General features: G+C 38.0%; 2 protein-coding genes across 3 annotated transcripts; both read right to left on the bottom strand.

Annotated features, from left to right (window-relative positions):
- Nucleotides 1–39,246: 39,246 nt before the first annotated feature.
- On the bottom strand, nt 39,247–83,077 carry pdcd6ip (programmed cell death 6 interacting protein). 2 transcript variants are annotated; one of them, XM_088928548.1, is made up of 18 exons: nt 82,785–83,077; nt 77,812–77,866; nt 77,515–77,584; nt 75,576–75,703; nt 70,174–70,327; nt 62,917–63,017; nt 61,072–61,203; nt 57,476–57,698; nt 55,964–56,087; nt 45,958–46,135; nt 44,647–44,758; nt 44,065–44,234; nt 42,932–43,180; nt 42,382–42,516; nt 41,807–41,901; nt 41,188–41,329; nt 40,429–40,628; nt 39,247–40,080 (listed from the first exon to the last, which is right to left on the bottom strand). In XM_088928548.1, exons 1-18 carry the CDS (start codon nt 82,988–82,990, stop codon nt 39,912–39,914), a joined length of 2,643 nt encoding a protein of 880 aa, XP_088784674.1. In that variant the 5' UTR covers nt 82,991–83,077; the 3' UTR covers nt 39,247–39,911. The 2 variants fall into 2 exon arrangements, with proteins under 2 accessions (XP_088784674.1, XP_088784675.1); XM_088928549.1 differs by having other exon boundaries at nt 61,072–61,188.
- Nucleotides 83,078–88,511: 5,434 nt separating this feature from the next.
- On the bottom strand, nt 88,512–124,682 carry LOC148822745 (uncharacterized). Its single transcript, XM_088929572.1, has 11 exons — nt 124,589–124,682; nt 123,863–123,947; nt 121,798–121,906; nt 118,710–118,787; nt 116,942–117,056; nt 115,379–115,563; nt 114,925–115,079; nt 114,547–114,709; nt 112,512–112,670; nt 90,235–90,402; nt 88,512–89,815 (listed from the first exon to the last, which is right to left on the bottom strand). The coding sequence occupies exons 1-11, from the start codon at nt 124,593–124,595 to the stop codon at nt 89,732–89,734; spliced, it is 1,308 nt and encodes a 435-aa protein (XP_088785698.1). The 5' UTR covers nt 124,596–124,682; the 3' UTR covers nt 88,512–89,731.
- Between the last annotated feature and the right edge of the window lie 19,497 nt (nt 124,683–144,179).

The raw sequence follows: 144,179 nt of genomic DNA, 5'->3' as shown, positions 1-144,179 counted from the left end.
CCAGCCATATACTGTATGTTTATGTTCCAAAATTAATATTGTTTATGGCCTTCACACGCGTTGCAGTATGCTCCTATTCTTTTTATGCTCAGGCACTAAGTAACAGGAGATGCTTCATATTGCTTGACTAATTTTAAAAACTAAGTTAGAAATGCAGACGCTCCCTCGGTGCGCTGCTCTGGTGCGCCAGCTCTTACACAGTGCCTGTCTGCCGTAAGCGTTACAATATACATACCCAACACTGCTTGTACCCATCTGTCATGCAAATAAAACACCTTGAATTGAATTGAATTGAGGGGAGAAGGGGGGGATACTAAAGCCAATACTGGCTCAATGGGCTTTGACGTGCTTATGCGTTGGTTTAACAGTACGGGTGTGGCAGGCTTCCAATGTCAACTCGACTCGATTGGAAGACAATGAACGTATTTTAGCCCTAAATGAATTAATAGCAAACATGGTTTACATAAAATACATTTTTCCAAGAAAGTTTATAATAATACGATCTATAGTTGAAATCTGAGCCTACTTTAAAAATAAAGGAAAAGCATTTTCAGAGAGCAATCACGCTGTGTTTATGTAGAAAAAGCGATTAGGTTTATGAGCAATCTAATTACCTAATCGCTTAAAACGCTATATAAAATAAAGTTTATTTAGAGATGAATGATCAATGTGGTAGTTTAAATAATGTGAGTCAGGAAACTAACACAGCGCCACCGGATTTAATAACGCAATAAAAACGCTATAAAATAATGTGACACAGTACAGCACAGTACAATAATACTGACCATGACTTTAGAAGCATAAATTACCTTACACTCAATTTAAACACAAGCTGTCTTTCTGTATGAACCTCTAAGCTGGTTCATACAGAAAATGTAGAAATGCATTAGCCTGATTATGATTAAAAACACATAATTAAACACGCGTTTGCGATTTAAATCAGAACACGATTTAAATCAATATAAATGTTTATAAATGCATACTGTCCAGCCTCCATTTCTCTATAAAAATTTACTGTTGCACACACACACACAATAGAAGCAGGAACCGCTGTCAGAAGGGAAGATATGTTCAAAATATCGCAAATATCGATCATGTTGCGATATTTTGAAATATAAAAGTCAACTGATTGTCCATAATATCGCTTACCTATTTTTTCGAAGAAATGTTTGTTAAAATAAAAGTTCAGCACCAGCTGGATTCGAACACACAACCTACCAGTTGGTAGTCACGCACCTAGACCAGTAGGCTACAAGAGAGCTCGCATGATCAGGCAGGCGAAACAGCCCTACACAGCCCTGCCGCAGTACACGGATATAATCATACCGTTATTAAATTCTTTAGATACGCGATTCCATATTATATTCCCTTTTAATCAAATTCTAAAAGTATGCTTGTTGACTCCGGTATCACGTTAGTTAAAGACTTCGAAGCTTACAATGTTTAGGGAGAAATGGAATACCGGTGTGTATTTTTTTCTTTAAAGTACCAAGACCAGCTATATACTGTATGTTTACGTTCCAAAATTAATATCGTTTATGGCCTTCACACGCGTTACAGTATGCTCCTATTCTTTTTATGCTCAGCTACTAAGATTTCCCTTCAGTGGTAAAATTCAATATCTACAACGGGCACAGTAAAGACGTTTACAGTAAGTCTTTCTACGACAGACCAACGGACCACGAGTGCCCCTGTTGGTCAACCAATCATGCACCGCGGTATCCCGTGTCATCATACCTGCGGTATCTGTACCGCGGTGTCTGTACCGCGCACTTTGAATGGCTGCATCTGTATGTGGACTTTGGAAGACAAGCCCTGTAGTTCCAAAGTATTTAAAAGCCATAACACAGATGGGTTGACACAATGCTCTGCTATTGATGCTCACAGGGAGAAAGCGCTCACTTTAGAAGATGTCCTTATAGTAGTAGAGCAGGGTAAAGCTATTGGGGAGTTGACTAATGCTGTCAGAGACCTCACTATGCAGAGGGAGAGAAGCAGTAATGAAACTGCAAGCAAACATAAAGTTAAACCCAAGTTTACGGAGAATGGCAAGCCTATCTGCTTTAAATGTAAAGAGGTGGGGCCCATAGCAAAACATTGTGCTCAGAAGCACCTCCCATCATCAAATATCCCTGTAGTGCAGGAAAACAAGAGCACCCGGTTGTGACAAGCCAGGCGATTCGGGGGAAAACCATAGGCTCGAGCAAACCTGACTGTGATCTGATGATTGGGGGAGTCACTCTGTCATGTCTATTAGATACTGGTAGCCAGGTCAGTACTATTTCAGAGAGTTTCTTCAGAGAACACTTATTGGGGGAGGACGAAGACATACTGTCGATATCAGGGTGGCTCAAATTAACCGCTGCAAATGGTTTAGAAATACCTTACCTAGGATATCTTGAATTGGATGTGGAGACGATGGGGATGACGATATCAGACTGTGGGTTTTTGGTGGTAAAGGAGCCAAAAGATTATCATTCCTCTGTCCCAGGCCTCATAGGCATGAATATTATCAGTAAATGCAGACAGCTGGTCTGTGCTGAGTTTGATTCTGCACTGGGTGGCGAGCTGGATTCTGATTGGAGGGAAACGTTTCAGCAGCTGCATAAAGTGAACCTAATTGAAAAGTCATCTGTGGTACGTGTAGCAGGGAGAGATGCTGTCCATGTCCCTGCCACGTCAGTAGCTACTGTCTTAGCTAAAAGGCTCAGACCCATGAGAGAGAGCAATGTAAAAATGCTGTTGGAGCCTTTGAATGTGCCTTTGCTGGGTGGCCTGATTGTCATGCCTATGCTTGTGTCCTCTCACAGTCATATGGTGCAAGTACAAGTCATAAACTTCTCACAGGAAGATGTTTGGCTCAGGTCAAGAACCAAGTTAGGTATTCTGTCCCCAGTCAAGCAGACGGACAGTATCCAGCAGTGTGAGGTACATTTTCAGCGTGTATCTGCTAGTGTTGAGCAAGTTACTGTAAGCAAAAATATATCACTGCCATCGGAAAACAGTTTACAACAGATACTAGATAAACTTGATGTGGGTGGGACCCCCGAACAACAAGCAAAGTTGAGTGTTTTACTAGCCAGTTATGCTGAGGTATTTGCCCTTGAAGATGAAGATTATACTAAGATTATACTTGGTTATACTAACAAGGTCCAGCATGAGATCCACCTAGTGGATGACATACCATGCAACCAGCCATATCGCCGGATTAAGCCAAACCAGTACAAAGAGGTTAGGGAGCACATAACCAAACTGTTGAAGAAAGGGGTGATACAGGAGAGTACCAGCTCTTATGCTTCGCCAATAGTCCTTGTCAGGAAAACAGACGGAACCCTCAGATTGTGTGTGGATTATAGGAAGCTTAATGCAAAGACCAAGTGTGATGCTTTCCCGTTACCACACATTGATGAAAGTTTTGACGCACTCTACGGTGCCAAGTTCTTTTCGACGATCGATCTAGCCAGTGGTTACCATCAAGTCGCTATGCATGAAAGGGACAGACAAAAAACTGCATTTTCAACCCCCTTTGGGTTGTACGAGTACCTGAGGATGCCTTTTGGGGTCTTAATGGTCCTGCTATGTTCCAAAGACTGATGCAAGCTACCTTGCATGACCTTGTGTTCCAGATCTTGCTAGTCTACCTTGATGATATCTTGGTGTTCTCTCCGGATTTTGGAGCCATCTAGAAAGGCTAGAGACAGTGCTGAAGCGACTGAAGGAAACTGGGCTGAAGGTTAAGCTTGAAAAGTGCTATTTCCTCCAGTCAGAAGTGCGGTTCCTTGGCCATCAAATATCTGTAGATGGAATAGGTACGGACCCAGACAAGGTAGCGGCAGTAAGACAGTGGAAGGTACCCAGCACAGTCAAAGAGCTGCAGTCATTTATAGGCTTTTGCAGTTATTATAGAAGGTTTATAGAGGGTTCTCCAAAATCACTGGCCCTCTCCACGATGTAGTCAACTCCTGTTTAAGAGAAGGAAATCCAACTGGATCCAAGCAACTTTTCAGCAGTCAAGGTGCTTTTGAAAAGCTTAAGGATAGATTGACCAGTGCTCCGGTGTTAGGCTATGCTGACTTCACCCGCCCTTTCATTGTGGAAACTGATGCAAGTAGCCTTGGCTTAGGTGCAGTTCTCTCCCAACAGCAAGGGGATAGGAAAAGGGTGATCGCGTATGCTAGTAGGCGTCTTCGCAGTGCCGAAAAGAACGATAGGAACTACAGTAGCATGAAGTTAGAACTACTAGCTCTTAAGTGGGCTGTGGCAGAAAAATTTAGAGGTTACCTCCTGGGATCTAAATTCGTCGTTATAACGGACAATAACCCTTTGTGTCATCTTTCCACAGAAAACCTAGGTGCAATAGAGCAAAGATGGGTGGCTCAGCTATCTGTTTTTGATTTTGAAATAAAGTACCGCCCAGGACGCTGCAACACTGCTGCTGATGCCCTCTCTAGGCAGCCATTTGCAGGGCAGCCTGAACCTGACCTTGATGATGTTGAATATGATGATTGTGTGGCTATCTGTAATGTTGTCAGCAGAGGCACACCCCTGGAGCCAGATTTGGTGGCAGCTGGTATGAAATGCTGCAAAATAAGACAGATCTGTGTTTTGGAAGTGGGAGTGGATTGTGATAACTTGAACAAGTCACAGAGTAACACCCAAACTTTCCCAGGGTATACAAAGAAGGAGCTCCATTGGTTTCAAGATGCTGATCCCTCTCTCAGTGCTTTCCGGATGTTCTGGAATAAGCAGAGTAGAATAAACCAGGGAATAAGAAGAGATCAAAGTTGCCTAAATCTACCTTGTCTTTGTTGAAACAGTAGCATCGGGTGCGAGAGCGTGATGGGCTATTGTACAGGGTGATCGAAGATCCTCATGTTGGTGAATGTTTCCAACTCCTCCTGCCTGATTGTATGAAAGATCAAATATTGGAAAGCGTACATGACCAGATGGGTCATCAAGGAATTGAACGCACTCAGAATCTGTTGAGACAGAGATGCTTTTGGGTGGGCATGTATAATGATGTGGAACAGTGGGTCAAGAAGTGTCAAAGGTGTATCCTGACCAAAATGCCACAGCCAAAAATCCAGGCACCCATCAAACCATTTATAGCTACTAGGCCTTTAGAGGTTGTCGCTGTCGACTACACGGTCCTCGAGCCAGCCTCTGATGGGCGGGAGAATGTGTTTGTAGTTATTGACGTGTTTACCAAGTTTACACAGGCTTTCCCGACTCGTGATCAGAAGGCAGACACTACAGCAAAAGTCCTCCTGAAAGAATGGTTTATGAAATTTGGATGCCCTGAAAGGTTGCATAGTGACCAGGGAAAAACCTTTGAGAGTCAGGTAGTTGCAGAGCTGTGTAAACTTTACGGAGTGAAGAAAACACGCACCAGTCCTTTCCATCCTCAAGGAAACCCACACTGTGAACGGTTCAACAGGACCCTACATGACCTTTTACGCACGTTGCCTCCTGAGAAGAAGCGCCGTTGGCCAGAACATCTGCCGGAGTTAGTCTATGCCTACAATGTGACACCTCACACTAGTACGGGATATTCGCCTTACTTCCTTCTGTACGGAGTGCATCCTCACTTACCTGTTGATGCGTTACTGGGCCAGGAGGAGGTGCTGATAAAAGACATGATTGGCTGGTGGTCCACCAGGAACAGTTGAACGAAGCACATGCCCGAGCTAAAGAGTACGCAGAACAAAAAGCTGCGGAAAGAGTTGGACTGCAAGAAGATGTAGTGTGCTCTCACGAGGCACCAGTTCTGTAGGGGTTTGGGCATTTACTGGGACAATTATTAATTGTAGCAGTAAATCACAAAATTGATTCTTTTAATGGCTTTAGAATCCAACCTTGCGATATAACTCAAACAACGCACACACACAGGTACTAATACACGAGGACACATTTATTAATACATAGAATATGCATGTAAACCTAACAGATCTTATCGAGAGGGTTATCAGAATACAAAAGGTATATATATTCAGTCAGTTACGAAGTGTTACACATCAAGAGGACATACGTTCAGTATATCATTCATTTGGACTGTTTCGTAAATGAACTTGGTTATAACTTCTACATTAGATACTCAAAACAAGTACATAACTCTTAGGAATTAAATTGATATCAACTGGTTGGGATAACAATTGAATTCTCGAGCTGTAATGCATTGAAGTTGAATACTCATCCAATCTCTGGGGATTCAGATCTCCTGCGGGCTCTCTGGCTCCGTGCCAGGCTGTGCTGTGCGGCTTGCGACAGTGCGCTACTGACGCTCACTGACCGGCTAGTTAGTGTTGGCTTTAACTAGCACAGTTTATGCACAGGAGAAAAGATGACTGTGGGTCCCAGCAGGTCAGGAAGAGGACCGGTTCGTTCCTAATGAAGCGCTAGTTCTGAATAGTGATTCAGCTGTCCACAGTTCCGACATGTTCACGAGGCTTGCTGCTGGTGCTAACCTTGGGTGGATCCTCTGGTTACTCTCTGGCAACCTCCGCTCTCGACTCTTAGAACAAAGGAAAGTTCTGGCACTCGGACACACTGGCCGTTCCGTGGTTGTCCGGGCTGAGTCTCAGGATGGTCAGGAGGCGCTCTGCGAGAATGTCCTGCCCCTGGGAGCCTTTTGCTCCTGGGCTGTCCTGCCCTGGAATTCTCCTTTGAATTCCCTTTAGAATTGTCCAAAAAAGTTCACAGAATTCACTTGGAGCTCTGTGTTGCCTGTTTTTACCTGGAGGAACTTCAGCTCATTCATTGGCTGAAAGTTCCATGGGCATCAGAGTCCCACGTGGGTTACTCGGCCCTACCAGTCCCTGATTGGTTGATCAAGGTGAGATATGAGTCATTTACTCCTGACACCTAGGAATGCAGTCCAGATGTCCATCTGGCACTCCCTAGACAGATAGGCGCCAATGGATGACCATTGATCATGATAGCCAGGCTTAGCTAAGTGCATCCCCCTTTGCGAGCTGTCCCTTATCAAAAGAAAACATCTTTAAATCAGCCTGCATGAATAGTTTCTCTGTGGCTGCACCACAGAGATGAACAGAGAGATGGGGCCTCACTTGGGAAAGCACAGCAACACTTAATTCTGTCTTATTAACAAGCATTGCCGCTACAAAGACAAAGTGTTCTGTCCCCCAGTCAGTGTAGGTCAGCTGGTTTATCTGAGACACAGACCGTTGGGCAGAAATAAGATACAGGATGCTCGGGGACCTACTGTGTATAGGGTGGTAGAGGTGCAGGGTACGACACACGCAGTGGAACCATTGGAAGGTGGTCCTATAAAGCGGGTACACAGGGTTTATTTAAGGCCATGTGTGGGCCCTGTCCCAGCCCCCAGGTGTGTTAGAAACCGGTCCCCCACAGGAACCTCTGTTAGTATCCTTTCAGAGTCTCCACCAGAGTTTGTAGTGTTGGAGGAGGTTTCGCTTCCAAGATTAACTCAGGAGGTGTTCCCTGAGTCATTAGATGTTGCTAGTGCTGAGGATCCCTGTGGTAGTGAATCAGAAGTGTTCTCTGAGCCTCTTAGGTTTGAACCTGCTCCTGAATCTACAGGTGCTGTGCTTAGGACTGAGGCTGACACCAAGCCTTCTAGGGCTGAGCCTACTACCAGCTTCTCTCCTAGTGACCGTGTACTAAATGTACCTACTCCTGTTCCACATAGAAATCGTAGGGCCAATGCTGGGGTGCACACTAATCCTTTTCATGAACCCAAGTCTGTTTGTAATGCAATCTCCTTAACTCCAGAAGTCTTTTCCCAGATGATAGCAAACTTAAGTGCTTTCCTTTTTAGGGAGGCAGTCAAGGGGGTGAAGGGTTGATAGTCACCGGGACGTTGACTATGCAGCAGGAGAGAATGTGACCCAGTGGTGAATAGCGGCCTGTTATGCCAAATCCACTAGATGGCACTACGTCTTAGCTCGCGGTTCCTGTCAGTTGATTTCAGCGTTCTGCGCATGGGCAGTAGGGACTAAGAAGCAGTGAGTTACCGTTAAAAAGAACCCGAAATTACTACAGAGAGTTGTAACGGTAAATACGGTGTTGTTTCCCTATTTTTACCCTAAATGAGTATAAAGGGGTATTTCATAGGATTGAGACAAGATTAGCAAGATGGATATTAGATTTTAACGGAATACACTGAGGCGGTAGCCAGTTTTTAGACAACTACTCGGGCTAGGGATATCTGTTTATTGATTTGTAAGTAATGGGTTTCACATGCTCCTTGTATTTTCTGTTCCTTCATTCTTTACAGGGACTTATGTTTAGCACCGTTTGTTAAGTATATGCAATTGTAAGTATTATACTTATTATTGTTGTAATGTATTTCTCAGTGAGGGCTGAGAGGGGACCTGCGCAGCCTGTGAGCGGCTTATTTCTGCACGCGCTGCGTGGTGAGTTGTTTAAACTTCAACTGTAATGTAATTTATTTATTTTTTTTATTGTTCAGTGTAGATGCGTTTCTGTAACGGTCAGATGGAATGTAAAAAACTGTAAAACTAAACATGTTTTCTTTGTTTTCCCCTCTGTGTGAAAGAACCACTGCCGTATTTTGTGTATATAAAATATCGTTAAATGTCATTTTTTTGTATTTTTTTTTATTTTAAACTAAGAACAGATCAGACCACATACTCACCTAGAAATAAAGAACCCCAAAATTATATTTGTGTCCTGTGCTAATTATTCTTTGCCAGGCTACACATATACATATGAATCAGGGATGGAAACAAAAAAAGGGCAAGAAGACAAGAGAATATACACAATTTAATGTCCTGTCATGCTCCCTCCTCAAAAGCGACAGGATGACTTTTCCTCCCACCTGCACTTACATGTTCATTTTAAAGCCACAGAATAGCTGCCAACACTGTTTCTGAGTCACAGCTTTTCTTGAAAGGTTTTTTGCAGCAGCATCTGAAATAAAGTTCAGAAGTTGGTTCAATGAGTGTCACACTTGAAACAGCATCTTCTGGGTTTATCTAAACAAAATCTTGCATAATTGAGATTCACTATTCTTTTATTCTGCTTTTGTATCCCCTCGAAATTATCTTAATGCTTATTCAACGTACTCATCAGAACTACTGCTTATGTTATTTAAGATGTAAAGAAGGCTGAAAGTTATATCATTTCACTGCAGAGATTTTCAGACACATGGAGATCAATGGACAAAAGATTCTAACAGACAAGGTTTCCGATTGTCTTAAATATCTTTCTCTCCTTCTCTGCCACTAATTCTATTCCCCTGGAATGTTTCCTGCCTGTGACCCTCTGTTCTCTGTGACCCTCAACTACAGAAATCAAGACCACATTGTAAAGCACTTATTTGAAGCATTTCTACCATTTCCCATGGCAGTCGCACAAGATACAAAAGAAGTTAAAAGAAAAAAACAACAATAAATAAGCCCCATAAATCTCAGGATAAAAATAAAGTATGTACTGAGCATCTAAGACATATATAACTCTAAGCTGTTCTGAAAAATAAAGTAATGTAAGTCACATAAAAAAGTTTAGTCATTTTCCTGACAACAACAAAGTTATTATAGAACCTTAGAGAAACAGTAAGTTTATTATATTGTTTACAAATGATAGTATACTTTATAAGATATAGTGAAAAGATCTTCAGCACATTTTAAACTGTTGACAGTCACAGAGTTTGTTGCATCTGGACAATGGTGCTGCGCAATTGAACACACCCAATGTGCAAAACATGTTTTTTGCTGAGTAAGAAGGCCTGAAGCAGTGAATCACAGATTAAGATCTGCTCTATACTAATTCATACAATAAATACTAACCTGGAGCTGTACAAATCATGTGCTGATGCAGAGTATGTTTAGTTAACTGTCCCCTCTACTCCCCTGCGCACAACAAGCACCTGGACCTTAGCACCTACAGGTACTGTACCCGTACTCCAGTAGTTTAAGTAATATACAGTATCAATATTTCTGTATCAGATAGAGGAATGGCCTTAACTAAGCAATGCTATACAGATGGAAAAAACATGTCCTTGTGACATTCTTACAATAAGTCTGAAATGACAAAAAAGAGGCAAAATACCAAGATGTTTTTTAATCAAGAGATTAATTTCAGCACCGTCAACAACACCGCAAGACATGAACTTTGGAGTCTTACTTGGGAGTCTATGTAAAGAACATTGGCCTTATCACAGTTTAGCTGAAGAAAGCTCTGTCACATCCATGTATGAATATCAGACAGGCACATGTGAAGTGCAGACAGCACAGCAGTAGTATCAGATTTGTTTATGAAAATGAATCTGAGTGTTATCAGCATAGCAGTGAAACCCATGTTGTCCGTGATGGCAAATGATTTGACTAAGAGGCAAAATGTAAATGTAGTAAAGATGTAAATAAAATAAAGATTGCTGCGTAAAGTCCTGTGGAACACCCTGAATAAGTGAGACAATATAAGATTTAAAATATCCCAGATTTATAAATTGATTTTTTTCAGGAAAATAAGAGCAAAACTGACAAAGGGAAGTACCCGGTATTCCTAGATTTTTCTGCATGTGCTCCAGGATGCTGAAGAAGAATGAGAATTAAGTGACCCAGAGTCAGAAGCCATCAGCAAATTATTAAAATGATTAAAATTACTATGGAAGATATTGATATATTTAAACATATTAACTGCCTGAGGAGACCTAACACCTTTTAAATTAGATTTTTAATAAATCACCTTTAACATTCTGAAATAAATTCCTTTCCATGTTATAAGTTTGTTCTACATCATATCTAAAAATAGTACAGTACAGGAATAAAATAATATTGTGTACACACCGTGCATCTGAGTGTCACATAATTATTGAGGTTATATATTGTAACAAACGACCGACATACAGGTTGTGCGAGCTGGTTGCAGCACAGTGACAGCATCGCCCTCTACTCCCCTGCGCACAACAGAGATGTTAGTCTCCCGGGCTGAAGAAGGCCTCCTTTAGCTCAACCGGCAATATCCCTGTTGAGTGATGCCAGAGACCTCTGTTCGATCCTAAGACGGTGGGACGAACTGGGGCAGGAGTTGCGAGGGCAAAAACCCCAAGAACCTGAACTCACTACAATATGTATATAAAAACATATTTGTGGTCTTTTACTTTTGAATATCTATTATTTCAATATGGACAGTGCTTTAACATATTTATTTTGAATAAATGTGGAATAAATATAATGTAACTTTCTGTAAAAGAAGGTCTTTGATGCATTCAGACTCTTCACAACTGTCACAGTCACGTGAAATACATAGTAAAGACCCTATGCGGACCGTATAATCCGGAAGTGGCTGGAGAAGGACAAAAGGGAAGACATGGCAAGGAATGGACGGGAGGACGAACAGGGGACAGTGACGGCAGTGATCCGGCGCTCGGGGGGCATACCAAACTAGTCCAGAATGAAGTCCAAAAAGGGAATCAGGGCGCAGTCCAAGTTCCATGTACCTGGAGATCCATCCAGACGAACATGGGGAAAAGGGATCCAGGAACATACGGTAGAAGGTAAAACCATAATGGAGCAAGGCGCTCTGAGTCCCAGATTCAGATGATCAGGACACCTGGGGAAAAGCCTTCTCCTGAGCCCGGTGGATAGGTGGGCCTTCAGACATCCATCTTCCAATACTGAGCCCAGAATATTGGAGATGCCAGGCTTAAATAATAAAAAAGGTGTAGGAACTTAAACTAACGGGAATACAAAAGGGTAGGAGCACCCACTAGAGGAGGGAAGATGATCATGACAACAACATCTTATCATTGAAGGAAAATATTAATTGAAACTGGTTGAAACAGTTAAACAGTTATTACTTTTTAATAAGACTGTTGATTGTAAGTGATAATTTATGCATTAAACTTTGTAAAAGATAAATGTGAGAACTAATAAAAAAATATGGGGAGAACTGTTAAAAAGAAAAGAGAAGTTCACTCACCAAATTTCAAGCCCAGTGCAATGTACAGTACAGTACTATTGGTAATAAAAATAATTATTTTAAGTAAATTCTCTACTTTTTATTTTATTGAATAGTTAGACCATTCTAACTAGCAAAGCATCTTAGTATGTGCTGTTTAAGGGATTGCTACATTATTTCAGTCTACTAATGGTGGTTTACAGATGCAGGTAAAACAGGACTGACAATGACCTTGTATTAAATATTGTCAATAACTTATCTTATTCAGCTGTTTAGACAAAAAAAACAAATCAGTTATTTATCCCATCCAGCTGTCAGAGGCCATTTGGAAATGCAAGGGTTTTGTGTGTCACCTATTCTTTGCCCACAATACTTGGAAGAAGACTCCTCTACACTTCCTCTTCTCAGCAGTCTCAGTGCATCTCTCTCAACCTGTACATAGAAGTCATTCAAAATGACATAAAACAATGTGGAGAAGTAAGCATAAGGTCTCATACTGTTATCTCCTTCTCTTTCTACATCACTGAACTGGCCATAATATGACCAGTGCATATTATGAATTTTGTAGCATGTAGAGTAGATTATGTAAAGAGCCGGTAGGTACTACAACAACTATGAATTCTGATGTCATATTTTAGAAAAAAATAGTTTGGCATTGGCAGCATATCAATCAATAAACCAGCCAATCATTCAATCGATCACACTGTCTTGAAAAATATTTGCTTCCATGCAAAGATGTTCTATTTTGTTGAATTATAAATGTTACACAATTTTAAAGTGATCATGTTTAATTAAATTTGAATGCCAAAACTGAACATGTTAGAAGGGAGAAGTAGTTAAATGTCAATAAAACCTGAAGACTTTATAGCTGAGTATTTATTTTTGTCAGAGCGGGGCCACTATGTGTAGGCAAAACACCCACACTGCTCACTATATGTTCATGAATACTTCTTCTGCAACTTGCAGAAACTGCAGTTGGAACACTGTGGCTTTTGCATGGAAGTGTCCATACATGGGCCATCATGTGCATTTTTACTGGGACCCTAATACAGGAATCTTTAAACAGCCTATGTGGTTAAATGTTGTTTAACATCCTAGTTATATCTATCATAGATGTTGTTGTGTTGTTTTTTGTAGCCTTTCTCTATTAAGAGTGTTCGACCCAGTGCTTAAAACCTGGAGGGTACGTTTTTAAAAAGCATATGCATTATCATCATCTTCTTCTGTAGGTGTGCCATACCTGACGTACTGTGCAGTACAGGCATGGATGTGGCAAAGAAGGTCTATAATCTTTTATGATTGGGTAAATAGTAGCTTTAGAGAAAAGTGGTGGAGCATTTGACAGTTTAGATCAAAGAAGGTGCTATTTTTGAGATAATGTGTTCTCCTTCAGACATGCTTAGTGACTGATAAATTGGCCTTTTGGTTGGAAAAAAGTGAGAGAGCAAATTATGTTGCTTAGGAGCTGAAAGCAGCAAGCAGTATGAAGGAGCAGAGAGACTGCCAAATACAGAATATCAGGGAAGGTGACAAGCGTATAGCCTTCTCTGCAGAGACAGTAACATTCCTGTATCTCTTCTGTGTCAGATTCCCATGAATGAAACAATGTCATATTTTCAACAATGAACAATGAGCAATGATAGTGTTAGTTAAATTAAAGGATTTTGCCTTTATGTAATGCATTGGGGGTCCAATCCTGGTCCTGGAGGGCCAGTACATCTGTTGTTTTCTAATCCAACACAGCTCTTAAAAACTTGAAACACCTGGTTATTGGCTTAGCTGGACCAACTTATTAGCTTTTCCCAGCTCTTCGTGATTCTTTAAAGAGATCTTGAAACTGAGACATAATCCCAGATTTTCTCTTTTTGAATGTTTAATAAAGTAGAAATGGAATTAAAGGAAACTATATAATAAAACATTTCCATTTTAAAAGCTGAGGTGTTAAAAGCGTGGGTATGGAAAACACAATAAATAAATTATAACTGAATATTTCTGAGATTGCTTTCCAGCTTTGTACTGTAGGTTTAGTACATAGCAAATACAGGAACTTTCTATCTTGCTAGTACTGTGGTACTGTACCCTGTATCAAAATGAAAATTTACTTCTACAACTACCTACAAGTGAGATCCGTGTTGCATTCAGATCGTAAATTTTAAACTCTTCTTTCTGTTTTACTTTTATATCAATGAGCATCCTTTACCAGAAGAAGCAATGCCAGACTGTCCTGTTCCTGTCATTAAAAGAAACATTAAGGAGCAGATAGGAGCAGAGATGTGGGGAACAGGGGGAGGTACAGACAGTTCAGGCCATGAATCATGATAATGAAGGAATGTTCCAGAATTGGCGCTAATTAACAGTTTCAAGGCTATGCATATGTGCCTCTCTTTTCTGCTTTCTTTTTCTGTTCCACAGCAGGAGAACTCTGCACTCTCACACCTGAGGGTGCTAATGGTATGCAGGTCCAAATGAGCTGAGAAGTTGAAAATTGCGTCCAAAGCACGGAGAACGTTGTCTGACATCCTCCTTTTGTTCCCACATGTGTGGAGCTGTGATCTAATTACTGCCAAGAAGGAGCCGACAGATGGTAAACATGACGACACCTTGATTCCAGCCAGCAGGAATACCAACAGAAAATTCAAAAGAAGTCTTCTCCTATTTTGGAACTGAAGTCCTTCATAAACATTTTGAGGAAACAAGTTAATAAATAAAACCCTCCCAATAGATTTATGTTACTATAATTAATATAAGAATGTATTTCTGGATTTTGTTTCATTAACAACTACTGTATTTCTACCATGGTGTCACCCATGAGAAAGGCAATTTTCAGGTGATCTCGTGTCTTTCTCTAGTGATCTTCTAATATCCTATTTTGTTCTGCTGTAGATAATAAGGGGTTAAGAACAATTTTCACCTGTCCTGATTTAAAGAGCCGTTAGATAAAAGTTCTTTGAATGTAATAACTTTGCATCATAAAAGAATAGAAAGACCTTGGTTACTTGAATAGAATGGTTGTTTTTGGCTCTTCTCTGACAAAAATAAATGTGGGCTATATGATTTATATATGTTATTTTTTGGAATACCTTACAATACCTATTGATTGCCGTGCCTACATTATATAGAAAACAGATTTTCCTTCATCTTCAACTAAATCTGGAAAATTATGTTTGAGCCCTATTGAATATGTTTTTTTTAATTTATTTCAAGTGGATTCATAACTAGAAATGAATCATTTCATATTTCCATGTATCATTTCTTTGAGGTCCTGCCCTACTATGTGAAGCACATCTCTTTCATTAATGAAAATCATTGTATCTTATGTAAGGTAATGTACTGATTTAAGGTAATAGCTCCTATTTACAAAATAGGCTAAAGGCAAAGTGCTCTCAACTATTGTCTTGGTAGTAGTATCATAAGTTTCCATAGCAACCATAATTGAATTTTGCTTGGCAGATGGGGGTAATTTTCTTGAAATTACAGTAAGCAGCCAAACACAATTCTATAAATACCTAACAGTTGATTCATTTATAATCTGAGAAGGTGTAAAGGAGCTGAAATCTATACCATCCTGTATATCTCTTATTAAAAGTCTGACAGATCTTTCCATTTGAAGTGAACAGGTTTTCTACATTTTTATTTGATTAAACATTAACACTTACAACCCAATTCAGTGGTCTCATTTTCAATTTATTATTTCGGTCTTGAAGGAAGTGCTTTGATCTTTATTTTTTTATTTACTTTTTCATGAATGTTTTGTTAAACAACATCTTTAACAGTTTTGTTCACATTTTGCCCATACTTTAGTAAAATGAAGTATTTATTAAAATAAAGCAATAACATTAATGTTAAACATTAATAATATATTTTATTATCATAATATTATTATGAAAAACACTAAAAAGGGAACAGTATCCATATCAATAAGAATCCTATGATTTTTTTTACGGTATTACAACTGGAAACCAAAAGATATTCCTGCTGGAAATTTTGTTCTGGATTAGATTATCTGTAAATAAGAAATGAGATGTTTAACTTGACTGCTCCTCATAACATTTCATGTCCTCAGTCCAGTTAACATTGGATTAAATTTATATCAATTCATTGCCATGCGTGCAGTTGGGAAATTATTGTAAGTTTTTTTTTAACTTTCATAACATTTTCTCGTTGACTGCTGAATCCTTAATTCCTATTGTTGGAACCTTGTGTGTGACTCCCTGTTGAAGAATTTCAACTTCTCAGGCTTTTTTACCTTCTTTGGATTTGATACTTACACTTTTGTGATTCATGACAAAACTACCTGATTTGAGACAAAATCCCTGCCAACCTACAGGCAAAATAAATTGAAGTTTAATTTAATCTATTGATATCATTCACACATCATTAATGGCAGAGCTCAAGTGGCAACTATGTGGTAACAGAGTGACTATTCGGCGAGATGTTGTCTTTTGAATATTGAAGAGAAAGAGACACTGAATGTTGTTATGTTACGTTTGTTGTTGCCTGTAGAATATGCAAATGATAAAGAGAGGTTATATGGATTGCATTATGCCACAACAAATACAGTAATAGCAATAGAGGTCTAATTAATCGTTGTGTTTTGATGTTTTTAAACGTCTTTATGCACATTTCTTTGTTAGTATTAATTGTCTTTCCTACTACATTAAATGTAATAGGAATGTTACATTAATGAAAAAAATTACCTAATTATTAGGATCAATTGTGAAATCAAGGAAACTAGTCTTTTTCAAGGGGTGACCCTTGGTGTTATTGAACATCTGCCCATTTTACCTAAGAGAGAGGTGCAACTATCTAGGCACTCACTAACTAGGTGAGACCTGTGAATGATTTGATACCCATTTTTGTTTCTTAGTCTGTAAAGATTTTGTGCTTTGATGGGTTTGGTTAACACAGCTCCTAATGGACACAGATGGAGAATGCCTTGACTATTCCATTAGCTTTTTATGCTGAGCAGCCGAACAATAAGTAAAATCCATAGCTCTCTTTGTCTCTCTGTAACACACTGTCTAATTTTTTGTTTTTGTGATTTATGTATTTTTACATACTGTAAGTACTGAAATAGCATGCACATTGTTAAAACCATGAATAATACATGCATGAATGCTTTGTTGAATGTGTTTTTGTAGTTTTCTCAGAAAAAAAATGTAATGGAAAGAAAGCCTGCTGTTTTTATGTTTATTTTCAAATGTAAATGTCTGATAGTGTCAATGTCTGAATTATTTTTTTTACTATGTTTTTACTGATTCACTCTTATTGATATATATATATAAATTCTCTTTTACTCATGCACTTATGTGTTTTCTTCTAGTTTTAAATCAAAAGCTTCTGTAAAGGTGTTAATCAAAAGACAAAACAATCTTAAAATATACCTATCACAGTTATATGAGTTATGTGACTCTTCTACTGTCACGGACAGAAGCTTAAAAAAGCTATATAACAAAGAGAAAATGTAAACTGTGAGAAACAACATATTCTGATTCATAAAATAAATACAAATGAAGATGCAATAAATGAAAATAAATAAATAAGTTATTGCAGTAAACCACACAGGTATGGAAAAATATATAATCCTATTTTTTTAGTACAAGTTAGAGCATTTATTTATTTGCAGCATTTATAATGTATCTACAGAAAGACTATAAGACCAGCACCAGCAACAAGACCTAAGGGTACAAGATTTTACAAGATTTCAAGATGGAAATAATACATTCATAAGCAGATTTTACCCCCTTAATACATATACAAAGTGCTAGTGCTGCTTTCAAAAATAAATGCAATGCGTGGGAAGGTGCCAAAAGGTATCGAAGTTCTATTGTGTAACTTCCAAGGGATATTTTGATGCTTCTGGAAATAGATGCTGGACTTCAGTATCCACTTTTGAGGCAGGTGTTCTGGCAAACTTATTCAGCCTCCAGCTATGAAGGGAGAAATATTGATTTAGGCTGCTGGTTTTGGCGAATCAGTTCCATCAATAAACCAAAGGACTCACTGCTATTTACAAAGTAAATTAAATTTCTGCAGAAGGTGTTAAAGGACATATGAAACTTTCTTTTGGGTGTATACTTGTACTATGGAAGTGTGTTCATGGAAGAAAGAAAACAGACGTGAAACTGCATAAGCTGCTTTATTTCATTATTAAAAGCACACAAGTCAGAGTTATTTATTTATTTCACAAAAGTCAGTGCTTTTAAATGGCCATTTCCATAATAACTACAACAATAACAAGATACATAACATCTGAAGAAATCCGAGAGTATTATTAGGAAAATGTTTTTTTTTGCAGTGGATGCACCAGCACTTTATTGAATACATATAGTGGCTCTGTGGCTCTGTGTCTGCGCCTGCAGCTGGAAGGTTGCCGGTTTGTATCCCACGGCCAGCAGAGGAATCCTACTCCGTTGGGCCCCTGAGCAAAGGCCCTTAACCCCAACTGCTCCATATTTCTATATAATTCAGAAGTGCCTTTGTTGTGGCACTTCATCATTCACCATTATCTGGCAGTGCTGCCTATACATCACTATACTTCCCTCCAACTGGTTTTCTTGGGCTGATTCTTCAGCAGCCTCAGTCCATGCAGTCCAAATCTCACCAGCTGCCCTCATTCCTGCTTCATACACCGGCTCCATTCCTGGGCCACCTCAATCATCTGGAGTCCCATTGTTCACCCTGTACTGCCTCCATCCAGCTACCGACTCAGCTTTCACTCTGCACAGTCCCAGCACTTATCCCAGACTCAGCATTCATCTTGGCCTGCACCTGCTTTGTTCCTGAAGCCATCTAGCAGTCTATTCTTGCCTGGAACCTAGGACCTTGTTCCAGCTGTCTCACCCTCCTGCTACTAGGCACTGTTCAGAGCAGCCTTACTCTCTTATCTAGCTTTCCAGTGCTCATCCCAGGCTGCCTTAGGTAAATCATTTCCCAGTCTTCCTATTCACTGCCTTACCCTGTCTTTTCTCTCTCTCTCCAATGCCACCTTCCTGCTTCCCATCAGAACCCTCCTTTTTTCTGGGATCCCATTCTCTGGGCTCCCCTTTCCACCTTTTCTTGCACACCCTGCACTGGACCCAACTGTCTGTGAGCTCATCAATGTTTAGCACCCGGTCCGTCATCTCCACTACCAGGCCAGTATTCAATTACTCTCTTATTTAACTCCCTCATCACCTTACCTCAGTTGTTCTGGAGTACTCAACCCCATCACAGTTGGGTCTCTTCAGACTTCTCCGGGTCTCTCCAGTCTCTTGCACTTAGATTCAGACCTAACCTCGGCCGCAGTAGAACATTGAACACGGTGAGTGATAGTGCAATGATTTCATCTAACTAAAACATACTGACAGAATGAAGGCATTGCTTTCTTGATAAGCAGAACATATTGGTCTGGTCCTGCTTGTATTTTTTTCTTGATTTTTGCCAGGTTTGTTTATGCAATAAAGTCAATCAAGTGTATCAGCATTAGACAGGAATCATTAATGAATCAAATGCCAAAAAATATTTAATCAATATCCTAAATCTATATATTACCTAAGTTTTTTTGATGCTCAGTATATATTTCAATATAAAGGGAATACACTGTGATTAATTTCTGTCACTCTCTTACCTAAGAAGCACAGACCACAGCAGAATTGAGGGTAAGCACCTTAAATACATCTCTTGGAGGTCATATGATTGACAATTATCAATGGAAAACACAAAACAGGAGGTCTGAAGCTGTAAATAGATTTATAAATAATTGAAATCTGTGTAAGATTTCTCAAAAGCTGCAAGGGATATGTAAACACATGGACTTTTAGGTAATGCTTTTTATTCCCCAAGCATGCCTAATAATAAAACTAATGTTCTCATAATGTTAATAATGAGATTATTGTAATTAGAACACGTTATATTATTGAATTCTGTAGCAAAAAACATACATACATAATTCTGTTATGCAAAGATTCTAGAAAGTAAGGCTATGAGGAAGGTTATATAAATCTTACAAATTCTGGTTTACTATAAATTGTCACAGCAAACAAATGGAAGTAATACAATTGATCTTCATAAATTCAAAAAGCAAATACACAACTGTGTATAGTTGATGGTAAGAAACAGAAGAGTGTTCACCAGACATTGTTTGGTGACTTTAGTCTCAAGCCACTTTGCTTTTCAGGGACAGTCTTGACAGAAAATTGAGACAAATGATGCCTCAGAATGTTGTATAGCTCAACACATCCAGTAACACAATATAATTTTGAAAACCTAATTGCCCAAATGCCTGTAATTTTTCTGTATCTAATTTGAAGGTAGACTAGCTATATTTAGGAACATACTGTTCAAGTACAAATGTGCTGAATTGAAAGATTGTTGTAATCTGATTTATGTAATCATAAAAATTGTGTTATACTGTAGATAATATAACAATAATATAACATCTAATAATTTAGTTAGTTTTTCTTCTACTTTCTTTGCTTTCAGACTTTTTACTGGAAGCACATATTTTACTGTCATAATCGCATCACAATATTGGACAACCAGGATTTGATGTAACAGATTTGTATTTCTCATTAACTAAATAAATTATTGGTTATAAGCTACATATGCCCAGGCTGAATAAGAACTCAGCAAAAGAATCACTCTGTTTTCCAAAATTGCATTACTATCAAAGTTAAAGATATAAAATACAATATATGGAGTTGAAAATAAAATTACTTTTCTTTTGTAGGATGAATCTTGGTTACTAGCCTTCCATAAACTATCCCTTATGGAGAAACATGAGGAATATGAAAACAAACAGTTATTTATTAAGCTATATTGTTAGTGAATGCAAATGTTCCAAATGAAGGGCAGCATTACTGTCTACTTATTTAATTTATAGCATGTATAGTATGTATTGTAATATATACATTAAACTTACAATGTTGATTACATAACTGCTACAGAAAATATAAAAATGTAGTTGATGTAAGATTTAAGTTTATGTATGATTAAAAAACAATTTTTAAAAAGAAAGATACATACTGTATCTCTGTAACCTTGAAAACAGTATGATTCACAAAGACCGCAAACCTGCACTTCAATTAAATGTTTAAGAAATGCAAAAGTCTTCAGATTAAACTACTAAATTGTAAAATTAGTGACGCTTTTTGTACTTTCTAAAACAAATGACAGCTTGCAGTAAAAAACTTTCAGAAACTATTCACTTCATAGAGCTTTTAGAGAGCATTTTTCTTTGGTTGTAAAAGGAAAGATGTATTCAAACAAGCCTTATTTTTATCCCTGAAGAAGCTGAAATACATTGTTGTGTTCTGTAGCATTTCATTGCTATTCTGCTAGAAATAGGTACGAAATATAAGCTTATCAACTGTGTTATAGTTCTAGACAAACAACTATAAAGCAAGTTTTCCTTTGGATGAAGAATTTTTCATTTGGATAGTGGTGGGAATTAATTAGGAACTGAGGATTTTTCCTGTTATTTTCAGTTGACTTAATTGCTTAGCAGTGAAACCACCATAAAGAAATCCACACTCAGAAAGCCAAGGATTTATCTTCTTCCTCTGGCTCTAGTTTATCGATCTGCGGGGAAGCAGAGGAATTAAAAACAGTTTAGATGCCCAAGCCAGACATTGTGGAGTGTAAATGTCAATGAACATTGAAATCTCACCAAAAAGCAGAGTTTTCAGAAGCTGATTTGAATGTTGATGTCTGTGTTAAAGGGTCTCTGTTAATTAGGCTTCTCTCCTAGTTAAAAATGCATTTCCTTAAAGAAGGTTCTAATAATCTCCTTCTGGTTTTTCTTCTTTAAGGACCTTTAGAGTGCTGTAGCTGGCTATTCCAAAATTGGAAGGTTGTAACAAAAATAATTGTGTATTTTAATTCTAAAGAAAATCTTTATTATATCTGAAAATACCACCAAATTCTTAAACGTTAGCTTCAAAATAGCTATATATTAATCTGTCTTCAGATTTGTGTAATATTGTTACAAATACTCATAGTTTTATTTATGTATTCACTGTACTGTTTTAAAAAGCATGATTACATAGAGATAATACAACTATCTGAAAATGTATCTAGCAATGAGAAGTCCTTTAACTAATCTTTGCTTAGAAGTGTAATTCTACACAACTACAATTACAAAACAGTTGAGTACAAAGCTTATGAACTAACTTGCTGGCTGGGGGTTGTTTTTGAACAACTCTGTTTCTGCACTGCTATTGTTATATCCTAATGGCAAATGAAGCCAAAGGTTTTCAGTCCTCCTGAGACTCTATGATATATAACATAGCTGACACTCTATCTCCCTGTACCTTGTGTAGTGAAGAAAGAGAACCCTTCCTGTAATGGAATTGTACTACTCCATGGACAAATACAAGAGCCTCAATTAGACCTTTGACTACAACACTGTCTTGGCACCTTATAACATGGGGCTATTACCAGACTGAATGCAATCTGTTTGGGCTTCACAAAATGAATTTCATGATCTTTAGAAGGATTTTTTTTTAAGAACACATCTGCTTATTATGAACTCTTATTACAAAGGTTGGAAAGGCCTTGAACTGTGTCAGTTCCTGAAATAAAAGAAAAGGCTAATTAAGCTAGATCATATTTAGCTTCACATTGGGTAGACAGGTGTACTTGATATTTTTGTATTAGATTACTTCCATGTGATTTTAACCAAATGTGACATCTTAGTCTTGAACACATCCAGTGTAAACAATTAAAGTATAAAATGATTAATATTTGTCACAGGTTGATTAACCATGATTTGATTATATTTTTGCAGCTTTAATGGAGAAAATGTTGACACTTCTGTGCTGTATTATACAGTATTTTGACTATTGATATAAAACTATTATGCACATTTAATTTCAGGATTTAATTTGATAGGCTTAAGCATCCCCTCATTTGTAAAGACAAGAATGTGACAAGAGTAGATAAAAAGAGGCAGCAAATTAACATCCACTTGAAAATCAGTTACATCTCGCATACATAAAACTCAATTTTTTATTAAAAATTCCAGAATGAAAGATGACTGAAAATTAGACAGACACTGATCAATATTGAAAACTTCCACTGCATTTCAATTCACTATAGCTGCATTAAGTCTATTCGAAGACAAAAATATAAGATGTATTGGGTTATGTCAAACATAGGCACCACGTCATTCAAAACCATAAGTGAACTAGTAAGATTGATTTGCAGCTTGTTGGTAAAAGTTGGAACTAAGCAGAGCACAAAGCCTTAATACAGTGAGTATCTAACTGATTGTGAATCCCCAAGCAAACATTTGGCTCAATACTGCCTGAGGTAGGGTTGAAATTATTTGGTCAAAGATCTCATGCACCTGCAGGCTTGTGGTGATGTTAAGAACACACTGCAATCAACAGTGAAAGTCCTGTATGTCATTGCAGAGCTTGTAGCTTTACAAAACATGAATGGCTTATTGTTTGGCTGAGTTGGAGTAGACTGCATTTTCTCTCAGTGCACATACAGGGAAAGTCATTTCGGACCAACGTAAAAAGATGAAACTGGAGATTCCAAATTGAGTGTGTATTGCATATAAAGAATAATTGGTCATTTTTAGTTTTCTGTATAAAATATTTAATATTTGTTTTTTGTGCTTAAATCAACAATGCTGATCTTGCCAAGATTGGTATCATAAGTAACCATAATAAGCATTTTTAAAAAGTTGTTAGTCCCATGGTGATAAAATTATACATTCCTACCTTCTTCTTTTTTCCAATTTCCAATCTGAATGATTTGCCAAATCTCAATTTTATTATAATATATTAATGAATGCAGAAATCAGACAATTAGAAGAATTGGTAAAGCCTTTTATCTTTTTCAAGATCCATAGAAATGCTTAACAAACAAGCACATCAATCTAGAGCCATTCAAGAAAACTGAATGGAAAGTTATGAACTTGTTTTTCCCCTCAAGCAGATAAAGCCATATGTGACCATTCTCTTTTTCATTTAATTAGAAGAGCAGCCCTCTCCGCACTACAATCACAATTTTATACAATTATATACAATCAATAAACTACTATATATCTTAAAGATTTAGATAATATAATAATTCACACTTGCTAAAAAGCTAAGCACAATTTTAATTAAACTTTATGTATTGTACTTACTGGCATCCTATCCAGGGTGTACCCTGACTTGTGTCCATTGCTTCCTTAAATAGGTTCTTACTCCCCTTGGAAAAAACTACTCATTTAGTTTTGTAATTACAGACACTGCTCAAAGAAATAATTAGTTTACTTTTGCAAGAAACTTTTGTCAAAGTTTTTGAGCCCCCAGCTTCTTCAATAAACTTAAGTTTGCAAGCACTCCCTTTGATTCTGTTTGCCTCCCTGTCAGTGGCCTACCCGCTGCACATCTCTTGTCAACAGGTACAGTACATGATAAAGCAAGGAAAAGGAAAACTCAGATTTAGGATTCACTCAAGGAGGAATTTCTTTGTACAAAACAGCTGGATGTATGGAACAAGCTATCTGTCAATATACAGTAGAAACCGATCGACTAGGACCACTAGGATCCTTCAGGAGCTTGGTTGGAAGGATCTGGCATTACTAAGAAATCAAATCTCAGGCATCTCATTTTTTACCTTTTCTGTGGACTTTGCTTTTAATATTTTTAGGTAGAGTAATATAAGTCAAAGAAAGCTCACACTGGTTTTTTTGTACTAACCAAAAGACAGGATAATAGCATCTTACTGTTTTCCTCTCCAGCTCCTTTCTTATGAGAAAGTGGAAGCTGGGAAAATGGAGTGAAATGGAAAACTGTGCAAGAATTTTCTGGAACATCAATACAGTCTTCTTTATTCCTGTACATAAATTTCTGATTGTTCTCCACGTCCCACAGTAGATTAGTCTGTTCCTTAGCAACTGTCAGAGACTATACCTAGTGCTAAACAGGGTATAATTATGTACTGCTTCTTTAATTACTAGCAGATGGCTTTATTAATAAAGTAAATGTGTGTTTTAAATTAAATAATGCCAAGATGGTTGGGAAACTGTTTTTTTTATTATTTTGCAGATGCTCCACTTTAATAACTTTGGTTTGGCTCAGGAGTCTCTTATCATTGTGTTTCTCAAGTGTGTTCACACCTTCAATCTATGCACTTGTTTTTCTGAGAGCTTTTAAAAGTTTTCCAAAACACTGAAAGCTACTGATATAGAACAGTAGTCTACTATGTATTTTGTATAGAATATATAATTTTTAGACAGCTTTGTAGGTAACCTAAATTCCGAAGTGGGTTCAGACTGGAAAGCAGTCGTATGTGGAACAAATTGAATCAATAATTGATTTAATGAAGTCATAAAGAGCTGAGAAGAACTGCATAATTTTAGGAAAAGGATTGAGCATCATTGCCTTAAGAAAATACCCAAATCTAAATGCTGTTCCTGTTACATTACTGTTTCCTCAACAGAATGTTCCCTGACCTGCTGCATTGACATCAAGGTAAAGTGTAGATAATGACAAACCATATGGTATCCTTTCAAACACCTTTTTGAACATTTTCATTTTCAAATACATTGTTTATTGTATTTTGTTTGAAAAATTATTGTAAGGGGAAGTCTGACATGAAATATAAATATGCTAAGCTGCACATTGGCAACTATTGTACGATGGTATAATACTCCTCCTAAACATCTCTATAATGTCACTTTGCTAGTGTATAAAAGTTATCTTCCCAGTGTAAATGGTAGATTCTGCCATAGAACAACAATTGCAGCACAAACAGACTTCTTAAATTTCCTATTAGAAAGACTTTGGACTAAGGAAACATGGCAAAATCCATCAGCAAAATCCTGTATTCCTGAAGAATTTAATCATTGGTAACTGTAATGAACTAAGGGTTATGTATACAGTGCCTTGCAAACCCTTACACATTTTATTATTTTAAAGCCTGCAGCAATGACACTTTAAAGTAGTGATTAATATTTGTTTTGTCCACAGCCTACCCCTCATATTCGAAAAGAAAGAAGTAAATAAATAAACAGTCATCATCATCATCATCATTTTCTAACCATTTACTTGTGGTGAGGGTAGCAGTGGTAACAGGCTGAACAGAGTGGACCAGACACAGTCTCCAGCTCCTCCTGAGGGACTCCCATAGGTACCCAGGCCAGCTGAGAAATATAATCCCTCCAGCGAGTCCTGGATCTGCCCCCAGAGGGTTGCTTCTCAGAGGGTCATGCCCTCTACTCTACTCCAAGATCCACCCAGACTGCCAAACTCCTGACACTGTCACAGCCCGCCAAACCCCCAAGCAAAGCTGGAGCAGCCGTTATTCTCTTTCTCTCTCATTGTCTCCTGCCTACCCCTAATCTCTCAGTGACCAACAAGCCCGCGTACCAAGAAACCAGGAGTAACCTGCAGTTACTCTCTGCCACCTCTCTTCCAACACCACTACATCTGCAAGGGAAAACTAGCAGGGGATTATTGCATTGGTATCAGATAAATGTGATTTACATCATCTCACCAAAATCAAGAATAAGACGGAGACTTGTACAGGAGGAGAAAAAAGATGGAAAGCCACTTTTTTCTTGCAGTGATACACTGAAGAAGGACTAGGACAGTGCTCTCTCATTGACTGGAGTGCAAGGTATGACTGCAGTATCAAGTAGTGCAAGAGCTGGATGCAAAACCTTAGTGAGAAAAAAGAAGCCAGGAAGCAGAGGTTCTGGAGTTATTTAGGTCACTTACAAATTAGTTACTGCTTGAGTTAGTAGACAAACCAGGACAGAGAGTAACCAACAATTCGGCACAGCTCTGACATGAGTGTGGTGACAGTCGACACCACAGCACAAATGATTCACCAGGTTTTACCATGGAAGCAGGAGAGCAGGCCCTGATGCCGGGTTTTTTTTAAATGTGACAATAGGAGCAGAGTGATGCAACTCACAAATGAGCATTACTCAAGCCAAAATCCTTTGAAAGCCTTTAAATCCAAGTTTGAGCTGTCCTCTCACTTAAATGGCTATTCGGGAGGAAGATGGCAGTCCAGCTGGCCCTATGTACAGAAGGGGAAGGCCAAGGCATACTCCCAGATTTATTGCCTGAAGAAGTGACAGATTACCGGGCAGTTTTAACAGTTTTTAATCACTGGGTTGGGGGTGCAATGCCAATGCTGTTGCTCCGGAAGCAGTTTGAGAATTGTGTCCATCAGTCAGGGGAGATGCTAGGTGTCTTTGTAGGTGACCTCTCTTACCTCATCCACAGAGCTTATTCTCTCTTTCCCAGGAAAGCGCAAGAATAGATGGCTCACATTACCTACATTACCAAGTGTTTTCTCAGTGGTCCTAGAGAGAATACTTCAGAAGGCAAGTGGAAGAGATTTTCAGTGAGCATACTGCATCTTCACCGGAGGCCAGCCGCCACAGAGGTCCAAGTGCACTTTAGGAACCCAACAGTTCCTGGTTATGGGGGCACATCCAGCTTCCACTAGTCCTCCTTGCTTGCTGGTCAGCTGTACAAGAAACCACTGCCTGTGCCCCAGCCCTGCTGAAGTTTGGTTGAAAACTAAGCACTGCTGTTGAGAAGCCCTTTGGCAGTCTCCCAAGATGGCCCAGAGTAGATTCTTCAGCACCAGGAGCGCCTACTGACAGTTTGCTGTCAATTTGCTGCCAAGCAGGTCAGAGCAACAGGTGAGAGATGTTGACAGTATTACTACTGTATGTGAAGCCTAAAGGAGAAAATGTGGGTTTACAGACCAAAGAGAATCAAGGGCCACAGTCCAAAGCTCAACACAAAATGTTCTGGACCCCCACAAGAGGGTGATTGAAACCATTGAAATAGCTACCGTGCCTGTCTGCCACAGTGGGGCCATCTAGTCGTTCTCCGTCAGGACCAGATGGCCCCTTACCAAGATGGAGTTAATGCAGCTGCACTCCAGAGTTACTTTTACAGTCCTTTATGTCTGCTATCAAAGAGAAATAGTAAGTTATAGAGTACTTGTGGACTGTCTCCCTTTTCAGTAGAAATGCCTAAGGATATAGGGCTCATTTTTAATCTGAAGAAATCACTTGTCATTGTTTTACTCTACCCATTATGATTATAAAGTATAAAAACCTGCATTAATGCCAGATTCTGTAAAATAATTCTGAATAGAAATCATTTTTCTACTTGACAAAACCACATAACTGAACTTACACAAATAAAAGTGATATGGAATACAGAGTGTGCTACATTATTAAACTCTTCTTATTCCAAGTCATTTAAATTTGCTAGTGTCTTGAGAGAAAAAGTACTGATATGAAAACTTGGAAGTTTTAATAACTTTTTTCCCTACTGAACAATTATAATGAATTTCAGACATGTAGACATGTGATTCTCGTGTTCTATAAATAATAGAAGACCACGCACTGAAGTATATAAGCTGTGTACACTGCAAAGGTGTGAGATTAATTTGCATAACTAAAGTTTAGATCTGAAAACATGGAAAGAGATCTAAATTTGGAAGATGGTAAGGTTTTATTTAGATAATGTTATCTGCAGAGTTTAAAGCTTATGGCATTCATAATTGTCACCACTTCTGGCAGGTGTCATGCTCAGCTCTACACCATTCAGTTGTTAGAGCCACTGTACAGCAAGTCTAATTCCCAGTTTTGATCGTCTGCAGTTTTACCAGAAGCCCTTCCAGCAGCTGTCTTGACATTCAGGAGTTAGTCATTTCAGAATGCCATTCGTATAGAGCTTCTTTTCCTCTGTGGCTTTCCTACAGTATACTACTTTTCAAATACCTGTTCTGCTGCTGAGTTTTGCTATTATGAAGTATATATGAGGCTTATGATATTTTATGGATACTATTTTAAAAATGTATTTTTATAATTAAATAGCTTATGTTGTAATAAACAACAATAAAGTTTTTGTTATTTAAATAGAACTTTCGCTGTTTCCTTCTGCATAGTAAAGTACCTTTACTTGTAGGCTAAACATATTAGAATAGTTTCAGACTGCTTCTAATCTGAGGCAAAGCTGTATCTAATATCACCTGATCACTTTCAATTCATGACAAGTGAAGCTTTTTCTAAAAAAAAAAAATTGCCTAGCAATAATCAAATGGGTTTCATTTTGATACAGTTTCATTCAAAGTTTTGATACTCTGACAATACAATTGGGATTGTTGAGCATTTGGTTTATTAGAAGTTCATGGAATGTCATGAGCACAAAACAGCAGTATTCAGTCATGAGCTTGCCACATTTGTTATGTAACAAAATATTTTAACAGTATTAATCAACACTATGAGGATAAGAAAGTTGCATTTTGGAAGTCATTGTTGTAATTAGAAAATTAAAAAAGCAACCCAATATGATTTTTGTTCCACATGATAATAATATGAAACCTATATATATATAAACCTAAATTATTTAAATCAGAAAGAAGAACAACAGATTTTGAAAATGGTAGAAAGACCACCCCTGTCTGTTGAACTGATGTGAGAAAAGCTTGAGAGGAGACTGGGACAGGAGTTGAATGGACAGGCTTTTCTATCCAAGACATCTGCAGATAATGTCCAGTTCAGATTACAAGTGAAATTGATTTGCTGGCCTCACCCTATCTTAGCAGGTGGTGATCAAGATAAAGGATTTCTTTTACCTCCAACAAGCTGCCATGTGTCACATGGCTGTGTGCCAGATTAGGCAGTGCCTTGTCACTTTGCTTACATGAGTGTTAATTCAGTAATTAAATTTAACCTCTCTCTCATCCTAGCGTTAATCCCGTATCAGCAGGGTCCACTTGTCAGCACGCCCATCTCCATGTGGTGGTTTGAACCAAATCTTTGAGCTGACGTTGCCATTAAATGCGACCGAGAATACTCCAACCGGCGCGGCGCTCCACCTGCCGTCGGAGGGGGGGGGAGGAGAACAACGTAATGTAGCCAATTCGTAGAGGGGGATTATTAGGAGGCATGGGAAATTTGGCCAGGATGCCAGGGTTACACCCCTACTCTTTTCGAGAAACACCCTGGGATTTTTAATGACCACAGAGAGTCAGGACCTTGGTTTTACGTCTCATCCGAAAGACGGCGCTTGTTTAGAGTATAGTGTCCCCGTCACTATACTGGGGCATTAGGACTCACGTGGACCGCAGGGTGAGTGCTCCCTGCTGGCCTCACTAACACCTCTTCCAGCAGCAACCTTAGTTTTATCAGGAGGTCTCCCATACAGGTACTAATCAGGCTCACACCTGCTTAGCTTCAGTGAGTTGCCAATTGTAAGTTGCAGGGTGACATGGCTGCTAGTAATTAAATTTAACCTAATCCTTCAGAAAAAATCATGATCACATGTTCCCATATGATATATCCAATAAGTTTTTTTTTCTTCATGTAACTCTTTATTTGCAAGTGATCATATGTCCTCCAAAATTAAATAACTCTTCAGGAAAACATGAGCAAATAAGTCAACTGTACTGTATGTGCCCCTGTATGTGTAGAAGCCAGCAACCTTTTGTGTGTAATCAAAATGTGTGTAGACATATCAGAAGACCAAAGAAACATCTTGTAGTTCTGTAAATAATGAACATATTTTTTATTCTTCCAATTCACAAAGTAAAACTAAAAGAATAGCACTGTACTGGATTTCAGGACTGCTAATCTGTGAATTAATGAAAAATAACAGAGGGTGCTTTGTTTTTTAGATGACTTTGAGTTACATTCTAAGGACTAGTCTATTAATATTGACTAGGAAGATACTCAAAATAGACCATTGATTGTTTATGTCATTATTTTAAAACAAGGTTGAACGTTTATCATATACTTTGAGTTCATCAAATATGTTTGTAATTCAAAACTAAACAGCGGCAAGCCAAGTAATAGAATGGGACAGTATGAGCTTGTTAACAATGATTATTGGTATTGGGCTTCAAAATGCCTTACTTTTATTTTTATTAAAATTATTAAATTTTGAAACCAGACAAAAAAATCATGCTATGACAAATGTAAAAAAATATGAGCGTTCAAGAAAGAAGAAAGTGAATTAATCAAATAAGTCAACATGATCATGATCCATAATAAAATGTCAAAGTTAAAACCTTGATTTGAAATTTTCCATTTTGCTAGGAATATGTTTGCTCTGCTATCAATAATTTTACCCCAGAATAAGATTAATTGCTGTATTGTCACTTGAAATAACAAATGTAATTAAAAAACATGATAGCAAAGTGCTCCTTATGAATTACTTTCCATGCTATCCATGACCAGATTTCACTGCCCCTCCAATAAATTCTTCTATTATTTTCAGAGCTTCTCCATTTTTCAGGTTTTAATTAAACTGACTGAGCCATCCAGAAGTCTTTAATCCACCTACTCCTTGATGTGTGGGTGTAAGGATTATGAAAGGAATTGGCAAGGGACATTTTTGTATCATGGTGCTTTTGCAGTTTATCTTCCTTTTTTCATGCCTAAACTGTGCTGTCAAACATACAATGATTTCTACTATATTTTATTTCACTCTGTCTCTAGTTTTACAATGATTTAACAAAGCTTTATAATAAATCAATAGTGAGGCATTGCACTTCATTTCAGATGTGATGGGCTTTTGCAGATATGATTTGAATTAACTTTTTGTGTTCTTGTGCAGTGCTCAACAATCAGCACCACAGGTTGAAGCTTTTTTTTTCGTTTTTTGAATGCCCATTGAGTGTCCAATATTGTGTGCACACTGCTGTCACATAGACCTGGAAAACATTCACAAGGTTATGATGTGTACGATGAGAGTGCAAAAGGAAATTGCGCTTAAACTGATGACACAAATGGAGTGGGAATTATTTCTGTTGTTTAGTCACCTGGAAATCAGTGTATTTCTTTTGATTTTGTGCACTCCTGGCTAAGAGCTGAAGGCACAGCAGGTTGTAGCAGGTGATGGACATTAAGAATGTGCTTCAACACCAATAGAGAGCAAACAGAATGAAGTATGAAGGTGAAACAAATTACAGAAAATGTACAGTAGAAATGAATTCGTTACACTTCTCTATTACTTAAGTGAATCATTTATCAGTGGAAAAATAAAATCATGGCATTAAACTTATGGAAAGATGTTTCTTGTAAGCTTGTTATTTTTTTTTATAAAGAATGATAAACAAACCAAACCATTTCCTTAAAGGCCATATGAAGTAAAAAGTTTCTAATTTAGTTGCTTTAAAGTTTTGTTGCACTGCAGAACATATCTATTCCTTGCATGACCACAAAACATTCAGAAATGTTACAAGGCTGCCCTCCACTGCTGCGAGTGAAAAACTGCTTCAGTTTATGAGGCAGACTGGTTCAAGCTGTACTTCCCATAGAAATGTAGTGATGAAAATCACTGTCATCAATGAATGGTTTATTACAATATTCCAGAGCTCTTAGGATCCAAGCTAATCATTTTATCAGGTTTTCTTATGCTAATTTTTATGAGGAAAAAGTGAAACTCAATGACGCTCTAATAGGATGAAGCTTAAATCCTTTTCTTAACATCGTTAAGAGGACAATTTAATTTTTTCATTGAGAAATAAAATCTTGCTAAATAAATTAAAATGTTTCTTTTGATAACATTTATGTATGGAGGATATCATAAATTATCCTAAATACAATCGCCATGCAATATATTGGTTTACACTTGTATTCTTATCTTCTCCCTCCAAATAAAATCCCCATCTCGAAGATAATTTAATTGTCTTCATAAATGCCACAAGCCAATAGAGGCAGGGAGACTCCCGTTTTCATGGCATTACTGTAAGAGGATAACAAACAAGGAGAGTTGTTCTGCCACTGGGGGGATCTGCACAGTTGGGCTTTGGAGTAAACACTGCCTTTAGGCAGTCTGATGCAGCCCATAAACATAAATCTGAAATGTCATATTGCCGAAATGTTCCACCTGCTGATACTTCTATGCAATAAGATAGAGGGGAATTGTTTTAATATGATTTTTTTATAGTGGTTTCTTTAATCTATAATTGATTTTACAATAATAGACATGTATTAAATGTGCAATTATGTATTGCACTTGAGTTCTGCAATTGTGAATGGTTTATGTTAAACTTCCAAACACTTAAATTGTAACTGGTATTTTATACAGTATTATTAGAAATAAATACTTCATGAAATCTCATTCAGACCCTTAATGAAGTGGAAAAATAAGGTCATGGACAATAAATTGCATTAAAATAAAAAAAATCATTGACCTGTTTGTAGGTGAAAACCATACATTTTTATTACATACACACATGATTTGAAATTATAAATCATTTCTTTATGTCTTACCTCACAGCAACATACTCTGCACCCTTAGTGAAGAGTAAAGCTGCTAGACAGACATTTACCATCTGGTGCAGTAAGGTGCGCACGCGAACTCCATCTCTACAAACATGCCTAAGATTAGGAAATGAATGTAATGTGTGAGCATTAAGCATTGAGCAATTCTTAAAGCTTACGATACTTTTGACTGACCTTTATGACTTAAATCACAGGATATTATGCAAATATTATATACAGTATATATACAAATGTACTAAAATCAGGACCATTTCTACCAACTTAATTAAAAAAACAATGCCAACCAAAAAAACAAAAAGTATTTTTGATGATTTGCAATAAAAATATTGAAAATAGTTATAGTTATTATCACCATCTTTACCTCTAAATTTTATATTAGATTGAAAAATAAAGTGTGTTTACCGTACACCACCATGTATATTTCCAAATCATTGCCAATTCAAATTTTGCTCCATTTATACGGTATGCCCCTGTGCCTTTATTAATAATGCAGCACTTTCTAGCAATCAGAAATGATTACTTTCCATGCAGGGCCTTCATTAACAATACAAAATGTGATGTGGTAATGACCTCTACCAGTACTTTTTCCTGATTGTTCTTACTGTGAAACCTTGACAACTGCACCATGGTAGGGGTTGCATTAAAGGTGGAATTAGTTTGTCCCAGTTTGGGTGTAACAAATAAAACTAATCCCTATTAATTGGATGGGATATGCATCACTCTCAACATTGCAGCAAGCTTGCAGGCATCTGGAAAGATTCAGGGGACGATGATCTTCCTGCCTACTATCCCTACAAAGCCAAATGTGGACCAGCATTGGGGGAATTGGGGTCACAGTCATCTAAAGATAAGACCTAGACCTCTCCAAGTCTGGATTACTGACTCCCATCTGTGCTAAGAGCAAGCGTTGATCTGGGATTCTGAATCATTTCTGTTCAGTGTTTTCTGGATGATGCAGACTTTATTTTTTGAGAAGACATGGCCGTAATTCTTCAATGAATTTGGTTCACAGGCTTTTACTGGCATTCTGTCTGGTTTCCCATGATGAAGCTGGAAAGGACTGCACTGATAAGAATCTAAACTTAAAGGAACATCTTACTCATGTTCTTATATCCTAGGGCTTACTTATCAGATTTTGTAAGGAATTTCAAGTTTTAAAACCCAGTCTACAACACTGTTAATCAACTTAACTCACCACCCTTAATTGAAATTGTGATCTTATACACTTAACTATTGGCTTTGATCAGCTCAGGCTGATTTTACCGAGCTTTGAAATTTTGACTAAAAAAAATGTGGAACAAGGATTTCACTAAAGAACATCATCAGAATTTTCTTCTTGAGACTATAAAGATGGATGAAAACCTTTAAGGCTCACAGAGGAAAATAATGATGGAAATAGCATTGTCTTAAGATCTGTAAGCATTCTGGGATGCCTGTACTTAAAAGATGGTATATAAACAGTGCTGGGATTTTTCAAATATAACCCATTATTATTTGTGCAAGAGATTACTGTTTACCATAAAGATGCTGGGAAGGAACTCATTTAAAAAAAACCTCATCAGGTTCTGTGACCTATGTAGTCCAGTGGTTATCAATCCTGTTACCAGAGTATCATTGTGTCTGCTAGCCTTTGTTCCTACTGAGCCCATGATCACAAATGCTAATTTCCTGTAACTGATCCACTTGCTTAGACTTTTACTGCACTTGGTCCTTGGTATTTTGGTTTCAAAAATACCCTATAATGCATTGTGTCCCAACATCTTCAGGTCTCTCCCTTATTTCTGACTGAATAGCTCAACATTTGATCACCTGATGATAGACTAAAAAAAAGTATGGAACCAGACATGGGTGAGAATGATATTGTATCGGACACCTTCTAAAGGCAGCGTTTTCCTTTCCCTCAAGTCCATCCATTTTCTACCACTTTATACAATTCAGGGTTGCTGGGGAGCTGGAGCCTATCTTGGCAAGCAACAAGGCACACCCTGAATGGGATGCCTGTCCATAGAAGGGCACACAAACACACACAGTCACGTTAGGGGCAATTTTCTCTGAACCCAATTAACTTACTGTACCAGTATGTTTTTGGCCTGTAGGAGGAAACCAGAGCATCCAGAGGAAACTCACTTTAACATATAGAGAAAATACAAACTCCACACAGATAATACCCCAGGAACTGAAACCAGGGCCCCAACTCTGCAAGATAACAATGCTAACCACCGTGCAACTTAAGTCCAATTGGTTATATTTCAGATAGCAAACGTAAATTAGTGTAGTCCTAAAATTGAATCAAAAACTAGTCTGTGATTAACAATGCAACTGGAGCAAAAAAGCAGCACTGATCCAGGACCTGAATTGAAAGGGAATTATTTTAGGGAATTCTTGAAACCAAGGTCTCAGTGCAGAAAAAAACCTATAAATGCAAGTAGATCAATTACCACTTATGATTAAGGGCAAAAACAAAACCAGCAGACACAGGGGTATTTGAGGAGAACGACCAAGAATCACTGGTGTAGTGTGTGTATGGTTACTATACAAATGGCACTTAAAAGCAATGTTTCCTGCTGTTTATTAATTTTAAAAAGTAATGCCTTAAACAAGTAACTTACAACTTTAGTTGAGTATTTAATATAAATCAGGAATACTCAAACACAGGACCCTATTATCAATTGCAGTGCAGCACTTTGGTAAATCCACCTTCTTAGCTCCTTAAATATAAAATTAAATTAACAGTAAGTAAACAGCTGGTTAAACTAACACCTTTTAAGTCACAATGGGGACTTTTTTTGCATTGGCATTTAAGCATTAGCTTAAAAGAATGACAAGAAATGTAGTTTTGTAGCTCTTATGTACTCACAATCATCCATAACACAACCTAGCCACTATTAGTATTAGTGCTAATTGGCAGATGTGCTTGAAGTGTCAGTGAAGTCCCACTTACCCAATAAAGGTGAATTCTTCCATGCAGTCAAGCCTGTTATCCTCATCATTTGGAAAAAAAAATATTAATGCATAGTCATCTCCTAAGTGAAATTACATAATTTACAATGCTTTTTATATGAAGTTGTAAATTGTTTAAAATCCAGTTAATACAGTACCTATTTAAAGACAATTCTTTTATCCTGTGATTACATTGCTTCCTTTAAATTGCACAGAACTGGACTGTTCCAGTTCCTAGAAGTTGTCACTTTCAAAAGCTGAAAACTTTCAAATTTAGTAAGAAAAACATTTTTAAAAATCTACAATGGAAATTGTCCTGACAATTGTGATACTTCTAGACATACTGTATAAGTTGTGCAGTAGTATAATGTATAATGTGTTGGTTTAGAAAATTGCCTGTTTTAAAATTGAGATTAAAAGTGAGTGATAACTTTGAAGATGCTTCTGTAAATGTGTTTTCAAAGTAACTCTATAAACACAGCGGCAAATCCAAACGCATGACAAAGAGGAAATTAACCATATGTACAGTAAAAAGGAAATATCAACCATCAGCCAACCTTTTGCCTACAATTTCACCAGTTTTAAATGTACAGTCTTTGAACAACTGTCATGGTGGACAGCCATATTTGTTTTCCACCATGCCACTGTGCTCCCCTCCACATTCCAAATTTCAGAAAATAACTGAGTTTCCCTACTTTGGAAAACAGTGACATTTACAGTAAGGCAGCTGTAGGTATTTATGCAAAAGGTATTTTTCCAGGTGGCTCTTAATTATCTAAATTGAACAAATTAATGGCTTAATTGAAGCAGCTTGACAACTTTTCTAAGTTATTAATGTGTAATGATTTTTTAAAAATCCTATAAAACCTACTGGATTATGACCTTCCAGGACTGGAGTTAGGCATCCTGAGTAATATAGGCACAGGTAAATGGTTAACATAAGGTATTGAACAACACATAATTATTTTCACATGTTCATGAGGAATTAACAGTGAGGAAATATGTGTAACATCTGGCTGTCAGTTAAGCATGCTACAGGAAGTGTGTGAATTAAACTATAACAGACCATCTTACTTGAACAAGCAGATATTAGCAGATAACCAACTAACTTGAAGAAGGAAAAATATAGTAGCAGTCAGTATATTTTTAGTTCTTAGTTAATAGTTCTTGTCCGATTCTGTTAATTTTCAATAACAGACATCTTACAGAGAACAGAAGTTATTTTTCATTTTATCACAGTACATATCAACAATTGTTAATATTAAAACGCTTAGTTGCAAGAAGGTGAAATTCCACCCTTACACATGGATTAATACATGTACAGTATGTATTAAGATTCTCATACAACAAGGCCTCATTGCCTAAGATACCATTTTTATATGAAAATTACTATACAAGATTGTATCTGGAGATTCTGCCTAGTACTATATTGGCTTTAACTGCTTTGCTACCCCAAGTGAACACCAGAACTAAAGCCAAGTACTCAACTTAAAACTAATTTGGTTTATGAAGTTTGCTTTACTTAGGGGAAACAATATCTATACACATCTTGTTCTGATATGCTTAAAATATAAATTCTCTTTCATTACCAATTTGCATTGTCATCCATATCCTGCATTACAGCTAGATTAAACAAAAAACAAAATTGGCATGGTGAAGGGACATGTTGTAGCAACAAAGTGTCAACAACAAAGTGTCCTGACATTTGTAATGCTATTTTAAATGTGAAGAAATTTATTCTCAAACTCCTTTTGTTGAAAGTAGGAATTCTTTGACCTTTAATGACATTTCAGACTAGAATAGGTATAATAAAATCTTGATCAGGGAAAAAAAGGTCTTCAAGGTACATATTGTGTCCTTTTTCAGCTAGGGTGGATTTGCCAGAGTTTAATAAATCCTGGTAGGTTATTAATGTTTACTTTAGTTTCTAGTCATCACAAAAACTTCAAAGGTCCTTCTTTAATCATAGTTTCAACTGCTATTTTGGTTGGGTAAGCAAAATAATCTTCCTGCATATGCTGAACTTTTTGGCATGTCATTAAGGCAGTGACATGGTTTTAATTTTAAATTAAATCAATTAATGATATTGAAAAACTCTCCATTTCTGAAGGTGCCATGTAAAAGTTATAAAAGACAGCAACATTTCAGCATACCTGTATCTGAGAATACAGATGGTTCACTTCCACATTTTTCAACTTTAGACTCCAATGTAATGTAAGTTCATGACCACAATTTCAGAAGGGTTTATCTTATGACTTCAAGAAACATTCTGTACTGCATTGGGGTTTATCCTGTTATATGTACACAGTACACATCAACAACTGGAAAAAAAAGATCTCAAAGTAAACCTCTATACCAGGGGTGTTCAAACCCAGTCCTGGAGGGCCAGTGTGTTAATAGGCTTTCATTCCAATAAATCTTTTAACAAACCAAATCAGTTTGTCAGCTTAACTGGACTAATTAATCAGGTTCTCTCATCAGATGCTGCTGTTTTAAATACACCTAGAACACCTACAGACACACTGGCATTCCTGGATAAGATTGGGCACCCCTGCTCAAGAATCACCTTTACCTTACACAAGAAAAAAAATATTTTCTCTCCAACAAAATGGTTTATTATTGAAGCAACATTGTCAACACTGTATTGAGGATATAAAATATTCTGACTGCCTACTCTTTGGAATCCTTTTTTCTGAACACCAATCACCTACTAACTGAGCATTCAAATGATATATTTCAGAACATTCCAGTATTTTTAGTACTCTTCAAAAGGAAAGACTGAAGAAAATGTTTACCTTTAGTTTTGGTACAAGTGCCTGAAATGTGCTTTAATGTGTAGTACAGTATATGTCACCAATACCTCCTTTATCTGTATTCTGTGTGCTGTGTCATGTTAATGAAAAATGTTAATTAATAAAAAACATTTAGGAATATCTTTAAATCAGAAAGAGGACTCAAAGTGCAGTATCACTGTTATAAAGTAAAAACATTCATTTGTGTATGAAAATAATTTGCTCCCTTGCACACTTCCTGGAAAACCTCTTCAAGAATATATTTCAAAAGCTGTTTTAGACATTATGTTTTAAAATTACAAATGACAGTCTAAGGAAAAAAATTAACATGAGATCACACGGAGCACACAAAGCAGGACATGCAGCAGGTAAGACCTTTAATGATAAACTAATCATAATGGATTTTTAATCAGCCACAAAATAAGAAAAACCCCTTAAGGATCAATCATAATTTGGTTAACAATAAATGTTATTTTATATATATACTTTTATTTACCTAGTGATTTACAAGGTTCTGATTGCAAGAGAAAACAATAGATACCCAACATACAGATTGAGGAAGGAAAAATAGACTATAGTCTGTATAACATAGTTCTTCCATGTCTTAGCTTGTCCCCAAAATAATTTTATATAACAAAAACATCTAAAGAGAACAAAGGATGTTTTTTTAAATTACAGTATATACCGGCATTTATTAAACAACTTATTTGCAAGGTGAAATTCTACAACAGATTAAGTCAGTCTTCCCTCCGTGAGGGATATGTATTAGATTCTCCTACAAGAAGGCATCCTATTTCCTAAGCCACCATTTTTATTTGAAAAATTAATATATGAGATTGTATCTGGAATTTCTACCTAGTGTCATTCTGGTAAAACAGTCAAGTAGACGTAGTGCTATGAGCAGAATTAACTTAGAAAAAGAAACAACAAAAAGAAATAATACAAGCACATTTGAAAATGTAACTAAATAAGGTAAGCATTAGAGAGTTATTTTCAATCCTGAAGAGGTGGCCTGCAAGGATGTATTACTGCTGGGGGTAGTAAGGCTGCTGGGGTTGCTGTGGGTAGGGATAGGGATGTTGCTGAGGTGGCTGGGCACCAGGGAAACTGCCTTGTCCTGGGCCCTGGTACATGTACGGTATGTTATACTGCCCAAAAGCATACGGATTGTAGGCCATAGGCATCTGCATGTACCTGTAAAAGAAATTTAGATGTTAAGACCTGATTTTTTTACAAGAAACATACAGTAATGATACAAAACTGGTAAAAAAAAAAAGAAGTCAGAGTAAGAATTTTAAGTGTACTGTACCTGGTCCCTACTGGAATAAAATGCCTGAGATGTTCTGTTATTCAAAAAATGTTAGTTTTTTAAAGCAACCATGAGGCTCTTTTTAGACTTCTGCAGATTTAAAACCTCTACATACTTGGAAATGAAGAGCTCCATATAAAAAGTTTTGTAAAGACTCTGTAGCATCAATACTGCTTAGAAATATCCTCCGTGCAACTACTACACATTATGATTTGTAAGAAATAAAATCTTACCCCTGGTATCCAGGGTATGTTGGGTACGGAGGACCCTGAGCCTGTGATGGGGCACCAGGAGGCACCATGGAGGGAGTGGTACTGTCAGATGGTGTATCAGTGCTGGCCACCACAGTAATTGGAAGAGGTGTGCTAGTGCTGGTGGCTGCACTGCATATTACAGGAGGAGGTGGGCGCGCTGGGGGCTGGGGTTTGCTTTGCTGCAGAAGAAAGATGAATACTTCAATTAATGTGATTATTTTTAACCTTATATACTCTTAAATGAAAACGGTATACAGTATATGCAGATAATGTCTGTGACAGGCAAACTGTTCTTTCCAGATAGAGTTTTATATTACCATTATAGACCACATTACTGATTAAATTAAAATACAAAATTAAAAAACTTCAGGTTCTGTGATAAGCCTAGTTACTGAAGTAACATCAGCTTGACACACATAGGATGCACATTGCGCATTTGAGTCTTTCGAAACTTTCAGTACTCTTCAAGTGACCACCACGCAAATGAAAAAACGAACAATGCACCAGCACATTAAATTTTTTAGACAAAACACATTAGGCAAATGTGATGCTCAGTACCCCGTTGAACTTTAAAAGACCCTTGTGTCACACGAAGAAAAAATTGTCTTTAAACAAGGTACAGGTTCTACGGATGAGAGTGTCCAAAGCTAATGTCAATTAAAATACTCAATTAAAATATTTTGCTGTCACAGAATTGTTGGGCTGATTCTTGATATGCAGCCCAGGCAGGGCACTTACAAACACAGTTCTCGGTGCTGGAGTGGGTGCTCCAGGAGGACCAGAGGCAGCAACAGCAGGAGTGCTGGGGTTGCACTGGTATGCAGGCACAGTAGGGAAAGAGGGAGCACTGGGCTCTCGAGCAATACTCTGCTGTAACTCCCTGCAAGCAACAACCAACACTTACAAAAGACTTTAAAACACATGAAGCAGTAATCTGTATAATTGAATACATATATAAAATATCTGAACAGTTATAGTTTTGCCATTTCTTCCATACAAGATGAATAGTACAACTGTAATAAAGAAAATTCAGTATCTCAATTATTCTTGCAAATCTTGAAGGGAATATATTTCTACACGTCTTATTTCCTGTTTGGTTAAAGCACTTCAAATATATTTCCTGTAATTAACTGGACCCTTTAAGAATTAACTGAAGGCTTTAGGTAAACACTATTTTTTCCAACTAAATGTCTCATATTCCCAACCTAAAAACCAAAAATTCAGAAAATAGCATTTGTTTTCAGTGTTGCAGTGTATACTTATGGATGTAGAAGTATTACAGTCTGAGAGTATATTACAATAATAACAAATATTTTAAATGTAAAAAAAGTTTACATTGTGGAACAGGAGCACTTACTTGAGAAGTTCATCTCGCTCAGTTTTGCGTGCAAAAACAATGTCACTGCACTTGTTTTGGAACTTCAGGAGGATTTCAGTCAGATCATTATAAAACTAAAAGAAAACATCAATTAGAATAAACATGATAAAATCCCTCTAAAAAACTTACTTTGATACTTTACAATTACGAAAGTCACAATTTGAAACTCAAGTGTTTTACAGAAATGAAAGGGAAATAATGCAAGGTGACCAAACTGTTCAAAGTCTTTCTTGTAATTCTAATCTATAAAAACAAATCTTTCTACTTTTGACATATGATTCCTCTACGAAAGAATAATTATTAAAATAAGTCAAAGATTGCAAAACTAAATGCCTTTAACATTCATTAGACACTCTAGAATGTCTAAATGTTTGCAATGACTTATTACCATTTAAAGCCAGTCATTGTATCTGGTTAACTCTGTTGAGAGTGGTTAAGAAAACAACATGGATAGAAAAAAACTAAAGAAGAATGTGGACAAATCATATTCCACCAAAATTAACCAGGGCAGCTACAGTGTTCTTAGTTCCACCTGACAAGCTGAAATTCCCAACCTTGGTGCCTTCTTTCAGATTGTTGGAGATCTCAACATAGCTGTCATGAGCAGAGGCCAGTTTCTTCAGCACTTCCTCTCTTTCCTTGGCATCTGTGTTTGACTGCTTCATTGCAGAAAACTCCTGGTGAGATGTCTATCAAAGACAAATTAATTCTCTTTGGAATGTTCCACAGATTTTATTGACAAACTGATAATAAGCATAATGGCACAAGAGAAAAATTACTATACAAAACAGCTAAGCATCATCCTGGAGTTTTATCCATAAAGCTGGGACAACAAGCACACATTTTTTCTGGTAAGGCTATAGTGAAATGTTAGCTTCAATCGAGCAGTTCTGTGTTTTACAGCTACTGCACAATGTATTGATATCCTGTAGCCAAACAACATTCTCCATTTCTGTTTATTAATGCAATATAACAGAAACTCCTAAGGATTCATCAACTGGGAAGTCCAAAAGCCATCCAAGTTCTTAGCTCAAAGTATGCTAGCTCAGCAAAAGTAACAATATACAACACTCCCAGCACTATTTTTTAAGATAATTTACTGACCTGTATATTTCCTAGAATTTCCTCTTGGGTCTTCAAACTCTGCTGCACCTTCTGGGTGTATCCACCATAGATGTTATCAAGCTCTGTTACAGAGATAGCCTCCTCGTTAAGGGCACCATCCTGAGCCAGTGCAGTCAGAAACTTACTGGTCATGTCAAACTGGACTGACTTGATGTCATTCTCCAACTGTTCCCTCTCCCTTTTCACCTCATCAAGTTTGCTCAATTGAGACCGGAGTACTCCTACAACCTGAAATCAACACAGTTTGAATTGACACAGAATTTGTATTAGCATGTCATTAACTGGTGTTACGTTTAAATAACAATGAGACCAGGTGACATGGAATGCAAATCTTTTTGATTTAGGGTATTTCCTAGTAAGGCCAGATGAAATTGTCCAGGGCCAAAATTTCTCCTTAAAATAAAATCTACTATAGTGAACTTGGGAATCTAGACTAAATAACAATTTTCAAAAACATCCTATGTATGTGGGTTTGCACAGAAAAGCTAAAGTACTGAATTCCCCCCAAAATAATTGTATTATATAAACTCAAAACAATAGGAATTAAGTAATGTTCTTTAGGTTATATCACCTTAACATTTCTGTAAATGCAAGCTCTGCAGATCTCAGGTTCTCAAGGGCTGATTAAATTCTATTAATTACAAATATAGAGGAAAAGGACTGAGCTGTTAATTTTATTATTCCTTTTAAGAATTATTTCTTCTCACTTACGTCATTAAGAGTTTGGGTTGAATGAAAACAAGTACACACTGTCCCTTGAGGTCAGTGTTATTTTGAAGAAAGTGTTCAATTTAACAAATCTCAACCTCTCAGTAGTAAAGTGATGTTATTTATGAGTTTAGTTTGACCTACCAGCCTTCTGTGCTTTCCTGTGTTGTTGCTATAGCATTTAAGCTGTATCGTGTTGCAGAAAGCCCTTTGATTAGGATGGTACTATTATAACTGCTTACCAGCATACATATTTCTCTCCATGGAACTGACACCAAGACAGACACTGTTAGAACCTGACAAGAGCTCAGGTTATTTAGCAGCTTAAAGTTCGATAAGACCTTTTAGCCGTCTGCACATTTTCTTCAGTTAGGTGCCTGCTTTTGTTTATCATATCAGCTCACCTCGCTGCCCTGCAGGGTTTTTGCTGGATTGGCAGAGGGAATTGCAGCATTGAGTTCAGCCTCGGGCTTGCAGAGCAGGGCAATCATATCACAGTGGGTGTGATAACGTTCTCTGACCACTTTGTCTGCCTGCACAGCTTTATCCAAAACATTGCGGAAATTTGATCCCTCTATGAATGAAGAAGAGATAGAAAAGCCATGGTTGATACAGCGTACAATGATGCAGACACAAAAAAAGATCCCAACTATAAAGGACATGACTAAAACCTGCCCACTCTCTTCCTAAATAAGCATACCACACAAAAAAAAGTGATAGCACAAAGACAGAAATAAGCTATGGCAAAATAAGTGACCAATAGTTTGAACATATAAACAAAGAAAAGGTAGAACTTTGAATACTAAAGATAATGTTTTTATATAAATATACTGACATATAATTAATATTATGTTAATACAAATCATATAATAACTTCAGATTTTGTTTGACAAGTGTTTTATCCACTTCTCTCAGTGGTGAGGCAAGTTTATTTTAAAAATATAGAAGAAACCAATGTATTTGATTCTGAGCAAGCACATACACACCTGTTCTCAGGGGCTTGTAGAGGTCATTAGAAGGGGTCCTCTGCCAGCGCTGACTGAATTTTGTTCTGAGTTCGGTATCTGTTGCCTCTTCTTCATCTAATATTTTCAGTGACTATAAAAATATACACATCACTTATTGTTGATGTTCTTTTATTGAAATTTCTTACAGCAACCTAATACTTTCACATAATATTTAAGAATAAAAAATAATGTGGGCTTCTGAACCTCCAATGCAAAAAAAAAGACATTTTCAAACATTAAAAAATAAATGGTGCATACCATGATGAAAGTCTTGGTTTTAACTGAAACATCAGAAATGGCTTCAATGTGGAACAAAACAATCACATTGGTCTAAGTAAGGAGAGCACTACTGTTCGGCTTTACCTAATTTGATGCTCATTGTTAGTATGTTAATATTTCTTTACTTCATCCATTGTTGCATGCTGTTTGGCCAACTAATCTCCCCAGTGTATGATAGTCGACTGTTAGTTTGTCTGAGCACTATTAACACAGTTCAAGTTGGATTTTTCTTGTTTCTTTCTCCATTCCCATTACTTTGCTATGGAAGGCATCTCTCAAGGCAGTTGTCTGACCTTCTACAAAAGGCGAGTATGAATGCTTTCTCTTAATTTTTCCTCTACTACAGGCATTCTCAACTCCTGTCCTTTTAGACAGCTAAACAGTACATTTACTGTTTTGCTGACTCTTTTTTCACCTAGTGAGTCTACTGGTCTACGATTTTCTCCCACTTTTCCTTTGCTCTTTTAGCTTCCGATTTTAATAAGGCACTCATTGTCAGCATTTCTATATGCCCTTTTGCCTCATGTAAATGTAATTGTTTTGTATAACTACACAACTCAGCTGGCTTTCCCTCTTGCCATGCTGCTTTGTTACAATTACTATTTAAATCAATTAATGTGTAGATTTATTTTTCCTACAACATGTTTGTAAAATGTAACACCTTTAATCTGCAGTATCTATCTTTTTATTCTTTAATCTTCATATTTAATCTTTATTATTTTTAAAGATTTAAATCCATCTTTTAACTAGATCCTTAACACCTCAAAAATATTCTGAAATATTCATATTCCCTTATTTGCATTACTTATCTTACTACCTGGTACTACTAGAAAAGCTGCATAATCCTCTCATTCTCTCTCCACAGATTTTTCTTTACCACACTACCTAACTGTTCAAGCAAAAACAGCTCCAGAAATTATTTCTTAAAGTGGGACGTTAGAAAGCACAGGGATAAATTAAAGTAAATGGAGGATATAAATATGCTCCTGAAGTGTAAAAAAGGGAAGTGACCTCATCCAAGATCTCTCTGTTCCTCTGCAGCAGCTCGGGAAGGTCCTTGATGAGTCTGTCAATGCTCTGCAGTCCTCCCTGCTGGATGATGGCTCTGGACTTTTCCAGGATAGACTGTGGAACACTGTCTCCAGAGAGGTCCTCTAGAGCAGCTGGCAGGTTCAATGAGGCCAGCACACTACAAGGAGAGACATTCCATTACAGTTAGGTCTGACCTACATACACTATATACACTCTATGACCTACAGGCACTCTGTGGTGCCTAACAGCCTTCTCAATGTAGTCTTCACTGACTGATTTTCTAATTGCCATTCTATCACACACCGTTAACCATATCTGTTTAAGATATTATTCTATACCTATTTTGTCATATTTCCCTGTGTTTTAAAAATATTTCAACCTTTTCAATGCTATATTTTCAATGGTAGTTAATTTGAAACAATTTTGTTTATATGACTTCACTTCACTGCCAAACAAACCATAAAAACAACCCTCAAATGTCATAATACGTGCTCCTATTTGGATATTAATAGCATTAAAATAAACTTGCCAGTATTTATGCATGCATGCCTTTAGAAAAATAAAAATATAGATTCAACGTTTGGATTCAGTGATCACGATACACTCTTGTGACTCTGATTCTTAAGTACTAAACTGAATGGTAACAAAAACACAAGAAACAAATACACTCCACCTATCAAGAGACCACAGATTTCGTGCCACTGCTACGTTGGAGGCTTGACAAAGCCAGCAGTTTCTAACTTGACAAGATGTTATAGCCAAGCATGCCAATCACAGGCCATGATCTAGGACAATGGTTCTCAAACTGTGGTACGCAGAGCGCCCCCAGGTGGTACGCCAGATGACTCTGGAATTTTTGTTGTGTGCACTGGAAAAATTGGGAATTAGAAATGGAATAATTACAAATTATGTAAATGTTTCATCTGTAATTTACTTAATCGGTTACAGAAAGCTTGAGACAGGTTTTCATATTTTCTATTTTAATAAAATAGTTTATGTGTCAAATACGCTGCTGAGGGAATTAACTAAATGTTTTTACTAAAAGTTTGTATTATATCTTGCGGACTATGTATCTTTTTACTTATATTTTACTAAATCCGTCTCAGGATGTCTGGTCTCAAAAGATAACATAGCACATAGTGTTTTTATGCATAGCTGGCATAGTTCTCAGGGAAATGACCGAGTGGCCTCTCCTGGAACAAATGGTCTATTCAGCAGAAGGGTCTGCTTGTCATGCAAGCCGGCAGTAAAGAAAATATATGTACTGGTCAGCTTTCTAGAATGATCATATATAGCCACAATGCAAGCAGCGAGTCATGTGGGAGTGTATCTTGTATTGTTTGTTTCACTATATAAAAGAGCACTGTAAACGTCATCTTTGAAGTCTTGTGTCTTGGAAGACTTCCATATGCCTATGAAATAAAGACGACTTTCAACACAAACTCTCAGCTGATGCCCTTTTTTGGGCACACCAATTTTGGCACTGTGAGCAGGGTACTCTCAGTATATACTCCGAAGGAGCAGTGAAGGGGAAAAGCAAGGCACTGCTACTTTGAAGAGGTTAGGACTCCTCTTTATAAAAGTCCCTTCTCCACGGCTTCGAATGGAATTTCCTGAACTGCAGTGAGTACAAAAGAATGTAAAGAGCTGAGGTGTGTGTGTGTGAGAGAACATCTGGAAAGTCCTAGGCAAAACTTTTATAGATCGGGTCGAGATAGAGGAATTGTTTTCGATAGCATTCCGCCCGTCCAGTGCAGTTAACCCAGGACCGAGGCACCTGGTGAGTCTGGATGCCAGTAAGTGCTATAGGCTGTGTTCTTAATAGTTAGCCGAGGTTTCAGGTGTTGTATATGGTTGTATATGGTTGTAAGGATGGCAACTTGGTCTGTACTTGCAGGGGAGCCGGGGATGGTAACTTGGTTTGTTAAAGTTAAGGATAAGAGCTTGTTCTGTATGTTTCAGTTGTTTAGCCAGAAGGCTTGGCACTCGTGGGAGGCGAAAGTTAGGCAGAATGGGTCGTTGTGAGGACAAATTAGTAGAGGTCTTTAACTGGATGTCAGAAAGAAAGAAACTTGGTGAATGTGAAGAAAAACTAAAAAAAATATTGATTATCAGACGGTATATGGTCTGAACAAGAATGTAGGAAAGTATGAACACTGGAGTAAGAACAGGCAAACAGAAATTAGTTTAGTTTTAGGGAAACATTTGAGGGCTCGATAAAATATTATTGAAACAACAGAATGGGACAAGAGTCAGAAGTCCCTGACAGAAAAACTTAAAGCAATGGCTGAGAGAAATGCGATCTTATTCACTAATAACGAGAAAACCAAGAAATATCTCAGAGATTTTGGTGAGGACTTTAAAAACCTAAAAAAAAGAGCTGTAAAAATGTCATAATTCTGGTATAGTGCCTAAACTATATTCAGATCTAAAACCCTTGCAGGGCAAAAATGAGGACTAGGATAAATACCCAGATTGGCCTTATCCCGATGGGGAATTTGATTGGGGTAACACATGGTATGATCGGGACAGAGGCGGATCTGAACCACCTCGGTCAGGAAAAAAATATATTCGCGGGAAGAAGGGATAAGGTAGATAAGGGATTACAAGAATAGCCTTTCACAACAGGATATATCCTTTTCATAGATGAAGAAGTCGAGGTAGCAGGGGAAGGTAGCAGTAGTCAGCGAGTGTCAGAAGACAGGGGAGGGGGTAAAACATAAACCCAAGCCTGAGGATATACGTAGATTGCTGGGCTAAGGAGCTACCTCACCCTAAGGCAGGAATGCAGCATGGAGTACTCTACAGGAATTAAAATATACATATAGTATTAAATCTACAGAGGCAGCTAGGATTCAAAGGAGGGTAGGAGAAAAGCGGGACGGAGCGTTGCGAACATATGTAGCAAGAAAAAATGAAGAGGGGTGGAGCATGGTGTGGAAGTTTCTGAAAGAACACTACCCACCCAGAACAGACTGGAAGAAAGTTATAGCATGTCAACAGAAAGAGAGTGAGGATGTGTCAGATTTCATAGAGAGGTTTGTTATGCTGTGGCTTGAATACTCAGGCTTAGCAAACAATGAAGAGGTTAACAAAGATACATTCGTAGTAATAAAACAGATTCATCTGAACGGGTTTAAACCAGATAATAGCTAAGACGTTCTATCAGTCGGTGGTAGCGAGTGCCATTTTCTACGCAGTGGTGTGCTGGGGCTCGGGGATTAGAGCAGTAGATTCCAAAAGGCTGAACAAGCTCATCAGGAGAGCAAGCTCTGTCATTGGGTCTGACCTGGACTCCTTGGAGGTAGTGGCTGAGAGGAGAATGATGTCCAAACTAGAGGCCATCATGGACAACTTCTCCCATCCCCTCTATGACAGGCTTGCAGGAATGAAGAGCACGTACAGCAATAGACTGATTCATCCACGGTGCAACAGGGAGCGCTACAGGAGGTCATTCTTGCCGTCTGCCATAAGGCTGTACAACGCATCCACCTTGCGTCTTGGCAGAGGCAACATCGACAGTGACCTGTATCTGGATTAAACGCATCTACACATCTACTGCTACATCTGTTCTCTTCTTCTTCTTTTTCTTTTTCTTTTTCCCGTTTACAACCACTTTCTGTGCAATATATGCCAGGGACCTGTGCAATACATTTATATTTATATCTACAGTTACATCTATATTTATATCCATATGTGTGATATGAGTGTGATATGATTTTCTGTGTACTGTTCTGTTCTAGTTTGTTCTTGTGCGTCTGGACTGTGAGTAACTCTTGTATTGTATTGTATGTATTGTACTATTATTATATAATTCGTTACATTGTGGCTGTGTTGTGTGTGTTAAGCTGCTGTTGCACTGCAATTTCCCTCACGGGATCAATAAAGTATCTATCTATCTATCTATCTATCTATGCTACAGTTGCGCTTTCCTGATATCACAGAGGACAATATGAAGTTTGAGCAACTAAGTAGAGAAGCGAGGAAAGTGGAGCGGGGCATGTACTGTATGCTAAAGTATGTGCGTTTCAGATGGGTCAGCAGAGCGACGGGGGCCAAATCAAGCAGGATAATTTACCAAATAAATCTATGTGCAATTACTGTAAGAAACTGGGGTGTTTTTGGAGAAATCGTAAGTAAAAGGCTTGATTTCACAGTTAAAAATCCTAAAAAACTACAAATCCCCCTTGTAGCCTCCCTATGCTTATCTCAGGATTTAAATACAAAAGAACTATTCTTATATTGTGCAGTAAATGGTGTCCAGATTCCCCTGTTGTGCGACACAGGAGCACAATTGTCTTGTTCATCGACTAAATCAGCAAAAGGTGTGATACAGAATTTTCCAATGGGCAGCAATAGGCTACAGGGATAATGGGGGCAAAGGGTTTGTTTAAAACAGACTCAAGCTGTTACAATATGTATGGAAAGCACTGTACAGTTTCAAATATAGATGTGGGTGGGAGATACCTGTTGATGATATTCTGACTGTTTCCCTGACGAGGGAATCCATAAGGCCGAGCTACTTCAAGTGTTAAGATCTTCTGACAAAGAAAGGACATAATGCCAGTTATAAAGGACAAATCTGTTTGGAAACTGATCTATCTGAGACAAAAGATTAGTAAAGGAAAAAGGGAACTCACTGAGGATAGATCTCAAGCTATTTGAGGGTTGCTAGTACCAAAGAATGTGAAGGAATTGCAATTATTTATGGGTTTGTGTAATTTTAACACGTCCTGTGTAGATTCCTCCTCAGAATGGGTTTAACTGGTGACTTGGGGGTAGTGCAGTCTAAGGACAAAATTGCCTTGACCCCTGCAGCAGAAACCGCTTTTAATGATCTGAAACAAGCTCTTTTGCAGGAAATGACCATTGGATGGATTCCTTCAGACGGATCAACTGTTTTTATGTCTTTATGTAAGTGAAAGAAATGAGTTCTGGGTGCTGCGCTGGCGCAGGAGCATGGTGGTAGGCATTACCTGGTGGGTTATTCAGGACCCCTCGATGCAGTGGCTAAGGGGCAGGGGCCATGTTTAATGGCTGTGCAGGCTAAGTGACAGGCTGTACAAGCTATGAATAATCTAGGTTTTAGACCAGCAGGCCGAGCTCAAGGCGCTCATAGAAGCTTGTAAATATGCTAAAGATAAAATTGTAACTCTTAATACGGACTCGCTGTTTTTGGAGTCTGTCATTACTTTGGGAAATTGGGGGAAAAAAATGGGACTTCCTGACAGCTACTGGGACTCTGGTCAAAAACCCTAAGCTAGTGTCAGAGTTATTGGAAACTGTCTCTTCCAAAACAAGTAGCTGTGGTAAAATGTAAAGGTCATAACAAGGAAGACTCCTCGGTGAGCAAGGGAACTGCTTTAGCAGATGCAGATGCCAGGCAAGCCGCCATGAAATACGGGTGGGCAGATCAGGAACCAGAGATATATTTGATCATTCGCCTTTCAGTAGAGTCAAATTAAGGAGCTTCAAAAAGAAGCCCCGAAAGAGGAAAAATGGTCATGGTTGAAGAGAAACATAAGGTCGGGGGAAAATGGTTTGTGGGGGTGCCAAAAAGACTGGTCGTTTGGCATGCCCAAAGTAATTGATGCCTTTGATTGTGAAGCAAATGCACTTTGTGGGACACCCTGGGGAGAAGCAAATGGTTCAACGGTTCGTACAGAATTGGGCAGGAGTTGGCTTTGCAGGAGTTGGAAGGGAACACACTTCACTGGAAAAGTGTGTCAAGCTGTGTTAAAGGGATGAACAGAACTCTGAAAAATAAGCTCACGCGCTATCACAAAGAGGAAATTCAACGGATGGATGTGCTGGCACCTGTGTTGTGCAGTATCAGGGCAGGCACGAACTGCTCTATCAGTTTAAGTCCTTTTGAGGTGATCACAGGACATCCCATGAGGGTACCAGACACACCAGACTTATCTAAAGGAACTTTGAGCCTATTAACTGATTGTTTGTTGCAGTATTGACAACTCCTGACAAAAGCAGTACAAGGTGCCAGGAAGCAGGTGTCGGAAGCCTGGGGACCACCCACTGAGGAAAGACACGACCAGATTCCAGGAGAGTGGTTCTGGATAAAAAATATCCCATCTCAGACACTACAACCGCATTGTGAGGGCTGCTTCCAAATGCTCTTGACTACCGATTCAGCAGTTAGAATAGAAGGACGGGAACGGTGGATTCATGCACCTCAGTGTCGACGTGCACCACAACCTGCAGGAGACTGATGAAATGTTGATATTGCTGTGCTTAATAAGCGTATCTAGGGGGGGATGTCTTGGAACCTCATGCACAGTACCGCACGGACACTGGAGAGCATGAGGTTAATACATTCTTGAATCTCTCTTACCAGCTGGCTCGAGACTTTAACAACAGTTCATGATGGGTGGGTTTAGCCCCAAGTATATGAGAGGGGGGTTTCTTCTCATGCCCATGCCTTACAATTTACTGGTCTATTTGGGGGCTTTGTTGAAACTGGACAATATAAGTAATAAGATGGTGGGGGTGTAAGGGACCACGATGTTACAAACACCAACTTCTCCAGCTTTTATTTGCCTGCTGTTCAACAGAACGATAACTGGTAGAATCGAAAGAATAATGCATACTCTTGGCTACCTACTAAATGGAAGGGGAGTTGTTATTTGTTATTTGGCTTCAAAATAGAGGAAATGGCCGCAAAAATCCAGATGTATGGTAACCCTATTGGCCACCGACACTAGCTCTTCTGTTGAACCTGACACAGACAGCACTGCTAGTGTAAGCAAGTGTCGGAAAACAAGGCGGTACACACATATAATTCTTATTATATGTGTATGCGCACATGCGCTTATGTTGGTCATTGAGATTTTCTGTGGTTCCTATGGGATAATGACTTGTAGGTGGTACTTGGACTAGAAGGTCCAAGTGTGATGGTCTGGGCAGGAGTGTTTTTTTTTACAGAAAAATTACACTGAAACAAAGTCCCTCAGGACAGCATTTTCAACCTGTTGCAAAGCATGTGTCACAGATGTACTGCTTGCAAGGCTTCTAATGGTGGCTACAAATGCTATTAGCCTGTGACATTCCACCTACAATATGTAATGTGTATTCAATAAAATGTCAGTACACCCGTTACAAAAAATGCTTTGCCATTGTATTTTCTACCATCCTTGTTTGAAACAATTTACCAAGTTTAACATTACCTTCCTTATAAAGCGAGATCCAGCATAAGATCATTTTAAAGAATTTTTTTAGAAAATTACTAAGTCTATAGTTTCTTACTTTTCATAAATTGGTGTTATATCTATAAATTCACTAACCTGTGAGAATCTATCAGTTATATTTAAAATATTCAATATCGATGGAGCTTGTTTTATAGCATAATATTGAATTTTTGTAGTAAAAACCTGTTAAATATTGTTACAGATTTGGGTCACTTGAGAAGCGTCTCTTTAGATAGTTTGTGACACTGGGAAGAGTAAACACTTCTAGCTTCAAAGCATTGAGGATGTTTGCAGAGGTCTGGAGGGGTCCCATGAGCAGAAACAATAGTTTATCTTGGTATGCCTAGGCAAGTTGTGGATTAATGATTGCAAAGGAGCAGGGCAGAAAGACAGGAGTACAGCTCAGCAAATGGGGGAGGAGCTTTCAATTCAGCCCTGTCATGGGACCTGAAGGAGAGGCTCTGCGACCTGTACACCGAGAAAGCTAAGGCTTTCCTGTTCAAGGCACAAAGGGAGCATTATGCCAGAAAAAGAGGGTCATCCACAGCCGGAGATGGACAGGAAGTGCTGGACGAGAGAGACAAAGTAGAAGCAGTAACCGCTTTCTACAAAGAACTCTTTTCAGAAAAGCAGACAGAAGTGGAGGCAGGTGACACTTTTCTGAAGGGGCTGAAGGCAAGAGTACCGGAGGAGGTGAGGGAGGACTTGGAGGATCCGATCACAGCGGAGGAGCTGAAGGCGGCCCTTTGGTCCATGGAGAATGGCAAGGTGCCAGGGCCCGACGGACTCCCCTAGGAATTCTACACCTGCTTCTGGAACACCCTGGGGGCAGATCTGGTGGAAGTTTCCTTCCGCCAGGGGAAGCTCGGAGACACCATGAGGGAAAGCGTCATCTCCCTGCTCTTCAAGGGAGGCGACGCCGCAGACCTCAAGAACTGGAGGCCAATCACGATGCTTTGCGTGGATGTCAAGATCCTGTCCAAGCTACTGACCGGCAGACTGAGGACCGCCCTGCCCCACATCATTAACATCGACCAGACGTGTGGAGTGGAAGGGCGATCCGTCAGCTGGAACCCCCAGCTCACCAGAGACGCCATCGCTTGGGCCAAGGACCGGAACATGCCCATGATAGTGGTCAGCCTGGATCAGGAGAAAGCCTTCTACAGAGTAAACCACAGCTATGTGTTCAGAGTGCTGGAACGCTTCGGCTTCCGAGAGAGTTTCAGCCACTGGATAAAGATATTGTACTCTGACGTGGGCAGCAGGGTCAATGTAAACAGAAACTTGAGGGATTTCATTCCCCAGGAATCCAGATTCTGTGTTTTTAGGGAACGTGGGTTTCCTGGTACCTCAGTTAGAAATGTCTTTTCTGATTAGGGTGAATTTTATGAATAGGGATATATGCTCCCATTTATTTTGTGGCATCCGGTGTGCAGAGAGAGTGGTTAAACTGTAGGTTGCTTTAGTTAGAAGGCAGCTCATCTCTTGTGTAGCCTCTGTAGGCATACTAAGAGTTTAGTGCTTAGTAGCAATCGGGGGTTTTCTGGATGACCAGAATGTTAGGCCTCTGAAACGCCTTGTCTGTAAATACTGTATATAATGTAACTGTGTGTTGTATGTTTTGTGTAGTTTATTTTAATAGATATTTGTTTTAACCAAGTGTGCCTGGATTATTACTCCTCTCAACAAAGCTGTGCCAGAGAATAAAGAATTCACGTGCCTCTAGTTCACATAAAAGTTGTTATGAATAATTATTTCACTGATTGACTAAACCGCTTAGTCAATTCCTGATTTTCACCAGTTTTGTAAATTATCCCCCCCCCCCCCCGTAACAGTATTTAGGTTATTTATTATATTATCATCTTTTGTTTTTACACTAGTATATCAAACTATTTATATCCACTTTAGCAATTCATTTATTGACACTTTATTATGAAGTTACTTGAACTCTTATCATTTAAAGACAGTGATAATCTTTTTTACATTCAAGCATTCAAATTAATGAATGCATTCACATAATACACCCCCTCTTATGATTTTAAAGTAGTAGCCATGGACATTTGTCTATTTCTGCTCCACAAGAATACAAATTTTACAACTTTCAATGGAAAAGCACCCTGGTTATATTTATATTCGAGATTAGAACACAAGAGTTAAGTTTTACACCTCCTTTCTCAAACACGCAAGAGCAAACTTTGCACTGAAGTTGGCTGCACATTCCCAAGCCTATGGCTTGTATACTTCTGACGACATTTGAGTACTAACTCACAGTAAGCACTTAAAACCAGCTAGAAATAAGGAATTGATTTACATTGGCAGTGATACTACTAGTCTAAACACTCTTAACTCACTACCAATTAAAAAAAGGTGCACAGATTTACTCACAAGTCTGCCAGCCCTAGATTTCCATATTAGGTGCTTAAAGTATTTTGTGGATAAATTATATTGTTGTCATGTATTGCTGACTGATGATCTGCCATTTGTTATAACTTTTGCAGATAACAGATAACAGATAAAACAACCAAACCCGTTCTGCAGAGTTCATATTACGGTATATAATGTAGAAATAATGGGATGCTTTACTTTATTCCTTCTATACTTGCAAATGTAATATTTCACAGACTCCTCAAATCACATTGAATTACTATATATATACTATATATTGTGCTCAGTCATTTGAATTTTGACTCAGCAAAACTCTTAATTCTTGCCATGTCACCTTTCAGAAATGTTTCTGACGTGAATCTAATTTCTTTAGTATGGGTTATTTCAGAATCTCTTACCCATTGCAAAGGTTTGTCGCCTCTCTCATTTGCCCTATCAGCCTGTTCACGATCTCCGACTTCCTCTGGCTATATGTGCTCACTGCTTGCTGCACTGCCATGGGGACCATTTTCTCAAACAAGTCTGGAAAAGCAAAGCAACAGGAAACAGTTAAACATAATGTGTGTTTTTCTGGGAGCCCAAATCCATTCTCCAATGGAACCAAGACTACAAAATGAAAGTATAACACCAGTGGGTAACAGAAAATGCTGAATGGAAAACAGAAGGCATCAATACTGGTGGCTTTCAAAACAGCATTAAGGGACACAATACACCCAATAATATTTGGGTACCACTTATATTCAAGAACTGAAGGCAGCCTTTGGACTACATTGTACAGTGCTAATTTAGGTTTCAAAATATTTATGTCCTTATTTAATACAAACCAAGAGACTTTACAAACTATATTAAGAAGCTGTCAGATGTAAAAATGCAGAGTTTGCTAATGTATGGAATCCCTTTGATTCTTGTCTGATGATATGGTAAAAAACAGAAGGATATTAAATAACAGTGACATTTTTGTCAGATATTTATTGTGGACAAGCAATTTATAAAAGTTAAATAACAGCACACCCAAAATGATCCAGGAATACCAAGCAGGGTCACATGGCTTCCATAATGTGCACAATTTGGTGATGGAGAAATTAACATGCAAAGGCAAAAAAGTACAGAAAAACAGAAAACAAATAGAAAAAAAATTGAGTGAGTTCTTAGAGCACAACACATTACAAATACCTAGATAATGAATGTTACATAATTTAGCACACCTCTAAACTGATGCTGAAAATAAAAAAACCTTGGGTCACAAACAGAAATTCATCTAAACGAAACAGTGATACGCCAATTAAATCTTAACAGATTTAGAAATTTGGATAATTCTGCGAATATTAATCAAATCCCATCCCTAAAGAAGGTCTGATTTTAAATTTTGTTCCTTCAGCATTCATTCATTCAGATTTAGGGGTTATTAAAATCTAATTGCTCTAATCTGGTCTCTCCTGCTTTATGATTTCTGTATTTTACCTTACTTTTATATGTCCCCTTTTAAAGCATACCACAGTGACATGAGTCACTCAGAAGCTGGGGTAGGTGGAGCATCACGTCTGAACTCATTTGAGCTATGCTTAACGGATCAGGCAAACCTTCAGGAGTGGAAACACTTCAACACCTCCTCTAGATATTTCGGCCCATACCAATGGTGTGTGTGGAGTTCCCATAGAGAATACCCCCCAACTTTGCTAGTAATGTCTTATACAGGTGGGTGGACTGGAACAACTAAAGTACAGGGTTGCTCAAGGATACAACAGCAGTGTCAGCAGCAGGCATGGAAACCCAAAACCTGTCAGTTAAGAGTCCAAAGGCCTAGCTCCAATGCAATTCAACTCTCCCCCCTTTTAAGATAAGAAGGTACTTAAGTCCATATTGTTTGTATAAAGACTTCCTCACAGACAAGAATATAAAAATTTTCATACCAGTGAATTTCTGACACATGGGCACATTGATTGCTGTGGCCTTCACCAAAGCAGCTTTGCCAATACTGTCCAGATCCTTCAGATCTGGAACACGATCATGATAGATGAAGTCGTTGTCTTTTTTTGCTGCAGTTAGAGCACGTGAGATTTTATCCGAGAGATCTTTTACATTGACATATTCATCATAGCGCGAGGCCACAGTCTTTACCAAATCCGCTGCATGCTGAAACAAAACATTAAAAGAATCACTTTTGATCAATTCCAACAAAAACAGATAACACTATAAATATTTAAATTATGAAATTAGATTGTCTTTACCTGAGGTTGTGATAAAGATAAAACTGCATCAAAAGGGATTTAACTAGCAGTTTTAGCAGTTTTCAAATAGACTGGGATATGGAAATTGTTCTAGCCCAGTGGTTCTCAAAGTGTGGTCCGGGAGTGTGTGCCAGGTTTTTTTCTTAAAGCAAGTCAACGCTGTTTAATTCAGAGGACAGAATATTGTAGTGTCCGCTATGAAGGTGCTCCCCCTAGGAGCACTGTTAAGAACTACAAGCTGTAAAAAGTGGGAGGAGGGACTTGTGTGACGGTTCTAGATATCGGGGTTTCACCAGTTGTTAAAGGAACTGTGTGTGTCAGTAATGGGGTGAGCACCAGACTAGTCGTAGGCTTGGCTAGCTTGAGGGTCTGCCGAAAGGGCAAAGTTTCCATTAATTGTCCTTGGCTGTACCCTTCTGTTGCCTTTGTGTTTTAATGAAGCTTAAGTTATGGCCGACCACCTCGCCTCTTCATTCTCCCCATCAGCGCCCATCTCTTCAGTGTTTTAGTTTTATTCACCACGAATGAAATGATGTCATACATTGAAAACGAGACAGTCAGTTTGGCAATGATGTCCTTGCCGCCCTGCAGCAGTCTACTGTCGTTAGTGATGCACGGGTCAACTTTTTTTTACCTGCACCCGCCGACACGATTTAAAATGATAAAAGTACTGACGCGAAGCCGGTCCGAACCTGCTCCTTTAGAAATTACACCAAACAATATACGAACATTCATTTAATCAACATTTATTGAAACAGCATATCCAGATTCCTTGTTTTAAACAGACTAAAGTAGCCTAGTCTTGTGACTGTGATTTTTGTAAAGTGCTTCACAATCGATGCAGATAACGTAATCTGTGCTTTTTTCTTCAGTTGTGCTGACTAGCTCACCAAACTTCTCCCAAATGGCTCTTTTGTCCCTCTCTCTTATTTTTATCTCACTGTTCTGGAGTTGTGTCCTGATCTGCTCTAACGAGGTTGCCATTATGTTTTTTTCTTTGTAATACACTGTTGTCTGTTTGCAAACATTTACATTTGGGGCTTAAATATGATAAAACGTCAGTTTTAAACCTTCAAATCACTTTAAGACACAAATGATCGGTTTTCTGCAATATTTTGATTTTGGTCATATATCAACCAGCACCTGCCCAACCCGATCTAAAATCTTTTTTTTGAACCCGAGTCAACCCACGCATCGCTAGTTGTCATGATTGTGTGGTTACGCTGTTTACGTTTTGATATGCGAGTGTGGTTCGACCGTTGCACTTATTTTTGTTTGTACCGTTTAGTTCTGACTTTTGAAAATCTTAACTTAAAGAAGCAGTCAAAGCAGAAGGGTTATTATGGATCACGGGCTCAAATCTGGGACTCTGAAACGCAAATATAGCGACGATAGTGACAGCGCAAGTGCGAGTAAGATGCAGAATAGAAGTGAAAATGCGAGTGAGGTAATTTGTGAACCATACCAGCAGTGCTGTAATTCTAATTCCAACAGCTTGATAAATGTGATGTGCAAGGAAGCAGAAGTGTGCTTGATGTGATGTCTTCTTATGGACATGAGACTTGTCCAGCTTGGATCCAGATATCACTTCTCAGATTGCTCAACAAAAGCAGCTCCATTCTTCACATTAACTTTTTAAGTAGGGCTGGGCGATAATTTGATAACGATAATTATCACGATATAATTTTCCACGATATAATTTTAACAAAAGTTCGATATATATGTTTATGCTTTGCGCATACTGTGCAAGTGCTTGTGCGTGTTGCAGACCGGGCAGCTAACGTGGTGGTGTTTACCCACACGGTGGTGGCTGACAGGATTGTAGTTAGAGTGGAGAAATGAGCAACACTGAAGCAAATGTAGGGCTGCCAACGACCAGCTCGAAGGACGATGACATCATCGACAGAAAAGGTGATTCAACTTCGGTAATTTGAGATATTTTGGCTTTTTACGATCAGACATAAAACAGAGCACTTTAAACTTTGCAGTCTGTCTGAGCCATCTTCTATGTGTGTTTTATCACACTGCAGTATTTAATTTTTCTATTAAGATATTTATTTTGTTAATTTTACTCATGCATATTTTGACATAAAAAAGACTTGAATACTCTCTACCTCAGATTTGTTTAATGTTTTGTTGTGTTCTTAAAATAAAGAGTTGTTTAATTTACCAATTAACTGTCTGGTTTCTTCAACTTTCACTCAGGAGAAAAAATCTGCCTTTAAACTTGAAAGAAATAATGATTTGACATTTATCGTGACAATTATCGATATCGACTGATATGAAAATTGTTATTGTGATAATGTTTTTGGCCATATCGCCCAGCCCTATTTTTAAGTAATAAAAACATTTGCAAAATATGCATTTCATAAAATTTAATTCAATATTAGTTATTTTTAGTACATTAATAGGTGATGATTTTTACAGGGTAAGAAGTGGACGTAGGCATAGGTGGTCTACCGCATCTATGACTTGGTTTAAGTGGTCAAATAGAAATTTGAGAACCACTGTTCTAGCCAATCAATTCCCATTGGCCTTTCTTATGATCCTCAATCAACCATACCCCACCTGCCACTGAATCTGCATTTAGTTTCTAACATTTTGATGTGGAAGTGAAAGAAAGTGTACGGATGCAAAGCTATAAAAAGTAGGTAATTATAACATTTATCAATAAGTTCATCTTAGACCAGTATATTCTGTTCTGCCTTCTGGTTACTTTGTTGCTTATAGTTAAACTGTTAAACTATAGTATGCAAAAAGCAATATAAATTATTTGAGCGAGCAGCTGTGTTAGTGTTCAAGGAACAAGCCAAGTTTACATTTCTACTTTTCAGTATGCAAAAATGTAAGGGTAATTTGTAAAATGTCTGTCATTCATATTGCATAAAACATATATCCATTTTCTAAATCGCTTTATACCATTCATGACCTGTCTGCATATCACTGTAATCTGAATACATTAACAACCCCAGTTGTCCCTAGACAACACTACACAAGGCACTTTTAAGGCACTAGAAAGGAAAAAATACTGAGAGACACAAAAACCCCAAGAGTTTATAATAACTATGAATTTCATGACAAAATAATAAAGCAGGAAAGAATGTTGTAAAATTACTGTAGAATTACAATAACTTTGGTACATCTTTATACTTAATACTATTTTGGATTAAAGTACTAAATAAAAGCTTTAAAGGAAAAGCAACATTTGCTACAACCTATTAATTAATTGGTGGACTTTAAATTTAATATGCCCATGCCACAATTTCCAGTGTACTTACCTGTAGCCTGGCAATTTCCTCCCCAAATTTCTTCTGCTGCTTTGCTAGAATGGACTGGTGATATTCAGCATTAGCCTGCATGATGCAGTGCTTTGCAGCCAGGATTGGCAGCACCTCCTGGAAATAAAAATACTGACCAGGGTCCATCCACAAACAACCACAGACAACATGGGATGCAGGAGAAGGATAAAGGGGAAAAGAAAAGGAAATGAGAATTAACAGTTACAATGTTTAGATAGGTTAAATCATTAGGAGTAAAAACCAGAAGGAGATAAATCATTGGCTGGAATTTCAGATAGAAAGGTTAAATTGCCTATTTTTCAGTCAATCACTTCCAAGTATTTTTTCAAAGGAAGCAACAGAAACAGGAATTTGAATCATTTAATAATTTTGCAGTGACAAATTGCATCACAGCAAAACTAAGAGATTGGATTAGAATAGATTTTATATCTGATATTAAGATACAACAAATTATAAAATAATGATTTGGAAGCATTTTACAAGGACTAGTTTAGGCAAACAAAACTGTCATTCAAGCCAATGTCACTTTTGCCCAAAGACATTTAGAAATAGGGAATGTTCATGCATTAATAAATACAGTGTAATACTACACCTGTTTTAGAATATTAGAGGCCATTCATGTTTTTTTTTCTTTCTTGTCAGTGTTAAAAAGATTAATACCTTTAGGATTTGATTACTGTATACTGTTATGAAAATATAAAGATATATTATATTAAAAACACTATTTGTCATGTGTACTGCTAGTTAATGCATCAATTTGAAAAAATATATTTTGCGAATGATGCACGTTTTTCAAGAAAAAAATTAAATGACCTGAAATATTTCCTATTATGATTTTATTAAGTTCATGAAAAAGTAGACAGTAAAAGATATCACTGAAATGCCCATCCACCAGAATAAAAGAGCACCAGGTCCCCTCTCCAGCTCCTCTGTAGCTTTCACTTTGTTCAACAGTCAACTCTCCATATTGAATCATTATTGTTTACTCTGCACTACCACTACAAAAGACCAAAGAGCAATTCCCCAGAATGTTACATGAGGTTACTTGTTGAATAGAAACTGAAAGGGATTAGCAAAAGATAGCAAAGACAAGTTCAACTAGAGTATACTGAATGTAAAGGTATAGCCAAACCAATGCTATTTCATTTTTTTAGTCAAATGTTTATCTAATAATATCAAACAGCAAATGCTGTGTGGTTATGTTTCAGCCTCCATACCAGCAAAACTGGCAAACATTTGTAATTTACTGTCATACTATTTAACATGTATATCCAGATTAGACACTTGTCCTATCTTGGATGATTTAAACATACAGTCAATATCTAGTTTACCAATATCTGTGAGGAATTCTGAGAGCTTGAATATGATCACTTCATATGATCATGTATGCAGTGTTCTTGGTTCAAGACTTAAAGGATTCACCTCATTTAGCATGTCATAATAGGACAAACGTGGGAATGTTTTTCCTTCAAACGTGGGAATGTTTTTCATTGCTTACAGACATTTTTTGGGACCAGAATTTACACATTCATTCAATAGTTAAGATCCTATAAACATGGTAAAATATCTAGAACCTAATTTCCTAAACATTTAATGGATTTAAAAACAAAAAAGAACAAGACATGTTCAAAATAGCTACTTTCACACTGAAGCACTGTTGTTTAACTGCTTTGGTATAAAGAGTTATGTTGGTCATAATTTTTGTCAGACTAAATAATGGATTTTGTAATGGCCCACTAAATAATAGTGTACATTAATTAAGTGAGTGTACGTGATCCTTTCCGATGTGATATGACATGGCAGCTTAAATGCACAGCTACGTACCTTGGGTAAATTCTCCTTGTACTGGCATTGCTTAAATGCATCTCCGTAAAAATCCGCTGCTTGATTGGCAAGTTTTGCTATAATAGCATCTTTCATTTTATCTGCAAAACAATCACAAAAACAAAGAATACAAATCAGAGGTGCCCATAGGCTTTTGGCCCAGTCAACTCATTTGGTTGCTAGTTCCATGTGACCAGAGGATCTCATATAGCCATTTTGTGGAACACAGCAGATTTAGTTTTGACAGTATGGCCAAGCCCCGATTCCTACAACTCTTTGTGTAAAAGTGTCCCCTGTATCTCCCTGTAGCTTTCACTTCAGTCAACAGTATGAGCTCTCTTTAGACTTCACAATGAAGTTAGTAAATTAGTAAATTCAGTAAGGCAGTAGATAACACATAAGTCCTCCTGATTATTTCAGTGTGGACTCTTTAGAAGTCCAATGGGTTGATTCTGCCAGTACCTTTGAGGATTTTGAGTGCTTGAATAAGATCACTTTGCAGTGTACTTTCAGATTAAAGACTAAAAGGATTCATTTCATTTAGCACAACAGGACATTCCTTCAAGCTTAGGAATGTTTCTAATTACTTTTACTTTTTGAACTGAAACCAAGCAGTATTTTTAATAGGGTTAAAGTCTGATTTTTAGCACAGTACAAAATGTTATACAATTCCTTCAAAAGACACATAGACTCAACATCCCCTAATTTAATTTGTTTACTTTTTACTGCATACCCTACCATTTTTGATTACAATCGTGTAACTAAGCAGCTAAAATATCACAGGTTGACATTTTGGAAACATTTTGACATCCATTTCTTTTTAAAAAACTTGTATTGACCTTGTAGTGGTAATGGACAAAACACTGCACCCAATGGTTCAAAGCGCGATCAGAGTATTACTTTCGGTTTGTTTCTTATATACTGATTACATAAAAACAGTCCACTTTTATATCTTGTTGCTGGCTCTGGCGTGAATTTGTGTATCTGGATAAATTAAGCGATGGTTTTGTGATTAAGGATTTCTTCACGAAATTCTTTAAGTTAAACAAAAGAGGGAAGAAGGGTTATTTTTACAATTGCCACTCTGAGATTCTGACTGATTTGATTCCCCCGTCACAAACCTGTGTCATACAGTGATAAAGATGTGGGTAATGTCATCCCCATTAAAAAATGTACTTATCGCACAAATCCTGCTAAACTAGAAGCATTGCAGAAGGTGATAAACTGTATATCATTTACTGGAGCGCAGTTGAGTTCAAAGAATGAAGTCAGTGTAGTCCCTGTTTATTGGTACCAAACATTGATGAGACGTCACGGTTTTGTACAGATTACAGAAAAGTGATCGCTGAAACTCCACCAGACATCGTATGTACAGTTTAACCATAGTCAAGGACCGCTTCGCTTGAGCTTGCGCTGTTCCCTTTTGTAACAGGGTTACTCCCTGGAAATTAGACACAAGAGTATTATTGGACAATGTTGTGTGGCTCTGGCAGAATTTCTCTGTAAACTGAAGAGTTATAGAGAAGACATTGTGTATCGCCTCTTTTTACACTTGTAAGAACATTCCAATGTTAATGTAACACGGAAGATATTATTAAAAACCTTTTAAATCTGAAGCTGTTTAAGAAAACGCTTTCAGAGAAAACAATGTTTCAGGTGAGAAGAATACAGAGCCCCAGTTCAATTGCAGCCTAAACCTTTCCCCGCACACCCTGCCCCCGCTGCGATTGGAATATACACAAACAAAGCACTGAAAGCTTTACAGTAGATGGTCAGGTGTTTCGCAGACATAGGGATAGTACGTAATTCTGGCTTTTTTTTTTACAAGATGTGGAAGAAGTGCAACAAATTATTTTTCTAAATGCTTTTAAAAAAATAGAAGCTGTAGAACAGTCTTTACGGTTAGTGGACGATGCGCTATTTTGTCAGTAACCTGCTGATCTGCTTAACACCTGTTGAAAACGATTTTATTTCTGTACAAAATGCATGTTGCGTTTACAAAATTAAAATGTTTAAAATTTTTAATTAAGAAGTAAAAAGAACTTACACAAACACTAAGTAGGCTGGACGATTTTTAATTTTTTTAAAAAAGAAATAAAAAATGAGATATAATGATGTGTTCCTGCTTAACTTAGACATTGCACGACTTTAAAACCTATTTATGCGTGAAAAACGGGTGATTTTTCTTCCTCGTGATCAGCTCAAAATCTTTATGTACGCTGTAAGGTTTTTACTTCTTAATTAAATGTTTAAAATACACAAATTTCATAAAGACAACACACGTTTCGAAGAGAAAAAATCCCATTCTTTTCTCTTCCTGTTGTGTGAAACTGATCAGCAGGTCTTTTTTTCCCCACTCAGAGGCTCTGAAAACAGCGTACCGCCCATTGCGCTCCGTCAGAGAGGGGTGCGGCACCAAGAGAGGGAGGAGGCGCGGAGCTCAGCAGTACAGAACGAACATTCTGCTACCTGGAGTGCGAATGGCACCAATCGCATCTGCATTTATAACTTAGTTTTTAAAATTAACCAAGCAATATGAAGCATCTCTTTTTACTTCTAAGTCCCTTAATTATCATTAAACACAGCTTTCTCACCACGTAGACTACTTTTTGATACCATCCTTAGACAAAGCAGAAACTTGTTGTACTTTCTAATTACATTACAAGTGGAAAGATTACAGATTTTAATCGTCTTTAATTTTGTTATGTTATACATTTTAGAAACGTTTCATCTATACAAACACCACAAAACTATTCTTGATTGTATTTCTGAATGTTATGTTACACTTATTTCATTGTTTTAAATATATCTAATTAAGAAAGTTAGGTGTTAGCATAAACTATTAGTAATCAATAATATTAAATTTAGCACTGTAATAAGTTGTTGCATTTTCCCCTGCACCTTGTAAAAATATATTTTCATTGTTCAAATATACATTAAATCTGACTATCATAAAATAAGTTAAATACAAAATTAAAGAAAAATAGGGTAAAATATAATTCAAAATATTTTGCTAACAGTGTTAACTGTTTATAAATAATAAAATGTATTAACTAAGGAGTAGGATGGCTTTTATTGTTATTGTTATATTGTTAGTATGCTTTTTGTTTTGTTTCTTTTTCATAAATACAACAGTAGTACCAGATGTTTCAGTGGCTTTCAAAATTAAATTATGCATGCAAACCTGTGAACTAGAAAGATAACTAAGATATCCATCAATTTCTAATGGTGGCAAAGTGGTTAACATTGCTATCTTGTAGCACTGGAGCCCTAGGTTCAACTCCTGCCGTCCAGTGTGTGTGGGGTTTGCATGTTCTCTCTGAGTTACATGGTTTTTCTCCATGTAACTTGTCTTCATGTGTGATATGATTCCCTCTCGCACTCCAAAACGTACTGGTAGGTTAATTTGATTACTGGGATAGGGTCCAAATCCTCTGTACTCAATAAAGAGATTAGAAAATGGATGAAAGTAAAGGCACTGTGTGGATGGAACTATACACAGTGTTAGAAACCCACTAAGAAATGGCAGCATCTCACTGGGAATAAATTATTTGATAGTGCTGGCTTAAGGAAACAGCCTTTCCACCTCTCTTGCACATCAGTATCCATACCTAGTTATTTAAACAAATTGCCTCTAAATTTAAACATCTTAATATGCTGGCTCTGTGGATCAGCATCAACATCAGGACCACATTCCTTCAATTCATGTGCATCCAACACACAGTTCAATACTAGCAACTACACAAAATCTAAAATACAATCCTCATTTCAGTATCTATGTAAACATGCAATCTGTTAACTTCATCATCTTCTTTAAAAGTATGCCTAACCCCATTAGGAAGTGTTCTTTTTATCAGTGTATTTCTCAACTTTCCCAAAATTATGTTTTTCTTACGAACATCTCTGGTCTTATATACTGCAATAACTCAGCCAACACTTAAATCCCCAAAAGCTGCTTGTGTTAATTTCTTTAAATCACAAATATCATATGTAAATACTGGCCATGTTATACTCTGCATTGTGGAATAATAGTTTATTTTAAAGGGAACTAGAGAAACTAGGAACTAGAGAAATCAAGAAAGGCTTTTTTTTAGAATTAATAAATGCACATCCTGTTCACTGGGAAAATTAAATCCACACTGAGCAATCTTCAATATGTTCAGAATACGACAGCGAGAATCCTGATAGGGATGCATTAAGCCTGTCTTCACGTCCTTGAACTGGGTTCCTATCAGGTTTCGAGTCAACTTCAAAATCCTCATCCTTATTCAGTACCTATCTGGCTTATTATCTGTCTACTCCCCACCTTTGTCCGTCTGACTCTGGTCTTCTAGCTGTCCTCAAGAACATCTACATTCTGTGGGTGACTGGACCTTCTCTAGCTGCACCCTAGAGCTCTTGATTTGTATCCCCAGTGATATCAGTCACGTACCCTGAGTGCATTTAAATCTAACCTCAAAACCTTTCTTTTCAGAAGACTTAGTGTCTGTATCTGCTTCATTTTCTAAATTTGGTAGCACCTCTAACTGCTGATCTTTCTTATATGTATTTACTTTTTAATCTGTGGTCCTTTTAACTGTTTTTACATCTACTGTATTGCTTTGAGATGCCACTTTTAAAGGTGATATATAAAATAAAGTTTTTCATTATTGTTATAGAGAAACATGATCAGATTTTTCCTGGTTCAGAAAAAAAGATCTAAAGTATACTAGTTTGTCACTCTTCTCATTCCCTCTTTGCTAAATGGCTTTTCATACTAATCTGATCAATCTAACTGCCTATTTTCTATGCTTTCTCTATCCTGCTAGATTTGCAATTATTCTGAAAATTTTCTTCTTGAAATGACTCATTTCTAAATACCTTTTTTCACTGTTAACATCTTGCAGCAACTCTGCGACAAAATATACACTTAGCTCAACCTGACAGTTCATTCTGCTACCAACATTGAATAAAAAAAAGATTTCTATATTTATGTCTTTATTTAGTGGTTTCATTAGTGCCAAAGGCTAAACTTTCTTGAAAAAATGTATTTTATGTGTTGCGGAAAACTGACTTGCTTTAACAAAATATATTTACAAATCCTTTCACCTGGCAATCTACCTGAATGCCCAACTATCTGAGAAGCCCTCCATGAAACCATGTTTGCTATTAATTCATTTAGGACTCACTGACAGAATTGCTGTTTTTTATGCATGCTAGTTTTCTAATTTTCTGATTCCTCACTCTGTTTCATGTTTAGAGACAGATAAGACTTTATTGATCGCGAAGGGAAATCACTGTACATGTTCATGTAAATGATGAACATGTTTGCATGTTCTTTTGTAACATACACCTTTTTGTATATCTAAGCAAGTGTTCCTGCATCCCTCTTCTGCACTATATATAGTCATGGCTTTTTTTTCTGTTTGCTTATTTCAAAGTAACACCTGCTCCATTTGTGCATTTGTGATGTGCATTTTTGTATTTTTTACACCTCTAGCACTTTAACGTCCTGAATTTTCATTTGCCTTAATTTGTAGAATGAATTTAGTTTTAGCCTTAAAAAGCTTAAGTTTTCACTATCTTTTGTTTCTTGTCCTACAACTGTTATTATTGATCACCGAATTATTGTACTTGACATGACTTCATTCACCCTTTCCTGAACGTCTATGACGGGCAGAGAGAGTGCCGTTTCTGGTGCGATCTTTTGCAGCTGACATTTCACTGTTTTAAACAAACAAGAAATTAGATTGCTCATAAATCACTTATTCTACATAACCACACGTAATTGCCCTCCGAAAATCCTCTTTTTCTTGTTCGTTTTAGAGACCTTGATCGAAACTGATTTTAGATGTCAGAAAGGATTTATTTTCTCTGTATTTCTATGTGCGCATTTCCTACATTGCTTTGTCGAGATTTTAACTTTATATTTAGGCTCAGATTTCAACTATAAATCGTACACTAATTAATAGCATTAAATACTGATGTTTTGCTCCCTCTTACCACAAAAATATATATGTATTGTAGCTGGGATGAACTTTATTTTGTACGCGTAGCTACTGCGATTCGGACACGGAACGGTTAAAGATGGTGACAAATCAGGCAACCAGAGAGAGGGGGGGAGGGGGGGGCATCTTCCCGCCTCCATAACTAAAAACCCAAATAGGAGTGGCTTAAGCGACATACACAGTCGTGTAACTGACAGTTTGAGGTAGCCTATCGTGTAAATTTTGCTTTGTTGCTGATAGGTTAAGCTTTCGAAACTCAGCCACAAAGTCATGTGACTGATTTAAAAGGTTAAAACATTTTACCTTTTTATGAAATATATAAACTTAATATAGTCAGAAGGAGCATGTAAAAACTTTTCCAAAATAACCACAGTATGTAACCGAATGGAAGATTTTGATGCTTAAAATGTTTAGGAATAAAGTGTAATACTAGTGTGTATTTTTTATTAAAAAATACCAATACCAGCCATATACAGTTTACATAATGTTTATATTCCTAAATTAATATCATTTATGACATTCAGAAACATAACTCTCCTGTTATTTTTGTGCCCAGCTACCAAAATTTCCCTTTAGTTGTAAAATTCCATATTAATATTTAATATTAAGTGGATTTAAACATGCACAGTAAAGTGATTAAATGAAGCAATCGGTTCACTAACAACCAATGCACCACTAGTGCCGCCTGTCGATCATTTTGGCCAGTCAATTACGTACTGCAGTATTCCGCACTAATCTGCAGATAATTTCGTGCAGTACGGGGTTTTAACGCGCATTTTGAATGGCTGCATCTGTATGTTTTATAATGCTTCTCAAACATTCAAGTTGGAACTACTTTATTTCTAATCCAAAATCTAGAGTTTCTCTACAGTGTATGTCACATGCAACTACCAATCACTGTTCTCATATCGTACTTATTATATTCTGCAGCTGTTAACTTTCTAACTTAAGTTTTTACGTTAACTTTAACTTATTTAGCTGCACTGATTAACTTCCCGTTTCCTTTCTCTTATTTACAATTGCCCTGGATCACCATACACTGTTCTGCAAGGGCAGCAGGTCAGTATGGATAAATGAAATTCTTCATTTACAGCAGGAGATCAAGAAATTGCATCCCTTCAGTAACCTGTGCTGCCAGGATGCAAGGATCAGGATTAACAATCAGGTGAGGGCAGCAGTAGAATGTTTTGCAATGACTCACTTTAAAAAAAAAAGTGAAACATACATTATGTAAGAATATAAAATTACAATAAAATCACCGTTGACATACCTGATGTGGCTTTGAGGAAGAAAACCTCTTGTGCCTGGGCCAGCATGATATGACTGAGGGTCCCCACAGTGTCTGGAGATATGTCCATGGTGGGCTCACGGTTCAGAGCAGACAGCACTGTGTCTTTGATGTGGGAGAATGCTCCACTGGCCAGCTAATTTAATTAAGAAGAGAGAAAACAAAATTAATTGTTCCTTAAGTTCTTATCTACCACTAACATGTCAGACATTATCTCCAATTGTTTTCTGTGAACTAAGAGCACCTTTTGCATTTAAAAGAATTAAAATGTTATCATGATGCGTTTCTATTATCTGCTTATAAACAACATTTTTCTCAACAAATCATTTGCTGGACTTAGATCACAGCTCATTTAAAATTGCAACTGCTTTCAATTTGTGAAAAGTGTTAAAGACACTCTTAGCATATCTAGTGATCTTAAAACCACTGACTCAGATAAGTTTATCAAGACTGAGCATTAATAATAAACTTTATTTTATATAGCACTTTTAAAGGTGGCTTCTCAAAGCGCTTTACAGAATGACAACAACAATAAATAAAAAGAATACACAAGATAAAACACCATTACAACATACAGAGGAGACCGTGGATGGTGGTACTAAGAAAAGCAGAAGGGTGAAAAATGGAACCAGTTAAGTAAAGGTTTTTCTAAAGAAGAAGGTTTTGAGTCTGGATTTGAAGGAGTTTAGAGAAGGTGACTCTCTGATAACTTTGGGCAAAGAGTTCCAGACCTTGGGGGCATAACAGGAGAAGGCCCTGTCACCCATACAATGTAGACAGGCTTGGGGGACAGTAAGGAGACCAGAATTAGAAGAGCGAAGGTTGCGAGGTGGGGAGTAGGGCGATAATAGTTCAGACAGGTACTGAGGTGCCAAGCCATGCAGAGCCTTGCAGGTGAGCATGAGGATTTTAAAGTCCACACGGAATTTGACAGGAAGCCAGTGCAAGGACTCCAGGATAGGAGTAATGTGATAATTTGCACTAGACCTGGTCAGGATTCTGGCTGCTGAATTTTGGACATAATGCAGTTTGGTCAAAGTAGATTTAGATACCCCAGCGAGTAGAGCATTACAGTAGTCAATTCAAGAGAACAAATGTGTTGATCAGCTTTTCAGCCACAGTTAGTGATAACATAGGGTGTAGTCTAGCGATATTTCTGAGGTGAAAAAAAGATGCTTTGACAATATGCTGCACATGTGGGTCAAATGTTAAGCCAGAATCAAATATAACTCCAAGGTTTTTCAATTTAGATTGAAGCTCAAGTACAGAACCATCTACAGATAGGGTTACAGGATTGGCTTTACGAAGTTGATGGGGGGTGCCAATAAGCATGACTTCAGTCTTGTTGAAGTTAAGATGAAGGAAATTTTGAGTCATCCAAATTCTTATGTCCGAGATGCAATCAGATAGAATAAAAACAGCCACATCAGTGTCAGGTTTGGTATGGATGTATATTTGAGTATCGTCAGCGTAGAAATGATAGCTGAGGCCATGTTATCTTAAAAGCTGACCAAGTGGAAACATGTCAATTCTGAAGAGCAAGGGGCCCAGTATTGAGCCCTGAGGAACACCAGACCTATACTCATTAAGAGAGACAAAGTGACAGCGATCAGTGAGGTAAGATTTGAACCATATGAGAGCAGTGTCATAAACTCCAAACACAGTCTCAAGACAAGAAAGTAAGATGTTATGGTCAACAGTGTCAAAAGCAGCACTGAGATCAAGAAGGATGAGTATAGAAAGAGAACCATAATCAGAAGCTATTAGAAGATCGTTAGTGACTTTGATCAGGGCAGTTTCTGTGCTGTGAAGTATTGGAGGGGTTCAAAAAGCCAGATTGGAGGGGTTCAAAAAGGTTGTTTGTCATGAGGTGGTTATGTAACTGAAGTGTGACAGCACGTTCTAGAATTTTTGCAAGAAAGGGTAAGTTGGAGATGGGGCGAAAACTGTTAAGGTTGTCGAGAGCCATGTTTGGCTTTTTTGACATGGGGGTAATGGCAGCAGTTTTGAGGACCGTTGGTACAGTGCTCTAAAAGCACTGTTGGTACATTAACTCTAAAAGCTTTAAAATGAACTGAAAAATATCTCTTAAGAGCATTATAACAACAGAAAATTTTTGACAAGAATGAAAAAAAGATGAATGAGGTGTGTAGCGGTAATGCTTATTAATAAGACAGAATTAAGTGCTGCTGTGCCTTTCCCAGTGAAGCCTCTCTTTCATCTCTGTGGTCAAAGCCACAGAAAAGCCATTCATGTGCTCACTAACTTAGGAATGTTTGTCCTCCTGATAAGGAACAGCTCCCTGATAAGGAACAGGATAGGGATGCAACCAGCGCTATCATGATGAATGCCCATTCTTTGCGCCTGGGTGTCTAGAAAGACTCTAAGCACATCTGGATTGCTGTCCTAGATTCGGAGGTCATGGTCAGTCATTCCTCAAGTTGACCAACCAATCTGCAGGGTGTGGTAACCCCACATGTCCGGCAAATTTTTGACCAATCACCAGCCGTATTGTTCCCCGTTAAAAAGTGATGCACAGACTTTAGAATTGCTCCTCCGCCCGCTCTCGCACTCTCTCTCCGACTTAATCACGTGACTGCCAGCACTGTTATCCGTGTGCGGGACTTGCAACTTTGTTCCAAGAACCGAGACAGAGGAAGTCCGAATGTAAAGACAGAATTCTGCCTGGGGTCAAGCCTGCAGCACAGAACTCGTAAACGCTAGCAGACCACTGTTGTCGACATCTGAATACTTTATTTAGAAATAGCCACTATGCCGGGAGCAAACCAAGTTTCTTCCCTCCTAAAGAGTGATTCGCTTTGACCGACACAGTCACCCCCTGTGAACAGAGAGTTTCATAGTTCGGCTCAAGGCTAACTAGTGGTCCTTGGAGAGCAAGCAGAAAGTTCTCCTTCCCTCCGTCTCCCACATGACTCAGACTTACACCAGGACTGGTTGGGCACAGAGCTAGAACCGTGTGGATTGGATTGGACGCTTCAACAGAGCCTGTCAGCTGTTCCTTTGTGTCTGTTCTGGGAGATATAAATCCATACTGGATAAATACATCCAATATTCTACATTGCCAATTAGGCATTCAATTGCATCTCAACACAGGTTGATATTAATTTAATTCATATAAGCAATGCATTAAAAGTATCTAATGTAGAATCTGTATTAATGAGACTGATTAACGAGATAGTATAGCGAATGGTATACTAAATGCATATTTCCTTGTTTTGTAGCTCTTCATTATTATATATATCTTGTATCTTGGCAACCCTCACAATAAGATCTGCCATTTGTATCCAGGCAGACTGTTATATATTTTTATATGCACAATTTGATGCATTAATAAATGTATTTTGTGTATTTGAACCCGTGTGTGTGAATTGCTGATTATTCTAATGATTGATTCCCTAATAGCCATAAAGAACCACCTCGCAATTTACCTTTACAATTAATAAATTGTCCCAGTAAATTCACAAAACTCCTACAAGTGTGAAGATCCTGATATTTCTAAAAATCAAACAAGATAATTAACATATAGATTATGAGGGTAAAAGCTGTGCATACTTTCTACTAGTTAAGAGAATTCTGAAAGTCTAGTGTCTAATATTGTGCTCTCCTGTTTTACCTAATTATTTAAGTCTAAATAAAAAATAAAGCTTTTATTATTTGTTTATTCAGTCTATTATTAAACTTATCCAAAAATAATTCTATTAGCCATTTTGTTCTAAAACCAAAAATGCATCATTTAGATTACATGACAGAGAATGATTTAGCTTTTAAGAAATAGTGATGCATCCCAGCCATATCTTTACCTCAGACAAATAAAGACAGATCCTGTGAAAGCTGTAGTTACTACTTAATAGAGCTGTAAGGAATGAGCAATAAGATTTATTTATACCGGCTTGAAAATAACAGTAAAAATATCCCAGACATGTCAACAGAAAAAAAACATTTTACATTTTTAAAAGACTATGATGTTTTAAAAACTTCATACTGAAATTTAAGGAAAGAGTGTTGCATTTAGATTGTAGTTCTTGTGCTGACATCTGCCTGGGTTTTATCTAGGAAGAAACAGAAAAGGTTCTACCATTTCAAAGTCATATGTACTTTGCCCTAATTTGCAAACTTTTCCTTTACTCAGCATATTACTGTAATACATAGACACAGCCTTATTATGACTGATTTTTAATAAAGAAGCAGAGGTGCTTATAAGTTGTATTATTATGTCACTGTGCCAAAAAATGTAATTAGTGTATTATTGAGCCATAGACTCAGATTTATATAAGAACAAAAGTTACTGGCAGAAAAATACTCATTAGAACTATCAGAATTGCAGCCATGAAACAAATCACCAGAAACTGGTTAAAGCCAGACAGACCTAGAGTTCAAATGTGGAAGGTCTTTACGGATGAAATATATCTCACCGAGAAAACTACTAAGTGTTTCAGCTTTTTCTTGAAAAAAAACAGGGTGTAAGCTTTGACAAGGTTGCTGGCTAGCTTTCTGAGGGACTGGTTATGGTTATATACCCATACACCTGTCAAACACTTCTGCAACTAAAATGAAATCTACTGAAAATGGGTTTAAGACTACAAAAACTTACCCTAAGGTAGAGAAAGATAAGTATTCCTAAATTACATTTATATTTGTATATAATTATATAATTTATACTTGTCATAATTAATAATAGTTCAGGTGGGTAGCTGCGTCAGCATGCGTAGGCTGCAAAGGAACAAACCTATTACTTGTTACTATTATTTTGAAATAAACCTATTCCATGCTGAAAAAAAGAAGAAAGTCACACCTGAAGAAGGCCTCATGGCCAAAACGTTGTGTTTTCTTTCTTCTTTTTTTCAGCATGGAATACACCTATTACTTGTTCCATAATTAATAATAGTTTATAATTGTAATAATAAATGAATAGACTCTGATAGTGACCAAAAGTAACAGTAGTATACTTTTAAATCAAATCTTTTCAAATTATAAACACCTGAAATAACATTATAGGGCTATCGGAGAATACAATCCCATAGATTTCTATACTAACCCTCATGATTAGATAAAGAAATTATAATTTCATCTTAAAGGTAAGGGCTGACAAAACTGATTAGAAAGATCTGATAAATATGTACTGTAACTCTAACATCCTTTACCAGGTTCTATGAGTAACTCCATAGTAAGGTATATAGAATTTTAGCTTTTACTAATAACTAGCCCAACACAAATCATTAATGCTGAACTAAAAAACAAGTTATTTAACTTAAACCAAAGAATATAAAATGTAAGTTGTCATTCATAAGAGACATAATCTGAAAAGCTTAATAAAAATCCTTGTTATTTTATCATAACAGAAGAATGATTCTCCTTTTTTTTACCTGATAAAACTTTGCAGCTGCCTTTAGTCCTTCATCATTGTCAAGGTTCTGCTCTGAGGCAATCTGGCTGGCCAGTGCACCAATATTGAATAAAACACAGCTCTTCTCATATCCCAAGCTGGCCAGTGCTGTAGAAGAAAAAATATTTTTAAAGCTACAAAAAGTGCATTCCAATCCCAGTTTCACATTTTTCAAAACGGGTGCATTGGAATGGTCTTTCTCTATATAATATTCTGTTCAGTGTAGCTTTCTTGACTTCAGTGAACTTGGTCCACTTCACACCTTTAAATCATCATTTCTCATATTGCCCCACTAGCCAGGTTTCAGACAATTAAAAAATTAAAACCTTACAGTTTTAACACAATAATAATAATGACTAAGGGTCACGTCATGACTGCAAGTTGAATGGTTAGCTGTTCAAAGTTACATTTTACAATCATGGCCTGGGCAGAGGGGGACTTGAGCACATTGTATAGGTATGAAACAGTAGTAGTACAATATGTTCCCATTCTCTTTTGCTTAATGGTTTCCCTCAATTCATCAATTTATTTGGCATACTACTCTAAGCGTAGTTTTGTGTTATATTTAAATCGACAAAAATGGATGCCATTATCTTGGCCATTAACGGTCAAACATAATGCCATCTTGGGTATTAAGGTCCCCTGATGATTCCAGAAAATGAACTTGTTTTGGACAATCCATGTCTCATCAAGCAGCCATGAGAGCTGTTTGTTGGATCCTCATTGAAGATATCTGGGAGCTGACATTCAATTTATAGATGCCTCTTAGAACTGAGGCTTTGGGGCTGAATCTTCCCGTGACCTTAAATATATCATGGATGATCACTAAAATACTTTCATAGAATACATCAACCTTTGCCATTACCTTGTTCTATAAACTTACTGACTCACCTTTAAAGTGAAGTTTTGACTCTATAACACAGGATTAAGACAAATGATCTAATACCTTCCTTACAGTACAACAGGCATCCTAATATACTACTCTTGATACTTCTATATACAGTATGTAGGACATTTAAATGATTTTAGCACTGATTTCAAATGGTAATCTACAAGCACTAATTAATAACCAAAAGCTGAAGAGCTTTACCTTTGAGCCACATATGCAAAATATGGTAAAAACGTAATTCTTCCATCTCAGAAATATTACCAGACTACGTCCTATGTTGTCTCTGACTGTAGTAGAAAAGCTGGTTAACACATCCGTCTTTTGCCAAATTATTGCAATACCCTTCTCACTGGGTATCCAAATGCACACTGAACAAACTTCAGTATGTCCACAATTCAGCAGTTTCTGACCAGTTTGCGTTCAAGTGATCACATTACTCCTATCCCGATGTCCTTGCACTGGCCTAAGTTGGCCCACACTCTATGGGTAATGGGGTCTTCCCCTGCTACGCCCCAATGCTCTGTAATTCTATCCTCAAGAAGTCACCTACCCTGAGCGCATTTAAATCCAATCTAAAAATCTTCTTCTTCATAAAGGGCTTTATGTAATTGGTGCCTGTTGCTTGCATCTTCTCCTATATTTATAATCCCTTGTGTTTTTTTGTGCTAATTTTATCTCCTATCTGTGTTACTGTTTTCATGTTTTTTTTTTACTTTTCCTGTAAAAGCTTTCAAAGGATCAATATAAAATAAAGTTTATTATAACACCTTTCCTGTCAATGGTTTCTGTCAAAACAGACATACCTTAAATACAAGCAGTGAAAACACTTGTAAAGGGCAAAAGGAAAGAGGACCAATAATAGACATTTAGTTTCTCATTTGTTTTGACATTCTAAGAAAACTGTTGCTGTGCAGCTTGCTTGGCACTTATTAATCCAGTTGTAGAATCCATGGTGAATTCTGCACATGTATAATTTGCATTCTGTTAAAAGTACCTTCCAGTACATATGATACATCATAGAAAAACATACCAAGCTTGACTGAACCACCAAAAAGGGATCCTTTATCAAATGCATCTTTCCATGTGAAAGTCAAACACAACTGAAAAACAGAAAAGTTAAGAACATTTAAAATTTAACCAACCTTACATTCTCTCACAATTTAAAACATGTATGCACATTCAAGGGCAGGCATTTTTATTTTTTAAGCATTTGGAAATTAACATATAGACTGTCATCATGCTGGACTTCACTAAATCTGGCAAAAAGAAAAAGCCAGCTGATATTCAACACTACTTTATACATTAATGAAATACTCAATATTCATACCTGATTCTCAGAGAAGGGAAACTTGGGTTCAATAGCACACAGCTGATCATAGTATCTGAAAAAAGTAAGTTTAGAAACATAAACATTACACAAACTTATTTAACAATGTTCAATTTTTAATTCTTGTATTAAAAAGACTTCTAGAAAAGTGGTTCTCAAACTTTTTCGGTGACGGAACCCTTTTCTGTCGAAGCTAATATTGCAGATCCCCAGCAACCTTTTTTCTTACTTTTCAGGATTATCTACGTTGGTGTTCTGCAAAAAGCATTCTAGGAATGCTATTCAGAGGCAATTTAGCCAATTATTAAGGAAGAAACTATCGATTGCTTTTGTTTTAATCGTAAGCATTGTATGAGCCCATTGAGTTTATTTCAGTCATTTATTAATCACATGAGGCTAGCAGCCCTATCACCCTGCAACTCACAACTGGCAGCCCACTAAAGCTAAGCAGGGCTGAGCCTGGTCAGTACCTGGTTGAGAGACCTCATGGGAAAACCTGCGGTTGCTGCTGGAAGTGGTGTTAGTGGAACCAGCAGGGGGTGCCCACCCTGCGGTCTGTGTGGGTCCTAATGCCCCAGTATAGTGGCAGGGACACTATACAGTAGTGGGCGCAGTCTTTTGGATGAGATGTTAAACTGAGGTCCTGACTCTCAGTGGTCATTAAAGATCCCCAGGCATTTCTTGAGAAGAGTAGGGAGTAGGGAGTAGGGAGTTATCCCAGAATCAGCCCTTACTGTGGCCTCCAAATTGTCCCCGTGTATGATTGGCATGATCTTGCCCTGCAATGGAGTGGCACCCTGTGCAGGGTGTACTCTGCCTTGCGCTCATTGCTTGCCGCGTATGCTCTGGCTTCACCGTGACCCTCACCAGGAAAAGCAGAAGTGAAAATGGATGGATTAATCACATGATAACTTGTCGACAATTAGCTCCCCAACAGTTCAATAAAGCTTAATCACTGAAATACTTGTTGAGAATAAAAGAATCAAAGTTCTAACTGCCGGTTCAACCAAGTTAAAAGAAAACCAGAAGGGTTTCATTCTGGTTTGAAAAAAAATTTTTTTTTACATTGTTGACATAGGGAAAAAAAATTAATGTATTTAAAGAACCAGACGATACTACCAGGAAAAGATGGTAGCAAAATGACTAAGTAAAACACAGTGAGACAATACATGAGGTTTTTTTAAAAAAGAGTACTGATCATTTTTAATCATTATTTACTTCAAACCAGCAGAAACGGAACAATCTCAATATTTACTTCAAACCAGCAGAAACGGAACAATCTCAGTGTGATGAGTGAGTTTGCCTCTTACTTCTACAATTTTTTTTATATTTGGAGTTATGGATGCTAGTTGCAGTCTATTGTTCAACTCAACATCCAATCTGTTGTGATGTTGTGGACACGTATGACGAAAATGCAAGAGCTCACGGAACCCCTGCGGACGTCCCGCACAAAAGTCATTGTTACAACATTATTGCGTTTTAAACACTAGAAGAAATAATATTCAAAATACCATTTTGTGACACAAAAATATCGGCTTTACAATATCCAGTTGCTATCTAATAATTTCAATGAACTTGGTGTGTATGTATATGGGGGGGGTCAGCGTTTTGTTGTTCTTATCTACACCGGTGCACAGGGTTCAGAATTATCAGGGCGCCATCCCTGTGGAACTGGCATTATGTGAAAGGCACCTATATGGCAAATAACGCCAGTGAGAAATTTGTCTGCTAAGCCATAAAGCTAAGTGTATAACAACAAAACAATTGATAAATTAAGCAATAAAGAACATGCTCAGAGAAATCTCCTGAAGTAATACTAATGTCCATATAAGTCATGTGTAAGTGTCACAAGGGACTCGTTTCTCATGTTGTCACTTTTTTTTCTGTATCAGCAAAATGCTATCAATATCTACTCCAACTTTTGTCGTTTTGTGCGAAACACTGGATGTTGAGCACATTTTGCTGCACAGGGACAAGTTCAGTAGAGACCTGGGTACAGCAGCCATATTTCACATTTCTAACCCCACCCCTCCTTTTATTTTTGAAGAACAGATTGATCACATCATGAATAACTGCCTCAGCTATCATAAAGATATGAGCATCAGGAGCTATATACCTATAGCATTAACCTAAGCAGTGAGCAAGAAACACCCATGCAAAATTAATTTTCACCAATGGACAAAATCTGAAATGTTTTCATTTAGTTAAGGTCATTTCAGAGTACAAAAGTAAAAAGTCTCAATACAATTACTCACAAGTAAATGATAGTATAGGGTATTGGCAAAGAAAAACTGCACAGTTGTCACACAAGAAGAAAACACTGTTTGAAATCCAAATTCCTGAACTCTACTCTTATGGTAAGACATAGGTAAATCTTGCATTTGTTGTTTTTTATGTTATGCTTTATATATTTAAAGCGCAGGAATAAAAATAGTGTATGAATCCTCATTTTATAGGAGTCTAGGACTGCCCAAAGTTATGCACTCTTCAGTACATAACTGAAATACACAAAGGTACTGGTATCTAATACAGGCTAATTTTCCAGTCAAAACAACTAACTTCCTTATTGTCACTAAACAATTCTCTCCACAATTAACAAATACTGGAAAAACATGCATCTTCCTTCGTTTCCATACCTTGGCTATTTCAGTTACTCCTATGGCATAGGCCTATAAGTTAAACTTAATAAAATTAAGTCTTTGAAAACTAAGACAAGTATCTGCTTCTTAAACCTAAATAAACTTGAGATTAGGTAGAGGTGTAAAACATGAGCAATGCCTTAGAAGAAATCACTGTTGCTCTTATAGCTGCCTTGATTTCTTCTTTCTTCCCTCAATCATGTTATGTCAATGTGAGCGCTTCCTTTTTTCTTGTGTCAAACGACTTTGTTCTCAACCCTTCCCCTTTTCGAGATATTTGTTGCCTATATTATATGTATATATAGGCAATATAGGCATTTCTACCAGGATTTGTTAAACTTGCATTTTTACACATCTACAGATTTAAGGAAAAAGGGTTCTGGGATAAGGAGCCCTGATAAAGCCATCAACACACACATAAGTATGTGTAAAAACCTGGAACTCCAAATGTCGTCTATTAAAATATACTGTATACTATACTTATATACTGTATGAATAATACTTGTATGGGAAAAGATCAGCATATCTGCATGGATGCTGATCTTGATCTGCTTGCATGGTAATGCAGAACAGTATTCTAAATGCATACTCATCCAATTAAATAATGCATCCTCATGCAAAATGGAAACATGTTCTACATTCTGCGTCTGCATAAGTTATAAATTGAAGAATTTATATTGAAGCTGCTCTGTTTGCATTCTTCAAACAGTAATAGCTCATCTTGTGCTACGTAGCAAAAGTTTTTTTCAGAATGTCAGTTTTACTGTCCTACAGACATTAAACTGCAGAAATAATTTTTCACTAAAGTTATGATGTTCAACATTTATTTAATAACATTAACCTAAGGGAACTCTCTAAATACTGTTCAAATGCCTTGAGCTGTAACACATACGAATTCCCCCAGATTTACATTAGTACCTGTTTAAATACAAGCTAAAAACTAGCTTGTAGCTTCTGCTGAGAGTCTTTGTAGGGAAAGATGGACTGGTCATCAGAATATATATATATAACTGATTTGATATATAATTTTATATATATATAGCCATCATCTTACTTCAGCCAACAAACCTGACCAATGACTGAATGCATTAGATATGCCTTAATATTCCCTTCCCTGAACAGTGTAGTGCAAAAGCATCTTAAACAGGTTCTGAAACTAAGTAACATCATTTTCCATTTCTAATTTGTATTATAAGATCTTGTCTATCAAAGCAAAATCTTAATACAAAAATTTAATAAATAAGTCATCTCTCTTTACCAACACAAAAAGTAGACTGTGCTTAAAATGAGATTAAATAAACTATGTAACATTTTCACTTAAAGAAAAACTAAAAAACTATACAACATTACCAGAGACAAACAGGAAAACTTCTTATATCAATGATCTGAAACAAGTGTCAGCATGCAAAACCTCTTCTGCAAAGAAGTACTACTCAAAAATAAAACAGCTTGGTTCGTAAAATGTTACATAAAAAACAATATACATTAGTAAAAGGTGGGTGATATAGGATTCGATTGGTATATTGACAGTGCAGAGCATATCACTCATGTCATAACTCGGTGAGGCCTTGTGGTTACAATGTTGAATGACACAGGAAAAGACATAGTTCCTGGTCTGACTCCATTACGTAGCTTATTGAATTTCTGGAACCGTTTTCCCTCGTTATGTAAAAATGCTGTATCACAGACGAAGAAAGAATACTGTTCATACTGTATGAAACGTCTAATGGATCACTACCTTTAGTTAACGGTGTTTTGCAGTTGAAAAGACAGATTCTGTCTATGTTGTATATCAACGATTCCTAAAAATGTAATGGGAATGGCTAAACGTACAGGTGGAGCAGGAATAATATTCGTGACGTCAACCAGAGAACACCAACAAAAGTGAATTTTAGAGATGAGACTCAGAGACGTTTGAATGAAAGAGTTTATAAATTTCGGAACAATGAAGACTTCAATGAAGGAGAAAAAAAGCGTACAAAGATTACACAGTGGAGAAAAAGTTCGAACTTTATTGGCCTAGAACTGTACGCAGGTAACTTTCCGTTGCGATAAACGATTACATCAATCCCCTTAAATAAATAAAAAAATATATTTTTTAATAATTTATTAGCTACCTTATTGTTTAACTTGCTATTATTTTTAACTCAAACTTTAAACGCAGACAACAGTTATTTTACTTTTGTTGTCGCCTGAAGGACGATAGCGGCATGAAATTTACTCCTTAATAATGTCACACAAAAGGCAAATGAAGAAACGACTTACGTATTTTATTACACTTTAATTGCGTAGCTAGCCTGAATTTAAACAGTACACTCATACAACAGAACTCACCTCAGCAAGATCTCCAGCGAGCTTTCATGTTTGTCCAGCGGCCTTCCCAAAGCTGTTTTGCGCAACTTGTTCAGCTCGTCCACACCGCGGATATATTCCGCCTGCTCCTCCCCAGCGGAGTATGTGGAGCTGATAAATTTAGACAGAGGTTTCACTAGGTCCACCTCCGATGATTTCTTTAACGGGACAGAAATAAATGACGCCATTCGTGGGCCACAAGACAGCTAGAGAAAGGAGGAATCTGTCGAACAACACCACCACCACCAACAACACTTCCTGGGTGTCGACGCAATGACAGCGGTGGGCGCGCGCTGAGGGAGTGGAGGAAGTGAGTCAGGGAAAAAGTGACGGCGTGTAATACAAGGGCAGCATTATCGGTTACAATATAAGCATTGTTGTGATTATAAGTACTTAAAATCTTATTTCTAAAGAACTCCAGAGAATCCGTTTGAAAATATTATTTCTTAGAGATTGCTTTCGCTTGTTCAGGATTTATTGCGCACACTCTCTCGCTTAATAAACAACACAAAAATGAAATCACCGTAATTGAGAGCATTTGATAGAGTAACCACCAGAAGGAGCTCTTGTTAAATGCGTAACAGTTTCTGTTACATTACGATTTTAAATGATGCCCTCATTTTCGTAATATATTCATAATAATTTTAAGATCTGTGTATACTATGGTGTAACAGATTACAAAAGTCATAATAAAAACGTTATTAATAGTGAAGTCAGAAACTAAAGATAATACATTTCAAATGGAAAATTGGTTTGCTCTATAAAAATCTTATGTAAAAAGTAAATCGGTATCTGCAATACAGATCCTGTGGTTTAATAAATTCAAACCTACAGACCACGAATTGTCTCATAAATAATAAATTCAAAATGGATAATCCTTGCAGGAAAAATCTAAAGCTAAATTTGTAAAATAAATATTACAATGTTGAATATTTAACATTAATGTAACTCTAACCTTAAGACCACCATAAAAATACCTCAAAATATATGATGTCCAAATTCAGTGGATTCCAAAGCTAAGTTGTATTAGTCAAAATATTACTCCAATGTCAATTTAACATTATATCCTAGTATTTTAGTAATAAATAATATGAAATAAAATCAAAACTAGTTATGAGACAAAAACATAATTAAAATATGTTTTGGATTTTTGGCTTTGGAGTTAGGGTCCTTTGGCTTCATTCAAAAAAATTGCTGAATGAGTTCCTCAGGTCAATTAGCAGCTATCAAAGAAACAGGCTAGATGAGCTGGATGTACTCGTCTCATTTTAAACATGCATTTACATCTACTTATTTTTGTTTTTTCTTTGAATGTGTGCCTTTATTGTCCCCTAGCTGAAAATGTTAATGTGAAAACTATTTAAGGGTCTGATTTTTTATGTCATTTGTTATATATGGTTCCACTGTAGTTTTGTTCTTCTGTGATATTTTATTGAGACCTTGTATTTGGGATAGAAATGAAAAATTATCATTTCTAGCCCAAGAGCAGGAAACATTTATCCATCCCATGCCAACCTTGGAATTAAAGATAAACTTCCTTGACTTTTTACCATCTTAAGTTAAACATCTGAAATACAATGGTAGTACTAATTTAAATGCATACCATTTGAATAGAAATTGTATAGAGTTAGACTGTTATGTTCCACATCCCTCCTCTAGAGGGCACTCCTACCCCTTTCGGTTATGATTAATTTCTATATTATTTCCTGGTGCGTCTCGTTTGCTTGTTGGTTAAAAGCCTAGTGTCTGCAGTTCCGGGCTCAATATTGGATGATGGACGCCACAAGGCTTGCGTATTTTCCGGGGTCTCCGAAGCACTTCAGCTTCAAAAGCAACTGAACGCAATATTCAAATAATATTTGGATCTAAGGTAGTTTTAGGGTTAGAGTTAGAGTTACATTAAAGACAAGAGAAATCTATCAATTTGAATAGGGTTGATCTTTAAATTTGATTCATACGAGTTTTAATGTCTTTTATTTGGCAAAGATATACCATAGGTCCTAAAACCACAGTTTAGACCTGTATCACCTCACACTCACTTAATGTAAGGACCTGACACAATCATAGTACTAAATTTAACTGAAAGCTTAATGGCATTTCAAACTTTCAAACAATGACCTTTAGTCCATCCAAATCCTAACCCTTGTTTTGATGGAATCTCAAACACATAAAATTAAAGGTTCTATGTAACAGCTACTGTACATACAGTACAGTATGGGACTAAGTACATGGCTATGTGGTATTCTGTTCCTACTTTGAAAAGTCTGAGCAGTTTATGATAGAATTCATGTTAGGCCTCAAAAATGAGAACATCAAATCTGGCTCAAGCTAACATTTTAAACTAAGAATCCTAATAATCCCCATCTATGAATTGGCTTCATTACTCTGCTCTCCTCCCCACTGATAGCTGATGTGTGGTGAGCGTTCTGGCGCACTATGGCTGCAGTCGCATCATCCAGGTGGATGGTGCACATTGGTGGTGGTGGAGGGGAGTCCCCATTACCTGTAAAGCGCTTTGAGTGGAGTGTCCACTTATAAAGCGCTATATAAGTGTAAGCAATTATTATTATTATTATAAAATCAATCCAGACCTTCTACTCTCATGAATTAAGCATTTACTGTACATAAGTACATAAAGTAATGTACTGTACAGTATGTGCACAAAATTACTTTTAAGGATCACACAATTTAAGTGGCTTCTGTCTGTGTATAATCAAAGTAGATTACAGATTGCAGAATAAATATATCTACTATAAGTAATTTACTTCAGTCAGGTAGTGAACTTCAAGCACAGATTTAACCGTGAAGACCAGGGATCTTTCAAAACAGTTCAGGAATAAAGCTGTATAAAGGCACATAATCAGTAGAAAAGTATCAAAACATTTCAGAACACCTTAATATCTCTTTAAGTATGGTGAAATTAATTATTAAAAAGTGGAAGGCACCCACACACTACCTAGATCAGGCTGTCACTCCAAACTAAACGGCCAGGAAAGGAAGAAAGTGGATGCTCTTGTGAGACCAACAGTGACTTTGAAAGAGTTTAATTTTTGTGGCTAAGATGGGAGAAAACATACATACAGTAGGTCAATAATATCCTGGTCACTCCTCAAAGGGGCTTGAATGGAGCTGAAAGAAACATATCTCAAATCATGCTTTGGGGTTTGCAACAGGATCTATGCAATACTGCAAACATGTGGCAAAAGGTGTTGAAGTTACACAACACAACATTTTTTGGCCTAAATGTAAAGCAGTATATTTGATGCAAACCCTACATAGTCCATCATTCAGTCTACACCATGCCTATTGTCAAGCATTTTGGTGGGAGATTTATGTTATAATTCTGCTTCTCATTAGCAGGGATGGGGAATATCAAGACTGTTGGGAACATAAATGGAATAAATGTGTGGCAAATCTTAGAGGACGTTTCAGACCTAAATCTGGGCCAAAGCTTCACCTTTCAGCAGGACAATGATTCAAAGCACTAGGCCAGAGCAAGAGTGGAGTGACTTAAGAGAAAGTAAATGAATGCCCTTGTGTGGCCTGTCAAAATCCCAACTTAATTCCTATTGGGAATCAATCACAAAGCAACTTGAGAGACCCTGACCTTTTTTTTTTCAATATCAATACCATAATTCAGCCATAATTCATATGCCTTCAAAAGCATATACAGTATATATGATTGTTTTTTCAGTTTGAATGAGTTACGATGTTTCAATATGGGAGGCAAATTATTAAATTCCCTTATGGACAGCAAGCAGCCAGCAAGCAAGCAGTAATAAAACTAGCACAAAACTATTATACAGGCTCTTGGGAGACTGAGACCCTGGAATTGCTTAAGATCTGGAGCTCTGCTGCGAAGTGCACTGTTCTTACTAGCTGTACTGTACAGTAATAGGCATCTACTGGAAATCCTAAAAGATCTGGGGTTCAATAGATTAGTTATTACAGAATAAAAGTGAATCAAATCAGGTTGATAATGGAGCAAGTTAAACCCCCCATAATTTCATAATTTCTGAGGCGAATTCTAGACAACTTGGGAAATATAGTAGATGTCACTTACAACAAAACTGTTTTTTTCTTTATTAAAAGAGCCTAATTCATTAGCAGACTCTGATAATAATAAGAATAACAACCTTTGAATCAAACCCTTTTCTCCTACAAGAGAACATGTTGCATGTTGTATTGAAAATATTAACTCTCAGACCAAAGGAGTATGGAAAATCTATTTTCATAACTACAGGTGCTGTTGAAGTAACTTAATTGGATTTTAACCCAGAAGCTTCACTTGGAGCGATTATGACTCAGTAAACTTCCTCCCAATGTCAATTTTACAATGTTATAACTAATGCAGCATAATAGCTATATACTAAGATAATTTCCAGCCTTTATAGTTTACTTGTCATATAGGTTTATGAATAGCCAGCTATTTATAAAATAACAGGTCTCTTGACATCTGTTGCACACTGAATGTCTTATTTAGCCTTTTAACCCTTGTTTATGCCAGCCCTTATGCACTACATCAGTCCTTTCTTTTAGCCCATGGCTATAAGCCCGTGAAGTTACAGGACATAAGGCCTTCCACATGCAGCTGTCAATTTTTTTTATCTGATGTTTTGGGTAATTTATACTGTTTTTACTGCCTCAGAGCCTCAAATATTCCATATTGTAAGGGCCCATGGGAGGTATGTCCCAGTCCTCATTATAGTTATGCCACTGCAATTGAAGTGAAGTTTCTCTTTCCCCATTATAAGAACATTGTAAGAACAACTGACTTAGAAATCATTAACGATCACGTTTTCATAACAATAAATTATTAAATTAATAACAGAAACCAGCACTGTGGCTCCGGAGACAGCCATTTTCACAATTTCCCTCCAGATATGCCAAACTGTGTATTCCATTTCCTAGTTTTATTTGTATTTTATTTTTTATGATATACTCTCCAACGTCTTTCAGTGTATCTTCCTAGATACAACTGCTGCTCCTTGATTTATTTTAGATGAACATCAGCTGCACTGGCTAGACACACTCCAGTCTGAGACATATCTACTAACACACACTAGCACATCAGAGCTCCTAACATAGTGATTTGCTTTAAGTATTTCTTCTTTAGGTTCATTTTGATTCATTGTTAAAATTCACCAATTACTTTCAGCAGTAGTTCAGTAATTTGGTGGCTTCTTTCTTAACTGCTGAAGTTTTGCATAACTGCTCATGTTTCACAGCATAATACTGTAATCCATTTCTTTCTCCCATCAGTCTTTGTATTGTTTGGGATCCCAACACTAGCCCCTGCCAAACTTTATCACTTCATGCCTTAGCCTTCCTTCTCCATGTGGCTCCCATTAAGGTTGCCAAACATTTTTCATTATTTTTGTTTGAATTTATCATGCTTAATATTTTCTTTAACTATCAGGTTTTCTGTGTAACCATGGTGTTAAGCTCTCTTTTAAAAATATATGTCATAATATATGACATGAAAGAAGTTTTGAAGCACCCAAACAGTTTAGAATCTGTTAAAAAGGAAGTCCCAGCAATATAAGCTCACCTTCCAGTTTCATAGGAGCTTTTGCTGAAGTACAATGCAACACTGCAGAGACTTTACACACACAATAACATATAGAGAATGATAGCTGAATAGTCTGGGTTTCACCACCTTCAAACATGAATCAACAAAAATCTTAAGGGCATAAAAGTTTTAGGTAATAAGGTTGAAGGAGAATTTATTAAATCACTTGTAATGTCATATTCAGAAGGCACACCATCCAAGATTGAAATCTAAAATTATTATTTTTTCCCTCAGGATTGCCACCCATTCAATATTTAGCTGAAGGACAGACTGTACTTTCTACATAATGTCATTGTCATGGTACAAGTATGAGTTGTACATGTATGGTAAATGTCCTCTTTACAGTGCTTTTAAATAGATATTTCCATGTTCCATAAATCTGATAATTTATTAACAAATCTAGAGGACAATACTTTTTAGGTATAATCTAAACACAAAGTTGTGACTCCAATTAGGATTGGAATGGAATACAATAAACTACGCATAAGGTATGCAGCTATAAAAAAAGTCTTTGGAAAATAAAACAATGAGGAATTACAATGTACATTGCCTTGCAAAAGTAATCACCCTTTGCAATGTTTCCACATTCTGTTGCTATCTGGGTTTGCTATCACAATGCTTTCAAATAAGACTTTATGTTAAGAATACATACTATACTATGGTAAAGTTTGACAGTTATAGTCCATCAAATAACTCCAATGAACTTGTCAAAACTGGAGAAATTCTACTAGGAAGAATAGTGAAGATTATATCATCCTACTGTGCAATGCTGGCAGCAGTCATTTCTACCAAAGATGCTTCCACAAATTACTAACTTATGGGGCTTAGTATAAAATTCACTTAAAATATCTTCTTTCCAGATTTTGTTGAAATTCAGCTTCCTTCACTATAAGAGCACAGCAGGTTTAGATAACATGGCGGCCTTATGTGAATCACATTCAACTTACCTGCCCAGTATGATAGATGGGGACAAAGTCTAGTCAAGAGCTGAAAAATGAGCTAAGATTTTGGTTTTTTGTTTGTTTGGTTTGGTTTCTGGTGTCTGTTTTGATTTTCCCTCACTGTAAAATAAAGAGCACTATTTTCTCTAACTTTACAGCTGTTTATGTATGTGTCTGCTGTCCTGGACCCACCAATTTTAATAATAGGTTGTCATTACTGTTCATTACTTAGAATTAATCAGAATGTGAAAATATTAAAAGGAGCAGTACACTTTTGCAAATATTCTGCATGTGAAACATCAACAAGGTGTATCCATTATACAGCAAATATATTTTGATTTATATATTTGTGGCCGGTGTTTGTCTTTATTCAGAGAAATTATGTGTGTGATGCAGTCCATTAATTACACTTTTGCCTAGCATCTCAGGCTTGACAGATCATTGGATAAGGTGTGGGTGTGGTTCTTCAAACCCCGAATTTCTTCCTCCTTATCCAAAATCTGCGAAAAAAAATTAGACATAATTTTCTAATGAGGGCCAAATAGCTAGGTTCAAGAAAATCCTAATTATAAGAGATCATTACTGACATGCTGGTTCTTCATAATAAAGTAACAGCTTTACTCCTTTGAAAATGTACATCACAGCATACTTCACATCTTATCTGGGGAAACAAAAAAAGTCTTATACCTGCTTTACTGCTTACCAAATCTCTGTTTTGCTAAGGAAACAACGTGCAAGTTATTATTCTTGCCTGATTTTAATAAATAACCCTTCAACCTAAAACTATTAATATAAATGTCAAATTATGAGGACTCTTACATGAAAACATTTTTAAATATTGCCTCATTCCACAGTTCTGGAAAACTTCAAATATACTAAATGTATTAGAAAAAGGAAAATTAAAAAAAACTGGGTGAACCTGTTTATTAAGCTGGGATATGTATTCCACAAGTTGTACTTTCTCGCCGTGGATTTCTGCATTTTCTGTGTGAATCTTGGAGTACTTTCCTTCCAGTTCTGAAAGCAGGCTGCCGAGAGAAGCCCTTTTCTCCTGTGCTGAGCTCTTCACTTGCTCCAGATCATGTAGCTATAACAGAATTACGTGTCAGATCCTATTAAAATGCTTCTCTTTCTTTTAACAAAAATACGAAAAGGCAATATAGATGGCTGTATCAGAACCTTAAGAATTCTAGATACTCAGACACAGAATATAGTGACAAACATCTTGGCACCCAGTGACAAATAATGTAAGCTTGAAGTGTCCAGAGTTCAGAGTCTGTTAAACAGGAAAAGCTTAGTGATATAGGTTCACCATACAGTTTCATTATCGTCTTGAATGAGAAACAATGACTACTGCAAGGACTTTATACAGTACATTCAATAAAATGGAGAGGATCACAGTTTTCACTATCTTCAAACAGTGTGGATTTTAAGTGTTGGTGTTACACGTAGACTCAGAATGCAATGAAAAACTCTGGATATTCCGCTAAACACAAATTCCAAACAAGTACTTAATGGTAAACGCCCATTGAATAGATTCAAAAAGATTTTGGCAAGTAGAAAACCCCTTTGAACGCATTCTTATGTCTAGGACTTGGAGACAGATTTTGGCCTCTTATTGCATATTGTCAAGCAAAGGAGAAAGAGAAGTTATATTTCCATTGTTTATGTTTATGTAGTTGGACACAATGCCACTGGTTAAGATTTTCCCTGTCAAAAGAATGCATCCCATCAATGGCCAACCATTCCATAAGATTAGAGGAGCTTGAGTCAAGTTGGTGGAGTTCAATCCCACACCTTAAAGTCAACACAACCTCAACTGAATGCAATTCTGCCAACAGAATGGATGAGATTGGATTAGAAATATGTCAGAGCCTTGTAAATACATGCAATGACCTATTCAAAGTGTTCCTAATGCTTAAAGGGGATTTTTGGAACGGGATGTTTTCATATATAGGGCTGAACAAAATACTGAAAACTCCAAGCAATAGATATGTATTAACTAATGTGTATTAACTAATATGCAAGCAATATGTATTAACTGATAAGGAGTTGGTCCGCTCACTGCCTTCAGAACAGCTTCAGTCCTCCTTGGAATACTGTTATACAAGTTTTTAACTGTTTCTAGTGGGATATTTAACTATTCTTTAGGAAGGAAAGTGTCAGGGAGTTTCCTATTGGTAACAAAGCAGAACCCTGTGCGAAGCTGGAGAGATGAATCTAACTTATCTAGAAAAAGGTATCCGAATTGCTAAGCAAGGAGTAGTCCGGGGTTCGTAAGCAAAAGTCAATAGCCAAGAAAATAGAACGTCTATAATAAGTAGTGGAAGCTCTTCTCGAGGAGTCCTCAATAGCGAGTGAGGGGAAGATGTGAAGAGGGGGTTTAAACAGAAAAAGAGTGTGGGCTTAATTAGGGCGTGAGTGCTCGCTGCGCGTGGAAATGCAATGGTGTTTGTGAGACAGAGTACAATTCATGACAGGAAGCCTCCAATTCTTTGAGAGATGAAGGAGCTGGAATCTACTCTACACTCTACGTTCCAGAGATTTTCATAGTAGTAGTATGTATAGGGGTATTATCAGCTTGAAATAGCCTGGAACAACTTGAGGAAACAATATTTGTACCATATGGATAACCTGGTCTCCTGAAATGGCTTTATATTCCTTGGACCATGCAGAGTAATAATTGAACCCAATGACTCCCATTAGATGGCTGCTCATATCATAACAGATCTACCAATATGTTTAACAATGGAGAACAGGTAATGTGAGTTGGAGGCTTTCTTTGGCTTTCTCCAAAATGGAATACCAGCTGTAGAAAAAAAGAGTAAAAGACAACTCATCAGACCATATTATGTTCTTCCACTGCTCAGAAGGCCAGGTTATGTGCTCATTACTCCAAGATATGCATTGTTGCACATTGGCTTTTGTTACAAGTGGTTTCTAAATCATACCCCTACCATAAATATCAGCTTTGTGAAGCTCACAATATACAGTGTATACAGACTAAATCACAGAAGTGTAGATTCAGTTCTGTTGTGTCGCGACTCGTAAGCATTCCCTGGCATTCCCATACGTACTAAATTCTACACACGCTCATCCAGGATTTAATTATCCAACCACGTCTCACTCTCTTTTGTTTCCCAGGATGAGTTCTCTAAAATTTCCCTCCCATATTCTGATTTGCATCTGGCTTTCAGTAAACAGAAGGCTCTGTCTCTCCCTGAGGCACTCTCCGTGAGGCACTGTCTGTCCCCTGCTTCCACCTCCTGCTCCTCCTCTCTCCCACCTTTTGTTCTCCCGCTACATTACCTTTGCATACTGCCCTGTCTTTCTCATACCTGAAGAAGTCCGAAAAGTTTTGTTTTCTTGCAAATATAGTTTTATCCTTTACTAAATTGCTTATTGTTTCTTAATTACCATGCATAATGTGGCAAAATATTTTGTATGGGATTAATAATATTGCTCAAATATTTTAGCTGTTAGTTTTAACTCTTTTTTGTGGTTTACATTAATAAGTGTTCATCTCTTAAATGATAATAATGGTCCATATTTGCAGAATAGTGAAAAGCTGATAAGTGCAAATGATTTGGTTATCTGAGGATTAAACCGTTGAGGATCTACTCGCCCAGAACGAGGATCTCTTTGCGGCAAGAGATGAGGACTGCACCCGCACTGCCCTGGTCCAACACGAGATCAACACCGGCAACGCTCGGCCCATCCGCATCCCACCGGGACGCATGATTCACGCCAAGCGGACCGCCGCCAAGGAAAAGATCCGGGAGATGGCCGCAGCGGGGGTGATTGAGCCCTCCGCGAGCCCGTGGTCGGCGCCAGCTGTACTGGTCAAAAAGAAAGACGGCTCGTGGAGGTTCTGCGTCAACTACCGCAAGCTGAACGAGGTCACCCGGAAAGATTCCTACCCCCTGCCGAGGATAGATGACGCCCTGGACTACATCACCGGGTCGACCTGGTTCAGCTCCCTGGACCTCCGCTGCGGCTACTGGCAGGTACCGCTTGCTCCCGATGCTCGCCCGAAGACGGCCTTTTCCATCGGCCAGGGCCTCTGGCAGTTTACTGTCATGCCTTTTGGCCTGTGCAATGCCCCGGCGACGTTCGAGAGGCTGATGGAGAGGGTGCTGGCATCTGTCCCGCGGAACCAGTGTGTGCTGTATCTGGACGATCTGCTGGTTCATGCCCAGGGTTTCGACCAGGCCTTGACAAACCTCCAGGCGGTGCTGGCCTGCATCCGCCGTGCTGGCCTGAGGCTCAACCCCCGCAAGTGCGAGCTCCTGCGGCGGGAGGTGACCTTCCTGGGACATGTTGTTGGACCGCGAGGGGTGGCTACGGACCCAGGTAAGGTCGCCGCAGTGAGGGGCTGGCCGACTCCACGCACCGTCGCGGAGCTCCGCAGCTTTCTGGGGTTGGCCTCGTACTACCGGAGGTTCGTCCGGGACTTTGCCAGCATTGCTGCCCCGCTGCACCGCCTCACCGACAAGGGCCGCCGTTTTGACTGGGACTCGGGCTGTGAGACTGCCTTCGGCCGGTTGCGTGAAGCTCTGGTGGGGGCCCCCGTGCTGGCCTACCCCGACCCGCGGTTGCCGTATGTTCTCGATACCGACGCGAGTAACTCGGGGGTGGGTGCGGTGTTGGCGCAGGAGGGGCCGGACGGGGAGCGTGTAGTGGCCTACTATAGTCGGGCTTTGACTAGGGCTGAACGGAACTACTGCGTGACCCGTCGCGAGCTGCTGGCAGTGATGGCGGCGGTCCACCACTTCAGGCCGTACCTGTTCGGGACCCGGTTCCAGCTGAGGACCGACCATGCGTCCCTCACCTGGCTGCTCCACTTTAAGGAGCCGGAGGGGCAGATGGCGCGATGGATAGAGATCCTGCAGGAGTACGACTTCACTGTCGTGCACCGTGCGGGGTCTCGCCATCTCAATGCCGACGCTCTCTCGCGGCGCCCCTGCGAGGCTGCGGACTGCCACCACTGCGCCCGGCGGGAGCAGTGTGAGGAGGCTGTCCGCACCGTGGCGGGGGTGAGCACCGCGGCCACGGCCCGGGAGGGGCCGCTGGGGGTGGGCCTGCCAGACCTGGCGCAGCGTCAGGCAGCTGATCCTGACGTGGGGCCGGTGCTCCGCTGGAGGGCAGCAGGAGTGCGGCCTACACGAGAGGAGCTCGCCCCGCACCCAAAATCCGTCAAGGCCCTCTGCGCCCTGTGGGAGGCCTTGGAGGTAAAGGACGGGGTGCTGCGCCGGGGGTGGCGGGTACCCTCCAGTGGCGAGGTACGGTGGCAGCTGGTGGTGCCTCGGTCGCTCCGCGGGGCGGTGCTCCGAGCAGTGCACGGCCAGCCGGGCGTGGGGCACTTCGGCGGTAAAAAAACCCTGCAGCATCTACGAGGCCATTTTTATTGGGGTCTTTGACACCGGGACGTGGAGCGGTACTGCCGAACGTGTGCGGTGTGCGTGGCGCAGAAGGGTCCCCCCGAGCGCTCTCGGGCCCCCCTTCAACAACACCAGGTGGGGGCTCTTATGGAGCGGGTGGGGGTGGACGTTTTGGGCCCGTTTCCGCGCACCGAGGCCGGGAACCCCTACGTCTTGGTGGCCATGGATTATTTTACGAAGTGGCCGGAGGCCTACGCCCTCCCGGACCAGAGTGCCCCCACGGTGGCCGATGCACTGCTGGAGGGGATGTTTGCCAGGCTGGGGGTGCCGGAGGAGTTACACAGTGACCAGGGGCGTAACTTCGAGTCCCAGGTCTTCACCAGAGTGTGCCAGCGCCTGGGGATCACTAAGACGCGGACCACACCGCTGCATCCCCAGAGCGACGGGTTGGTGGAGCGGTTTAATCGGACGCTCGCCACCCAGCTGGCCACCCTGGTGTCCCGGCACCAACGGGACCGGGACCGCCACCTCCCCCTTGCGCTCTGGGCGTATAGGACCGCGGTCCAGGAATCCACCGGGTGCACCCCGGCCTCGCTCATGCTGGGCCAGGAAATGCGAACCCCGGTGGACCTGGTCTTCGGCCTGCCGCCCGGAGACGGGTCGGCACCGCCAGCTGGACCGGACTACGAGTGGGACCTGCGGCAGCGGATGCAGCAGGTGCACAGCTTTGCACGGACCCACCTGACACAGGCGGGGGTCCGGCAGAAGCGGCACTACGACCTGCGCTGCAGGGGGCCTGCCTTCCAGCCCGGGGACTCGGTTTGGGTGTACAACCCGCGCTGCCGCAAAGGCCTCAGCCCTAAGCTGGCGCCGTCGTGGGAGGGGCCCGCTGAGGTACTCGGGGTGGTGGGCGAGGTCTGCTACCGTGTCCGGTTGCGAACACGGGGGAGAGTGGTGGTCCTGCACCGAGACCGCCTGGCCCCCTACCGGGCCCGGGAGGAGGAGCCGTGTGGGGAGGCTCTAGAGGAGCAGCCGGGGCTGGAGCCGGCCGACAGTGGGGCGTCCGTGGGTCGCCAGCCGTCACCGCGGAGCAGCGGCCGCTCACGCAGGGTTCCACAGCAGTTAGCCGAGTACGAGTACAGCCTGAGGGGGGTGTTCGACGTTGGCGAGACGCCAGACGCTTCAGGTGGGGGCAGTGTAACGCCCTCGCCTGGTGGTGAAGAGGAAGCGCCCCTAGGCGCTCGTAGTACCGCTGGGCATGCTGGGAGTGGTAGCCGGGGAGAGTCTAAGGGTCAGCACGATGACCAGCGGCTGACCCTACCTGTGTAAATAATGTCCTAGTAGTTCGAGTGCCCTGTGTAGTCTTGTAAAAGTATAGTGTGTTGTTAGGTAATTACAGATGCAGCCATTCAAAGTGCGCGGCACAGACACCGCGGTACAGATACCGCAGGTAGGATGACACGGGATACCGCGGTGCGTGATTGGTTGACCGACAGGGGCACTCGTGGTCCGTTGGTCTGTCGTAGAAAGACTTACTGTAAACGTCTTTACTGTGCCCGTTGTAGATATTGAATTTTACCACTGAAGGGAAATCTTAGTAGCTGAGCATAAAAAGAATAGGAGCATACTGTAACGCGTGTGAAGGCCATAAACGATATTAATTTTGGAACGTAAACATACAGTATATAGCTGGTCTTGGTACTTTAAAGAAAAAAATACACACCGGTATTCCATTTCTCCCTAAACATTGTAAGCTTCGAAGTCTTTAACTAACGTGATACCGGAGTCAACAAGCATACTTTTAGAATTTGATTAAAAGGGAATATACTATGGAATCGCGTATCTAAAGAATTTAATAACGGTATGATTATATCCGTGTACTGCGGCAGGGCTGTGTAGGGCTGTTTCGCCTGCCTGATCATGCGAGCTCTCTTGTAGCCTACTGGTCTAGGTGCGTGACTACCAACTGGCAGGTTGTGTGTTCGAATCCAGCTGGTGCTGAACTTTTATTTTAACAAACATTTCTTCGAAAAAATAGGTAAGCGATATTATGGACAATCAGTTGACTTTTATATTTCAAAATATCGCAACATGATCGATATTTGCGATATTTTGAACATATCTTCCCTTCTGACAGCGGTTCCAGCTTCTATTGTGTGTGTGTGTGCAACAGTAAATTTTTATAGAGAAATGGAGGCTGGACAGTATGCGTTACAATATAAACATTTATATTGATTTAAATCGTGTTCTGATTTAAATCGCAAACGCGTGTTTAATAATGTGTTTTTAATCATAATCAGGCTAATGCATTTCTACATTTTCTGTATGAACCAGCTTAGAGGTTCATACAGAAAGACAGCTTGTGTTTAAATTGAGTGTAAGGTAATTTATGCTTCTAAAGTCATGGTCAGTATTATTGTACTGTGCTGTACTGTGTCACATTATTTTATAGCGTTTTTATTGCGTTATTAAATCCGGTGGCGCTGTGTTAGTTTCCTGGCTCACATTATTTAAACTACCACATTGATCATTCATCTCTAAATAAACTTTATTTTATATAGCGTTTTAAGCGATTAGGTAATTAGATTGCTCATAAACCTAATCACTTTTTCTACATAAACACAGCGTGATTGCTCTCTGAAAATGCTTTTCCTTTATTTTTAAAGTAGGCTCAGATTTCAACTAAAGATCGTATTATTATAAACTTTCTTGGAAAAATGTATTTTATGTAAACCATGTTTGCTATTAATTCATTTAGGGCTAAAATACGTTCATTGTCTTCCAATCGAGTCGAGTTGACATTGGAAGCCTGCCACACCCGGACTGTTAAACCAACGCATTAGCACGTCAAAGCCCATTGAGCCAGTATTGGCTTTAGTATCCCCCCCTTCTCCCCTCAATTCAATTCAATTCAAGGTGTTTTATTTGCATGACAGATGGGTACAAGCAGTGTTGGGTATGTATATTGTAACGCTTACGGCAGACAGGCACTGTGTAAGAGCCGGCGCACCAGAGCAGCGCACCGAGGGAGCGTCTGCATTTCTAACTTAGTTTTTAAAATTAGTCAAGCAATATGAAGCATCTCCTTTTACTTAGTGCCTGAGCATAAAAAGAATAGGAGCATACTGCAACGCGTGTGAAGGCCATAAACGATATTAATTTTGGAACATAAACATACAGTATATGGCTGGTCTTGGTACTTTAAAGAAAAAAATACACACCAGTATTCCATTTCTCCCTAAACATTTTAAGCATCGAAGTCTTTAACTAACACGATACCGGAGTCAACAAGCATACTTTTAGAATTTGATTAAAAGGGAATATAATATGGAATCGCGTATCTCAAGAAATTAATAACGATATAATTATATTCATGTTGCAAAAGAACTGCAACGGACATAAAAACTCCCTTGCTTTTAACAGAGCGTTCCATAATTTCTAACTACGAAAATGCCAGGTGAAAGGATTTGTAAACATATTTTGTTAAAGCAAGTCAGTTTTTTCCACAACACATAAAAGACATTTTTCCAAGAAAGTTTAGCCTTTGTCACTAATGAAACCACTAAATAAAGACATAAATATAGAAATCTTAAGATTTGTTCTATTTAATGTTGGTAGCAGGATGAACTGTCAGAGTGTATATTTTGTCGCAGAGTTGCTGCAAGATGTTAACAGTGAAAAAGGTATTTAGAAATGAGTTATTTCAAGATGAAAATTTTCAGAATAATTGCAAATCTAGCAGGATAGAGAAAGCACAGAAAACTGGCAGTTAGATTGATCAGATTAGTATGAAAAGTCATTTAGCAAAGGGAATTAGAAGAGTGACAAACTAGTATACTTTAGATCTTTTTTTCTGAACCAGGGACAATCTGATCATGTTTCCCTATAACAATAATAAAAAACTTTATTTGATATATCACCATTAAAGGTGGCATCTCAAAGCAATACAGTAGATGTAAAAACAGATAAAAGGACCACAGATTACAAAGTAAATGCATACAAGAAAGACAAGCAGTTAGAGGTGCTACCAAAATTAGAAAATGAAGCAGATACAGACACTAAGTCTTCTGAAAAGAAAGGTTCTGAGGTTAGATTTAAACTGGCCTTGGTGTGTGTGTGTTTGTGTCTGTCTGTCCTGTGATGGACTGGCGCTATGTCCAGGGTGTATTCTGCCTTGTGTCCGTCGCTTACTGGGATAGGCTCCAAATCCTCTGTACTGGATAAAGAGATTAGAAATGGATGGAAGTAAAGGCACTGTGTGGATGGAACTATACACAGTGTTAGAAACCCACTATGAAATGGCAGCATCTCACTGAGAATAAAACATTGTATACTGCTGGCTTAAGGAAACAGCCTTTCCACCTCTCTTGCACATCAGTATCCATACCTAGTTATTTAAACAAATTGCCTCTAATTATAAACATCTTAATATGCTGGCTCTGTGGATCCGCATCAGCTATGTTTGCCCATTCCTTCAATTCATGTGCATCCAACACACAGTTCAACGCTAGCAACTACACAAAATCTAAAATATGAGCTCTACTTGCCACTTACAGTACCAACAGTACCAGCTAACTTTAGTAGTGACATTTTCATGGATCTTTTTAACAATAAAATTTACAACATCAGACTTCAGACACAATTAAACAGGCCTCAAAAAAGTCTGGTACAAACATTTTCAGCATGGAATAAACCGTTACTTTAATGGTATAAACCTTAAATGGATTCATATTCTCAATAAGATTTGGTGCTCAGTAACATGACTTAGAAAATGACAGAAGACATACGTATCATGCTTATCCTTCTATTTTTCATAATCGTAAACTCCTTAAGGCAGTTACATTTTCTCTGTTCTGACCTGGAGTTACAGAGAAATTTAAATTCTAATAAGAGATTTGTAATGAGGAAAGTCATACCAATCACTCATACAGTACCAGGATTTGCAATTACAATACAAATACTTTCTTTCTGTATGTGTTTATTTTGCAGTTTGAGTCTATGGCATTCCTTTGGGGGTCTATACTCCAAGGCATGACTTTTTTATGTATAAACATCAGTATTTACTGCTATTAATTACTGTACGATTTATAGTTGAAATCTGAGCCTAGATATAAAGTTAGATATAAAGTTAAAATCTCGACAAAGCAATGTAGGAAATACAGAGAAAATAAATCCTTTCTGACATCTAAAATCAGTTTCGATCAAGGTCTCTAAAACGAACAAGAAAAAGAAGATTTTCGGAGGGCAATTACGCTGTGTTTATATAGAATAAGTGATTTATGAGCAATCTAATTTCTTGTTCGTTTAAAACAGTGAAATGTCAGCTGTAAAAGATCGCACCAGAAACAGCACTCTCTCTGCCTGTCATAGACGTTCAGGAAAGGCTGAATGAAGTCATGTCAAGTACAATAATTCGGAGATCAATAATAACAGTTGTAGGACAGTATATAAGGAGGATAAGGATTTTGAAGTTGACTCGAAATCTGATAGGTAACCAGTGCAAGGACTTGAAAACAGGTGTAATGCATCCCTGATAGGATTCTTGCTGTCATATTCTGAACATATTGAAGATTGCTCAGTGTGGATTTAATTTCCTCAGTGAACAGGATGTGCATTTATTAATTCTAGAAAAAAACTAGATTTCTCTAGTTCTTAGTTTCTCTAGTTCCCTTTAAAATAAACTATTATTCCACAATGCAGAGTATTACATGGCCAGTATTTACACATGATATTTGTGATTTAAAGAAATTAACACAAGCAGCTTTTGGAGATTTAAGTGTTGGCTGAGTTATTGCAGGATAAAAGACTAGAGATGTTGGCAAGAAGAAGATAGTTTGGGGAAAGCTGAGGAATACACTTATAACAAGAACACTTCCTAATGGGGTTAGGCATACTTTTGATGAAGATGATGAAGTTAACAGACTATATGTTTACATAGATACTGAAATAAGGATTGTATTTTAGATTATGTGTAGTTGCTGGCATTGAACTGTGTGTTGGATGCACATGAATTGAAGGAATGGGCAAACATAGCTGATGCGGATCCACAGAGCCAGCATATTAAGATGTTTATAATTAGAGGCAAGTTGTTTAAATAACTAGGTATGGATACTGATGTGCAAGAGAGGTGGAAAAGCTGTTTCCTTAAGCCAGCAGTATAAAATATTTTATTCTCAGTGAGATGCTGCCATTTCATAGTGGGTTTCTAACACTGTGTATAGTTCCATCCACACAGTGCCTTTACTTCCATTTCTAATCTCTTTATCCAGTACAGAGGATTTGGAGCCTATCCCAGTAAGCAACGGACACAAGGCAGAATATACCCTGGACATAGCGCCAGTCCATCACAGGACAGACAGACACAAACACACACACACCAGGGCCAGTTTTCCCATAAACCAATTAACTTACCAGTATGTTTTGGAGTGCGAGAGGGAGTCATATCACACATATGGAGAAAAACCATGTAACCCAGAGAGAACATGTAAACCCCACACACACAGGATGGCAGGAATTGAACCTAGGACCCCAGTGCTGCAAGATAGCAATGCTAACCACTTTGCCACCATTATAAATGGATGGATATCTTAGTTATCTTTCTAGTTCACAGGTTTGCATGCATAATTTAATTTTGAAAGCCACTGAGACATCAGGTACTACTGTTGTATTTATGAAAAAGAAACAAAACAAAAAACATACTAACAACTGTGCCATCCTACTCCTTAGCTAATACATTTTATTATTCATAAACAGTTAACATTGTTAGCAAAATATTTTGAATTATATTTAACCCTATTTTTTCTTTAGTTTTGTATTTAACTTATTATATGATAGTCAGACTTAATGTATATTTGAACAATGAAAATATATTTTTACAAGATTTTACATTAAGCACTTAAAATTAATATGGTTAATAATAGTAAACTGTAACATGCTGTAACAAGATCGGTTAAACTGCGAAGAAAATGCTTTCAGAGAAAATGTTTCAGGTGTGAAGAACATAGATCTCCAATGCAATTTCAACCAAACCTGTTCCCACACACCCTGCCCCCACTACCATTAGAATATACACAAAGCACTCAAATCTTTCGAGCTAATGATCAGGTGACCCGAGAGAGAGCGAGAGAAACACCAAGGGGTGCGGAACCAGGGAACTATTTACATGGAAAACGGGCGATCTCCCCAGACTGTCCGCCCGTTTCACTGTTACCTGGATACCTCTTTATTTAGAACTCACAAACACTGATTTTTAGTTTAGAAGGATTCAAGTAGGGTTTTAGATGAAAGGCAGCGACCTTAATCAAGCCCAAATCACAATTGAACCCATTCAGAGCCTACATTACATTTTAGCGTTTCATTCTGAGCAGAAGACCCTCACACCTGAAGAAGGGGGAGGTGTTTTTCGCTGGAAATCTCGCCTGCTTCTACTTTACAACCGGAGTGCTGGCTGTGACGAATTAAACCGGTTTTACAAGTTTCAATCACAGACCATGTGACATGGGAGTCAGGAAACTCCACCGGATTTGATAACGCTATAAAAACGCTATAAAATAATGTGACTTGGCACAGAACAAGTTTACAGCACAGTACAATAATAAATGCTGACCATGACTTTAGAAGCATAAATTGCCTTACACTCAATTTAAACACAAGCTGTCTTTAGCCCTCTAAGCTGGTTCATACAGAAATGTAGAGATCCAGGCTCAGAACACACAGCTTCATTAGCGAATACATATGCAGGACAACTAGAAAAGACGTTTTACAGAGGATGGATTTTTAGAAACATCCCATCAGTGACATCACTGAAGTCAACTCCTAGGTACTGTAACTGTCGTGTGGATAGTTTCACAAGAATCAGACAAAGGTTTAAGCATCGCTTGTTCTAGATAAAACTGCATAAAAAAAACAACAACCCATAATGTACTTCTTTGCGGCTCTGTTTGCCCAAATCATATATTCACAACGTGAAATCTAGAAAATAATATTACGTAACCAAAATCCGCAATATGGAAACAGAACCTGTGTAATTGTTGATAGATGATGTACTCGTAACATTTTTTCAAGACGAACTACAACATTTAAAAAATGACTTGTATGTACTTGATATCTCTAATCAATCCACGGGTCCCAGCACGAAACGAAACTAAAACGCATACCGTTTCGCGCTTCTTATTAGTTGCTCAAAAGTAATTTGACCTTATGAAATGCATAATATAAACCTAGAAACATATACGTGAGCAGTACTTAAGCACTGTAGTATCGGTGTTAAGACATACCTCTCAAATACTGTAAATCAAGTTAAAAATATCTCAAGACAGATTCTGGTCATAATGAAACCATGTTTCGTGTATGTTTTCTTTAAAGTACCGAGACCAGCCATATACTGTATGTTTATGTTCCAAAATTAATATCGTTTATGGCCTTCACACGCGTTGCAGTATGCTCCTATTCTTTTTATGCTCAGCTACTAAGATTTCCCTTCAGTGGTAAAATTAGATATGAATAGTCAATACTTAAACGGGCACAGTTAAGACATTAAATATACATATACATACTGTATACAGTACAGTTTGCATACGGTAATATGTTTATGTTCCTAAATCAATCTCTTTTATGAGCATGTGAAAGGCATGGTGAATCACTGTACTTTGCATGATTGGAAACAAATGCGTGATTGCGAAATGCTGTGGTGTTACTTTTACAAAGATGGTCAATGAAAAAAAGAATGTTGACCAGGGCAATACTTTGAGTTTACACTTACAGCTTGTCCAAGGTCATTCATTATTAATACTATTATTAATATCTTCGTTAAAGACTTTGATGGCCACAGCTCAAACATGAGAGGTTGAGCTTTATTAGCTCCACCTTGCGGAAATTCCGGATACTATTATTTTGCTTGTCGTATTATAGGAGAATTTACGGTAACTCGCGGTATTTACCGGTAGCTTGCGGTAGACTGCGTACAGCGTACCGCAAAATAATGCGGTATCGCCCGCGCATTTTGAATGGCTGCATCTGTACCACCCTAACAATGTGTACGTGTTCCGTCAGTCTCCTCATGTGCGTGTGTATCCTGTGTTTGGTTTTGTGTGGTTAATGAATAAAGCTAGCGCTTGGTTTGGTAATCGCGTCTCCACTGGTCCTTTATTCTGAAAAGAACCTGAAAACGCTACAATATTATATCAAATAAGTGATGCTTAACTCTGTAGCTAATGTACACGTTGGAAAAGGCAAATAGGAGTGTTTCATCAAGAGAAAGTATCAGCCATCCACAGGTTACTGTTCCCCGTTGGAAATATATATTTTAAGGGACTTCAAGTTAGTATGCGGACGGGAACAGTAGCATAATACGGATCACCGCCCAACAATTTTGTAATAAAGCCCTGAAAACGTTTAAAAAAATAATAACTATGGCTGAAGGGGCTGTCAGGAGAAGCAGGAGAAAACTACCAACCGTGGAAGATGTCGAAACTGCGACTTCTGACTGCAGTCGGAGCATCTCAGCGTGTTCTGAACAAGATGGCGCAGATGCCAGTCTTCAGAAAATATTATACGAACTTGGAGACTTCAGACAATAAAGAGCAGCTTACGGATATTAAACAGGAGCTGAGCAAGATTAATAAGAGACTGGATAAGGCAGAGGGACGGATCGAAGAAGTAGAAACAAGGGTATTAACAACAGAAACTGTGATAAAGAAACTCTTGCAATGACAAATTACTTTGGAAACGAAATTAACAGACCAGGAATTAAGATCGTGCAGAGAAAACATTCAGATTTACAGAATCCCCGAAGAATCGGAGGGTCGCTCCATGCTCACCTTCCTTGAAAATTTGCTGAGGGGGGAACTTGATTTACCGAAGGATGTGGAACAGGGAATTGAAAGGGCGCATAGAGCGTTAGCGCCGAGACCTAAAGGCCCTGATGCCAAACTGCGTTCCATTGTCGGCACGTTTTTGAGCTACAAGATGAAAGAGGACGTGTTACGGAAATCTTGGCAAAAGAAATAACTTTTCCATAATAACAAACGATTTTATGTGGATCATGATTACCCCCCGACAGTACTCAAAAAACGAATGGAATATTCTGAAGTAAAAAGGGTGTTGAAATCGCAGAAAATAAAATTTCAGACTCCATGTCCAGCGAGGTTAAGGGTGTTTTACGAAGACGGCACCTGCCTATACCATTCAGCAGTAGAAGCCACAAAGGACATGGCAGAGCAGGGACCTAAAGTACAAGAAGTACAAGTTATGCCGCCAGCGCCTACACTGGAAGAAGAAATCGAGCGACTGTTTACTTGGCAGAAGGCTGGCAGACGGGGTGGCCCTGGGAAAGACCAGTCCTCGAAAAAGCAATATAAGGAGAGATTACAGAGTTTCAGGCAGAGATCCCCCTCGCAAGATTGAAGAAAATGGATACAGTGAGTTGTTAAAAGTTGGTCGGGATTTATTTGTTTAGGTGGGGTTTTTTTGGAATACGTTTCCTGCGATCTTTAAGAGAATTTGTAAATGTCGGGATAGATATCTGGTGATTACGACTAGAGTGACTTTTTATTTTGCTGGTTACCCTCTTTTTTCTTTTTATAATAAAAGTTTGGATTTGCCATCGCACCGCCTGCTTAAGGGCCCTCCTCCAGAGGAGAAGGAGGACTTTCCTAATGGACTTTCCTTTTTTTTTAAAGAAAAAAAAGAGAAGCCCATACAGGGTTCATTTGAAAAGAACCCCACAGTTGGAAGAAAGTACTGTAAACGAGACGGAGATGGATACAGTTTTGTTTAAGATGGTTTGGTTAATGTTTTTGTTTATTGTGTTTTTTGTTTGTGATGCATTATTAGAAAAAAATGATGGGAAGAGGATGTTTAACAATATGAAACATATGTCTTATGGGAGAGAGTTTGAAAGTTCTACCACTTACATAAAATATGTCCAAGCAAGACCTTAAAATAGTTACATTTAATGTTAATGGAGTACTTAACCTTATTCAGAGAAGTAAGATTTTGTCTAAAATGAAGAAAGAAGAGGCTCATATTGCTTTTTTACAAGAAACACATTTGAGTGTATTGGAACATGAGAAATTAAGGAGAATGGGTTTCTCAAAAGTATATTTCTCCTCATATAAATCTGGCCATAGGAGAGGAGTGGCTATACTAATATCTCAAAAGGTTAAATTTGAGTTGCTTACAGAAGTTAAAGATAAGGAGGGGAGATATGTATTAGTATTGGGGAAAAATGGAAGGGGAATTACTAACATTACTTAATGTATATGCCCCACCTGGTAGTGATTTTAATTTTTATAAAAAAATGTTCGATTTGATGGTTAATGCACAAGGAATACTGATCTGTGGAGGTGATTGGAATGTGCGTCTTAACCCCAGGCTCGATTCTACAAATATATCTTCTCAGAGAGATTGCATAAAAGGATTAATATACTGATGGGGGAAATGGGAATAATAGATCTTTGGAGAGATTTCTATCCAAGTGGGCGAGATTACACTCACTATTCCTTCCCTCATTCAGTATATTCAAGGATTGATTATTTTTTTATACACAAGGGAGACAGACATAGGATTCAACATATCGTCTATCAACATCAACGATATTGGTAGAATTGATTTTTCAGACCACGCTCCTGTGTCATTGTCCATACAATTAAGTAATAATTGTGGAAATACAACATGGAGGATGAACTCCAGTCTGTTGAACGATCCACAATGTAAAGCACAGATAAAACAAGAAATAAAAATATTATTGGAGGAGAATGATATGGGACACATTAAAGGCAGTTATAAGGGGGAAAATTATTGCTCTGAGCAGTCATAAGAAGAAAGTAAAGCAATTACAATGATAACTAATCTGAATATTAAGTTAAAAGAGTTGGAGAAAAAACCTAAAGAAAAACAGGATTCAAAAATCATGCAAGAAATAAAGATGATTAGAAACAAAATAGACATCTTATATACACAGGAAATTGAAAAAATATATATATTTACAGGACAAAAATATTAAGAGTCAGGATCAAAATCACTAAAGCTGTTGGCAAGAAATTAAAAAAACAACAGACCGATAATACTGTAGTGTGCTCTCACGAGGCACCAGTTCTGTAGGGGTTTGGGCATTTACGGGGACAATTATTAATTGTAGCCGTAAGTCACAAAATGATTCTTTTAATGGCTTTAGAATCCAACCTTGCAGTATAACTCAAACAACGCACACACACAGGTACTAATACACAAGAATACATTTATTAATACATAAAATATGCATATAAACCCAACAGATCTTATCGTGAGGGTTATCAGAATACAAAAGGTATATATTCAGTCAGTTACGAAGAGTTACATATATCAAGAGGACATACGTTCAGTATATCATTCATTTAGACCATTTCGTAATTGAACTTGGTTACAACTTCTACATTAGATACTAAAAACAAGTACATAACTCTTAGGAATTAAATTGATATCAACTGGTTGGGATAACAATTGAATTCTCGAGCTGTAATGCAGTGAAGTTGAATACTCATCCAATCTCTGGGGATTCAGATCTCCTGCGGGTTCTCTGGCTCCGTGCCAGGCTGTGCTGTGCGGCTTGCGACGGTGCGCTCCTGATGCTCACTGACCGGCTAGTTAGTGTTGGCTTTAACTAGCAAAGTTTGTGCACAGGAGAAAAGATGACTGTGGGTCCCAGCAAGTCAGGAAGAGGACCGGTTCGTTCCTGATGAAGCGCTAGTTCTGAATAGTGATTCAGCTGTCCACAGTTCCAACCTGTTCACGAGGCTTGCTGCTGATGCTAACCTCGGGTGGATCCTCTGGTTACTCTCTGGCAACCTCCGCTCTAGACTCTTAGAACAGAGGAAAGTTCTGGCACTCGGACACACTGGCCGTTCCGTGGTTGTCCGGGCTGAGTCTCAGGATGGTCAGGAGGCGCGCTGCGAGAATGTCCTGCCCTTGGGAGCCTTTCTGCTCCTGGGCCGTCCTGCCCTGGAATTGTCTCGCACCCCTGGAATTCTCCTTAAAATTCTCTTTAGAATAGTCTTTAGAATAGTCTCACAGGCTCTGTGTTGCCTGTTTTTACCTGGAGGAACTTCAGCTCGTTCATTGGCTGAAAGTTCCATGGGCATCAGAGTCCCACGTGGGTTACTCGGCCCTACCAGTCCCTGATTGGTTGATCAAGGTGAGATATGAGTCACTTACTCCTGACACTTAGGAATGCAGTCCAGATGTCCATCTGGCACTCCCTAGACAGATAGGCGCCAATGGATGACCATTGATCATGATAGTCAGGCTTAGCTAAGTGCATCCCCATTTGGGAGCTGTCCCTTATCAAAAGTAAACATCTTTAAATCAGCCTGCATGAATAGCTTCTCTGTGGCTGCACCACAGAGATGAAGAGAGAGATGGGGCCTCATTTGGGAAAGCACAGCAACACTTAATTCTGTCTTATTAATAAGCATTGCCGCTACAATACAATATACAAAATAAGAGACCAGAACTGTAATGGTGTATTATATAAATGGGAAGAAATCCAAAACACTTTTACAAATTATTACAGAAAACTATATACACAACCCCAATCAGAATGTGAAGAAAAGATGGATACTTTTTTGGAATCTCTCAGTTTACCAACTCTTACGGAAGATCAAAATAATATATTAAAAGCGACGATAAAACCAGTAGAATTGAATTCAGTGATTACGAGCTTCAGAGCTAATAAATCACCTGGAACTGATGGTTTTAATTCGTAATGGTATAAAACCTTCCAAGCAGAATTAATACCAAATCTTCTTTCTGCTTGTAACTCAGTATTAATTGATGGAAAACTGCCCCCATCATGGAGAGAGGCTTTTATCTCATTTATCCCAAAGGAGGGGAAACAGATTAGATTGTGGATCGTTCAGACCAATCTCAGTCCTTAATGTGGATTATAAAATGTATACAGCAATACTGGCTAAAAGAATTGAAAAGATTATCCCTCATTTGATACACTATGATCAAACAGGGTTTATTCAAGATAGACAAACCCATGATAACATTTGACGCACATTGCATATCATGAACCATATTCAACAATATAATTTAAAAGCTTCTTTGATGAGCCTAGATGCTGAGAAAGCTTTTGACTCTGTTAGTTGGAAATACCTCTATAGGGTCTTAGGTAGGTTTGGTTTTTGTGAAAATATTATCAAAGGTATTCAAACCTTATATGATAGACCAACAGTACAAATTAAAATAAATGGGTATTTATCTGACAGAATAACTTTAGAACGAGGGACTAGACAAAGCTGCCCTTTATCTCCATTTCTTTTTGCTCTATATATACTGTAGAGCCACTACTGTAGCTCAGTGGATATGACAAAATAGCAAAATAAAAGGTATTTCTATACGAGGGAATGAGCACAAGATAGCACTGTATGCAGATGATGTTTTGTTATATCTGGAGGATCCCACTAGTTCATTTCTAGAACTAATTAAACTCTTAGATAGCTTTAGCTTGCTGGCAAGCTATAAGCTAAATGTTCAAAAAATACAAATTCTAACTTTTAATTACAACCCCTCACGATTTTTTAAAAAGCAAATACCACCTTAAGTGGGACCAAAGTTCAATGAGATATCTAGGAGTCTATTTACCAAAAGATATTTCGATATCAGCGACAATTAATTATGGACCCCTTATAACTAAAATTAAAGCAGATATATTGAAATGGAACCTAATCCCCTTTATGAGTTTCAGTTCTAGAATTGAATCTGTAAAAATGAATCTACTGCCCCGATTACTCTTCCTATTTCAAGGTCTCCCTGTAGAAGTTTCTGCAAAACAATTTTCAGAATGGGATAAGATGATTTCTAGGTTTATTTGGCAGGGGAGAAAACCTAGAATTTGATTCAAAACATTGCAACTTTCAAAAGAAAAAGGTGGTATGGCTTTACCAAATTTGAAAGATTATTATTATGCATCTCAAGTTAAACCTCTCATTAATTCTTGTAATCCAGAATATCAAGCCAGATGGAAAGATATTGATTTATCCCTTGTAAATAGCCCCCCAATTCAGGCATTATTAGGTAATAAGAATTTAGACAAAATTACTGAAAGAATATTCAATCAATGGATAAAGTTTCAACTAAGGACATGGAATACGATCACAAAAGAGCATAATTTAGATGAGGCAGTAAAGATACTCAGATGGTGCACCTACGATACAGAGTTTAGACCAAATAAATGGGATAATAGATTTAAAATTTGGATCACAAAAGGAATAACTGCATTTTGTAATATAATGGATAAGAATCAGTTACAAAGTTTTCAGTATTTAAAGGAGAAATACAATTTGGAGAATTCAGATTTTTATAGATATCTTCAAATGCGCCACTATTTTAATAAGGAGATTATAAGGGGAGATTTAGATATTGTTAATGATGGGGTAGTGAAAATAGTTACAGAAGCCTACAAATCAGAATTAGGTAAAGGTATTATATCTAGATTATATAAAAGTTTTAAGGAAAATAAATCATTTTCTACAGAGTATATAAAAGATAAATGGGTGAAAGAAAGTGAAGTTAGAATTTCAAATGAAGAGTGGCTTAAAATTTGTGAATTTCAATGGAGATGTACTAACTTGCATTTATGGAGAGTTTTGCTGGAAAAACATTGTTCGATTTTTCATCACTCCGAGTCAGAAGGCGCACCATACTGAGGAAAAGTACATGTTGGAGACAGTGTGGTAATCATTGGCATTTATTCTGGAACTGCCCTAAAATAAGGCTTTTCTGGAAGGAGTTACATGAGGCCTTGGAAACTATATTTGAAAGGAATGTACCCTTTACATTTGAGGCTTTATATTTTGGTAAACTGGATTTTGATTGGAGGGGAACTGACGAATATTTGTTAGGAATCCTTATATCAGCAGGGACAAAAGCTATAACAAGAAAGTGGGTTCTCCCAGATTTACCAACAATGAATGATTGGATTGAATTAATAAAGGAAATATATATGTAGCGGCGAGGCTTATTAAAATACAGGAATTAAGTTTTCTGCTCCCTTGCCAGTCCCTCTTTCTTTCATCTCAGTGGTGCTTGATACAGAGAGGCCATTCCATTTGGTTCACAATTAAGAGTTGTTCTAGCTGATAGAGTGTCCTGATAAGGAGCAACTCCCAATTCCTGATATTCACCAGCAACCTTAATAAATGTTACTCTCTGGCGCCTTAAAGTCTGAGATTCCAAGGGAGAGTCTCATTCAAAGTTGGTTTACGACCCTAAGGTCAGAGGGCATGGTTACTCATCATCAGCCAATCAGGAACTGGTAGGGCAGGTTAACCCCACGAGGATTTCTGATGCCCATGAAACTCTCAACCAATGAACAACCTGCAGCCTCAGGGCTCCACCTGAGCATCCTCAGACTCAGCCCGGACCACCACGTAACGGCAAGTGTTTCAGAGTGCATGACTTCCCTTTGTTCTAAGACTCGAGGACAGAGGTTGCCAGCGCGTAACCAAAGGATCCACCCGAGGTTAGCATCAGCAGCAAGCCTCGTGAACAGGTCAGAACTGTGGACAGCTGAATCACTATTCAGAACTAGCACTTCATCAGGAAGGAACCAGTCTTCTTCCTGACCTGCTGGGACCCGCAGTCATTTTTCTCCTGTGCACAAACTTTGCTAGTTTCAGCCAACACTAACTAGCTGATTTTCAGAGAGCATCAGCAGCGCACCGCATCGCAGTAGAAATCTCTCTCACCACGTTGCAAGCAACACCACTGCCTGGCACAGAGCCAGAGAGCGCCGATTGGACACAACAAAGCTGCCACTACTTCTTTGTCCACGGGAGATCTGAATCCCCAGAGACTGGATGAGTATTCAACTTCACTGCATTACAGCTCGAGAATTCAATTGTTATCCCAACCAGTTGATATCAATTTAATTCCTAAGAGTTATGTACTTGTTTTGAGTATCTAGAGTAGAAGTTGTAATCCAAGTTCATTTACAAAACGGTCTAAATGAATGATATACTGAATGTATGTCCTCTTGGTATGTGTAACTCTTCATGATTGAATATATACCTGTTGTATTCTGCGAACCCTCATGATAAGATCTGTTATGTTTATATGCACATTTTATGTATTAATAAATGTATTATCGTGTATTAGTACCTGTGTGTGTGCATTGTTTGAGTTATCCCGCAAGGTTGGATTCTAATACCATGAAAAGAATCATTTTGTGACTTACTGCTACAATTAGGAATTGTCCCAGTAAATGCACACCCCTACATTACTGGTTCCTCGTGAGAGGATACTACATATATAATATAATATATAACATTTTCACTAAAATTACAAATGAAAAAAATTGTCAAATATTGGTCTAGATGGGTTCAGTACATTAAACCTTTAAGGTTGGATTTTGTTGAGATACAAAATAACTGATCTCCTCCCTTTTCATATTCATAAATGTATCTTCCTTCTTTTGAATGTATATAGTTTTGTTTAAAAGTTATATACAGTAATTGTAAAATACTAGGGGAATAAACAGGAATAGACAATTTTTGCCTGTTATGTAAGGCTGAATAATGGTGGGTTATATGTAAAATGGTTTGGTTTTGTTCTCCAAAATAAAAAAAATTAAAAAAGGAAATATATTTTTAAGACCTAAAAAATTAATCTTTACCTTTGATAAAAAACAGTTTTATTCCATAAAGGTATTGCAAGTGAAGTCTAGTCTTTATATATATCATTACTTTGTTTGTCACCCAATGTTAATTTAAAAAAGCTCCAAATCTTACATTTTTAGGAATTCCATCTTTATAAGGTAAAGGATTACTATTACCTCTGCCATAGACTGCAAAACTTTCGTCTTCTCCTCATTCACTGATCGTTTCCAGTTGGCTAGCTCCCACTCCAGCTGTCTCTCCTGGTCTTTCAGTGATGCAAGTTCTGTAATGCTGCTAGATTTGCGCATATTGTCTTCATTCCTAAGTGCATGGAACTGCATAAATAAGCAAAGTGGTGACCACTTAAATGCATGCTTCTGCATAATTACTGCTGATTAATATTCATATGATTTGTTGTTTTTTTATTTATTTGAAAACCCCTCACACAATGTTTTGTGTTTAATATGGTTATTGTTGTACAAATTTAATTTATCATCAAACATGATCTGTACTGCCTAAGTAATACTGTACTGTATGTGTTTTACCATTTTACTTTGATTCACCGTGTTTCTTTTTTTCTTAATACTCCCAAATAAAAGAGTACCAAATACCATAATGTAATGGAAAGATTGATTAAGGGGACATATTTTCAGATTGGTTATCGGGCCTTGCCTAAAACAATCCTAAAAATATTAAAGTTTAATTTGTAGCATTGGACAGGGCAAAGTCATTTTTGTCATAAATAAAGTACAGACAACATGATAATCACATTTACTCACACCCCTGTAGTTAGTATTTTGTAATGGCATGAATAACACAAACAAGACACCTGTGTTATGAGATTATGGCACTTCTAAAATTAGATTTCTGACTATCCCTCCTAGTATTGCCTTACAGTGAGACTTACTGTTGTCTCACAAAGCACTTCCCACTGGTGGCAAGATGCATCTGTATCCTTTTTCTGCCAGGGTTGACATAAAACTAGTAACCTTAAATATCATAATAATTGACATGAAAGTAGAAAATGGTAGATTCAGCTTTTTGTGGATTCTTTTAAAAATTTCAATTTATGGAGATCAAGCTCTCTGACATTTACCCTGATGATACATACTACTACTCAATGTAATAATTAATACTTATAGTTCAGGTGGGTAGCTGCACCAATATGCATAGGCTGCAAAGGAACAAGTAATAGGTTTATTCCATGCTGAAAAGAGAAGAAAGAAAACACAAATTTTCGGCCGTGGAGCCTTCTTCAGGTGTGAGAAAGACAGGGCAGTAAGCAAAGGTAATGTAACGGGAGAACAAAAGCTGGGAGAAAGGAGAAGCGAGGGGCTGGAGCAGGGGACAAAAAGAGAGGTGTGAAATGAAACCTACAATGAATAGAGAGAATTTAGAAGAAAAGTAGTCTGTCGTTAAAGAGAAGGGGGAAGGTGTGATCCTAGCTGCAGGATAATTTTAGTTTCTGTAGTCTTTCTGATGCATGAATTTGGAAAACCATCTTTAAGAACACAGATGGAGAGATTAGTGTGATCATAGCCGTCAGAGGTGAAATGAGAAACAATGGGGTTGGAGAGATCTTTAATCTTCACAGCCCTAACATGTTCTCTGAAGCGGTCTCCGAGTCTCCTTCCTGTTTCTCCAATGTAGAGATACAGTAAGGTTGCTGTAGGTACAAGATACAATCTGGGTGATCCGGAATTGTCCTAAGGGGCCTTGAATGAGTGTTGTGTTAGATATGTACTTGCAGGTGATACAGCGAGCTCTGTTGCAAGGGAAAGTGCCTGGTGTGGATGGTTGCTGAGGGCAGATATGAACAAAAAGGTTATGCAGGTTATGCAGATTAGGTGGTCAGAAAAGAGGGCCCCAATGGAGGGATCATCCTGTAGGATGGAAAAGTTATCGTTAATAGTCCTGGGGATAGGAAGTGTGTTGGGGTGGTAGGGAAGCACCAAAGGAATGCGGTTGTTACGGCGGAAGTTCCTGATTGAGTTGATGGTCCAAGGGGTGTTTTTGGCTCGGGCAAGGGCCCTGTCAATAACACTGCTGGGGTATCCTCTGTTGATGAAAAAGGAGTAAATTTTGAAGGCTTGGTTCTGGAAATCGATTAATTAATACTTATGGCATATAACATTTGTTTGTAAAAGGAAGACACACTAGGCGGTCGTTTGTTATGGAAAATAGCAGATGTTGTGAACTTCTGACCCCTACCTTTTCAAGCTGCTTGGATACTTCAGTTATTTGGGAAAGGAGCTGTGCATTTTCTTTGGTTAGTCGTCTACAGTTTTCTGCCAGTTTACTCTTCACATAGTCATCCTCTTCTCCTGAGAGCTGCCTTTCTGTCAGCTGCATCCTCAGGTGTCGTATCTCCTCACTGAAAAGCAAGATGATTGTTTTTAGCTTTCCTGTGGACTGAAAACAATATTTTTCCCCAGAATGACAATACATTTTTTATTGATTTATAACCAGCATTTGTGCAGACTCACATTAAAAAAAATCAAAGGTATCTGCCATTCAATAAAACACATGCAAGATAAAAAGTTAATATTTAGTGTAATGAATGGGGTGTTTTACTTGAAGTTTCCTCACCGAAGCTCTTTGGCAATGTGCTCTTGAATGGAGCCTGTGCTTGTAAGATGTTTCTCCTCCAGACAGTGGAGAGAAGCCTGTGCTTCCAGCAGCTCTGCTCGCTTCTTTGCCAGCTCTGCTTCTGTGCTCTGCTGATGCTGCACCTTCCATTTCAGCTGAAAATATAAGTACAGGATTCAAGCAAAGACACATCTCTTGACAAGACATCTGAAGGGACCACAATACACCAACAGGAACCAAGCCTTATTCAGATTAGGTTTGTTTTTAAGGTTTTGCGATGTATACAAAAAACACTGTCTGAAAAAAAAATGTACAGTATATGACAAACATTAAGCAAAATGGATTTGTGAATACACTGTATAACAAATGTTTAATTTAGGGAAATTTTAACACCATGAACATAATACATTCTTTCCTATTTTTTTTTCACAAAGATGTATAGAAAAAAGTCAACCTGGGCTTCTGAAAGCCTTATCTTTTCCTCTTTCTCTTTGACAGTAATTGATGTTCTCTCCAGCTCTCTTTTCATATTTAATAGCTCCTTGGTCTTGTGGTCCAAATCTTGGCTAGTAACCTCTTTCAGTTTCTTTAGTTGTTCCAGCTCCTCGGTCAATAGCAATTTGTTTCTAAAGTTAGTATCTAAGGAAAAATATGCAAAGAAGCATTTTATAATACACAAAATATAAAGTCCTATGGATAAAATACTGTTTTCAGAAAGCTGTCGATTCAAACTTAGAACACACTGAGGTGTGTGTCTGAACAAAACTTGGCTGTTATGTATTCCATTTGCCCAATATCAGTAAAACCACTTATTTTTAGTGTGGGCTGGGACAATCCAGATCCTAACCTGGATTAATAGAGCATAAAATGAGACTACACCCTGAACTGGACATCAGTCTACTGGAAGGCAAACACAAGCACACAGGGACAATTTAGAGACAATAACCTAGTCAACATACTGTATCTTTGGAAGATAAAGGACACTGTATTACTTGGAAATAACCCATATAAAATACACAGAGAACATGCAAGCTCTACACAGAAGACACTTCTCTCCAGAATTCCTTCGTGGAGCCATATTCCACCCAGGCCTGTTTGGACTGACTTGGGCTCCCAGCATCCTTCAACGAATTAATTGGTGCTGTTGTCATCATCCCATTTTACTTAAACCCTGCACTGCAACTTTACACCAACTGGGAGAAAATATGCTTTGCAAAGAAAACCACTTGAACATTAAATTTGGCAAAGAAAATCAAACTAGTAACATTTATTTCATTTTAGTACCCACCCAGCAGACCTTATATGCCTTGGATGCATTATCTGGTTTAAAGAAGCATTGTATATCAGTTTTATCTTGTCACCCAGTAACATAAAAAATAATGTAAATATTAATGACTAGAGTTCAGAATCTGTTAAATAATATACTGTATATCCTCTATAGATTCACCATATATTTGATATAATATATATGAGGCATTATCAGATACATAAGACAGTAACACCCAGAATGTTCTTCTCCTGTGATCCTGCCCATTTTATTGAGTATATGAAGCACTGTAGCAGTCACAGACCCCCATCAAAGGCACTTATGAAACTATATGTTGAACCATGTTAACACTCTTTTGAACAACACTATGAGTTGTTTAATTGCTAAATCACCTCAATTTAACATCTTAACTGAATTATGGCACCTTTTACAACACAGTGTCTCGTGTCACTTAACTTGGCTTTGATTTCGCAAATTCTCATTCAGAGGAAAAATCCCACCTACTGGTCTACCAACAACACATGCAGCAGCAACCTAGTTTTACTTACACATGTCCCACCCAAGAAACAAATCCAGTTATGAACCTCCTAATAACAAATAATGCTCTATAACCCCCTTGCAGAAAACATAGTTAGATCTGGTCCTGAATGATAAGACTAAGTACTGTAAGTTGAGTTGTGTTTTTGAAAAACTGTAAAGTATTATAAATGCTGATATTGCATAATTTACAAAGTAAGGCATATAAATTACCAGTCATGGACTGAAGCTCGCATTGCAGTTGTTTCTTCTCTGATTTCAGACTTGCAATGCACTTATCCTTTTTATCAACTGACATGGTGGCACTGTCAACCTCTGCTTGTAAAGCCTTCATGATTCCAGGTCAATGAGTTAAGGAAAAGAAAATACACTGGATTACATTTTTTAAAGATCAATAATACCAACACCAGGAAATACAAATAGCATATACAGATAATATGGAGATGTCAGAACAGCACTTTTAATGTAGTCCTATTACAAGAAAATCTCATCTAGTATGAAAGGAATTAATTTATTGCACAAATAATTTGCACTGTGTAGTAATTAAATGCAACTGTATACAGTACTTGGTAAACTTCAAATATTTGATTTCTCCATTTGTTGCCTATGTGTTTAAAACCGGATGGGAGAACTTTATTAACTAATCCTTTTTAAAGGAAAATAGGGGACAACACTGCAATGTATCTTCAGTAGAAACACCTGTCTTTTCAGTATACAGATACTGAAATTAAGCAGAGTGTTGGTAATATCAGGGTCAGCTGCACATAATTACAGTAAATATTTTTGCAAAGTGCAGGAATAGTCCATCTAATGAAGGTGAGAGGTGGCAACAGATTCTATTGTTTGTAGTAATGGGAAGAGAGGATTATCATGTAAACTCTCTATAAAGTAAAGATATAATGCTGTGTGTTTTTCTGCTACTGCAAGTTTGTCACTGATGTTAAAAAAATTGACAGCACCTAGAATGAAGAAGATAAGATTACAAAAAAGCATTAATCAATATATGATTACATCAAAGTACTGTACCATGGAGACTGGTATAGAAAACATGTGTTTATTGCTTCAATCAATTCAGTTCCAAGTCAATCTGAACAGATAAACAAGTGTGTTCCCTATCGCAACATAGGAAACACTGTACCTACCATTCGTTCTAATAACTTCTTCCAGCATCTTGAATCATTAATGAGAGAACACTGGACATTTATCATTTAAAGACTTGAAATCACAATTATACGTAAAATGAAAAAAGTGCCAATTCATTAATTATTGTTTTTGACATAACAACCAATTTGAGAGTAGAAAATATTGTCTTAATACGACAAATATCAAACTCCTTTTTAAAAAGAGTTAATAGTGATCTGATGATCTTGGTGGCATAATAATAACAGGAAAGGAGTGGAAAAAAAGTATTTAATAGTCCTCTTTCTGTGTTTGAGCACCAAAAGATTAGATGTTTTGGTCATTATGTATGCCAAAATTTAGCATAGACTGTACTCCCTAAAAAGATTCTTGTCATTAAGTTGGAAGTAGGCTTGAAAAAGGCCATGGTACCAGTTTCACCCTCTTCTACCCTAACTCTCAAACAGATAAAAGCGATGAAGTAATGAATAACCTGGGCACACCAATAGAACCGAATGTTAGCTTAACATTTGGTGGCAATAACTGTCAATACAGTATGTACAATATCAAAGTTTTAAGACTGAGCAAGGAAGTTGATGTCCTTGAGTAATCAGGGAATGGGATAATGCAGTGTCACATCCCCAATACAAGCACCACTACATCTCTTTTGAATACGGATAATAATCTCAAACCTTTTTTATCATAACTAGAGCATGAGAACATAAGGAAAAATGGATTAATGATTATTTAAACATGAAAACAATTAGAATATTATATGAAGAAAGCATTTGACAGTTTTAAAACATTACACAGATTTTCATAACACTTTTTTGCAATACTAGTATTTCACTTTTAATCTTACCTTCATTTTATGCAGTGTCCTCTCTGCATGTAATCTGGCTTTTGGCTGAATGTTGATAGCTTTTACTGACTTCTCACGCTTTAAGAGCATACAGTTTAGAAAAAAGCATTCACGAAGCAAGAACACCGTAGCACAATACCGTGTGAGAACTCTAAACAGTCATTAATAATCGTTTTGCACAGATTTTTATTATTACCTGATTATTCTAAAATTATTCTTAACAAGTAGTTTCACCCTTAATTATATACTTTAATCTGAGTTTAGAACGTAACAATACTCAAATTTGTGAATGTTAAAATCCATTCTAAGGTACAAATATTCAACAGTGCAAAATGTTCTGATTCTCTAATTCCTTACAATAACAGTTATTTATTGTAATTTATTGATGACAACATCAAGTAATTAATTTAGGTAAAGAACAGTTTGATTATATTTTTCATTATCAATGCAGTATGTAAAAATTCCAAGGGGAAACTTATGCATTTTAATATGCTTGTATTAATGAGGTGCGGGTGCACAAATAGGTACCCCAATGTTCTTTGTGTTTGAGCCAGTTTCCTTGGCCTTGTCTGCAACAACAGCTATTTTATTAAAGAACAATCATAATGACAGATATTGATGCTTTTTGAAAGCAACACATTAATTAAAATAGATTATACAACATAGAGTACACTGTCTATACTTTACAAATACTAGTGTTTTACAAAAGTAGAATATTAAACAATATTCAACTGTAACTGTAGCTTCAGGTTTTCCAAATCTATATTGAGGCATTTGTAGCTAATGGCACAGGCAGATTTTTTGTGTTTTTGATTGGTTAGATGTTGGTATACTGTAGCAAGGTTGTGAGACCAAAGTCAGTAATGTAGAGTATATCAATCCAGTGCTTAATACAACTGTAAGAAAAAATATTCAACTGCTTCTATATCTGCCTATAAAGTAGGCCATTGCAATTATAGTCTTTATTAAATCATGTCTCAAGGAAATTTTTTATAAATTAATTATTCTAGCTCTGACACAAGGACTCCTTGTCATAAATTTTGAGTGAGATACGTAATGGAGCACATTTCTGCAATTTCTCTCTCGGGATCAATAAAGTATCTATTTGGTATTCAACATCAGATATTATGACATACTATTTGCCACAAGAAAAATTATATCTGCAACAGAAATCATTATAATTTAACCTTATTAAAGTCATTTAATAAATCTACAACATAAGTAATACTTTACTAATAATATTTTAAAAATAAACTGAAAAGAATGCTCCTGTTATTAAGTAAGACCATACAGTGGAGTATAAAACCATAAGCAAACAGATTTTTAGTGAAGAAAGGTTAGTTCACTAAATATCAGAAATGGATCCATCCATTTTCTAACTGCTTTGTCCAATACAGGGTTGCAGGGGAGCAAGAACCTATCCTGGCAAGCAACAGGCACAACACAGGACAAGGAGGGAAATGTAATCTTAACTGTGTTTCATCAAAAATTATATCAAATAAATCTACCCATATGACTCAGAAAAATTTTGTGGAACATGGTGCCATATACTGCAAAACATTTGTAGCATGTAATTATAAATCCCCTTAATGTCACGCCCAACATCCCTCTCTAGAGGGCGCTCCACTACTCCCATTATTATTCCTGTAATTGTTGTTAACTCCCCAGGTGTATCTTGTTATGTCTAAGACTAGCTCCTCCAGTCCTCGGGGCTCAACATTAGGGTAAGGATGTCACGAGGCCCGCCTAGCACCAGGATACCCTATGTCCGTCTCCTGAGGGCATAGGCCTCATCCCCGACACCTCCTGCTTCCTGAGCCCAGGGTCTGGAGGATCTCGCCCCGTCACCCTTGGATCTCCATGTTTTGTCTGTTTGTGTTTTCCCCCTTTCCGGGGATTTTAACCTTGTCCCATCCCAGGATGGATTACTTGCTGATGGACTCCCGGACTGTGCCCTGACCTGCCTTTGGACCTGTTTGGATCTGGATGCCATTCTTTGTCTCAAGGACTGTCACTATTATTCTATGCACTATTAAACCCCTGTGTGTTTTCCCATACTACGTCTTCTGTTTTCTCCAGCTCTTACCGCATAGGGTCTACTACAAGACCCGACACGGACATCTGTCCGTGGTCATAACACTAAAGTTTTATGGCACTTTCTAAGCAGTATCTGTCGATATTTAATCCTGCCTTGTACAGTACAGTATATACTGTACTGTATAATACTGTACTATACAGCACTCTATTTGTCAATAGAAGAAGGGTTCGGTTCTTCCATACACTATATTCCATATAGTAAATGTGATTGATTTGTAAATATAAGTTAAATTTAAATTAAACCTGGATAATAGAACTACAGAATTTTATGGATATGTGAGTCTGAATTATCTTCATCTTTGCGCAAAGGTATGCATCCAAAACCTGATACAATTGTTTTGATCAAGCTAGTTAGTGGAATTGTATTTTTTCAGTTCCTTACCCTAATGACCTTTGGGAGTGCAACTGAATGTACTGCCTACTTCTTATTTCACTCGTGATTTTCTTACCAAAGATTAAATTACCGTTTTGGATATTTCTGCAGTTGAAATTACATATTTAACATCATTCAAATGTTTTCAGTATGATTTATAAATATATACTGTATATCATACACCTACATGAGTTCAGTTTTTGAATACTCAAATGTAGAACAGAATATTTGGAGAAATAAAAGAATATTAAAGAACAGTGACATCATGACACCTACAGGTTTGCAACAAGGTAAGGGAGAGACACATCACTCTTCCAGTTGAAGCTGTTCTTCTGTTAATTTGCAACTGACCATGGCTAGATGTGTCAGAGCTGTGTGCCTTTAGCTTTATTTTTTCTAACTATGTAAAGCAAATCTACACCAGTAACTATCATATATATATCTTCTAAATACAGTTACTTAGAACTATTAAAGTCAGTGTTATAGCTCCATAAACTAAACTTGAAAGCTTATAAATATTATTCGTCTCTAGGTAAATACAGTCAGACATTATAGACAAGCTCATGTCAACAAGAAGCACTTTATAGATAAAATGTATAAATTAAACCAGCACCATACAGTAAAAGGATATAAATAAGCTGTTTCCAGCTCCAGAAGATAAACCTGTTCCTGGAGATTTTTAATGTATTCGGCTTCTATAGAGGTCAAAGAGGTTGAGGATGACCAGCTAATTGTATGATAAAAAACATATAGTTAATCACACAAAATACATAACAAAAGTCATGTCATGTCATGTGCCAAACTGCTTTATACCATACGGTGGCATGGGAAGCCAGAGCCTACCCGGCAAGCAACGAGCGCAAGGCAGGGTACACCCTGGATGGGGCGCCAGTCCATCGCAGGGCAAGTGCAAGTCAATCATACATGGGAACAATTTGCACTCAGTGCCATCTTATAAAGAATCTGTCCACCAGACAACTTGTAGCAACTGTGGTACATTCAATTTTTTGGTGTTTGTGAGACAAAAATCCTCAGTCGTATATGGAAAAATGGTGTGTGCAACGGATTTACGAATCTTTCATTTTCTAATCACTTTTTTTACTAGAACCACAAGCTTCTGGGTGAAGAAGTTCTTGGTTTTAGATGCTGTCAGATGTATTCGACTCCCCTTGGACGTTTTTTACATATCTTTGTGTTTCAATATGGAATCATAATGTATTTAACTCATTATGGGAGTTTTTCATCCCCTCTGAGTCAAAATTTGGTAGAGGCACATTTGGCACAAATCACAGCCATGAGTCTTCTTGGATACATTTCTGGCAGCATTGCACATTTGGACAATATTGCCCATTCTTCTTTGCAAAATTTCTCTTACTCCGTCAGGTTGGATGGGTAAAGGTCAACAGCAATTTTCAACTCTTGCCACAGATTCTTGATTGGATTGAGGTCTTCTATATTCACAAGTGTTCCAGGCCCTGATGCAGTGAAGCATCCCCAAAGCATGATACTGCCACTACCATGCTTCACAGTAGAGATGGTGTTCTCCAGATTATGTTCTGTTACACATGCGCCAGACAACGCTTACTGTTGAGGCCAAAAATTGATTAATTTGAGTACCGCCAAACCATAGAATCTTCTTCAACTTGCTCTCAGAATCTCCCATATGCTTTCTGGCCAAGTACAGTGGAGATCTGCTGTTTTTGTCCCTCTACGATGAAGCCCAAATTTGTGAAGCACCCAGGCAATTGTCACATGCACAGTTACTCCCATCTCAGCCATGGAAGACTAACTGTAATGTACACTGTAATTTAGAGTTTGATGTTATAAAGTGTTTTGTGTTCATCAATGGCAAAATCCCAAATAAATACATTGTGATTATATATTGTACACTGTAACATAGTAAAATGTGACATAACATAGTCCAAGGGGGTGAATACTTTTGATAGCCACTGTAGTTTTCACTTGTGACTTCAATTTCACAATTCACATTTGAAGAAATCTGCTAGGTCTCCTCATAGACGTCTCTGATTCCAGATTCCATTATTTATAAGTAGATTCCAGGGCAGCAATATTTTTTATAATGTAGTGACCAAGAGTGTACACCTTATTTTAAACTAGGCCTTTGAAGTTCCTTTATACCCTATAGCATGGGACTTCGCTCAAAGTCCTCATACTCCTGTAGTCTCTCCCCTTGGACTTTTTACAGTCCACTTTTTAGAGTAGTCTCTAGGATGTCCCCGTAAATGAGTACAGTATGTAAGTCCTGGTCTGGAACCAGAGAAATCCATACTCCATATGGAATGTGTGAACTACTCCCAAAAGACTACACAGATTGAAATAAAACAAAGCTAGATTTTATTGATAACCAAGGACCTGAAAGCTAGGTAATAAACACATGTGGTACTGTGATAACAATAACCCTTAACCTATGTTAAAGCCTTGTTCTTAATGAGACCATAGACAAAATAAAATTGTCTGCCCTACAGTAATGCAATGCAGGGTGTTATTGTTATTTCTCACATTCTTGTGCTTCTTAAACAGTCCATTAATGAAACACGTGTAGGCGTATGCTGTATATATACTTAATGTCCACAGTTAATGTCCTCATAAAATGAACGTTTTCAGTAAACGTGAAATTGATTAAATTTAACTCAAACTGATGCCTACTGTATTCTCAACTCACTTAATGGCTGGGGCCAAGGCATTTCGCTTCCCATTTTTCTGAGCAGGAGATTGTTTAGATGGTTTTGGAGTTGGTCTCAAATTTCCTGTGAAAACAAAGTTTGCTTGCTTACAATAAGGAATGTATTGACATCTTGCATTTTCCCCATTTTTTACCATTTATAATACACCTGTACAACATTGAAGAGGAAAGCAATGAGTAGGGTTAGTGGGATCAACTCAAATGGTAGTTGTTTAACACTAGGACAATGTATTATTGTGTATTATGAAGGTAAAAGGTTATTTATGAAGGTAACAGCAACTCAATCAAATAGAAAAGACAGAAGAGGTGATTTTCAGTAAAATCAAGTGTAAATTTCAACACTGTAAAATCTAGAAATACATAACAATAAGAGGAAGAGACACATTTAATGTATATTTCAAGTAAATGTGCACAGTATTTTTTCTGGCAGAAATTGAAAGCTGTCATTTTTTATTGTAAACTACAAAGTTTATCAATGCCTAGATGATTCAAATACTGTATTATTTTATATCACACAATGGTATTTAGCTGGCATCAATACATATTTAAATTATAAACTTATTAAGCATAATCTGGAGCAAACGTTATTTGTTTTATCGATAGTATACGGATTCCTCTATAACGGATGCTTTTAAGCAAAATGTACTTTTCTGTTTGACAATATTTCCAAACTGTATATTGTATAAAATAGCTTTAAGTACTTACCAGACATTTTCTTCGCTATTTTGTCTCAATAACTGAACAGATTTTTTTAATTTTTAGATTTTAAGAGTTTCATTTTTTACGTCAAGAATCCTTTCGTCTTCAACCGGAAGTCACACCAAACCGTTTCCAGTAGCAACTGTCACGCCTGTCTTGAGCCCAAGCCAGTGAAGTGTGATCCTTTTAGCAGATCATGTTTATTATAAAGTATTTTTTTTATTTACAGGTCTACCAAAAAGCTATTTGGGTACATTGTACGATGGAGTATGAGCTCTTTTCGGGTAATACTGAACACGGCATCATGAAATGTAGACATACACTTTTTTAATAATAGACTACGGGTAAATGAATATAAAACGTCAACCTGTAATATTTGTTTGGGTCTTATTTTTAATTTAGTGTTTATTTTTTAAAGTGTCTTGAGGATTGTTTTCAGTATCATAATTAAAAATAAAGTATTTTGTGCGCCTCCGCGGTCCTGAATTGGAAGAAGCGCTTAGAAAAAAAAGTCGATACACTAGTAGTACTGTAGTGTAATGTTCTTGTGTGAAAAATTAAGTTTTACAGTCTGTGCTTTCATTCTCCTCGTCCTCCTTCTTCTCTCACATCACCAGTATGTTCTGTTCTTTCCAAAAGAGTTTTAAATGAATAGTTTTCAGTTTTTTACTTTAAGGCAGATCACTAAACGATTTTGATTCAGTAAGTCTGTATACTTATGAATATAGATTTAGTGTAATAAGAACTGTTTAAAATAAATATATTCTTAACAGTGCAGCACGGTAGGGGAGAGGTTAAAGTTGCTGCCTCGCAGCGCCTGAACCTTTGGTTTAGTTCTCGACCCTGCAGTGCTATCTGTGTGGAGTTTGTATGTCTCTGTGTTCGCGTGGTCTGTTCCGGTTTCCTCTCACAATCCAAAAAAGCACTAGTCGGTTGTAATCGCATCGGGAGTCTGGAAAAACTGGCCCTAGGTTAGGGTTAGGGTTAGGGATACTGCGTTTCTCGTGTGTCTGCCCTGAGATGGACTGGCGTCCCCTCCAGGCTCCAGGGTGAATCCCGCCTTCCGTCCTTAGCTTGCCCAGTTCAGGCTCCGACTCCCCCGCGGTCTCGAATGAGAAGAAGCGGTTAGAAAATGGATGAATGGAAATCTCTACCTTTCTTACCACAAGGTGTCAACATTTTCCCATCGTCATATTGAAAACAATTTATTGGACCTGGGATTCAAAATGAGCTTGTTTCACAGACCAGGATCTGCACTAGTGCTGAATTCGGTCACATAAATTAACATTTGTGATCCTTGATTAGTGGCTATCAGGTTTTGTGAAACTAAAACAGTATGGATAACATACATATATATGATATTTATATTATTTGTCAGTTACTACTTCCATGTATCTTAACACAGTGCTTAAGTTTATTGAAGTTTAGTAGTATTTTCATTGATGAGAGGGTAGCAATCTTTGAATCTATGGCCTGAACAAAAGAAACAGTAATACATGTCAACCTATGAACAGCAAAGGTCACAGACAAATCTGGTACGTCTAAATACACATCATCATGCTACATCAAAAATAGCTTCATGATGCACCCATTAAAAAACAAAAGTATGATAAGATACAAATGTAACGTCATGTAGTTGTACACAAAAACACCAAGGACCTTGTGTCTTATCCGCTGTACCACTGTGAGTTTCATGACCTTTCATGCTCTAAAGAGTAGATAGGATTTATTGAATGTTACTGTAAATTATCAACATTTGATTCATCAATTTCAACCCATTTTAAAGTAGACAGAATTACTTTCTGCACTGCAGTATTTCTGGGATTTAACAGATCTTTGATGTTTTCAATATCTAATGACGGCTCTTTTATGCTATTGATTAAAATTAAGACAATATGCAACGTGTGCCAATTGCTTTGAAAATATAAATGGCATTTATATTCGTTGTGGTATGATCATTGTTGATGTGATTTAAGGTACCTTTTACAAAACAACATTCATAGTTTTAGTACCAGTTTCTCCAGGTAAACACTTATATATTAGACATTCACAAATATGCTTTAAAAAAGAAAAAGTGCTATATTGCCCATTTGGCTTGAAGCTCAGGCATAATTTAAGTATTCAATGTACCTAAACAGAAAGATCATCATTACCTGGTTCAGCTATTGAAAAATGTTCATAGTATTTGATATCTCATTATATAATATTTGTAATTAAATATGAAAGTATCTGTGGAAACCTGCTTTTGACATGTTTATGATTTCTTCATATTATTGGTCATGAAAGCAGAAGGCCACAATGACAGAAAGTGCAGTGAAAGTTTTTTTTATTAATCATTGTAGAAAAAAGGCAGATTAAAATTAGTTTATTATAATGTCCTGGAGCATGTCTTTAATACTACACATTTTAGAACGTAATCCCAACAGTAATACCAGCAGAAAAACAATAGTTTCATGCTGTCAGTGTTTGCCGCCTTCTTTGTAGTCAGTAAAATCTTTCCTTTGTGAAAGGTTTACTGTTTGTAATGGGTGGGATATCAATGGATAACTTCTAGGAATTACTTTTCCCCATTATTTTATCAATTTGAGATTAATGCCACAGCAAGATTATCCTTTTTCAATTTTCAAAGGAAGTGAGGAGAATGGTTCATGAAATGAACTTATTTTTCCTGCTTATCATTTTACCCAAAATAAAAAACTTCAATGTGAGTTTACAGTCTAATGGATAATACTGTACATGCCTTCATTAGTTTTTTTTTACAACACCGTGTTCGTCCTAATCAGGAAAATGTACATTTTGCATAGGGATCCACCAGGAACTACCAAGCCTTCCTAACCCTTTTCCATTGGAATGTAAGTATGGGAATGCACTGCATAAAGGCCAAGCCATTTCTGTTAGTCTGCTTCTGTAATAACAATCAAAGTATCTCAGCCTGGAGAAATGATCACAAGTTCTTTTTTTATCAGTTGCAGCCAATATCAACCTCATGCACCACTATAATGATTTTTGACAAAAACTTGAACCTCAAGGGATATCAACCACAGATGAACAAAGGGGCCGTGTTTTGTTTTCACTTGACATGATACAACTAATTTTTCTTTGTACCAGTGACCCTAATCTTTGTAACACTGAGGTAAAGCATGAACATTAGGCTATCACTTTCCAAGTAACTGTCTCTTGTCATAATTAGTGCACATGATTATTCTGATAACATGAGGGCTACTGTAAAAAAGAGAAAATGGAGCAAAATCCTCTGTCCGTATTAAACTAAAACGGTTACATTGTATGATTTAGCCTATTCCTGATCAATAACAGCTTAATCCAACACAGGGTTACATTGAGCTGGTCACTGATTGTATGGTCATAAGGCAGAATAAACCCTGAAAAGCACACTAAAGCACTGGGGCATAATGGGGCAATTTAAAGATTTCAATTTTCCTAGACAGCATGTCTTTTGACTGTGGGAGAAAAGTGATAAAATGCTCATGGCCACAGGGAGATCAAACATCATACCACACACAGAGGGTGGCCCAGACTTTAATCGAACTCAGAATCAATGACCTGCTGATATTTTGGTTGTTTAAATCACAGTAGGCTTTTCCTTATGTTTTGGTTTCAAAGTGAGTTCAAGGTAGGCAGCCATTCTTACAAAGTGCCATAAGATCTTGGGATATTAATTATCAAATTGTCAGGATTCATCTGAAGAATGTCACTGTCTGCCATTGTAGGAGTGCCACTTAGTGGTTCACAGACACAACATTATGCAGAAAACCTTCTTAAAGGTTTCCCTTTAACCAAGGTAAGCCTTGGTTAGCTTCATAGATATGATGAGATCAAGCTACGATACAGTACAGCTTTTTAACTTGTTTTTGATATTCTAATATATGGAATTGTGAACAAATATTTAAGAAAAAAGACAAACTATTCTGCCCACCTAAGTTTAAATATCAGTAGTAGGCACTACATTCCCATCACACACCAACAACAGTACTACAACTGTACTGTAGTATTCTCTGAAGTGCTCTGGGGACTGAGATGTTAATTCTCAGATAAAACCATGTACTTTTGGCATCGCACTCATTGCTATAATAATATCAGATCTCTTCTGCAAGAAAAATTAAATAAACTGTAGTTTGATGGATTTAAAATGTACAATTTCCTAATTATGTTTATTGTTATCAGCTTACACGTAACTCTTATTCGATACAGAAAGGACATGAGCCATCTTGACTAGAGAACAATAATATTCACTAAGTGCTGTGTGTCTTTCTCTTGATTTGCTGAAACAAGGCATCTTTTGTGGTCTCCTTCCGGCCTGATGCTTGGGTAGGTTCAGGTGACAGCTCTGAGTTGCTAAACCGCCTCTTAATGAACGTGAACTCTCTCTGGCTGCTGTAACGAGCAGGGGAGGCCTTTTTCCGCCTGCGTTTCCTCAACACTTTAGCCCCCATTGAGCCGGGAACACTGGCCACAGACAAAAGCCGTATATACTGTACAAACAGAGCTCCAAGCCGCAGTACACTGACTCATTCTTCGGTGTGTGTGAGAACTGAGGGGGACTCTATTCAGCCTCTTTGTGCGGTTGTCTGTCAACAGTGTTGTTTGAGGCACAGCCCATTGTACCGGCCAATGTTTCTTATTGACACAGGACTCTGCTCTCAGTGTTCCCAGGGTCGAACCTGCTAGTAAGCGAATGTTTGAAAGAGGATCCTTGGGTAACATGCAGTTTGCCGCATTGTCCACTGACATATTAAATCTAAACTGTGGTTTGCATTAAAGCAAACAGGTAATTGTACGGTCACAGCTGCAGCTATTGACATCTCACCACCTCCCTTCTGAGACAAATAGCTGTGGTTTATCCCTTTTATACTACACTTCTCAAGTGGTGTGTGCTAAATAACTGAATTATTGAGTAGTGTGAAAAGGTCAGTAGGTTGGATACATACACATATAGTTCAAGTAGGTAACTGCGTCAGCATGCGTAGGCTGCAAAGGACCAAGTAAAGGTTCATTCCATGCTGAAAAGAGAAGAAAAACACAACATTTCAGTTGTGGAGTCTTCTTCAGGTGTGAAGAAGAAGAAACACCCGAAAAAGGCTCCGTCGCCAAAATGTTGTGTTTCTTTTCTTCAGATACTGTATATACACCTATATGTGTGTGTGTGTATGCACAAATCAGTGTATACAGTACAGTACATATTTGATAGATATGTTAACTTCCTTGGTGTTTTGATTTGAATGTAACTTTCACCAAAGCTTGTTAGGAGAGAATTTTCCTTCTGGATTTAAAGGTTAAGGCCCCAACACTCTTTGGTCGCTTTGTTTCAAAAGTCATTTGTTAATTTAAAGCAGGAACAAAAATTGGACTTATACTCTTTGTTTCATATTCTTTCTTAAAAGAATATGGATAAAGGTTTGGAGGCTCAATGCTCCTCACAAAATCATGTAGTGTGATTCCAATAGTGATAATTGCCATTCTTCCATTTTTCTTCTTTGTCCATGTAGGAATGATTAAGGGCTTGATATTATTTCCATAATGGAATACCTCCAGTTTTAAATTTATTTTTATGACACTGCAAATGCCTAATGACTCAAAGTAATTGATGACTTATTCTGACAGCAGAGGAAAGTGGTAGGTGCAAATTTTGCTATGTGTATCTCAAATATTAGAGTATAAAACGTAAGAGGATAATTCTTCCAAAACCTAGTGACAATGCAACCATTCATATTTTTTAAGGTGTTCACCTGGCTCTTGCAGGCATCCATTGGATCACTGTCCCTGACATCAATTTTAATTCACTATTGTTACTACTGTAGATGGAATTTGTCCCTGGACCATAATGCTACCATAATGATGCCTTCTGAGAAGCAAAAAAAGATTTCCTTGCTCTCCTCTCCTTTACAGGTCTAATCAGACTGAAATAATGTTATCAGCAGTTTTCAACTGGTTGACAGAAAAGTTGAGACAGTCTTGCCCCTGTGCCGGTATGTGATTGTGGTATAGACAATACTCAGTTAGTTAGGGTTCTTCTCTAAGGAACACAGATGGATTTTTAGGATTTAGAAGAGTGAATATTGCTAATCTTAATTTTTGAGGGAGTTTATTCAGGGACTTGTAGTTTCTTGTTGTATGCAGTATGCACAGAGCATGCAGAGTACACATTCAAAGCAATAAAAAGAATAAGGTAATCCCCACAAACCACCAGACTTAATATTTTGATGTTTCCTTTCTTTTAACAGCATTTTGTTCACTGCTGTCATCCACTTAAGCAGTTGAACTGCTTTCCTTATTTTGAAGGGGTTACTGTTGAGGATCGCCCAGCTGGTTTGTGGTGTTTCTGGCTTAAAGAATCCCAGCATGTTTTATACTTCAAAGTGTTTCCAATAAAGCTTGCAGCGAGCAGAGGAGCTCTTATTCTTAACACATAAATTATGCACTTAACATGTCTGTAAATGCATGATCGAAATTCAGTACTTTAGAAGTAAAAAAGCTTTACTTACTTCTACCTTCAGTCACATTTGCACTTGCACCCAATGCATTCTAAGCCTGTCGTCCTGTAATGGGGTCTGTACAGCAGCTCTTTGTATTACCTCTTTGAACCTGACAAACTGAATTTATCAAGGTAAAAAAATAAGTCTATAATAAGAATGCTACATTTTCACGTGGGGAGGCCACTTCAGCCTTACAGCAAGCTAAACAGTCACTTTCAGGGCCAAAACAGGTTCTGCATTATAGAGTACTTCAAAATGAATATACAGCACTCGTGTTTTCAGCTTATTCGATTGGATTATGTTATCATTATTCTGGTTGCTTTGCTAATGGCCCATGTAACTGTGGAGAGTATAAGATGGTTAGGTGTTGTTGTGCAGAGATCGGTGGTGAGAGAGCCAGCCTCTACCATCTGGTAAGCAGCTGAAGGAAAAGTGCTGATACAGACCTGTATTCTGAGCCTGAGATGATGGAGCGGAGCAGCTCCCAGCCCTCCCTTCTTCTCATGTACTGTAGCTTTACGTGGAGATGCCTTTAATTATGGGTGACAGGAAATTCACCTTGCTTGTAGTTTCTTCCATGCTTCAAAGCTCTCAGCCCCTTTTCCCTCATTCTGTTGGTATGTCCCTTGCTATTCTTTCTAGTGCCATCAACAGCACCATGGAAACAAACTAAACAGAATGGCACATCACCTGTCATTCAAGCCACTGCACTTTCACACAAAGTCAGGCTATATTGCTCATCTTGTCTCAAATACAGAAAACAGTCTGTACTGGCCTCTAAAGTGCCACAGGCTATAAGAGGACAGTAGACTGAAGTTGTTTCTTCTCAACATGCCTCTTCACTGTCAATATCTCAAGCAGGAATGGCCAAGCACCTTCTTCACTGAATGAAAATCAGCAGAATTCAGTGGTGTGAGAAAGAAAAAAACAGGACAGACTTTAAGTTTTAAATTACTATCTCCCTTGTGATTTGCTTGCACATTGAGTTAATAATTCATAGCTCATTACCACTTGCAGTTTTTATATCAGATGATCAGCCCAATGCTAGTTTCATTCTGAACCACTTATACATTTATTTAAGTTGTACTGCATATTCCCAAAATAACTATATCCCTGGTCTTGAGCAGTTACTAATTAAAAAGATGCAGGATTTAATAGCAGGACTGGGTTGATCACCCCAAACATGACTAGAAGTGTGTTTGGAGTTCCATATCAAAATGTCATACTGATGACAAGTGGGTCACATAATGTTTTTATAAATCACCTTTCCTTTTAATAGGCCAATTTAGATTTGTCCAGGAAAGCCAGCACTCCATGGAGCTGCTGCCCCCTGGGCTCTCAGGCCAGCTTGACAGCTTGTGTCGCTCACCAGCAGCAATGGCAACTGATGGTGCTTCTGTAACAACTGCAGCCTGTCGAAAGGCCTCACAGCTGTCAGGCCACGTCACTGAGTGTGAGATCACCCTCACTGCTGCTTCCCAGGCCGTGCCTGCAGGTGAGGGAGTGAGGGAGTAAAAGGGGGAATTGGAGTGGCAGGGGTGAGTGAGGGACAGGATTAACTAACTGGGAATATGCAGCTGTCCCCCTCTACCACACACACTTACTTCCCCCTCCTTTCTTTCCCCCTCCTCCTCGTGCCCATCATCCAGAGAGGGCACGAGGTCTGTCAGAAAGCAAGAGATTCTAAGTGTCAGGCAGTTTGAGTCTGGGGCTTTATACCAGCAAACATAGGGCTTGGATACTTTACACTCACTCCCAGTACACAGCAGCATTTTCTAAATCAAGACAATGAGCCAGAAGTTTAGATATGGGTCTAAACTGTTTTGTTTTGGTATAGGAGATTATGTTATAAGTTTTCTTGCATCTTTAAGTAAGGTGCTGTCACTAAAGTTCAAACCACTCATCTACTCAGAGCTGTGCAGCAGTGTCCCTCAAATCCACTCTACAGGGTTTTATAGTTTCCTGGCTTCTACTCAGACTATTTTAGACTTATTTTAGCTTGCAAACCTGCTGAACCATGTGCACTGAGAAGACATTCTGCTTATGTAAACTTCTATAAAGAATGCTTTTCCCTTTCAACAAACACAAAATGCCTTCTGTGACATTTTGGTAATATACCACAATGTATGAAGTCAGTGGTTTTCCTGAACCATCCAGACCCTCTTGAGAAAAGCTTTCATAGCCAAAGGCACTTTCCCACCATGAGTTTATAGAGGAGGCAAAACAAGTGCTTCATGTGCTTAGACCTCTGCAGAAGGAAGGGGAGAGAGGTCTGTTTTGTGAACTGTGGTGTGCAACTCCCCATTCTTTAGCCCTCACTAAAATCTTAATTAGAATTTTAAGAAAACTGGCAAATGGACTGTGTAAAGTTCTTAAAGCAATAGCTTAAAAAGTATGCAACAGTGTGCTTTTTAGTAGGGTTTCAGACAGCATGTAATTAGTGAATTTCAAATGATTCTTGCATGTAGCAATCTAATTTAACATTGGGTTACTCCTATATGTCTGCTTCCTTGAAAAACTAACATGTAGCCAACAACAGATGAAATATTGCTATCTATCAGGCAAGGAACATTTCTTCATGCCAGTACTGCCAATAAGCTAGTAAGGAATACAATGCTCTATCTCCATCCTCTCTACAAGGAGGTACAGGGCTAGTATCGTTCCAGTGCTATTTCATGCTGGTTTCTGTGGAATTCTTTTGGTGTAGATACAGACAAGTATGACCCAAATACCAGGCATGACAAAGTACCACACTGTCCCTAAGAGCAGAGACACCTAGAGAGAGCAGCTACATCCATTTGATACAGGTACAGAGTATCCCACCTACGGTAGCTGCAGCATAGTTGCTAGCCATGGAGGCACAGTGAACAGTGGAAACCTAGCTGGTAGGAGCAGATTGTTGAGCTACTGGGAAGCTTTCTTCTAACCAGACACAGTAAAAACAGGTGACTTGAGCCTCTAGAAGGGGCAGAGGCCTTCATTTATTTAATGCTTGTGTCAGCCTCGAGTTAAGTTGATCAAGCTAACATGCTCAGCCAGAGAGGGGACAGATGGAACTCTGTGAATGAACAGAGGTAGACCTGAAGGAGACTCAAGGTGTGACGTGTTTGAGCAGTCTGAACTCCAGCAACATAGGATTTTTTAAGGACTTGGTTAAGTGCCGTTGTTTATTAGGGAAAGCAGGATCCTTAGACAAGCCTGCCAGAGAGGTGGTCATCACCAAACTCTAACCACTACTTAAGAAAATCCAGGAAGACTTGCTGCGTTCACCCCTCGCCTGAAGCTAAACTTGAGCAGCAGCCTATTGTTGGTTTTCTATGTACTTTGTGTTGCATTGAGCATAGACACAATGGAACTTATGTTGTGCTGCAAATGGCATAGTAAAAGCCAGAATAATAAAGAGTATCTATTCTTTTGTGTACATGGTTGTACAGTATACTGACTCTCATAGTTCTTCAAACAAGTTGCTGTAACTGTGCTAAGATCATTGTACAGACAGTGTTAAAATGTGGTTCATACAAGATACATTTAAGAAAACATTTGATAAACATCTTATGTTTGTGCTGATGGAAAATGTAGTGACTTCCTGTTATGCGCGTGCAGGTCTGAGCTCTCAGCCCTTGGTCTCCTTGGAGACCTTTCACGTTCTCAAGAGGAGCTCAACACTGTTTGGTGCTACACACCCCAGATTCCACATGCTGTCCCAACCAATTGCCATGCATTAACCTTTGATTAGCACAGTATTTAAGCCGCACTGCTCAGGGCTTGGCCACGCTCTGTCCTGACCTGAGAGTTCTGTTTTCCATCCCTGTCCTGCTTTCCATCTCATCCCGCTGCTGGCAGTCTTGTCCCGTTCCGCTTTCGTCTCCAGTCACCCGCAAGCATTACTCCAGCTGCATCTTTTCATTCTTCCTGAGCTTCGGAGCTTACTGTCTGTCCTCACCTGGGAGGCTTCAGGTGTTTAGATCACATCATATCTCTGCAGTTGCATCCACCTCTTTGAACTTCGTTTTCCACCATTACCGTAAACCAGCCATGTCACCCGCAAACATGCCTCCAGCTATTTGTGTTCTGGCCGTGGTGTAACACTTACATTAAGGTTGTGGTATATTTTCAGATTGCTCATGGAACTGTAGTGGCAATTTGCCACCAGTATCTTACATGAGAGCTGATGATCTATTTTTCGCATTTACATTCTGAAATTGATGAAAACCTATTTCCTTACTTCCTTTTATTCTATTTACATAAGGTATCTTTTTAATACTCTATATGTCTTACCTTATTCCTACAGGATGATCATAAGTTTTATATGTTCCTTTCTAAAGATGAATTATTTCAGTCACTCAAAAACCTATGTGACTAAACTAAAAGATTGTGACATCCCACAACAACACACCTTACGGCATCTGTTACACCTAAGCTGTTGTTGAGCAGTGCTGTAGCAAGTTGACAGGTCGAGACACAAGCGCGAGACTTTGGGGATCTTTGGGGTATCCTGGAGAGAAGAGATGGAGGTGAGACAGCAGGTTGAAAGCAGAGAGATGTGCAGGCACGCTTAGGCTCGGAGAGAGCAAAGACAGTTGTTTGTAGATTGAGAGCTGTCTATAGAAAAGAAGGCAGGGTAAGACAGTGAGAGAGGAGCTATCTGAAGAGTAGGCAGTAAGGTTGCTGGTGCAAATCAATCAGGAAAATGCTGACAGCGGAATTGCAGTTCTGCAGCGGGTCCACCAGAGGGTTGAAATCCCGAAATACTGGCGAGAGGTTCTCCAGGGAAAGTCCAGTCTCCACTGTATCAGAGCTTGCTGAATGATAAGAGAAAAACTCTGGTTTAAAGAGGCGTGTAAACAGTACCCTATAAGCAGTTAGAGCTCAAATGAGCACAGGTCTAGCACAGAGCCCTGCCTTATAAATAGCCCAATTAATGGGACAATTGACCAGAGGATTGACTGCCCGAAGTAATTGGCCTAATTGAGAGGTGCCCTGATCTCGTTTGCATGGGCTGGTGGAAGGCTGATTCCCCATGTGAATGTGCTGGTCATCTCTGACAATGGCAGGACACAACCCACTCCCAGCCTGGGCATGACAGCATCATATTATGATGACACCATAGTCAGGAAATACTTTTAAATATACAGAGATAAAATCGTTTTGTTATTTTAATAGGAATGTATGAGATATATATTCATGATTACCCCCACAATAATAATTTAATTACAGCTACGGGTACAGAACAAAAAACAGAAACTCCTGAGTAAATTAGGGACATGTATTCTGAAAGCAAGGGCTTCTACATAGTAGACAGTAGCTTCTACACAGCTTATTCGTGAATTAAATAAATAAAATCCCAGCATGCTTAGGGTCATGTATAAGAATGCCTGGTTGCCTATAATTATGACTAACATGGCTACAAGAAGAGACCTAAGTGACATTGAAGGAGGTGTTGCTGGGGTATGCTTCAGTGATCAAGGAAGCTCAACTTGCTGATATTTCACAAGTATAAGTGTGTAAGGTGATGTGAGATTGATCCCACAATCTATTGTAAAAACTGAGTAGCACAAAAAAATGGTTCACCGAGAACACCATAGAGAATGAAACAGTAGTCAGGTTAGAGTTCACAAACCACTCGTCACACCAGCCATACTGCGAGTCCAGCGGTGCAAAGTGCACAGGCAGTGGACTACCGAGCAGGGGGAAAATACAATATGGTCAGATGAACCATCATTTACCATGTTCTTGACAAACTCACAATGTAAAACATACAATGCAATACACACATCTAATGTGGAACCAACCTAAAGAACTTTACAGCCCAAAGTGCTTTGTTCCAACAGTGAAGGGTGCTCATGATTCCATAATGTTGTGGGGTACTTTTTGCTGACATGTTTGATTGCACTAACGTCCTCAATGCTAAGGCATTGCAAGGTCAATGCTAATCTCTACTTAATGGTACTGAGTGGACATCTTCACCTCATATTGCCACATTTCTTTCCCACCTGGAGAAGTGACTTCCAGGATGACAATGCCTCCATCCGCAGAGCATGTGTGATTGCCCACTCGTTTGATTAGCTTAACGCTGATGTTCAGTCAACTGATCTGAGGCCATTTTAGCATTTATGAGATATTCTGGAACAGGGTTTTCCACCTCCATCAATCAGGCATGAGTTGATTAACCTTTCTGTGGAAAAATGGTGCCACACCCCTCTTGCATGGCTTCCAGATGCTGGTAGACTCTATGCCATAGTGCCTGATGGCTGTACTGGCCAAATTTGTCTTTTCCAATTTTTCGGTGTTTCCTTTTATTGAAAATTTTACATTGAAAATGTTGTGCTATGTTTCAAATTTTTGTTCAAAACTTATATATGTCTGTTTGTGTAAACCTGTAAAATTATGTCTATTAATTCAAGAATCTCATGCAGTTGTTTCTCAGAAGATACCAGGGTATTGGCTCCAACAGCATTGCAGCTCAACTTGTCCCAGACTCCCTCAATCTATTGCATAAAGAATTGTTTCTTGGGCTTGTTAGCTTTCAGAAGAAAAAAGGCAGAGTTTCACAGTTCTGTGATAACCCTCTGGAAATTCATGAGGATTTTCCCTTTCTTTTCAGGATGGAAACACTCATGGAGGGTTACACAAAAACGCAACCCAGAAAAACAGAACATAAACAAATAAAAAACAGTACAAAACCAATTTACAGCTACAAATATCCAAATCTAATCCACCAGTCTACTTGCTCACGAACTTTTGCAACACAATATTTGCAAGTCTCCAGAAATCACAACATTTATACATGAGACAGGACATGTAGTGTCACATAATAAGATATCATTGGAGATTACCAGAGGAACATCACACAAGCCACAAAAAGCAGGATAATCCTTAATATCATATAACAAAACAAAAAAGCAGTAAGGTCAATATATAATAAATATATTGCAAAATGAAAGGGATATATACTGACATCCTTCTATCCCGTGTACACATAAAGGTGTATTGTTTTCCCTTACAAGACCAGTTTGGCATTTTCTGCTTATGCGTCCTTTGTACCATGTATAGCTATTCACATGTCTTTCACAGGTAAAGGTGGATGACTTTCCCTGGCTGGTTAAACAGCAGATAATGATAGATTGTTTTCCAAATGCTGTATAAGAAGGGGAGCAAGAAAAAAAGAAAAACAGTTTTAAAAGCAGGTTTGAAAGCTTGAATGAGATCTCTACGGGGCAGTGTGAGAGGCAACATGATACAGTGGGAAACCTCTGAGACACCCACAGAACCGTAAATAGAACAACAGGAACTCATGTACAATTAGCTCTGTTCCATAATGGGTGTACTCTGCTCCTAAAGATTGCCATGGTTTAGCTGTGTAGATATATGTTTCCTAGAATGCTGTCCTTTCCCTTGTTCTTATCATTCATCTTGTCATTTTTTTTCTTTTTTAAAGAAAGTATAGTTGCTTTGATCCAGTTAACCTCATCAAAACATGCAAACAGATATTATATATAAGCAGATATTGTGGAAATCTATGACCCATTGTACAATCTTTTATGGTAATAAGGAAAGGCTTGGCAGATGACTCTGTGGTTTTGTTAAGTCTTTAAACAGCTCTGTGAGGCTGCTCAGTGAAAGACTAATCACCACATTCATCTGTCTTTTTCAAGAGACTCTCAGTAGTAAGTCTGACTCAGTTCGTCTAATGCTCTCTGCTTATCAGATCCAGAATGTTGCGAGTGCTCGTGATCAGAGAACTTCTTCAAGTCTCTCCAATGTCTGACAAGTGTGTTGACCAGGTTACCCGTCAGTGATAGAATATAATTACTGTGTATCATAGTTAATTTGTGTAGAGTGTGCTTGAGACCATCATTCCTGGTCTTGCAGCAGGTTACTGCATGCTAAATATATCCCAAGACGGCTTTCGTCTAGTCCCCAGTTAAGAGGAGAGTATACAGATTGATTTTGTCCAGAGTCTGAAAGACCAAAAAGGCTTTTCAGTGCACAAGAAATGTGTATAAATGTCCTACAGAGTGCATATTTCATACAGGATGACATTAAACATAATCTGATGTTTATTATTAATAATAACACAGTGTAGTAAAACTTGACATACTTTTATTTGAGTCAACCCAATCAGGGCACAAATGTGTTCCCAAAAAATAAAGCTGGAAGTCCTGATTTAGAGCCAAGAAACCTACACTAGGCATAAGTAGAATCCAAACCATTAGTACCAGAGATAAGCTCCATCATACCTGGAAGCAGCACATCAATGGAAGTAGGTCCAAGCTAAGGCTCATCTAAAAAAATCAGAAAGAAATGCATTCATGTAATTTGTGTACAAACTATATAAACCCGTTGTGTTTTGTAAATTTGTCTACCAGTCTGGTGAGTTAGGTACTTGATTCTAAACCAGGAACCAAAGAGGGGTGTCTTTAACATTTGATGTGCTGTTAGCTCCACCTTGCCTCACAGGACAGTGTCTGCATGAGTGGAGCACCTCTCACTGACAGCTCTTCAAGATCAATAGCACTTGGCAATTGCTGGGATAGAGTGGGGAATTTCTGAGTCGAACCCACCCAACCTAGTGAGAGTGTGGACACTGTCTGAGTGCACGTCTTATCTAATTGAGCTACTCTGTCTGTATATGCACTATAGATGTGAGTGTGAGTATGAATGAATTTAGGTTAAACGCATCCTGAGTTTGCTTGAACTGGACCAATACTTTTGTGCACATTCATGTATGCAATATAATTTCAGTGGGTTTTCACACTGTTATGTTATGAAGGAAAAAGGCAGGAGACTTTGTATTCTGGCAACAGTATACTTACACTTTTGACAAAGATAGATTTGAAGTGAAAAGGAAGCAGCAATTGTGATTCTTCAAAAGAGAAAAAGATGAGATTTGGAAATCTTGTAACTCAGTGTGGTTTTAATTACCTATTTGTGATCAAGGCCACCAATCTTCTCAAGGGAAATTATGCACTGTAACCAGAAATAGTCCAGAAAAGGCTGCTTGTGATTTAAAGACAAAAAAAATTACAATGCAGATCCCTTAACGTTTTTGCGCTGGTAATTTTTATAGCTCACTGCTTGTTTTTCCTCAGTGTAAGACAGTGTTTGTTAAACACAAATTCTAAATTCAAAACTAAAAGGCAAAAAAATTTGACAAATTTACTCTTAATGGCAACAGATGCATTTCACTGACTAGCAACATGTAAAAAAAAACGTATCCAGTTGTTCTTCAACTGGAGTTGTTGTTGTTGTTCTCCAGTCACACAACCTATTATCTAAAAGAAAAAAATCCTGAAATTCACAGATGTTCTTCTTGGCACCTCTACAGTACTAGTGGGGTTTGGGTTTTTGCTAGCGTTTCAATGAGAGGTTTCTTTGTTGGACACAAAGCATTGTCTGTGCTGGGAATTGCAGCAAGGATGGGAAACTGTCCTAGTGAAGGGTGCATGGGATTTGTAACAGAGAAAGTACATTAGGGATAGCACTGGGGCCAGTAGCTCATCACCCACATTGGGCTGCTCTGATCTTTCCCGACAGGTTCGTGGGAACCATCTCTGTAAATGTTCCAATTTAAGAGGAGAATGATGAGAAGACAATGTACAAAGTGGATGGCATACACCTGTTTTCTACATCTTTTTCTTTTTGTTACAAGAGAAGGTGACAGGAGTGCAGACTTTATGCTTTCTTTGTTTTTCTGGACCAACCCCTTTTTTAAAATGTGTTGAAAAGGGAAGATACAATGACATGGCTATTAGCACAGCTACAGTACCTCACAGCTCCACAGTCTGGGTTGGATTCTGGCATTGAGCATCTCACTGTGCAGAGTTTGCATGTAATCTCTGAGTTTGTAGTTTGTAGCTTGCCAGTTATATTGGTTTCTTACCAAACCCAAGACTTGCTGGTGATGATTGACTGACTATTCTAAGTTGTGCTTTTATCTGTGAACCTGTAATAAAATGATATTATGACATTCTGCGTAATGGGAGAGCATAACATATTTGTGCTCCATTTCTCACCTAGTGCCTTATGCTTCAAGAATATGCTCCAGTGTTGTCAGTGGTGTACAGTTGTTTTAAGAAACCCATCACCAATATTTTAATGAGAAGAACATGTGACAAGATCTGGTGACAATAATCAATTTAATGATCTGGTAACAATATTACTATATGTACAAAGTACTGTCTCCAGGTATCAAATCATCTGTTTCCCGTATCTTGTATGCATAGTACAAAATAAATAATATCCATTCTTTAAATTTTAACATTAAATACAAAGTTTAACATTTAGAAATTACTCAATCCTCTACTGTTGTTAAAATAAATCAAAACCCACTTCCTTTTAGCTCTTTCAGATTTGCTTAAGAAACTCATAAACACTTAATGCTGGACATTGGCGTATACGCCACGTTCTAAGAAAAACTTGCCTCAAAAGTTCTGTCTCACTTCATTATTTTACATCACCAAAACCACAAAAATTTACAGAAAACCTTTTATCAATCGAAAAGTGTTCTACTAGGGCTTCACAAAACCGTTTTTAGAAATTATAGACAAATGTTCATATAGTCACACGTGTGCTATCCTTAGCGTGGTTGTAAACGTCCACGGTGTAAATCTATATCTACCTTTGATTCCTTCGGAATTTTAATCGTTTTTTACCAACCAAACACAAAACCATGGTAGCAATCGAAAAAGGACAACCGGAGCTTAAAAAAAAACGTGCCCAAAATCACTTTTTATCTGATGATGCACTTCCAAACTTCCAAAATGCATTGATTAGGTTATCAATAAGCCAGCAAAACAAGACCGCAAAAGCAAAAACCAGCAAAATATATATATATATCCCATGTTTTTACCTTATTCCGAAGCACGATATATATCCACAGAAGCCTAGACTAGCTTATCTCCAGACCTGGAGGGTACTGAACGTCATTGATTTTGTATTAAATGTTTGAAGCAGGACCGCCAGAAATAAGGCGATCTGATTGGTAAAAAGCGCTGTCATTCATTGTATTTTCAGTCATTCAGAGCCCTTAGGGGGTAAGACTTCCTCTAGAAGCCTCAGGCTGCATTCCGCCTGCCTTTTAGCTGTCAAACATTGACTCAGAAGGGGTAATCAATCAGTTTTTTATCAGTTTCTTATCAGTGCTCATTTTTTTCACACCAGAAGGCAACTCTGAGGTTTTTTTTCATTGCATAACAGCAGATAAAGGCTCTCTAGCAGTGTCTAAAGGTTTTAATAGCAATTGCAATGGTTTTTATTGTTATTATTTTCAATATTTTTATTATTTTTTATTATATGCATGAAATTTCATTCCAGGTCCAGTCTTCACAAAACATTATGTAGAATTTTTTCTAATTGATCAATTTGTCCCTGATTTTTATCCAAGCTAGTAGTCACCTAGAACAAGGTTTTCAAATCATTCCCAGGACATTCACAGGCCTAGAATTGAAAATTCTGACCTCTGAAGACCAAAACAACATTTCTGCCTGCTATTTTGGGTTTTTTTCATATGTTTGCCTGCTGAGTGGACACATTAAGAAATATAAGAAATTCTGTTCACACTCAAACCCAAGGGGGTTAGCTTCAATTTAAGACCTGAACCAGGCTCCTGCTATGTTCTGCTACAGAGATATAACAAAATGTTTAAGGGGTGGAAATTCCAGGTTGACATTGGCTAAATAATAATATCCATTCTTTAAATTTTCCAATACAAAGTTTAACATTTAGAAATTACTCAATCTTCTATTGTTGTTGAAATAAATCAAAACCCACTTCCTTTTAGCTCTTTCAGATTTGCTTAAGAAACCCATAAACACCTTTAAATGTGGATGAAATGTGGATTGTCATAAATGTGACAAACCTGAATACTGAATACCTGAATATGTTTACAACCGGTGTTCTGTTTACAACCGGTGTGCAATATGGAAGTGATCATTCAATTTATTTGTAACATATATCTACACTACACTATCTATACTATGCAATACATCTTGTTTGTGCACTGTACATCGTGTTTTTTATTTTCTGTATTATTATGTTGTACTATGCTGTGTTGATTGTGCCTGGCTGCTGTTGCACTGCAATTTCCCTCACGGAATTAATAAAGTACCTATCTATGTGAGGTTGTATTTCTTTCCACACTGGGACAACGATGGAAAGCTGAGAGAGCTCAGAGCTAAGGTGATGGAAGCAGGACTCTTGTAGGTCTTAAATACATCCGGTGTCTTCAGGGTTCAACTGTTATAAAAGTCAAGGAAAACAGACCTGTTTTGAAAAAAAATTCAAGAGACCACTAGGGGGCCTCACATCTGTTTAGGGAGCCCCAGAAGTCAGGGTAAAATTTTCAACTCATGTAAATGTAATGCTCTCACACAGTGAATCTGTTCCTACAGCATTAATGGTAGATTTGTTGACTTGCAGTTATGCATTTAATATTTTATACAAATAGTAGCATAACTGGTTATATCTATAAACGTCAATTGAAATGTAGATTTTAATTAGGTGCCCATGTTTAGAGGAATTGCCTGAAGAGGTCTTTTCTTGTCTGAGATAGATAGACACTAAACCCCTGGAGTAATCCTTTCTAATGTGATCATATCTGTTTAATCAGATAAAATCAATGAAGGAATCTTTATAACTACAACCCCTTGTAAAACTATTCACTCCCTTCCAATTATGTCCTGTTTTCTTGAATTACAAATGATGTATACACATTTGGTTAAAGTGAATTTTTTCATCAAAACTTAAATGGTCAAACAGAGCACTTCTTTTGGCAAAATCCGCAAAGCATTTAAGTGACGTGGAAACGTGGTAAAAGGTTTTGTGGCCAGACAAGGCAAAATTTGAATTGTGGTCTAAATGTAAAGCATTATGTCTGTTGCAAATCCAACATAGCATACTACTCAGAAGAATGGGAGAAAATCACACTATCACAGTGTGCACAGTTAGTACAGACTTATAAAAAAACACTTGCAGCTGTAAATTTCTACCAAAGGTACTTCCACTAAGTGTTAACTCGGGCAGGTGAATCCTTATCCAGCTTATTTTCGTTTTTTAGATTTTTCTGTGCAGCATTTGATGACATTTAACTTCATTTACAGTACCTA

Source organism: Atractosteus spatula, chromosome 12 (genome assembly GCF_055471065.1).
Source record: "Atractosteus spatula isolate fAtrSpa1 chromosome 12, fAtrSpa1.hap1, whole genome shotgun sequence".
In the NCBI taxonomy this organism is placed as follows: domain Eukaryota; kingdom Metazoa; phylum Chordata; class Actinopteri; order Semionotiformes; family Lepisosteidae; genus Atractosteus; species Atractosteus spatula.
Note: the sequence above shows the minus strand (reverse complement) of the source record. Positions and strands in the feature narration are given on the sequence as shown.

Coding starts and splice junctions, on each gene's coding strand:
- pdcd6ip (XM_088928548.1), bottom strand. CDS start 82,990: ATGGCGTCATTTATTTCTGTCCCGTTAAAGAAATCATCGGAGGTGGAC. Junction 77,867..82,784: donor TCGCTGGAGATCTTGCTGAG/GTGAGTTCTGTT, acceptor TACTTTTTTCAG/ATACTATGATCAGCTGTGTG. Junction 70,328..75,575: donor CAGCTGCAAAGTTTTATCAG/GTAAAAAAAAGG, acceptor TAATTAAATTAG/CTGGCCAGTGGAGCATTCTC.
- LOC148822745 (XM_088929572.1), bottom strand. Junction 117,057..118,709: donor GGACACTGCATAAAATGAAG/GTAAGATTAAAA, acceptor GGAATCATGAAG/GCTTTACAAGCAGAGGTTGA. Junction 89,816..90,234: donor TATCCCAGCTTAATAAACAG/GTTCACCCAGTT, acceptor TTTTTTTCGCAG/ATTTTGGATAAGGAGGAAGA.